The following is a 144179-nucleotide window of genomic DNA, read 5'->3' on the forward strand; positions in this document are numbered from 1 at the left end:
TTATTGCAAGTTTGATTGAGGTCAACCTGGACCACATAGCAAGATGCTGTCAAAAAAGGGAAGCAATTAATGGAGGCAGAGATAGAAAATCTTTGCTGGCTATACATCTGACATAGGATTAATATCTAGAATATACAAAGGACTAAAGAACTGAATAACAAAAAAGTCAAATGACCTAATAAATGTGATAATGAAGTGAACAGACAGTTCTCAAAAGATGGAGTGCAAATGGTCAATAATCACTGGAAAGATTTTGATTAGCCATCAGAGGTGTGCAGATCAAGACTACATTGAGATTCTATCTCCCCGTGGTCAGAATGGCAGTCAGTGAGAAAACAAACTAGTGAGGTCATGGAAGAATGTAAGCTAGCCCAGCCTCTGTGGAAACCAATGTGGAGAGTGCTCAAAAGACTAAAAAGAGATCTCCCCTGTGATGCAGCTACACTGCTCCTGGATCTCACCCAAAGAACTCTAAGGCAGCAGAGACACTTTAAGATTACTGTTTACTGCAGCGCTATTCACAATAGCTAAACTATGGAACCTGTGCGGGGATACCCAGCCACAGAGACGTGGATAAAGATGTGGTGGAAATGGAAATTTCTGCAGCCATAAAAAGATTGAGATTATGCAATTTGCAGAAAACAAATACAACTGGGGATAATCTACAAAGTGAATTAAGTCAGTCTTAGGAAAACAGGTATCCCATGCTTTCTCTCATTTTTGGTTCCTAGATTTTACACAAACACATAAAATCACATATTTATAAATTATATGAGTAGAAACAAAATTGTCTAGGAAAAAAGGAGGCTAATAGAAGAGGCAAAGAAAAAAGAATGTATGGTACAGAGTAAATACACTATAAGTACATTATACACATGTATGAAACTATTATGTAACCCAGTACCATGTACAATATATACACACCCATGAAAATTAATTTTAAAAGAAAAAAGAGATGAAGAATGCTTAAGACAAATACCAACCAAGTGGCAAGTGAAACTCAAACCTAATTGCAGCAGAAACAGCATTAAATGTAAATGTAGCATACAAATCAACTGCTCAAACTGGATTTTTAAAAATTAAAAACAGTTGAAGAATTCTGCAACTGAAATTTAAACACCCATGGGGAATAGAAAATACTACTAGCAATATGGTACCAATCAGTTTGGGACTCTCTCCCTCCTTACCTCATCTTGTTTGTAGTGTGTGCTGGTGGTAACCGAAGTCATAAGCTACAGGGATGAGGAACTGACAAACTAAAGGGTAAAGATGTGTACTGTCTCCCCTTCTTATCACAGGCATCTAATTTGATTTGCAAGGTTACAGAAGGCTTCCTGTGATAGGTAAGATTAAGATCTTTGATGCTACCCAACAGGGATGTCCAGAGTACATGTTGTGAAGAAGGTCACCACCTGTAATGCGCGCACACACACACACACACACACACACACACACACACACACACACACACACACTGGGGGTGGGGGACAGGCTCCATGGCATGGTCAATTCCCTTATTAAAAGAAGAAAAGAGATCATGGGACTTGCACAAGCCAACTTGAGGTCCAGCCCAACTTCAAGAATTAAGGATATTATTGCTTTCTTCAGTCCCCTAATTGTCTAGCTTTACCTGGTCATGTTCCAGCGCCCAGAGTACTGTGATAACTTCTTCCTTGTCTCATCTCTAAGATCCATCCAGTCACTCCATCAAGAGCATGTACTAGGTGAAATATTGATTAAAAGTACTTTTTTCATCATGACCTGTGCATGTTAGTACACACATGATACAGTATCGAAGCTGGAAAGAAGAGGGAGTGACAGAGAAAGGAGAGGAGGCAACAGTATGAACAGGCTGGAAATTCAACCATACTATCCTGGCTCTGATGAAGAAAATCACTAGGTGGCGGTTACCTGCATGGAGACATCAAAAGAGATCCTCAAATAACTCTCAACCAATTCCTCAGACTCTCCTTCTAAGCTATATCCCGTCAACATGCTATCCTGTCAGCCTTTGCCACCTCTGACACCTCCTCTTCCACGTCTTGGTTGACAACAAAAACCGGTGTCTTGAGGGAAATGTTGCACACCTTAAACCTGGTGGAGTGTGGATAGAGATTGAGGAACAGAGAGAGGGAGAGAGAAGAGAAAGACATACCTAGGGATGGAGAGACAGATGGATGGATGGAGAGGGAGGGGAAAGAAAGAGAGAACAAGATGGTAGGAAGGCGGGGAAACAAGTGGACAGAGAAATACCAAGATGATGTGGATGTCAGAGTCTGAAGACAGTAGAGAGGCCAGGGCCAGCAGAAGGGACACTCTGGTGTCTCCTGTCCCCTTGTCACTCTTTACCTGCTCTTAGGCTCTGTGTGAGGAGTGAGTGAAGACTCCTAAGAGTTCTCCTTTGAAACTCATCTCCAGGGAGCCCTGGTCCCCAGGAGGGCAATGCTGGTGCTTTTCTAATGAGCTTCTTTGTTACACCTTGGAATTACTCAAAATCTGAATAACAAGTCTGAACTCCAACAGCCACTTCTGGAGGCTGAGAACAGCTCTACCCTCTGGCCCTCCAACCTTGAGTCCCAGCCACTCACAATGGAACCAACTTTTATCCAGTCAGACCGCTCTTCTGCTTCACACACCCTCCCAGGCTCCGCATTCTCCCCCAAATTACCACCCCACCACGTGGGTTGGATTCCTGGTTTACACGGGCAGTGAATAAGTTTGGGATGCTGCCTCCATCGTATTGGCCTGTGGGCATGTGTCTTAGTTGCCTCTCTGTTGATGTGATAAAACACTAACCAAAATCAACTTGAGGAGAGAGTAGGGTAGGGAAATAACAGGACTGTGTTTTGTATCTCAACACCAAGCTGATAAGACTAAATACTTGGAAAATTGCAATGCCTCCTGCCCATGGGTTATATCCTAATGGCAGAGACTCTGGGCTGGCCTCACTGCCAGTTAGAGACCTTTTGCCCTTGTCACTCAGACAGCATTACTTGGGGCAGGTTCCAGTGGTCTTAGGTCATAAGTCTACCACAGCAGTATACAGCCCAAATTACCATGGGACATAATCCTAGGCTCTAGTCTCTGTAGAGGTTCTGAATGTGATTTTGTGGCATTGATGACCATAAGGTTACCCTCACCATTGCTTTCCCAACCCCAGGCATCTTGACACAGAGGGCATAATTATCTTCTTTGTAAAAATAAAAGGGGCTGGTCACCAAGTCACAGACATGGGAGCCTGTGGTTGACCCTTCCATAATGAAGCCCAGAGCTAAGCAGAATCCTGTGGTGCCTAAGCACTAGCCAGTGACAGTGATGCATGGGCCTATCCTGACCCCAAAAGGTGGCTTGCAGGGTCAGAATACCTTCTTCAGACACTGCCTCACGTCATCCTGGATAACATATGATCTGAAGATTTGAAACAAGCCAGTCCACTGGGCGCCCTCTAGTGCTGTAGTAGCAGCCACACAGCCACAGCCTATTCAAGCACTAGCTAGCATCTAATGCTAAAGTAGTGGACGTGTCCTCAGATTTAGAGGCAGGACAGACACGAATGACAGAATACAAAGACCCAGAGTGATCACCTAAGCCTTTGGTGTGCACATGGAACATTAGGAAAGAACTTTCTAGGAACCATGACTTCACCTAACAAAGCCATCAGAAATAAACCATATAACAACTGATATGTGCAAATTCTAGAATAGAGAGTTTACCTTTAAGGAAATTCAATGAGCTTCAAGAAAACATAGAGAAATAATAATTGCTCTTGGCAGAGAAATTTAACAGAGAGATTGTGTTTTGTTTTGATTTTTATGTTTTTAAATTTATTGTTATTTGTTTACATCTTGACCACTGTTTCCCCTCCCTCTTTTCCTTGGGGTCCCCTCCTGTCTCACCTCCCCTCTTCATCGCCATCCACTCCTCTTCTTCTCTCCAGAAAAGGGCAGGCCTCCCATGGATATCAACCAAACATGGCATATCAAGTTGCAGTAAGACTAGGTACCTCCTATTAAGGTTGGATGAGGCAACCCAGAATGAGGGAAAGGATTCCAAAAACAGGCAAGAGTCAGAGACAGCCCACTGTTAAGAATCCCACAAGAAGATGAAGCTACACAACTAAGTAGGCTTCATCCCAGAGATGCAGAAATGGTTCAACATATGGAAAACTGTCAATGTAATCCTCCACATAAATAAACTGAAAGAAAAAATCCATATAATCATCTCATTAGATGATGAAAAAGACTTCAACAAAATCCAACACCACCTTCGTGATAAAGGTCTTGGAGAGATCAGGGATACAAGGAATGTATCTAAACATAATAAAAGCAATATACAGCAAGCCAACAGCCAATATCAAATTAAATGGAGAGAAACTCATAGTGATTCCAATAAAAACAGGAACAAGACAAAGATGTCCACTCTCTCCATGTCTTTTCAATATAGTACTTAAATTTCTAGCTACAGCAATAAGACAACAAAAGGAGATCAAGAGGATACAAATTGGAAAGGAAGAAGTCAAACTTTTGATATTTACAGATGATATGATAGTATACATAAGTGACCCAAAAAAATAGACAGATGGGATTACTCCAAACTAAAGAGCTTCTATTCAGCAAAGGACACATTAGTAATTAGTGAAGAGACAACTACAAGGTGAATGAAAACACTCATGAGAAGAAGTTAACTCAAACAGCTCAATGGCAAAATAGTCATATTTAATTTAAAATAAGTGAAAAAATGAGTCTAAATGGGCATTTTTTAAAAGGATGCTGTGTAAATGGCCCACAGTCATATGAAAAATGCTTGAAATTTCTCACTACTCATCAGGGAGATGCAAATCAAAAGCACAGTATGATGCCACCTAATCTCAGTAAGAATGGGTATTATAAACAAGACAGAAGACATGAATTCTGATGTGAATGCAGAGGCCAGGGAACCCCTGCACACTACTGATAGTGTGACTTGTGGACAAGAGTATTGAGATCCCTCAACAACTTCAAAACACAAGTATCACATGATCAAGCGACCTCACTACTGTGTATATAATGAATGGAAATACAATCAGTTTGTCAGAGACAGCTCTCTTCCCTGATGATTGCAGACCTGTTCACAGTTGTCAAGAAACCACAGGCAGCATACGTGTCTGTAAACAAATGAATTAATGAAGAATGTGTGTTGCCTAAACACACAATACTATCATATCATGGGAAGGATGAAATCTATCCTTTACATCTAAATAAATGGAACTGGCAAGCATCCTGTTAAGGGAGATACGCCAGGCAGAGAAAGACAAGTGTGTTCGTGAACTCACTCACATGTGCAATCTGGGGGCGGGGGGGGCAATCATGGAGGCTGAAAGGGGAATGCTGAGAGTAGGAAAAAGTGGCTATGGTAAGGTTGGCCAGGGAAACAAAGTTACAGTCAAATAGAATTAAGATGCTCTGCGTGGTGTCCACTATAGGGTGACTATAGAAAACAGTTATGTCTTGTGTGCCTCAAACTTCTATTGAAGATATTGAAGTTCACCCTGAAGAAATAGCAGATAATGAAGACATGAAGACATGTTGAACATTTCAAAATAGATACACATATATTGAAACAATGCATGACACTCACAGTTATGTACAATTCTCATGCACATGTGCATGAGTTAAAATTATACGGCACTTCAAAATAACCCTGTACAATAAAGGGCATTATAGGTTTAAAGAGAAATCTGGCACTAGGGAAATGTCCAGAGATCCACAAGGATGACACCAATTGGCAATATAAGCAATAATGGAGAGGCTGCCTTAAATGCCCTTCCCCTATAATGAGAATGATTACTACCTTAAATGCCATCCTAGAGCCTTCATCCAGTAGCTGATGGAAACAGAAGCAGAGATCCACAGCTAAGCACTGAGCAAAACTCCTGGAATCCAGTTTCAGAGAGGGAGAAGTGATGAACAAAGGGGTCAAGAGTATGCTGGGAAAACGCACAGAAACAGCTGACCAGAGCAAGTGGGAACTCATGGACCCCAGTCTGACAGCTGGGGAACCAACATAGGACCAAACCAGGCCCCCTAAATATGGGAGTCAGCTAGGAGCACTGGGCAATGTATAGGGCCTCTGACAGTGGAACCAAGATGAAACCCTAGTGCACAAACGGACTTCAGGAGCCCATTTCCCATGGAAGGATATTCTCTTAGCCTAGATACACAGGGGAGGGCCTAGGCCCTGCCCCAAATGGCTTGACAGATTTTGATGATCCTTAATGGAAGGATTTGCCCTCCCTGGGGAGTGTATGGGGGATGGAATGGGGGGATTGAATGGGGGGCATGGGAGGATGGGAGGGAGAGGGAACTGGGATTGATCTGTAAAATAAGATTGTTTATAATTTAAATAAAATCTATTAAAAATGATACGGCACTTCAAGATGACAGTTTAATAAAATTTCTGAATTCAGATGACAGGACAAGGAATGATGAAATTATGCTATTGAGGTTTCTTCCTCGAAATGAGACCAACTTCTCAGCTTTCATTGCCACCACTCAGCAACTGGGTTCGTGTTTCTTTGTATATTAGGGAGACAATCAAAATACCCACAACATCCAGGAGACATTAGAACTAAGGGAAGGCAGTACACAGACAGCCCAATAGGAGGCACAGAAAAGTAGTGATTTGTTGTTAAAATCTCAGTATTGAAAGGTAGGCTACAAGCCTGGCGTTGGTGGCGCACGCCTTTAATCCCAGCACTCGGGAGGCAGAGGCAGGCGGATCTCTGTGAGTTCGAGGCCAGCCTGGTCTCTAGAGTGAGTGCCAGGATAGGCTCCAAAGCTACACAGAGAAACCCTGTCTCGAAAAATAAAAAATAAAAAATAAAAAATAAAAATAAAAATAAAAGGTAGGCTACAGAAGCGCAACTCGAAGGCTGAAGGCTGGAGAAGTAGCCTTCTGTGCTGAGCTCTGTGGATTTCATCATGGGTTCAGTCTCCAACACACATGGGCGCACACACACACACACACACATCACACACACACATCAGACATACACACACACACACACACACACACACACACACACACACACACACACACACACACATCAACACACACACACACATCACACACACACACACACACACACACACACACACACACACACACAAAGTAGTATATAATAAAAATAAAATATATGCTTAGAAAACTTAAAACTACTTATATTACTCTTGGGATTAAAAGGAAATCAAAAATGGAAATTATAAAATATATATTAACAAAAAACAAAAACAAAAATAATCTATATCCAAAAAAGGTAGAATATAACCAAAGAAATACTTAGGGGAAATGAATAGATGCCCATTTATTTACTTGAAAAACATTAAAGCAAAAATTAATGCTGCAAGCTTCAACTTTGAGACTATATAAAAGCAGGGGTCTGGAGAGACGGTTGGTTCCGAGGTTAAGAGCACTGGCTGCTCTCCCAGAGGATCGCAGTCTGATTCCTAGCACCCACATGGCTGCTCACAAATGTCTGTAACTCCAGCCTCATGGGATCTTATGCCCTCTTCTGACCTCCTCAAGCACCATGCACTGGCATGATACACAGACAGACAAAACATTAATACACATAAATTACTTAAATATTTTAAAACTATACAAAAGCAATTAAGTAAATACCATATAAAATATGGTATATATAAATACCATATAAAATAAAGAGAATAAAAGTAAATGGATAAACTAATGAAATACAAAAAAGGGGGTTTGTTCCTTTTTAAAATCCAGCATAATCAAAGGTAGAGCAGCAATAGGCAAGTAATCCAGGGAGGGGAGATGACAGAGACTAGGGGCGTTTTTAATTTTGAGAAGTTACTACATAAAATTTGAAAATAGAGATAAAATGCCTAGTTTTTTTAAACAAAATTTAACTGGACAAATTGTCCCAAGAAGTAGAAGCCCCAAGTTGGTCTAGAAGAGACTAATAAGTCAGTCAATTGCCCACACTTCAAAAAGCCTTAGGTAGGAGCCTGAGATTGGAGGAGTCCAAGTTTGAGGCCAGCCTGCACCACACAGTGAGTGAAACGCTTCTTAAAACGTCATTTATGCTGTGTGTAATGGTTCACACCTTAATTCCCAGACTCACAGAGGCAGAGGTAGAAGGATCTCTGTGAGTTCAAGGCCAGCCTGGTCTACAAGTGAGTTCCAAGCCAGCCAAGGCTACACAGTGAGACCTTGTCTCAAAAAAAAAAAAAAAAAAGCAAAAACAAATGTAATCAATTACTTAGTTATAATAAAATGAGTCTTGAGCTCAGATAAGGAACAAGTTTTCCCATACTACCCAAACTAATCCAGAGCACAGAAAGCATGGATGCTGATTCTTGTTCATCATAAAGTTGGTATAGTTGGGCAAAGATAGCACAAAATATGAAAATTCAAGGTCAACTTTATCTCACAAATACTAGATACAGGGTCTAGAGAGGTGGTGGAGAGATGAAGAGCATGTACTGCTCTTTTAGTGGGTTCAAGTTTGGTCCCCAGTACCCACATCGGGTGGCCAGGGATCAGACGCCTCTGACCTCCACTGGTACCTGTGCCCATGTGCATTTCACATACACAAGGACACACACCCATATATGCAATTAAATATAAAATCTTAAAAACAAATACTAGATATAGGTATCCTTAATAAAACATTAACTGAAATTTATCCTTATGTTAAAATAATAAATAATAAAATAATAATATATCCAAGTATAACTTACCCATTAAATGAGAAAAGAATTCCAAATTAGACGTACCATACTACTTTAATAGATTTTATAAAATTGGGTGTGGTGGCACACACTATGATCTCAGCACTCAGAAAGCAGAGACAAGTGGGTCCCTGTAAGTTTGAGACCACATGGTCTACAAAATGAGTTCCAGGCTAGCCAGGGCTACACATGAAACTGTTACAAAAACCAAAACAGAAAAAAAAAATATTTATGAGATAAAACTGTATACAAGACAAAGAGAAAAATATCCAAAATATCTTTGAATGAAAAGGCTGCCATCAGTAATAGCTACAAAATGTAAATTTTATAGAAGTAGCTGATTGATAAACATTTAAGGTTTAAATGAATTGTCATGAAGCCCTGCTAAGCAATAAAAGCAGGGGCTGGAGAGATGGCTCAGAGGTTAAGAGCACTGGCTGCTCTTCCGGAGGTCCTGAGTTCAATTCCCAGCAACCACATGGTGGCTCACAACCATCCGTAATGAGATCTGGTGCCCTCTTCTGGTGTCCAGATATACAGGGAAGCAGAATGTTGTATACATAATAAATAAATAAAATATTAAAAAAGAAACTGTTTAAAAAAAAAAAAAGAATACCCAAAGTGGAGCTGGAGAGATGGTTCTGTGGTTAAGAGCACTTGCTGTTCTTACAGAAGACCTGGGTTTAGTTCCCAGCACCTGCCTGGTGGCTCACACCCTCAGTTAACTCCAACTCCAGATGATCTGAGGTCCTCTTCTGGCTATTACAGGTACTGCATGCACATGGGCGCAGACATGCATGCAGGCAGAACATCCATACACATAAAATTATAACACTTTTTAAAAACTATTTTAAGTAGCCAAAGGGGAAAACAAGATTTAAAAAGAAAGTTCCCTAATAGTAGCATGAACTGATGGATGGACCAATAAAATAATAAAATAAAAGAGTCATAATTATCAGAAGCTTTAGCTAAAGGTAATGATGTCATTTTAAGTCAATTGAGGAAAGAATATACTATTCAACCAATACTACTGGAACTCTAAGGCAAAAATATCACATCATGATGAAAGTAAATTCCCAATGAAAGTGAAAAATATCAGTATTGGAGATATAGATATGTACTTTTTTTTTTTCAAGACAGGGATTCTCCACATAACCCTAGCTGTCCTGGAACTCTTTTTGTAGACCAGGATGGCCTCAAACTCAGAGATGGGCCTGCCTTGGCCTCCCTAGTGCTGGGATTAAAGGTGTGTGCCACCACCATCTGGTTATATTTAATTACATGTAGGTGTGTGTAGTTGTCTCTGTGGGGGGAACAGGTGCCTATGGAGGCCAGAAGAGGACATCAGATCACAAAGAGCTGGAGTTACAGGTGGTTGTGAGCGGCCTGACATGAATGATGGGAACTGAATTGTCCTCTAGAAGAGTGTTACATGCTCTTAACCACTGAACCAGCCCCTACAATGTTATGAATTGAGGGTGTAGACTGGAGACCGGGGAAAGAGCAGGTGCATGGCCATAAGGGAAAGACTGACCTATTTAATAAACAAAAAATGCAAAATGTTTCAAAAGAAAAATAGGTAGGAGAAAATATTTGCAACATATACCACAAAGAGACATGGGATGCCTACACTTGATGTCTAAAAAGTACACACAGTATATGGAGCATACGAAGGACAAATATTAGTAACAGGAAAGTAACAATTCAAAGGGATAAAGCTGGTAGGAAAAGTAGACCAGTGACATGAACAGAAAGCCCCAAAAAACAATAAGAATATAGCTGATAGTACCTACAAAAATGACCCACCTCATTAGTGAGCAGTGAAATGCAAGTTAAAATATATGTTAATCCCCCCTAAGATTGTTCAAAAGTGAAAGAAGTGACTGCTTTCCCACTGTGAGAACAATGGGAAATAATAACATATTGAATAGATTGGTAGATTTTCTTCTTAGAATACTAACCCTTTATTAATTATAGTTTCCACTTCAGTTTTAAAAATATTTTTTCTTCTTTCCCCTCCCAAAGTTAATGTTAGGGGTGAAAAAAGGCAATGGGACCTGATGGTCATTTAGCATGGCCATTTATTTAAGATGGATGGAGCCTCTTATAGCCCAGGCTGGGCTCGAATAGAAGCTCTTTAGTTTGGAGTAATCCCATCTGTCTATTTTTTGGGTCACTTATGTATACTATCATATCATCTGTAAATATCAAGGATGACCCTCAACTTCTAATCCTCTCACCAAGTCACAGGCATGTGTCACCATACTTGACTGAATCACTTTTGATTCTGTGACCATGAAATTGTCTCCATCAAGGGGCTCTGACTGAATTCTGGCTTCATCCTAACAGCTACAGTGACTAATTGGTTCAACTCACAGGTTGGGTTTAAATAATTTAGATTCTTTGTGATGAGACTTTAAGAATGACAAGCACTCTCTCAGAAGAATCTATTAAAAGTACATGTCTTAGATGGGAAGCAAAGATAGTATGTTCCTGTCACTTATGTTTATGTCACACTGTTATAAACCATTGTATGCCTCTGTCCTGGGGGAAAAATGGAAAAAAAAAACTATTTCTGTATGGTCTTATCAATGCAATATTGAAGTATATTTTTAAGACCAGGCACAGTGTCGCACGCCTTTAATCCCAGCTCTCAGGAGTCAGAGGCAGAGGCAGGTGGACCTCTGTGAGTTCAAGGTCATCCTGACCTATATAATGAGTTTCAGGAGAGCCAGAGCTACATAATAGGGTCTGTCTCAAAAAAAATGAATATTTCTAAAAAATCTGAAGGCAGCAGCCTTGAAGTCTGGTGTGAGAATTAGTGTTGATGAAGGGACTGAACTGGTTAACTGTAATGATTCTATTACTATATACTTGTGTGAAGGAAAAAGTAAAAGAAATTACAAAAAGTGGCAATAAAAACTTCAGGGGTTTCAGAAGCAGCCCTATTGCCAGTCCCTAATGTTAAGCAACTGACTTGTGATGTCAAGAGGCCAACTCAAGGGGACTGGAGCTCCTGAAACGGCAGCATTTGCCTCCTGAACTGAGAGACCTGCCTGCAGATATTGGGTGTGTCACTTTGCAGGAGCAGTTACAAGGGTCAGGCTGGGAATCTCCTGGAAGCTCTGCATTAGCCTGACACTTCCCTGGAGGATATAAAAACTGCCAATTATACCAAAAGCCACTCGCGTCTAATCCCAATTAAACTAAAGTAATGTTAGTTGGAAGTCTCAGCTCCTCTCCCCTCTTGCTATGGGTCTCCCAGTTCACCCACTGTTCCTGGAGTCACTCCAGTTCTCCTGCCCCAGGAGTCCTCCGTCCTGGACCAATTATACTGCAGTTGAGCTGCTCTGAACTAAGAATTCCTGCGAGACTTGTTAACTTCTGTGCTTCAGAAAATGAGAGGAACATTGTTAAGAACTCTGGCTTATTAGGCAGTGGGGACCACACCGGCAACCAAGCAGAGGTGACACAGTGTCCCTTGGAGGGCACCTAACAAACTTATCCTAACTTTTTCCTAATTCTATCCCAAGTGTGTATACTAGGTAGCAAATGCATACCCAAGGTGCCTTCTCTTCCACCACCACCACCCCGGTATTTTCTATGTAAGTTACTTCCTCGTAGCCTTGTCTTCCCATCTGGGTTCTCATCAGTACTTTCACCCACCATTGTCTGTCTCTTCCATTGCGTCATCATCCTCAGCATTACCACTCAACCCATCGTCCTCACTATGGTCAGCATTCCCATGATCTCTATAGACATTCAAGTCAGGTTCACTATGATATCACACACACACACACACACACACACAGAGAGAGAGAGAGAGAGAGAGAGAGAGAGAGACAGAGAGACAGAGAGACAGAGAGAGACAGAGAGACAGAGAGACAGAGAGAGACAGAGAGAGAGACAGAGAGAGAGACAGAGAGAGAGACAGAGAGAGACAGAGAGAGAGACCACTAATGTATAGCTGAAACCTGTGAAGTAATGTCCCAAAGACTCAGAGGGAAAACCTTAGTTTTGAAGGACAAAGAAAGTATTTTTGAAGCCGAACATTGGTGGCACACGCCTTTAATCCCAGCACTCGGAAGGCGGAGGCAGGCAGATCTCTGTGAGTTCGAGGCCAGCCTGGTCTCCAGAGCAAGTGCCAGGATAGGCTCCAAAGCTACACAGAGAAACCCTGTCTCAAACAACAACAACAAAAAAAAGTATTTTTGAATAGCTGTTCTATAATTCCAACCAGGGGCAAGAGGCGAAACACGCCATTATAATAAAATGACAGACTGAGACAAGCAGATGTGAAGCACAATAAAATAAGGCAAAAGGCAGACATGGTGACATGGCTGTAATCTCAGCACTCACAGGGTAGGGTGAGAGGATAGGGGGATCAAGGTTGGCTACATAATGAATCTGAAGCCAGCCTGAGTTATATTGAACCCTGTATTTAGATATTAAATCAAGCTAAACTTAATTGTGTACTGGAAACACTGAGTGGGAAAATTGGCCTTTTGCAAAACATTGAAATAATCTCCAAGATAAAGGAAAAAAGAAAGTTCTAATAACTTCAGAATGGAGGGTCAATTGTGTAGATCCACCCTGTAAGTATTCAAGAACTTCCAAAGAAGGAAACAGTAAATGGAGGCAGGTGCTGATCTCTGGAGAGGTAAGAGAAGAAAGGACCTCACAAAAGAAGGGTTTCTGTTCAGCAAAGGAAACTGAAGCCCTAGAATGGGAGTCCTCCTTGCCAGCCATTCACCAACAGAGGATTAGTGTTCCGAAAATACAAAGAACCCATAACACTAAGCACTAGGAAAACAAACAACCCAATTAAAACTGGGTTATAGAACTGAATGGAAAATTCTCAAAAGAAGAAATGCAAATGCCTAGGAAATGCTTTAAAAAACTGTTCGACATCTTTAGCTATCAGGTCATTCAGATTAAAACCATTTTCAGATTCCGTCTCATCCTAGTCAGAATGGCCATCTTTAGGAAAGCAAATGGCAACAGACTGGTGTGGAAGGGAGAAAAGGGAATTTTTACACACTGTTGGTGGGAGTGTAAACTAGTGCAGCCTCTTTGGAAATCAGTGTGGAGGTTTTAAAAAATAGAAATAGAATTGCCATATGGCCCTGCTACACCACTCCTGGACATATACCCAACAGACTTTACATCCTACTACATGTTCTTTATGCTCTATTCACAATTAACTAGAAAATGGAATCAAATTAAATACCCTTAACAGATGAATGGCTAAGAAAAATATGGTATATACACACAGTGAAATATTACTCTGCTGTAAAGAAAAAGGAAATCATAAAATATACAGGGAAATGTGTGGAACTGGAAAAACTTAGAATAAGGGAGGTAATTCAGGCCCAGAAAGACACACACCATTTGTTTTCTCTCACATGTGACTTCTACCTTCAAGGCTTTGTTTTGTTTCACGAGGCATAGAAGTGGAAGCCAGAAACCTAGAACAGAGCCTTTGGGGAGAGCCTTGTTAAGGGAGGAGGCACAGCAGACTTCGAGTAAAACCTTCCAAAAAATGCTGAAGGTCATAATGACCACTATATTCCAGGGGACACATATGAAAGAGATTACACTGTGCACGTGCACAAGCGGACACACACACACACACACACATACAGACTCCTGCTAAACTGTCCTCCACATTGTGTCCAGTATGAGCTAAACAAACCACAAGTCTCAGAGCATAACTGTGTTTCAATACTTTAACCACTTTCCAGGACTCTTCAAAAAAAAAAAAAAAAAAAAAAGCAATGCTATCCTGACCCTCAAGGCCATGGTTTCACTAAGCAGTGCCCCTCCCCGCCCACTTTCTGCCTAGGTGGCCTTCTTTCTGGCCCTTGGACATTGCATGTTCTTTCTAGAGATAGAAATTTTCTCTCAGCCCTCCTCCATTGTCTTCCTACAGATGTGTAAAGAATTCCACGTTATCTCTTTACAACCACAGGACACCATTCTCAAGTCCCTCCAGGCTGCCTTAATTACTCTAGTTTTGTAGGTTTGACAGCCACTAAAAGAAACCCTATTATATACTTCAAATTTGTCTTAACTTATTTGCATTTTCACATAACTACAAAGTCAAGGTGTCCTTTCCTGTCACTTTCCAACTCAAATGCCATAAATAAATGGATAAATCTACTAATCATTTGCTGTTTCATTAAAGCTATAAAATCTGAGCAATTTCTGTTTTCTTAGTCTCAGCCATGTTCTGCAGTGATGAGTTGGATTCGAGATATTTTCTCATTGCTATGATGGAAGCAGCTTAATAGAGAAAGGATCTGTTTTGGCTCATGGAAAACATGACAGAGTTCGTGGAGGTGGGAGAACGAGGCAGAGGCACCTCACATCTGAGAGGATCAGGAACCAGATGGTATGGGCCACACTCCCACCTCCCCCAGGCAGGAACCACCACCTCCCACAACAGTACTGGCAGCTGGAGAACACTAGCCGAAACATATAAACCTGAGGAGGGCAGTTCATGTCCAAACCATAACAGGGTCTGGCACGTTTCTCATTTTATTAATTTCTAGGTATTAAATTAACAGAGTGGCATGAGTTCTTCAAATTATTTTCAAATTGAGTATTAATTAATAATTTTACTACCAATTCAATTTGATTAGCAATCTAACTAATAAACTATTACTAACCTATTATAAGTAGGAACAACTACAACCAAGTTTTTATTTTGAATTTAATCTAGTGACAGTAATTCATTTATGCCTCAAAACGTCTACATTCTCTAGGTTCTCAGTGTATGTGGTCATATCAATTTTATTTCTCCTTGTGCAATCTTTATTCCTTTTTCCTGCCTTGTTGCACCCCTGGGGATCACCAGTATAATGATGTGTAGAAGCGCTGACTAACTCTATTGACTTTACCATAGCCTCAAAAGGAAATGCTTCCAGACTGTACCGTGTCGTGCCTGATAAATAGAAAAATTATTTATCAGACGAAGGAAATTTCTATTTCCAACATTGTACAACATTGTACAATTTTGTCATGAATGGATAAACAGCCGGACTTTATCAAATGTATTTTTGCATCTATGGAGATAATAACACTATCTGAGCTCTGTTATTGAGTAATGTATTAAAGACATGGACCCTGAGACAGGGCAGTCAGTCACATGGTGTGAGTTCATGCTCCCTTTTCACCTTAGACCCTTTTTCAATTTTTAACTTGATTTTATGTGTATAGATATTCTGCCTGCATATATGTCTTTGCACTATGAATCCACAGAAGCTGGAAGAAGGTGGTGGATCCCCCAGAACTGGAGTTACAGACAGTTGTAATCTGCCATGTGGATGCTGGGAATTGAGCCCAGGTTCTCTGGAAGAGCAGCCAGTGCTGTGGACCACTTAGCCATCTCTCCAGCCCCAGCTTAGACTCTTTCAACTGAAAAGTAATGTGTCAAGTGTGGTGGTTTGAATGAGAACGGCTCCCATAGGCTCATGCTTGAGTGTTTGGTCTCCACTTAGTAGAACTGTTTGAGGATTAGGAAGTGTGGTCTTGTTGGAAGACGTGTTCACTGGGATGGGCTTTGAGGTTTCAAAAGCCTACATCAGACCCAACCCCACCACCACCTTCTGTAGCCTTCTGCCTGCAGATCAGGACGTAGCTCTCAGCTACTTCTCTAGCACCAGACTTGCCACCATGTTTAGTACCATGATAATGGACTAACTGTTAAGTTGTTACTTAAATTAGAAGTCGAGAGATGGACATGGAACATGAACTAGAAAGAGCATAATTAATCAGTTTATTATAGGGCGGGAGAGTGAGAGGGGGAGAGAGAAATGAAAGAACAGAGCAGAGCAGAGAGTAAGAGAGAAGACAGAGAAGAGAGAGGAGAGAGCATTAGTGGTTGGCTGCCGGGAAGAGAGAGAGAGAAAGTGGGCGCAGGTCTGTCTTTTAAAGGAGTCTGTCTTTGCACTTACATGCAGACTTAGTTCCCATGGAACCCTGGGCTGACCAGTGTCCCGTGCGATCGTCTCGCCAGCAAGAACGACACAGGACACTCGGATCCTTCTGCAGTAAAGCTTTAATGCGTCTTGAGAGAGAGAGCATAAGCTTACAGGGCGGAGACCCCGAACTCCCAAGAACCCATCCCTTATATAGGCTGGCAACCACCGCCTCGGACGCGTCACCCCATGATTGGCTGTAGCTCATCGGACCATATGACACCACGGGAGAGGCAGAGACCAAGGGATGGAAAGTTACCCAGCACCTGTGCACTAACTTGTTTACATTCAGTGCCTGCCGGATGCAGGCGCCATCTTGTAATGGAGAATGCAGGGACGGCTCCCTACAGACCAGGGTACTGTCTGAGTGGATTCTGCCAGCTAACAGGGCCAGGCCAGCGTAATGTCTGAACCTTTCACTAACCCTCTGAAGCTGTAGCATACCCCCAATTAAATTATTTCTTCTATAAGTTGCGTTGGTCATGCTGTCTCCTCATAGCAACAGAACACCAAGATAGGCATGGTTGTGCATTCCTATAATCCCAGAACTTAAGGGACAGAGGTAGGAAGACCAGAAATTCAAGGTTGTTCTGGACTGTAAAGCAATTTCAAGGTAGCCTGGGATACATAAGACTGTGCCTCGAAAATAAAAAATAAAAATAAAACATTAAGCAAAAGAAAGAAAAGCATGCCAACCTATACAATTGAGCCAAAGAGAATATGAATCTTTTCATCAGTATGAGGTACCAAGGTTCATCTTGGCAGATATATAGAACCTGTTCAATAGCCTCATTGTCGGGGACCAAAAAATTATCAATTAGAAAGTTTCTCGGGGTCCAAACCGCTGCTTCATTTTTTCAGGAACCTGAACCTCCACTGTCTTGCAGATGCATGGCATGGCCTCAGTGAAGAATGTCTCCTAGTTTGCATTGCAACAGGTCTAGGCCCTGAATGTGCTGCACCTGTACTGAGAGTTCTGTCTATGTGCCTAGAGACTGTTTAGATGACTCTTGAATTAAAAGAATTACTTGATATCAGCTCTATACATGATAATAGATGCCTTCTGGTATTGCCCCTGCCCTTGGAGAACTATTTAAGTGGATTCTTCAGTAAACCGTGGCTTTTTGGTATCTTCTGGAAGCCCTCCTGAGATGATCTTATGTTTCCTGTCTCATCCGTAGCACCGTTGGGTAGTTAGTTTCCACAGGTCCACACACCTCCACTCAGAATCCGACCCGGGAATGTATGGCTGGCTCTGTTCGCAGTCCTGAAGACAGCAATCCGGAATACCTCATCACTCCTGAGGAGCAGCTAATGTCTTTGGAGAAACTAGGGAGAAATAAAACGTTACATTCAGAAATCCTCTAACAAAACAGAGTTGAAAATGGAGCCCAGCTGCGGTGTGAACACAGGGGAGAGATCCAGACCTGAGCAATATGAAGACTACATTTTGGTTGGGCTTGAAAGGGGTCCCAAAACAGGTTGGAAAGATGGCTCAGCATTAAAAGCACTTATTGCTCTTGCAGAGGAGCTGGGTTAGTTTCTCAGCACCCACATGGCAGCTCAAAAACATCTGTAACTCCATTTCAGGGGATCTGACACCATCTTTCTAACCTCCAGGGGCACCAGACATGCACACAGTGCACATACATACATGCCAAAACGCTCATACATAAAATAAAATAAATTGTTTTAGAAGAAATCATGGAAAGGAGAGGCCAGAGCCTCAGATCATTACAGAAGCAGCAAGAACAAAACTGAGAAAGTGTTACAATTTTCATAGAAAACAGGATCCAGCAGACCTGAACAGGATAGGGCAGGACAAGTGGGTACCAAAAAACCAAGAGGTTTTCCACTAGGAAGAGAGCAATAAGTTGGAAGATCCACGTCAAAACTGCAAACTACACCCTCCCGCCTGGTGAAGTAGCTCTCTGAAGGCCTGCTGGAGGTAGTAAATGTGAAGGGAGCAGTGTCCCCTTCAGGGACATCCAGGCTGCAGTTTAATCCAGGAGAGGCAAGGACAGCCAGTGAGGACACAGAGCGAAGATTTTTATCATACGGCTGGACAGCTTAAGCACACAACTGAAATTTTATGAAAGTGGGAAGGGGAAAGAATGGGGCGAGGTCAAGGAGGGAAAATAAGAATACTGTAGAGGTGAGCTCAGGAGACCAAAGGAGCTTGGGATTGGATGGTGATGGAAGAAATCAGGCATGGAATGTAAAGAGGGTTGCCATGGGAACAAACCAGTGTGGGAACGCCCTTGAGCATCTACATGAAGTAGATGTCTAGATCGGTGAGAAAGTACAGAGTTGCTCACTACATCCTACCAGCTTGCTCCTTGGGTTTGTGAATCCAGTTAAGAGTGAGACAATGGAGCTGGCGATGCGGCTCGGCATTGCCTACTTGCGCACTCAGCTCTATTTCTTCACTCTCACACAGTCCAGGACACCCTGCTTAGAGAATGGTGCCACCCATAGTGGGATGGGTCTTCCCACATCAATGAAGACACAGCCCCAGAAGAATACCCACAGGCCACTCAGTGTAGACAGCCCCTCGTTGGGACTCTTCCCAGGTGACTCTAGGTTGTAGGAAGTTGTCAATGTAAGTTTTTCCCATTTTCCCAATTCTACCATCAGGATTGCTGCCGCCTGCCTCAAGCCCTTGGCTCTGACCTATCCCTTTGACTAGGCTTCACCTACTGAGAGAACAGGAAGGGACTAAGGTTACAGCCCCATTTCTTCTCTTTGCTATGTCACATGGTCACTGAGACCTAGGCAATGGGGCCACCCTCCCGGCTGGTAGAATCTACTCACTGCCCCAAAAGGGTGGGTTGTGAACTCATAATGTATGATGCAACAAGTGATATATGAGACAAACGCTGCCGGGGCAGATCTGATGCGTATTCAGACCCTGGCTGTGGCGCAGGGAGAAGCTGAAGGGTCTTATGAAAAGATGACCAGAAAGCTTCCTCGTTCCTTTTCATCTCAGCTTCAGCCTCGTTCTTCACCCAGTTCACCCTCTCGCCATCGGCAAGGCCACCTTCCTCTCCTGGCCACTCCTCCTTCCAGCCTTCAGCCTGCTCACCAACAAGACCCACCCCTCTCTGTTTTCCGCCCTACCTCTTTCCCTCCTCTGGCAGCCCCTTCCTACTACCCCACCTTAAGTATCTCTATGCCCAGTACCTCCAGACTTTCAGCTAAGCGCACTGTTCGTCTTCCTCCCCTCTCCTGTTACTCCTCCATTCTCGTCCCAACTCCTCCCAACAGCCCTGTTGAATAGTTCCCTTCTCTCTAGTCCCCACCTTCTTACCCACCCACTCACCACCCCAATCACATCAAGTGAGCCACTGATCCCATCTTAGGGAGAGGCTTCCTACTGTCACCATTCAGAAGTACCAGGACTGTGAGCACTGGGAAGCTTGACCTTGTAAAGGAGCGCAGGACCATGGAGCCTATCTGGAGCACCTCACAGGTTAGTCAGATATCTCTGTGGCCAGACATCTGCTGGTTCTTAACTACTGTGTCTCTAACACAGTGTTTCTCAACCTGTGGGCCATGTCCCTTTTGGAGGCTGCAATTCAGAGATCCTGCAATGTCAGATACATTATGATTCATAACAGTAACAAAATTACAGTTATGAAGTAGCAGTGAAATTTTATGGTTGGGGGTCACCACAACATGAGGGACTGTATTAAAGGGCCACAGCATTAGGGAAGTTGAGACCCGGTGCTCTAAGGGTTTCCTTTTCCCAGAAGTCTGTTCTTCATTCCTTCCGTGTGCAGAGTTCAGATAGCAGGAGCAGAGTGGGGAGTAGAGCAGAGAGAGGAAGGGAAATACAGAAGGGTAAATCCTGATTTGCCCTGGACTAAAAGGTTCATGCTCCTGACATAGAAAGATGGGGACTCCAGTTTTGTTCTATTTTGGTCTGATTCCTCTCAGAGTCCATTAGTCCATTTTTCCTCATCCTAGACTTCACAGTCAGACCAGAGACCAGCTGCCCTCAGGAAACAGCTCCTGCCACAAATGGAGGGGCCTCCACTGTGCTTTCATCAAGATTCTAAGGGTACAGCCTACCAGCTGCCTCTATCCCCAAGAGGGAAAAGTGGTGAAGTCTAGCCTTACAGGTACTGTATCTTGTCCTATCTACAGGGTCTCACACAGATATCCCAGGCTCCCCCTGAACTCACTATATAAGGATGACCTGGACCACCTGATGCACGCATTTCCACCTCCCACGTGCTAGGACTACAGGCATGTACCACAATTCCCTGGCAGATGATCCTGAATGAGAACCCCAACAATCCCAACAGATTTTAGTAAAATTTGAATAACTCAATTATAATCCATGCAGAAATACAAAGTATTAAAAAATAGTTAAAATTCTCAAAAAAATTCTTCCCTACCAGATACAGAAGATAATCCCCCAAATTGTAATTTAAATACTATAATAATTATGATGTCACATTGGTACAAACAGACAAGCGGCACACAACAGGGTACCAGAAATGGACACATATGTGGGCATATATATTCCTTCTTAAGTTAATACCTAGATAATACAGTTTGTTCCTAATACCAATAACTTGTTACTTTATCTTACATTTTCTAGTTGATTTGCTTCTTGGCTGGGTCTTGGCATCTGATCATAATAACTAAGCAGGAAACCAGAGGTTTCTAGAGAAATGGGTCCACTAAGGACACTGGGTGTGTCACCACTCCAGTATTTCTCAGTTCAGTGTCCAGACAAGAATGAATCCTAAGGAATAAAGGGCTGTGAAATGCACTGGAGGCCTGGAAGGGCTCCAGGTAAGCAGAAGCCAGTCTGTAGTGCTATTAGGCTGCCTTAGCTAGCTGAGTCTCTATCAGGGCACTTGGGAAACAGAAATGCAGAGCTTGGGGGAGACATGTTTCAGAGCATCTGACCACTTTCCTTCTCTCTTAAATTTTGGTGGTTTTTTGTTTTGTTTTGTTTTGAAGATTTATTTTATGCATGTGACTGTTTTGACTGCAATGTGTGTATGTGCACCATGTATGTGGGTGGTGCTCACAGAGGTCAGAAGATGTATCTGTTCCTCTGGAATTGGAGTTACAGACAGTTGTGAGCTGCCATGTGGGCACTGAGAACTGAGCCCAGTTCTCCTACAAGAACACGTGCTCTCAACCACAGAGTGATCACTCCAGTTCTGACCACTCTTTCTCCCCGAGCTTCCTCCCAGCCCAGCACAAGCTGTCTGGAGCAGTTCTGGCCAAGTGGACCCAAGCTGAAGAAACTCAGTTCTTGGGGCACAAACATTCTTGCTAGGTGCCCCCAAACTAATAAAGTGGCTTCTTTAAAAAATGAAAACATTCCAGGCGTTGGTGGCACACGCCTTTAATCCCAGCACTTGGGACGCAGAGGCAGGCAGATCTCTGTGAGTTCAAGGCCAGCCTGGTCTACAGAGCAAGTTCAGGACAGGCTCCAAAGCAATACAGATAAACCCTGTCTCAAAAGCAAGGAAGGGAGGGGGGAGGGAGGAGGAGGGAGGGAGGGAGGGAGGGAGGGAGGGAGGGATCACTGTGGGAAGTCAGGTTTTCTCACAATGACAAGGTGCTTTTATACGCCAGGCAGGTGTGATGTCATTAGCGTGTCTGGATGATGTTTATATAATGACATTAATGAAAGAATCCCACAAATCTGGGCCTATTAGAGATACTGCATATATGTTTTTTGTACTCAAATAACTTAGACAAAAGCTCTGACCTTGATGGTGACAATGTTCTATATCTTTGCTGTAGCCATTAGCCACACCTGACTAGTGAACACTTGGAACGTGGCTGGTGTGACTAAGAACTGGAGAGTGTGTGTGTGTGTGTGTGTGTGTGTGTGTGTGTGTGTGTGTGTGTGTGTGTGTGTGTGTGTCTGTGTGTCTGTGTGTCTGTGTGTCTGTGTAAATTTATATATGGGAGTATATGCATGCCTGCATTCATTTGAAGACCTTAGGATATCCCTGAGTCTCATTCCTCAGACTCTGTTTATCTTTTGAGGAGGAACAGCGTCTCTCACTGGCCTCGAGCTCACCAAGTAGGCTAGATTGATTGGCTAGCAAAGCATCTGTCTGCTACAAGTGTATATCCATGCCTGGCCCTTAAAATGTGGGTTCTGGTGGTCAAACTCAGGTTTTCATGCTTGCAAAGCAAGCACTTTGCCTGCTGAGCTATCTCCCCAGAACCAGACACTGTATTTTTTTATTGTGTCTAATCTTGAAATTCATGTAGTCACGTGCCCAGTAATCACTGTACTGAGCAGTGTTGTTCTAGACTTCTGTGTCCTGGAAGGCCTACTTAACTTTGTCCCCTAACGCCCAACACTATCACCAGTCATGTGCCACTCAATAGGTGCTGAATGGGTATCTTGTCTGTCTTCCAGCAAGCAGGGAGTTAAGTTCTAATCTGAGAGCCATGATGCTAAGCTTCTCTAGTTCTCACATTGCCAGAATGCCCAGGATCTGGCCTTCTCATCCATTGCACAACTCATCTCGGGTACAGGCTCTGAGATACGGCTACTGCATAGAGTTACGATGGTAAAAGGCTAAGAACAGATGTTTCAACAGGAAGGAGCAAGTGACTTAGCAGGATTTTTGCCAGTATTAGACATGGCAGAGGTGAACACCAAAATCCAGAGTATGGCCTAGTTGAAAGAGTTCAGGATAGCCAGAGTGGAATTTGGTCAATGATCAAATCTTTGTAACTAACAAGAAGGGCTGTGGAGGAAAAAAGGTTGTATGTGGGATGAAGGTGGGTAGAAATCTAAGGTAAGCAATCAGGCCACTTAGAAAACAGTAGAGTGTACAAGTAATTTAAAACAGCATCTCTCCTTTCTCTTCAAGAGTAAAGGCCTGGCTCCCTGGGTAGAGAGAATACACACGGACGGGTCACATCCTTCACCTTCCTAGACATCTGTGGCAAGCTCACCTTACATGACAGGAAGGAGCAGTGTGACTGGTTGCTGGAACAACCTTGCTTCAGACCCTTTTGGACTCTGCAGATAGAGACTGTTCAAGTTGGAAGAGGTCTGAAGCATTCCATGCCTGCTCATTATAAACCTGGGAACAATGTCATCAGGTGACACTGGTGACAATCTAAGAAATTATACTCCCCAAACCATTAGACCCACGTACTATGGACCTGCAAGATGTGTCTCAGCTGGTTTCAGGATGATGGTTGGGGACAGAAGAAGCTCAAGGAGCCTTGGCAAGGGTGGGAAACCCTCACCTTACTCAAGAAGAGTAACCCCAACTTCAATATGGGGACACGGAAAGCCACACTGAGTGGGCATCTCAGCATGTTTCCTTATGATATCTGCTTAAAATATATTGGTTATGTTTATTGCAACAGTATCATTTCTGTCAAATTCATGTCAGCTTTCTGTGTGACTCCTTCAACAATTTCACTCAGCAAACATGTCAAATCCTGCATGAGCGTCAGATGTTGTCCTAGGATCGAGACACAGATCCTCTCTCCTGGAGCTTGCTTTTTAGTGGACGCCAGGAGTGAGGGAGGGTATCAACAGGTGTGGCTTTCAAGGTAGACAGTTGGAAGGAGAGTAGGACAGGGTGGTCCTGATGCTCAGAAATACCTTGGCTCCATGAAATGCTGAGCAACAAAGTTCTACTTTGAAGGACCTAGAAATAACAGTGACCTTTTAGGATGGAGATACTAGATTTTCTTTTCTTTTTTTTTAATTTAAATTAGAAACAATCTTCTTTTACATGTCAATCTCAGTTCCATCTCCCTCCCCTCCTTCCCTGCCCCTCACAAACCCCATATCCCAACCCCTTTCTGCTCCCCAGGCATGGTGAAGCCTTCCATGGGGGAAAGATACTAGATTTTCAGAGCACCAAAGACACCTGATCTTTTCAGTATTAGCAAACAAATTTGTATGGAAAATATGCCCCTTTGTCTGTCTGTCTCCTTCTCCAAGAGAAAAAAAAAATGCTCAGATCTATAGGACAGCACAGTAATTCAATTAACTTTGTCCTCACTGTAAAAAAAGAATCTAGAAAGTCCTGATGACATTCCCACCCCCAGGACAAATGCATCAGCAAGTAGAATAAAACAGCAGCGTTTTCAGATTCTTCCTATGTGATATTGTAAATCTGAACTATAAGACAAATAGTTTTACATTTTTAACTACAGAACTACATGGGAAGCTTAGAGAAAGGTGAAAATTACTGAACTGTGAAATATACTTTTCATTACTGCTTTTCATTTGACTTGTCTGGAAAGAACAATCAAGGGTCTTTTCCAAAAACCACACATACACACACACACACACACAAAAAAAAAAAAAAAAAAAAAAAAAATGCTTCTGAAAACTTTCCTCACCTTGACATTAATGTTGTCAGCTCAACAGGATCGAAATCATTTGGTATACCTGTGGGGGTCATCTTGATTAGACTAGCCTCTGCAAATGCCTGTGAGAGACTGTCTAGGTTAGTTTCTGGGCATGTCTGTGAATGGCATCTTAAGTTGATAGTGATGGGAAGATGTACCCTGCTGTAGGCAGTGCCAGTCCCCAAAGGAAAAACCAACTGCACACCAGCATTTATGACTCTGCTTCCTGGTGTTTGCAATGTGAATAGTTGCCCTGGGCTCCTGTTACTATGACTTCCTGGCCATGATACTGTATCCTTGAACAGTCAGTCAAAAAATAAACTCTTAAGTTGCTTCTGTTAAATCACAGCAATGAGACAAGTAACTAACACTAATAGGCAGATCTCATCCTTGGATCTTAATTGTTCTGAGAATACAGGACATGGACTCTTGTACACATATGGTTTAACTAAGGATCAGCTTTATTCTGTACCACAGAGGCCCCTATGTGAACAACTGCAGACTGGTACAGACTATGAAATCCATCATGGTGTCTGAGATCCTAATAGCTGCTACATAGAGCCATGCTTCTGTCACCTGAATCACAAAGGAAATACTGTACACTGTTCCCAGGTTGAGAAGAAGCTCATCTTCCTTTTGTTTGCTATTTCAGCAGATACAAAAATCCAAGTATCCACTCTGCTTGTTTTCTGTGGCCTTGGTTTTGTTGGGCCAAAGGTGCCTTTACCCTCCTGGTATCATCAAAGGCACCACCATCCTGAGCAACAGCATAAGAACATGTCAACAGCAACATGGATGGTGCTCTGCACCGGGAACTACCTCGCTTCCAATGCAGATGACAGTATTTTACACTTCAGGAGATATGGCTGAAAGTCAGTTCACACGTACATTATTTCAGGTCCGATGACTTCCACTTAATGTCTTGTACTAAAAGCACTGGGAGGTCCTGTTGTGCATTCAGTCTTCAGTTTGCAAAGCATTCCAAACACTTCAGTGCCTAAATGGCAGAATTGAGGTGCAGAGGTGAATCTTACTTTATGATATAACCTGAGTCTGGCTTTTAAAAAAAAACGTATATGGATGTTTTGATTACATGTATGTACATGCACCATGTGTGACTGGTACCTGCAGAGGCCAGAAGGTGGTATCAGATTCCTGGAACTAAAATTGTAAGCCTCCATGTGGGTGCTGGGAATCAAACTAGGGTCCTCTGGTAGAGCAGCCAGTGCTCTTAGCTGCTGAGCCATCTGTCCAGCCCACTGAGTAATTTTGTCCTACAGTTAAACTCTGAATGTGACTGTTGTGTTTCTGTGTATCTGTACATGTCCATAGTCACCATATCTCTGCTTCACCTTTCCCCAAATCACCAAAATAGTTTTCATTTTTTTACAGTAGTGGCTGAAATAGTGATTGTAATGCTTCGGAAAGTTATTCTGTGACTATTGCAAAATCTTTTTTTTTACATTTTTAGATGCAGGAAAAAAATTGTAAAATTGTTGGTTTACTAGGCTGTAATGTAAAACAGCAAACTATGATCCAAATGTTCATCTTTGTAAAGAGAAAAAGTATGTCTTATTACATAATTTGTGAATTGAATAAGCCTTTCTTTTTGGTCTGGACTGAACACAGGATCTAGAAGGTGATACGCACACAAGCATCCTGCCACAAAGCATCTTCATTTTGTATTGTGTGTTTTCACACATGTGGAGATCAGAGGACAACTTGAAGGAGTTAATTCTGCCCTTCCACCATGTGGGTCCCTGAGGCTGAAGCCAAGACATCAGGCTTGGCTCAGCAAGCACCTTTAACCACTGAGCCATCTTATGGACCGATGATGCTTTTCTCTGCCTTGACAGACTGCCTTTCTCCTGAAGTCTTAACCATTTGTTTGCAATGTCATAAATTCTTGGAGGGTTATGAAGTCTGTTGCCACTGTCTTGTAACATCAACATGTTCATGTCACTAAGTTCTCTACCGTGTGTCTCTGGGTGGATGTCCTGTGTCTAGACTGTCTAGTAATAACATCCCACATAGCTATTTCTACTGTAACACTGCTGCTTTCTGAGTTGCATACTAGCCTTAGCATTTTCATTTCTATGTGCATACTTGTCTTTGTGGGTCAGCTCTCCTGAACACTTAAATTACATGTGTGTTTATGACTGGGAACCAAAAGGCAACAGAACCACACACTATGCTGTCCATGTGTCTTTTTTAAAATTAGTTTTAACAGACAAAAGGACCAACCACAGGTAGACTCTGAAAAGTTGCTGATTGATCACCAAGCTATGAGACTTTTAGGTATTGATCCTGTGGACTGAAGAACTGACAAGCAATTTCTACTTTACAAAACCACTCTCAGCAACACTTATGTGATGGAAATGTGAAGTTGTTATTTAACAACATGTTGACAACTGAAACTCATGCACACTGCAATTGTGTAGAGCACGGAGTACAAATACTCTACACTGGGAACTACCTTGCTTCCAACGCAGATGACATTTACACCTCAGGTGACATGGATACTACTGTGCACACTGATCATTCCGAGAACTGAACAACAGAGGAAATGAAGTCCTACAGAAGATACTGAACTTGTAGAGTGGATTCTGCTTGTTGACTTCTGCTCAATAAAACATGGGGACACATCTTTTCTTAACCTTTTGAAAGTGTTCATTCAGCATCCATAACTCACCACTGCAAACTATTTTCCTAAATCTCGGTATGCTCCACACAGAACTCAAAGCTTCTGCTTCTGAGGCTCTCACTGGAATAACAAGGTGTTGTACTACTCCTAGACCTCATCAGTATTGTCAACTGTCAATCTCAGGTCACACCTGTGTGACCAGAATTTTTAGCTGAAATGAGTTCACCAAAACTAGTATGTAAAACCTGAATTGTCTCATGTGTGCACCAATATGCCATAAGAAAACAAGAAAAGTTTCTGCTTAGTAATACATGTGATTCTAATTTCCATTTTAAAAAAAAACAAAACATGATTTCAGAACCAGAGAAGACAGACAAGCTTGTCACTGCCGTCTTAACACAGAGTAAAGAACAGCACACGAAGGGGCCCTAGCACCCACATGCTGTATCTGCAGAGCTCTTAGCATCTTCAGACTAAGGCTCACTGGACACCAGGGAAAGCTGCCTGCTGTGTCTGAACACCATCTGCCCCCAAGGGCTCATGTGGTGAAGGCACATGGTCCTCTAGGTGGTGAAATGATGTGGTAGCTAGTCCTTTAAGAGTTCTAGAGTTAGGTCCTAGGGGAACTGACAACACTGTCACGAAGTTAGTTCTTATAAAAGCCAGTTAAAGAACAATCCTGGCCCCACACCTGTCTTCCTGTAAACCCTCCCATCATCACGATGCCATCAGGCCATGTTACCCTCATCAGTTAGAGCACATGGAACTGCTGTGCCATCTTGGACCTACAGCCTCCAAAAGTGAACTAAATAAACTCCTTCTTTATGGACTTCAACTCGGATACTTTGATAGAGCAACAAGGATTCTAACTTAATTGTGAGGTGGGCAATGTTTTGCATGTGAAAGGGAGACAGGGTGGAGAGAGCTATAAAAAGAGTAAATTGGAGTGTCTACAGCACAGTGGGGCTGATTAACCCAGTCATGTTATTTTATGGAGTTAGTAGGAAGCTCCAAGCACAAAGCAGTGAGAATGAGATAGAAACATTAACTACCTTGACTTCACACACTGTACACACATACACTATAGCCATAAATATTAAAGGAACAAATTTGAGCGGGAGAATGATGGTGCATGCCTGCGATCCCAGCCAGTACTTGGGAGGTAAAGGAAGGATCAGTTTGAGGCCAGCTTGGGCTGCATGAGACAGTCTCAAAACAAAAAATAAACTGGAGCCAAATACACAAGGAAGGAGACAGTTCAAACAGGATGAAGGAGACAGAAGAAAACATTCTTCTAACTTACCATTCCCCTCTTGAAAACATCTGGACACTGCAACTGTGGAAAGCAGAAGTTCCAGGGATGAAATGGCAGAGGCAGGAGGTTACCAGGCAGAAATTTCTAAAATCAAAAAGCCTGAATCTGCCAACCATGTTGGTGCACGCCTTTAATCCTAGCACTTAGCAGGCTGAGGCAGGCGGGTCTGAGTTCAAGGCCAGCCTCGAGAGTGCTACAGAGTGCGTTTCAGTAGGGGGCTATGTAGAGACCCTTTCTCAAAAAAATAAATAAATAAATAAATAAATAAATAAATAAATAAATAAATAAAATAATAGCAAAGTCCAAATCTTTCCAAGAAGCCTAATCAAAGAATAAACATGGGCTTCCCATGTCAGAGGAGCTTTAGGAGGGAAGGATGGAAGCCCCATTCCTCAAGGCAACAGGAGGCTCCAGGACAAAGGAGCAGGGCCCTCACAATCTTAAATAACACAAAAAAAGACAGGGAATACCAGGCTCAGGAAACAGTGTGACAAATCTAGATGGGCTAACACACATGACAATTTATGGCAAACATAGGCTGTCACAGAAAAACTCTAAGGTGGATAACATGACATGGCATCTAGAAAAACTAAGGACAAAAAAAAGGTAAGTGGGAAAATGCAAGGTGAATTAACAGAGGAAAATCCAGTGGCTATGCCAGAAACCATCTGATCGCAATATACCTTCCTCTCCAGGGACCGGCTGTGACGGGACCAACTGGACGGGTGAGGAAAGTGAGGAGGTGTAGGTTCAACATGCAGCTACCAAAGAAAGGTGTTACCAATCATCAGCAATATTCTTTAATATGCAAACTTCTTTTAGTCTCTATTTTTGATCCAAGAGTGTCTTTCTTTCATAAATTTTATTAAAAGAATTTTCTACAAAAAGAAAAAGCTCTGAGTGCTCTGTAGTCTGTACATTCGCCCTTTTCCTTGGTTCTTTATAGAAAGACCATGCTGTTTAGCGGGTTTTGCTCTTCATTTTCTGTCTTGTTCTTTTTCCTGGTCGCTTCTGCACAGGTAAAACAAAACAAAAAAAAACAAAACAAAACAAAAAAACATAATGTAGTCACACAGCACTTGGCCTTCTGTGCCAGGCAGGGTGAGAAGGGGCCAAAAGGAGCAGATTTAGGGTTGAAAACAGACTGAATAGCCCCAGCTTAGACCCTTCACTTACATTTGCCCCTTTCTTCCCAGGCTTCCTGGGGCCCTTGCCGTGGGCCACCTTGGCTCGGAAGCTGGAGACGTCATCATAGCTCTCACGAGTGTTCCATTTGGAGCCTTTCTTCTTTCCACCAAAACCAAACTTCTGGTTTTTGTACCGTCGTTTGGCATTGGGCCTAGAAAAGGTGGCCCATGGATTACCACACTGTAAATCTGATGAGCCCTATGGCCTGGTGACAGGCACAGGCTTGTTTCTGCCAAGTTCTTTCTTAGGCACCACTCTTGCAGGTCTCTTCTTGGCCTCAGGCTGTCAGTCTACAAACCACTCATCTATCAATGAAGTAACTCCAGAGAAGGAAAACTAACAGAGAACCCAGAAAAGGATCTATAAACACCATCCAGCTTCCTGCTTCCATTGGCATCCATTTTAACTTAATCCTGTTAGTTTAGTTCAGCCTTCCTTGTTTCTACTTCTCTCAAGGACAAAACAACAGGTAGCAATCAAATGTATCAAACTTTAAAACTTGTCAAATTCAGCCTAGCCAAACCACACCTCCCCTCCTGGGCTTGTTCTGGCAACTTGGGATTGGTGCCTCCAACTATCTTCCCAGCCCCGATTGTCTGGTGTCTTAATCAGCCCTCACCCCACTTTTCCTCCCTGCACTTTGGCACATCTGAGGCATTACCCTTACTTCCAGGGCTTCGGTACTATCACTTCCCTGACTGCCATCTGTTTTACACACACCTGTTACCTTCTCAAAATGGGAATATGACCTACTCATAACTGAGTCAAGCCAGTGTCTGTCCCCTAATGCCAGCAGGATGAAGGCTCCCTAACTCCTGGCCTCACAGTGTTTCTAGTGAGGGCAAGCACAGGCTGCTCTTCACACGCAACCCACTGGCTCAGTCTCTGGGCCTCTGCTCACCCAGGTTCTTCCTTCCTTAAACACTTCTCTCCCACTTTCCTGCCCAGATGTTCATGTCCTTCACATTAGGCTCAATGGGATGGTCCCCCATCAGGAAGCTATCCCCAGACTATGCCCAGACTTTAAAGTGTGCTTCTACATGAATTCCCTGACATACATGAAAATCATCACCGCTAGGCCTGTATCCACCTGTGCAGAAAGTGAGACTGAAAAGAGGAATAGTGAACCCCAGCTCCCTTTCAATGTTCATAGCACTAAGGCACAAACAAACCACTGCCTCATAGGAAATAAAGCAACTCCAAGGGAGGTGCTCGAAGCCTCCCTCCTAATGAGTGGCTGGACCTTGATCTGAGTCCTTGGGCCCTACTCCCCAACATCATTGAGGGTCTTAGAGTAAAACAATTATTTGATGCTCATTTCAATGATCCAGGTACCAACTTCCCCCTGCAAACACTGCCACTGGCCCAACCCATGTTATCAAAGTCTCTGGCCCTTGAGCAAGGGTACTCTACAATGGTGGCCTTCCCTGGGGAGCTCCCTTGATAGATTGACTGTTGGCCATCACAAGACAAACCAAACTGAAACCCTTACCCTTTACTCATCTGCTGGCCCTTAGCTTTTGCCTTTGCACCTCGTTCGTTAGGCCTCTGGTCCCCCTCAAGGAAATCCAGTTTATCAGAGAAGCCTGTGAAGGAAGAAGCATTTCCATCAGCACCACTGTATTTCTAGGAACGTTCAAGACATGGCTGCTATTCCCTAAAATGCATCTTAATAAGCACACCTTCCCCACACCATTTCCCAAATGTAAGCCCAGTAGATTAAAAGCAAGACGACTGCAAGACACTGTATTACACTACATTCCCTTAGTTCTATGGTGCCCAATACCCAGCTCCCCCACACCCTTAGCACTGACCTTTCTGGTATTTCTTGATGGCATTCATCATATGTGCTTTCTCCCGTTGCCTCTTCTGAAGGACCTCAGTCTGCACCTGTGAGACAGACACAAGGTCAGTCATGCATCTCAAAACACGACTCCTGCTGCTACCTGCTGATATACTGGGTGCACCATGGTGCCCCATGGTGTCAAGTGAACCTGCACTCAGGGATTATGGTGGACACACTTCACCAGTAAGACTCACAGGACCAAACACACACACACCGGGCAAGAACCAAATCACACCACAGCAATCAGACCTGACATTCCTGGCCTTGTCCTATTCCATGCAGGTGTTCTTTCTTACCTTCTTTCCATACTTCCTAAGCGCTCGAAGTTGCTTGGCCTTTTCAGATTTCTCCATGGCAGCCTGTTTAGTCTGCAGCTTCTGTCGAATCTAAAACACAGGATGTTGTCAGGTATTATACAGAGTACACTAGACCAGGGCACCAGGATTCCATTAGCTCTGAAAGCCATGGATCTTGTGTACTTTCCTAGTTTTCCACATACAGACAATGCGGCCCCAAAGCTGAGCCCTTTATCCAGGAACCAACTGTCAGTGTGCAGATCTTAAAAGCAGCCCTGCCTCCTCAAGCACGCTTGTTCTCTTATATAAAGCTGCCTGTTTGTCACACAAGACCTGTTTTCTCCCAAGCCCATTTACAGATCAAGGCTAAACTTCAGTGCCCTCTTTAAGGGGTCACTGCACACTGATCCCTTGCCTCTCCCATCAAACACAAACATTTTACTGAAAGCATAAGTAGTCATCAGTGTTACTGTCAGGTTAATCTGGGCTTATCTCCAGGTTAGTTTCTTGGGGTACCACCTAGAATTCTCTAAGATGAAGACTGAAGCCAAGGGAACAATTTAAATACATCCTGGATTCCGAGTCAAGAAGTTTTTTTCCTCCCAAAGTTAAATGAGGATCAAGTCCCCCAACCCTAAATTACACTGTATCTGAGCCATCTATCAACCCCTCACTTTCTAGAAAACAGAGGCCCAGAGAAGAAAAACCTTTCTATAAGCAATAGTATTCTCGTTGGGCCCAGAACTACAAAACTGTTGTGTCTATACACCATGCCACTAACCCTGCCAAGAAGGGAATACAAGCCTTCTTTATCACAGGGACCACACCTCTTCCAGCTCTTCTCTCCGTTTTACCAAGTGACTGGCGTGCCTCTGAAGCAGAGACTCTCCATTAGAAATACTGATTACAGGGGCTAGAGAGATGGGTCAGTGGTTAAGAGCACTGGCTATTCTTCCAGAGGCCCTACATTCAATTCCCAGCCTCTACATGGCAGCTCACAACTGTTTGTAAACCCAATTACAGGATATCTTGACACCCTCACACCACTACACATAAAAAAATAAAGTAAAATAAATTACCAAAAAAAAAAAAAAATACTGATTACAGCCAACATAAATCCTTTTTAAAAACCACCAGCTGAATACTTCAGGGTGAAGCCCTGGCTTTCCAGAGAAAAAACTTGCCTGTCTCTTACCTTTTGCATCTGCTGGTCAGACTTGGCCATTTCTGCAAAATAATCTGTGGGTCGCTTGGTGGGGACTTGGAGCTGATGGAGCCGGGGTAATACTGCAAGCACTGCAGCCTGGGCCTGGCGGTAGCTGAAATTTCAGGACGGAGTTAAATGAGGGGTGAAGAAAGGCCTTCATTTCTTACTGCCTCTCAGGACTTAACTAGACTCAGGACTATCAATATCCCTCTGGCACTAGCAAGACAAAACAAAAACTGCAATAAAACTCCACTAATTTCATATAACAGAAATCTCATTTTACACTTATTTTTAAGGGGAAAATACTTCTAAGAATAAATCAACAGCTTAAAACAATAAGCTTATTAAAGGTACCATTAACATACAAAGTATGACCTCTTTCCCAATCATTACAAAGTCCCCTCGAAGCCTTCCCTAGGCAGTCTGCTCTGACTGGATGCACCCACACAAACTTTAAATAGCCCTTAGGCAGGGCACAGGTTAAATGATGACCAAGGAGCTATTCTTTCAAGCAGGAGGCACCCAAGGTTCGCGCTAACTCCTCGGTGTCTCTGAGGGGGGCAGGCATACTATACTCCCCTTCCCATGATTCTCTATCACAGGACTCATAACAAAACATACAAACTCATTTCCCTCTGGAAGTCGTCTTCTGGATTAACACCTTTCTTCTGGTCCTTGTTCTGGGGGGTTGGCTGAGTTTCACTGACTTCTGGCACTGGACCCAGGGTCACATCGAGCCTTTCAACCCACTCCAGATCCCGTCTGAATTCAGCCAAACACTGTTTCAGGCCATTCTAGGTAAGTCAGACACGGTGCTCATGAGAACCCAGAGTTTATCTCTCTCAAGCCCAAAGTGCTAAGCTCAAATACCAGTACAGCTCAAGGCACAGGGGGCATTTTTCTCGCAACAGTAGGTCTCCCAAGTAGCAGGGCGCCTATGCACACCCCATTCCAAGGACCCCAACCCGCGAGCGAGCTCACCACGTCATTCACCGCCTTCTTCGGCCTCTCTAGCACAACGTTGAGGCCTGGCTTCAGGAGTCCTCGGGAAAATGCATCCTGCAACTACAGACCCGGGGGCGTCAGTACCAGAGAGCTGGAGTTCCCGTTCCACGCCCTGTCCCGCGAGCCCCGCAGCCGCCTACCTCCCGGTCTGAGACCAGGGACTCTTCCGACTCCGCGTCCGAGTCTGAGAGCGGAGGGGTGTCCATCTCGCGATCTCCCGCCCCGCGGGGCGCGACAGCCACTCCACGTGCCCTGAAGACGAACCCGCGCCGGCAGCTTCTCCACAAGCCTCTGGCTTTTCGATCCGGACTTCCGCTTCCGGGTGCAGAGCCGCACTTCCGGTTTCTCGTTGCTATAGGAACCGCTCCGGTGTTTGGGCGTGCTTAGGTTGCTCGGGATATTTAGGAGGAGTACCTGCGGATCCCCGCTTGGTTTCGTAACCCAGGGTCGTGAAGCAAGAGGTGAGAGGTTTCTCTGAGGTCCTCTGAAGAGCCTGGGGTCGTTGAGGGAACAAGAGAGAAAGGCAAAGCGCGGAAGGAGCTGTGGGCGGGGGGAGGGGGGACAAGAGGAGGAGCCTGGGGGAGGGGCGACGAGGAGAGGAGTCTGGGGGGGGGGCAATGAAGGGGTGAGTTGTGGTTAGGGAGGGGCGGGCCAAAAGCGGATCCAGGACTGGGCGGGGCGGGGCCATGGGCGGGGCGGGGCCATGGGCGGGGGCGGGAGATGCAGTTCTTTCTCACCAGCCGCTGCTTTATCTTCAGCAGCACTTTCTGACAGGTACCATGTCCACCGTCGTAGCTCAGGCGCTGCATGTTTTTGGTCTTCGGTCGTACGTGGCCAACAATGTCTTCTTCTTCGATGAACAGATCATTATATTTCCTTCAGGAAATCACTGTGTGAAGTACAATGTGGATCAGAAATGGCAAAAATTCATTCCAGGTAAAAAGAAAGGGGGAAAAAAAAAACCTTCCCATCCTGTCACATATGTGAAAGGCTGTGCTACACAGAACCATGCAGTCTCAACGATTAGGAAGGTCTTTCTTGACAACTGGATATACATGTAGTTTTATAAATGTCAATTTGCACTGCTTAATTCTTAATTATAGACTAACCTGACACATGTAGTCAAAATGACTTGCATATTAACACTAATTTTAAATAATTTTAAAAAGTATTTTTTCACTGTGACTTCATAAAAGAGTTACTTTAAACAGTGTTTTTCTTGTATTGTCCTGCAGTGAGTTTGTCCTCACCAGAACCTTTTTTTTTTTTTTTTTTTTTTTTTTTGAGTAACAGTTTCAAGAATCCTTGTATGGTGGAGACACTGACAATTTTAACCCAAGTCACAAATAATCTTCCTTAAAACCTGACCCCTGTTTTTGTTTACATTAGTCCAGCCAATGATATTCATGACGCTTCCCCTACTTTTTTATCCCTTCACATGCAAATATAAAAGACCACAATACATATATGTAATCATTAATGAATTATTACTGTTAGTATTCAAGCATCTATCTGTACTGGCCTGTTCTTGGGGGCTCTGACAGGGTATGCCCTCAGTTGCAACCACTAAGAGCACCAACTGTACACATTCACTGTGTTCCCTTTTAAAAGGGCCCTGCCCACCTCCCATTCTCCTCTCTTTCTTTTCTCTCCCTCTCTCTGTCTGCCCTCCCACCCCCCATCTCTTTCCTCTCCCTCCCACTGCTCCTGTCCCTGGAGGCAGGTCTCCCCCCTCTACTTACCCTTTTTTATGATCCCTTTCCCTAATAAAAAAAAATCCCTCCACTTGGACTCTGTCGCATGGCATCTTTCTCTTGAGCGCCGCTTTTTAAAATTACAACTATTACACGAAGACCTGTGCACCCAGACACCCAGGATCAACCAGTTCCCGGGTTTCTCCTTTTCCTCCCAACCCATCCCACACCCTGGCCAGCCTGTCCCGAGTCATGCATATACCACATAGGGTCTTGCATTTACCATACATCTATGTAACCTTATACAAGGTATACTTTTGTTTTCAGTACTTTCCCACCGTAGTCTGTGTGTTCTGTTGCTAGTGTCTTTTTTTCAGCTTCATGTTTCTGTGAGTCATATATCTTGAAACATAGAACCCAGTCCATCTTGTTGCAGTGTAACCTTCCAATCTGGGAACACACACACACACACACACACACACACACTTGTATAGCCATTCTAGATTTGAGGGGCATGTGAGAAATAGCAATTATTTGCTATTAGAAACACACCATCATTAACCATCCTTGCATTCACACATGTCTGCAAAGATTTTCCAGGACACATGGCCAGATAAAATTACTGAGAAATGGGATCGTATTGGTCTATATTCCTACTAGAAATGCATAAGGGTCCCTATTACCCCATCCTCTCCAACTCTTGATATTGTTCAACTTTCTAATTTGTGTGTGTGTGAGTGAGTGAGAGAGAGATTCTAGTGATCAAAAAAGGGATCTTGTGTTTTTGTTTTTGTTTTTGTTTTTGTTTTTCGAGACAGGGTTTCTCTGTGGCTTTGGAGGCTGTCCTAGAACCAGCTCTTGTCTCAAACTCACAGAGATCCACCTACCTCTGCCTCCCGAGTGCTGGGATTAAAGGCGTGTGCCACCAACGCCCGGCGGGATCTTGTTGTTTTAGCCTGCATGTCTGTATTGCTAATTAAGGTGGGTATCTTTTCATGTGTTTATGGAATATCCCTGCTTAGATTTATGTTAAATGGCTCTTATCAATTTTTCTCTTATTTTTGTGAGTTTTCTTTTGAGGGGTAGCTTTCTTGAGTTATGGACACACTTCATATCTTCTTAGGCTAATCATTTGTCAGATACATGTGTTAGAAATAATTCTTTTCTGCAGCCTGTGAGCCTTGTGGTACCCTGGGATGGAGAATAAGCCTTAGTTTTTGTTAGTTTGGTTAGTTGGTTGGTTGGTTTGGTTCAGTTTTTTCTAGACAAGATCTCTCTGTGTAGCCCTGGCTGTGCTGGAACTCACTATGTAGATCAGGAGGCCTCAAACTCACAGATATCTGCCTGCCTCTGCCTCCTGAGTGCTGGGATTAAAGACGTGCACTACCACCATCTGGCAATAATTCTTAGTTTTAATGGAAGTAAGTTACTGAACACCTGGTGGTGGTGGTGCACTCAGGAGGTTACATGAGAAATGAAAATGCTCCTAGTCATGTTTCTGGTCATAAGATAATCTATTAATATTTACTTATAAAAGAGGTTGTTGGCTATAAATAAATATCAGTGTCCTGTATCAGTTAAATGAGTTCTTTTTCCCCAATTTTCTATGCTTTTGCCCTCAGTGAACTGATAATGGATTTCCTAGCATATATTTTCTGTATTTATTATTTATGTATTTGTATATGTATGTATTTGTATATGACTTACTAACATTAAACTAGCCATCATTTTTTAAGATTTTTTTTCTGTTTTTTTATTTAATTTTTACAAAAATATAATTTCACATGTCAGTCCCTTTGCCCTCTCCCCCCTCACCCAGATCCCCACCTACCCCCCCACCCCCTCTACTCCCCATAGAGGGTAAGGCCCTCCATGGGGGCTCTGCAAAGTTCACCACATCATCCTGGGCCAGGCCTAGGCCCTCCCCCATGTGTCCAGGCCAAGAGAGCATCCCTTCACATGGGATGGGCTCTCGAAGTCCCTTCTTACACCAGGGAAAAATACTGATCCAGTACCAGAGGCCCCATAGGGTGCCGAGGCCTCCTCGTTGACATCCGCTTTCAGGGGTCTGGATCAGTCCCATGATGACCTCCCAGACAGCAGACTGGGATCCATGTGCTCCCCTTGTTCAGGTCAGCTGTTTCTGTGGGATTCACCAGCCTGGTCTCCACCGCCTTGGTCTTCATTTCTCCCTCTCTGCAACTGGGTTCCAGAGTTCAGTTCAGTGTATAGCTGTGGGTGTCTGCCCCTGCTGCCATCAGCCACTGGATGAGGGCTCTAGGATGGCATATAAAGTAGTCATCAGTCTCATTACAGACTAACCATCATTTTATACAGACAGTATTAGTGTGTGTTTTTCTCTCATTTTTTACCAGACTCTGCCACTGTTGCTTGTTATAATTCATATAGTCCAGCTGTGATCTTTTTCCATCTACATTTAGTGGTGAGACATAGTGTTCAATTCTCCAAGTTTTTGTTTGTTTGAGAATTTTTTTCATCTTCATTTAAGAAGATAGTTTGACAGGGTATAGAATTTTGAGGGTACAGGTTTTATTCTATTGTCTGTTAGCCTCTGTTTTATTATAGTACTTAAGGAATTAGCAACTGGGATCTTATTTCTGTGGGTACACAGACTTTCCCCTCGGTGTTTGTAATGTCTTCTTTGTCTGTGTGTGAATTCATGCACATGTGTGTGTGTCCCTCTTCCTTATTGTGTTTTCATTTCTCATTCACCAAGGGTTCTCTGGGATCTCAAGCATCTTGCAATGATTCTAGAGAACTTTAACAATGTCTCTTCAGATGTCCTATCTTTTTCCATTCTTTTAGTTCCTTTGGGAACTTTAGACCATTTCAACTAAATCCTCATGTTTTGTTTTTAAACTTTTACCTGGACTTTCTATTTCCTAGTCTCTCTCTATCACCAGCGAACTTCCTTACAGTTTTTTCACTAATTTTGTTTTCAGCTGTATCCAACCTACTGGTTTAGTGTGTCCAGAGATGGATGGGTGGATAGATGGATGGATAGATGAATTTGTTTCATATTTTGCCTTTATTTGTGTCTCTGTACTACTTGTGTGCAGTGCCTGTAGAGGCCAGAAGAGGGTGTCAGGTCCTGTGGAACTGGAGTTACAGACGGTTGTGAGCCACCATGTGGGTGCTGGGAATCAAAGGTCCCCTGGAATAGCAGCAAGTACTCTTAACCACTGAGCCATCTTCTGCCCTGTATCCAGAGATTTGAATTTCAGTTATTCTGTTCATAGTCATACATCCCGCCCTGACCATTTCTCTTCTTCTCGGAGCTTCATCTTGTATCATCAAGAGCCTCACCTCCATATGTAAGAATCCTCCCAGCTACAAGGTTCAAGGTCTTTCCCACACATCCTGTAATCAGCCACCCTTTGAGCATCATCTAGCCCAGGTGAAGGGCAGAGACAGAGGAGAACAAGAGTGGCAATGGTACTACCAGTAAGCTCAAAACCAGCCGAGCATGGCTTTCCGTGGACCTGGGCATCTGGGATATAATCTGGAAAAGGCAATTCAGAGTTTCAGATGTCCTGAATTCCTCCTCCCAGTAAGGACACAGCCAGGGGAGGACCACTCTAAAATACCCGGGCCAGAACAGGTTCCAGTGTGGCCAGATCTCATACTGTTACAGGTGAAGTGAAAAGTAAAAGGGTCATGCACTTGAAAAATCTGAGTTTGATCTGGCTTTCCATTTCATAAGCTCAGCATCCTCATCTGTGAAATGGAGCTGATGTCCAGCTTGCTGTGGTCACTAAGCAATAATAAGACTCATAATCATTTGCTCATTCAACAGAAATTCACTAGGCACTTCCTAACACACACACACACGCCTGTCTTCATGATGCCTCTATTACAGACAGGGAATAACAACAAGTGGGATCGAGATGTTAATGAGAAGGAAGGGGGCCTGGAAAGTGAAGAACTTGGAGGGGGTGTGAGATGTCAGATGGTGGGCAGGATGCTGGAGACGGTTTACTGAGTAAGTGACCTTTGGTCAAGGAGCAGGCCACCCTGACATAGGAGGGGGAGGGTAAAACGGATGGTACCCTAGAAGGATGATGAGTGCGTTAGAGGAGTGTCAAAGAGGCCAGCGCTGCTGGGGTGGAGGGAACGGGCGAAGCAGGGAGCAAGAGGCAAGGCAGCAATGGCAGATGCAGCAATGCAGCTGATGTTTCCACAAGTTCACGCTAGCTACTCTATGGGGGCAGGGGGCAGCACTTAAGAAAGAGCAGGGATAGTAGGGTTCCCTGCTATCCTTGCTCTTCCTCAAGTGCCCACCTAAGACAGGGTGGGGACAGTCCTTGTGGATGGTGAGACCAACCCAGGGTCTGTTTTGGAGTAGGCATGACTGATTTCCTGCCAAAGAGGCACAGAAGCACAGTTGCTATAGTTGAACAGCCAGAGTGAGGAAGCACAGTTGTTATACTTGAGCAGCCAGAGGCAGAAAGGGCTGACAGAGGAGACACATAAAAGCAACTAATTGGAATGTAAAGTGGCAGTTTGGACTCCCAGGCTTCCATTAGCTCAGGGATGCTCCTCCATTTAGGGCTAAAGAGCTGAGAAAGAACTAGCAGAATAGTGATCAAGAAGATTGGGGCCAGGGGTGTGCTCTTGTGGGAGAGATGGAGCTATTTCAAGGATAACTGAATTAGCTGGACTGAGAGCAATGTGAATGTGTCTGACAGTCAAGAAGTCTGGTCATAGGCCATAGGTCACATGCCATCAGTGACTGTTTACAGCAATGGTCCCTGAGGATTGTGTTGCCTAGTGATGCTGTGGACATCTTGCTTTAGTCCACACTACCATCTTCACGAAACTCAGTTAAGGACACGGTTCTCAACATGCCTGTTCTTGCCCAAGGCATGGCTAAACTAAGTACCTGCCAGTATTCAGTCCCCACTAAATGAACAAATGAATGAGCAAGAAAGCCATGGTCCCTGCCCTCTGCAAGTTCTGTGCTGTATCATGCTTGTCCAGTACACAGGCTTGTTTCAGTGTGGGGGCAAATGCTTCTCACAGCGCCGCCTGGTGGAAAGCACATGAGTGAACACGTTCCCCTTGCATCCTCCAGACACGAGCATGACCCCAGCTTTAACTTCTCACTATGCCATTTCCCTCCCATCCTTGCTTCAGCCCCAACCTCTGCCCTCAGCTTCAGAATCTTATCCAACTTCTACACCCTTTTACCCCTAAATTTTCACTCTATGGAAGTTCACAGTATACATCCAAAATCCATTTTTATCATTTCTGCTTTCCTTGTGTTCTTTCCCTGCTGGAAATTCAAACTCATGTTAAAGACATTACTATCAAAACAATGAAACCCAGGTATAAATATCCCAGAAGCCCAATAAATATGTACATAAATATGTAACTTTAATATACAAGTGGTGTTATGAATCAGTGCTAGGCTAGCCAGTTATGCCTTTGAGAAATGGAAAGCCATTTACATTTTTTAGAATGTGTGTGCGTGTGTGTGTGTGTGTCTATGCCTGCAGAGGCTGGAAGAGTACATCAGATCCCCTGGAGCTGAAGTTACAGGCAGGCTGATCCTCCTAACCACGGTATGGGGAATTGAACCTAGGTCCTCTGGAAGAACAGGACATGCTCTCAACCTCAGAGCCATCTCGCCAGACCCCAGAGTCTCACTAATTAGCCTTTCTCATCATGGACCCAAGATAGGTTAAAAACTTAAATGTAAGTCAATCAGATTGTTAAAAATCTACAAACAAATACACATAATTGAAGTTCAGTGGCTCAGAGGGGCCATTTTAAGCAAAAGTCAACAGAGTCTAACTTGCTCAGCCTGTTCTCCACCCCTGGTGTCCCAATTCTCCACAGAGCCCAGAAACCTCAATGTCATTGATGCCTTCCCCCCACTCAACCACTGAACTCTGCTGGCTCAGTCTGTTAACCTTTCCCTAGCCACCCCTTTCTATGTGTCTACTGCCCCTGCTGCATAGTACCCCTATCACCCCCAGCGTCACACATCCCCTGCTGAGCAATTCCCCTGCCTCAAGACTGCCCTGCCTTCCACACAGCTGCCAGGGAGATCTTCCCACAGTGCACGTCTGACTCTTCATAAAGATTCCCAGGGGCTCCTGTTGTCTCCCATCTGCAGTCTAAACCTTGTGTGAGGCTCTCGGTAACCCAGAGAAGCCTTGATCTTCTCTGACAGTGCTGTCCCTCCAGCCTTCCTGCAGAAGTCCTATGTGCTGGGCAGATAGATATGCTGCAGGACAACACCGCTTGCTGGAAAGTAGCAACATGGAGCCCATCACAGAGGGACTCCCATACAGCCTTCGAGTGCGTCTTCCCCTGTATCACTCAACCTCCCTGTCTGGGACCCCCATCCACAGATGACTCATCCCTGTGCGCAGTGGCCAGGCCCAAACCACTTTGGGGCCTATGAAAAGATTCTACTTTGTATTAATATGAGAAGAAAATGAATACAGCAATAATGATTATATGATGGTGAATCCAGCCTGGATTATATTCCTGTCTGTTAGTGTAACCATCAAATACATGAATATATATGTATATATGTATTCATTATGGTACGTACGGATGCTTGTACGCCTGTATAGCATACGTGTGAAAGTCAGAAGGCAACTTGCAGGAGTTTGTTCCTTCCTTCCACCATGTGGGTTCTGGGGATCCAATGTTGATCATCTGCCTTGGCAGCAAGCACTCTTACTCACTGAGCCATATTGCTAGCCCTGTTTTTATTGTTTTTTTATTTTTACTTATAATTCTGTATATGTGTATACACAGGAGGCATGTTCATGTGTGGGCGAGCGTCTGTGGAGGCCAGAGACTTTGGAGCTCCCTGGAGCTGGAGTTACAGGTCATTTGGGAGCCACCCAATGTGGGTGCTGGGAACCTAACTCGGGTCCTGTGAAAAAGTCACCAGCCCTATTTTCATCATTTCTAATGAAGGAAGAGACCCATAAAGGCAAAGTGCCCAAGGCCCACATAACAGAATCTGCTATGGCCCTGTCGTGCCTTCTGGATGAGGTGTTCACACTTTAATTCTCACGCAGCTTTCATTTCATGCTTGTTTCTGCACGGCTGCAAGATGCTGGCTGTGTTTCCAGCTGTCATCTCTACATTCTCAGAAAAGGGAAGGTCACATGCATGTGTCTCAACCTGTCAAGAAAGCACACAGCTTCATAGACTTCCACATCTATCTGCCTAGCTGCCAGACTGAGGAATTGAGTAGATAGCATTCTGCCTCTACAGTAGAGTGCCAAATGCTGGATTCTCAAGGCATGAAGGCCCATACGATTGAAGCCTATCCCACCCTTGTTGGCCCATCCCCTGGTCACCTCTGACTCCCACACAGTGCTCCAGCAATCCATATCCTTGGGATTCCCCCACCATTTGGCACTCTCTCTTACAGCCATACACTGCTCAGGCTCTTCCTGCCACATGCAGCTTCCTCCATCCTGTGTGGTCCTGACTCAGGAAAGATTTCTTAGCATCCTATCTCACCTGGTGAGGTGCACATCCCGGTCATTTTCACAATTGCCTACATATGGTTGAATCAAGGGGTGGCCAAGGACTGGTCTTTGCACATCCGTACAGCTTTCTCCTCTGTCGGTGGTGCACCTTACTAAACCCTACTGGACCTTGATGGAGCATTGTCTCCCTTCAGTCCCCCCTTCTACCTCCTTTCACAGGCTCAGACAAGAGTCAGGGCATGCTGGCCTTGGCCATCAGTCCCAATCGGCGGTACCTCGCCATCTCCGAGACTGTGCTGGAAAGACCTACCATCACTATTTATGAGCTGTCATCCATCCCTTGCCGGAAGCGCAAAGTCCTGAATAATTTTGACTTCCAAGTTCAAAAGTTTATCAGCATGGCTTTTTCTCCAGACTCCAAATACCTGCTGACACAGACGTCGCCTCCAGAGTCAAACCTCGTCTACTGGCTATGGGAAAAGCAGAAAGTCATGGCCATGATTAGATCTGATGTTCAGAACAACCCCATCTATCAGGTACCCCTAGCATGACACATGTCTTGCCCATTGTAAAGCAGTAAGCGCCGACTTTGTGCCACGGTGCTCATTTCTCCCGTGCATTTTAATGCTGCTTCACAAGAAGCACATAGGTATATGTGGTCATTATCCCATCTTAGAGAGGAGAGGCTCAAGGCTCTACAAGGCCAAGTAGCTCATCCAAGACTGCAGAAGTAGTGAGAGGCAGAACCAGCTATTTCCCAACTCTGTCTTCTGCCTTTTGTGCTTGTCAAAATCTTACTCTCCTTGGTTTCAACCCCTTTGCAGTAGACTTCCAAGCAGACAGAGAATTTCAGGAATGGCATATAAAGTGGTAGAATGGGTTTTGATTTTGTTTAGGAGGGGTGTTATTTTTGGTTTTAGAACAGGTTATGACTACAGAACTCAGTCTAGCCCTGAATTTACGATCTTCCTGACCTCTGCCTCCCAAGTGCTAGGATTAGAGGTGGATGCCACCATGCCCAGAAAAAAAGGAAGATGTGTAAGAAACTGCCAATGAAATTACAGTTGTGTGGAGAACAGAATTTTCTATTGTGATTTCACAACAGAATGAAGACCCACTAGGAAACTGGTTGGTTGCTTAGTCAGGGAGTCCCCGGTTTTTTATCTCTGTCCAGCATCTTGTACTCATTTTCACAAGTTCAAGAAGTCTGCACTGTCCATGTTCCCAGATACAAGCTCATCAGAGCCTTAAGTGTGCGTCATTCGTTCATCTCCCAAAAGGTTGATGTGTGAGCCAGGGCACTACCATATGAAAAACATTCATGTCCCTTCTTCAAACAGAGAATATAAGAGTGTTGACAGTCAAATCACAAAGGCAGGGAGAGCTGAAAAGCTGTTTCATCCAGGCCACAGTGTCCCAGTGATAACCCCTTCTCAGAGCAGAGAGCACCTCCTCTGCAGTAGATCCAGTGAGCATCAATTCGGTGTCCCTATGTACCTAGCCCTAAGGACACAGAGACTCAGCAACAAGGTACCCCAAGTTGCTCTGTCTAGTGAGCACAGCAAGGTTAGCTGCTGTCCGTGTGTATTGGGAGAGTCATCTGGTGGGAGACCACATCATTCCCCCAGTGTGTGCGCTCTCCCCGCTGGATGGGCCTCCATGCACCGGCTCAACCCCATGACTGTTTCCAACTGAACTTCATTCCCTCATGCCGGCTCAGAGTATAGCTCTGAACGCATGAGAGAGCATGTTGATGCATGCCTGGAAACACACCGCTCACGAAGTTGAGACAGGAGGAGTATCTGTTTAAGGCCAACCTGGGCTACAAAAATAAAACAGATTGTTTATTCTACTTTAAAAAAAATGTTGACTGATAGTCCATCCAGTCAATGGAGATGTGTATCTTTATCAAATATAATATAAAATCCCAGGATTTTGTGATATGTACGAGATATGAGCTTCCTAAAGTGAGTATTAACTGGTAAAGTGGGGAATAATTGCATCAAGGGTCATCCTGTCTTTTCTTTTTCTTTTATTTCCTGACATTTTGCAGGTCAGCATCAACCCCCAGGATAATACTCAAGTTTGTGTCACTGGAAGTGGAGTATTTAAGCTTCTCCGCTTTACGGAAGGAACCCTAAAGCAAACCAATTTCCAGAGGGGAGAATCCCCAAACTACCTAGCCCACTCCTGGGTGTCTGATGACAGGCTCATCGTTGGCACTGACACTGGCAAGCTCTTTCTCTTTGAATCTGGAGATCAGCGCTGGGAGACAAGCATCATGGTCAAGGAGCCCACCAGCTCCAGGAGCCTGGAGATCATCCACGAGTCAGAGAGGTAACAGCGCCCTCTGCTGGGCTAGTGCCCACCCTCATGAACTTCTTCCAAGCCTCTCGCTGAGGCTAGAGAGATGACTCCGCAGTTAGGAGAGCACACAGGATTGGTTCCCAGCACCCACATGGCAGCTCACAACCAATCTAAAACATCTGGTGCCCTCTTCTGGTCGCTGAGGGCACCACGCACCGATGCAGTACACTTCTGTACATACAAGCCAGACACCCATTGACATAAAATAAGAACCAACTATGCCTATTGTTTTTGTCTGTTTTGTTTTTCGAGACAGGGTTTCTCTGTATTGCTTTGGAGGTTGTCCTGGAACTCGCGCTGTAGACCAGGCTGGCCTCGAACTCACAGAGATCCACCTGCCTCTGCCTCCCGAGTGCTGGGATTAAAGGAGTGAGGCACCAATGCTTGGCCCAACTATGCCTATTTTGTCCGTTTTAGCATCTGTGTGTATTCAAATACAAACCTGACCGTATGACCATGGCCTACAAACAGGTCTTTTTATTTCTATGCTTAATCTCATTTTATACACAGTTCAGTATGACAAGTCTTCAAAATTTTATTTCAAAAGCATGTTTTCAGTGTCCGGCTGCCTAATTTACTGAATTCATGAAATAAATGCTCTCAGAGCCCTTGTGGTATGCAAGGTGCCTTGCCCTCAGACAGTGACTGTGGAATGGGAAGTTACCATGAGCAAAGAGGGGCAAGGATGAGACTCAGTAGATCTGACAGAAGGTCGTGTGGTAAAGGGAGTATTGGGGAGGGGTGTTCAGTTGCATCTGCACTGTAACAGCAATAGTCGCATCTCACGAACAGCCGAATGTGCTGTGGGATGCGTTAGACACTGCTGTTACAATAAATCTTTCTGCCAAAAGCTGCCTGAGCCCCACCGCCACATGTGAGCTTTACGCCAGCCGCCCGCCCAAGTTAGGCCCAAATGAATACACAGAAACTTGTATTAGGTTCAAAGCTGCTTGGCTAATGACTAGGACTTCTCATCTGCTAGCTCAGTCTTAACTATCATAAATCTATATATAAGACTTACCTTATGGGACGCCTTATTGGCGTCCCTCCTTGCCGGTGGATCACATCATGCCGCTGGAGCAGGAGTGGAGGGGAAAAGAGAGACGCTTCCTGTTCCTCCTTCTTTAAATATGAGTCTCCTTGCTATGTCACTTCCTGCCTGGATCATCACTTCTCTACTACATTTCCCAGAATCCTTTTTGACTCCTAGTCCTAACTTGCTGTCTCATTGGCCAAACAGTATTTTTATTCAATAATCAATAAAATAAACATACACAGTACATTACCCATCACACTGCTGACAAGCCCACGTGAGTACTGTTCTTCACAGTGTATATCATCATCATGGCAGCTTTCCACACCAGGTGACAGGGGCCTGAGATCTCAGCACTGCTCTATGACAGGACTAGAATTCCATTTCTCTTCTCTCTGAGCCCAGAGCCCAAGCTCCTCTCCACCTGGCACCCCGTGGGCACTTCCTCCTCAGTAACATCTGGTCCCCCATTCCCACATCCCTCCCCATTCTCAGTTGGTACCTCCTTATTTTCTGGCTTGTGAAGGGCTTCCTAAGGAATTATTGATGGAATTGTTTCCCTCTTTACTTGTTACTACTTACTTCAGGTAGCTCAGATTACCCCTTAAATGCCAGCAAATCTTGGAATTTTATAATGACATCTGATGAAGACACATGTCTACATCTGCTATATGCACAGCATTTTGGTGGGTCCATGTCTCCCAGCACAAAGGCCCCTTAGCTCGGTCCAGGCAGGCTGCCCCTCCCCCCTCCTGAAAAGGAACATCAGCTCTCATCTCCGGGTTCCTTGCTTGACCAATGCATTTTCTTGCTGTGGGCTCAGGCGGTGCAGTTCTCTCTGTCTCCTCCCTACCCCAACACATGGACACATGCTCACCCGTTCCTGTTTGCCCTAGAGGGCCTGACTAGAGCACTCGGCCTCTGCTCACCCAAGGCAGGTACACCCCCTTAGTTCCTGCCCTCAGAAAGCCCGCACTGCATGTAGCAAGCTCTTTGTGGCATGCCTAGCTGTCCCTTAACAGTCCTTAGCACATGAGCCCAAGACATGAAGCTTCTGGGGCCAAGGACTGCACTGATCATATTAACTATGGTTTCAGGGAGAAATTAACATTTGTGGGCAGGCATAAATATTTATTGTATGAGTGGATGAATGAAAAGAGAGACCTGGGTTCAAATCTGGGCTCTGCCAGGCAGTTGTATGACCTTCCTATACTCAGTCCCCTGAACCACTTATTTCTAAACAAATGTTAAGAATCACCATCCCGTCTGTCAGGCACACTCACTGTGCTGTGTAGAGTTCCCAAGCCAGCATTTGGCTATGGGAAAGATCAGTGGGTGCATGGCTCACAGCCAAAGATATCCCCCACCTCCTCTCTCAGAGGACAGGGTCTCCTTATGGGCCTACATATTGAAACTGGCTATGTAGAACAGGCTGGCCTCGGACTCACAGAGATCCACCTGCCTCTGCTTCCCTTGTCCTGGAATTAAATTTGCGTGCCAATGTCTGTCTCCTCTGCCCACCCCCCACCAAGAACTTAATGCTTCTCCTTAGGATTGTCTCCAAAAACATTACGTGTTCTTTTCCTTTTCCAGCCTGATCGAATTTCCACAACCCAGCTCCCCGGTCCCCTCTTTTGAACAGATTGTGGCAACCACTTACCCCTCCCACATGACCATGCCCCAAGTATTTGCCATCGCAGCCTATTCAAAGGGATTTGCCTGCTCCGCTGGGCCAGGGAGAGTGCTGCTGTTTGAGAAGGCAACGGAAGAGAAGGACTTTTACCGAGAGAGCAGGGAAATCCGGGTAAGGAGAAAGCAAATGGGATGCGGTGGGGAGGGGCCTTGAAGGTATTGTGCAGCAGCTCTGACAGAGCATTCCCCTAGGGAGAAACAGAGAATGAGAGCACCATCCTGAGGAATTTAGGAGCTGATAAACTGGGTTGGGATTTAAAGGAACAAGATCTGGATTTGATCTTGTTCTGAGGGAATGTGTCAAATTAACCCAGACAGACTTCCTCCCTTAACCCTGGTATTCCACAACCCTTCCATTATTATATCCAGGATATTAAGCACACTGCCCAGCCCACACATTTATGGAATAAATGATACAGAAATGACCTGGACCAGCAGGTTGTTCTTCAATGACAGAGTCCTGAGGGGAAGGACCAGGAGATGAGAAAATAAAGAGGATAGGAAAGTTGGGAGCAGGGGAGTCTTCTGCTGGTGGCTCACGCAGCAAGTTTGTTCAGAGGCACAGCATCTTATATAAAGCTTGCAGGGGGGAAGTGAGAGTCAACAGAAAACCATCATCCAATGGGATGAAGTCAACAGGAAGCAGGTCAAGCAGTATTGCACAAAAGGAATACAGGAGACCTCAAGTGCAGCACAGACCAAGCACTTAACAGCCTTGGGACTGATAACCACAACCCTTGGGGAGGAGGCGGGGTCAAGTTCCCAGGGCCCAGAAAACTGGTCTGGCCCTAGGCCATTACTGACCCTTGGTCAGCATGTACCTGGCTTTAAACAAAGAACTGAGATTTTTCTCCAGACACCAGGGTCCCAGGGAAAGTCTCAGACTGCCCTGGCCCTCAACACAGAAAGCTGTAGAAAATGGATGATACTTAGAGATTTTTTGAAGGTTTTTGTTTTCTGGTGTTTTTGTTTTGTTTTGTTTTGTTCGAGACAGGGTTTCTCTGTGTAGCCCTAGCTGTCCTGGAACTTGCTCTGTAGACCAGGCTGGCCTGGAACTCACAGAGATCTGCCTGTCTCTGCCTCCCGGGTGCTGAGATTAAAGTGCTGGGATAAAAGCACCACCACTGCCTGGCTGAAAATGGATGACATTTGACAAGAGGATATAAACCAGGTGGAGACAACCGCTTAAGCAGAGGCCCCATGGCAGCATAGGGGGAGGCAATAGTGTGTTTAGGACATGTCCTGCTGCTCGTGACACTTGAAAGGAAAAGAGGGGCTCTGTGACCAGTGAATGGTAGCAAATGCTGGTCTGAAACATATTTCAGCAACCCACAAGGATTTGGGGTGGAAAGAAAAATTGATCTGCCCGTGATACATAGGGTCAGACATGAATCTGTCACTTTCTGGCTGAGATGAGCTGCTGAACCTGCCAAAGCTGTGCTTCTCTGTTTGGAGCACCACATGATAACCCCATGAGTGGTGGAGGTGAAGGATGAGACTGGAGGCTGTGGACATCCCCACATACACTGCTGGGTATTCAGTGTTCCAGGAATGGCAGTGGCCACATGGCTATAACCAGGAATCAGTGGAGAGCTTTTTGGTTAGTGTAGCCCAAAACTAGTGAGGCCTAAGATCAGAACCGTGGGTAGCAGGGGCAATGGGAAGAGAGGATGACTTTGTGAAGACTAATTCTAGGTAGAGGTGGGAGGAGTGTTCTCAACAAGGACCCAGAAATGATATCCAGGCTTTGAAGTGGAAAGCTTGGGAAAGAAGGCCAGAAATAGAGAGCCCGGAAAGAACAAGGAGTGTGGGGAGTGAGAAGGCACAGGCTGACGCAGTGAGAGTTTACTTAGCCCATAAAGAAATGTAACAGATATTTACAAAATGTTTACTGGGCCTGGCAGGCTCAGTGTTGGAGGCTGGACACACAGTGGGGAAGTCAACACATGAAGAGCCTAAGCTCAGGACTCAACAAGCAGACAAGCAAAAATGGACAGAGTGTCAGATAAGAACAACACAAGGAAGAAAATACAGCCAGGGAGAAGCCCAGAAGCTAGAGGGGCTCTGTTCCAGAACTGTCTCTCCAAGGAAGGTGGTATTTTATCAGAACTAGAGCAAAGTAAAGTAGCTGGGAATGTGAACTTGGACACGGGCAGGGCAAGCAGTGTGCACACAGAGAAAGAATGCAGTGTGCACACAGAGAAAGAGTGCAGTATGCACACAGAAAAAGAATGCAGCGTGCACACAGAGAAAGAGTGCAGTGTGCACACAGAGAAAGAGTGCCTAGCATGTCCTGACATACACGGCCTACTACCTAGTCCCTAGCACCTTGCTCCTACTGTCTTAAATATCTAGCATTACACTTAGAGATACTACCACTGTTTTCACTGAAACTCCGGTGTTAGGATAGAATCACTAAAAATATAGAAAAAAAAATGGGAGGTTTGAGAGATGTCTCAGTAGACAAAGCTCTTGGTATTTGAGAATAAGGGCCTGAGTTTACATCCCCAGTACCCATACAAAAGGCATGTGCGGTAGTGTGCACCCATAACTAGGTGGAGGCTTCAGTGTTGAGAAGAAACCCCCCCCCATTTCCCTGAGCATTTGTCAGGGAATAAACACAGACTCTCAGACCGTGGTTCTCTGCCTTCCTAATGCTGCAATCCTTTAATACTGTTCCTCGTGTTGTGGTGACCCCCAACCATAAAATTATTTCATTGCTACTTCATAGCTGTAATTTTGCTACTGTTGTGAATCATAATGTAAATATATGATATGTGATCCCAAGAGGGTCACAACCCACAGGTTGAGAACCACTGCTAAGAAACTAAGACCTGAGCAGACTGGCCAATCAGCACATTTGGTCACTAACAGAAGCTAAATAGAGGGGGGAAGGAAACCTAATTTTATTGTGTTTCATTGGGAACAACAGCTCCTCTCCAAGCCTACTGGAGGCAGCAGTGACCCCTTCTTCCTCTACACCTTTTACCCACCCCATATTGTAGAAGGGCCACCACCTGCCTTCGATGTCCTGAAGTACATACAGGTGTGCTGGGTACCAAGTGAGACTGGGCTTCTAACAGGTGGGCGGCTGGAGTGGGTTTAAACAAACGTCCACACTAAGGGATGCCTGGCCGGCTCATTCCCACATGTGCGGCTATCTTACTATTCAGATGCTAGTCGCTGCCAAATGAACAGCTGGTGCTATTTAAAACTGACAGAAGCAGAGACACGCCAGCCATCCCTTCTCCAAGACCTGAGCAAGATCAGGGAAGCAGCATGGTCAGGAGTCTGTGAGCTCAAAGTCCCCCTGGAACCCTTTTAGCCAGGGACTCGCTGACAGTGTGGGATCATTACTGAGAATGACTGATGGCTGTTTTGTGTTTGGAGCAGATCCCTACAGACCCACAAAGCAATGACCCAAGTCAGTCAGACAAACAGGACGTTCTTTGCCTGTGCTTCAGCCCATCAGAAGAAACCCTGATCGCCAGCACCAGCAAGAACCAACTCTACACCATCACCATGTCCCTGACAGAGATCAGCAAGGTGAGCCTCCTGCAAGGGCATCTGTCCCCTTACAGGCCACACTGGGATGCCACCAGTGGCTGCTCACCACATGGATAGAGTTTCATGCACCCTGTTCACACCAGCAAACAGAAAAGCTGAGAGTGCAGAAGTGCTCTGGTTGGGGGCGGGGGCAGCCTTGATGTTGTCTATCAAATTCAGATCCCACATGTGCTGCCAGCAGTTGCATTTTCAAGGAATTTAATCTACTACAATACTTGTTCATGGCTCAAAGATGGAGATATAAAAATCTCTGTGGTTGCTTCTTTTTTTGGATTGCTTTGGAATTACAAAGGAAACTATCATAAAACACTCCAGACATCATAACAAAAAGCACCGTGGAAGATGAAGCTCACATTATTGGCTGCACACTTCATCGGTGAAATATCGGTTCAGACCTGTGTCCCCCCAGCAGCATGGACTCAAATGTATAAATGGAAGAAAATAGGCCACCTATATTTTCTAGTGCTGCTTTGCCTTTTTCTGAGACAGGGACTTATATAGCCCTAGTAGCAAAGCATGGCCTTGAGTTTTTTTACTTTCCTGCCTCTACCTCTATGGTGCAGGCATCACCTCCCCCATTCATACTACGATGGGGCTTGAACCCAGGGTTTCACATATATGCTAGGCAAGCACTCTGCCAACTGAGCTGTATCTCTAGCACAGCGGTGGTTTACAGTAGCCTCACTATTCAGAGTTGAACAACCAGTACTGTAGTTAAGTATAGGATATATTCATCACCTCATAAAGAGAACAGCCTTCCACTTTCCCTCCCACCTCAATCCTAAGCAAGTGCTAATCTACTTTATAGATTATAGATTTGCTTATTCTGGATACTTTATATAAACAAAATCATACAGTATATGTGGACACAGCTGCAAAAGAGTGTCACTAGTTGGGATCAAATATTCAAACACACGAGCCTATGGGGGACATTTCCCATTCAAATCATGAGATTTGAAATGAGAAGATATCTCGGTTCAGTGGTTAACAGCACTGACTGCTCTTCCAGAGGACTGTAACTCCAGTCTCAGGGGATCCAACACCTTCACACAAATATACATGCAGGCAAAACACCAATGTACGTGAAATAAAAATAAATAAATTTAAAAAAAGAAAAGAGAAAGTAGTATGAAATAGAGATCATGGAAATTCAGAAAGTAAACACATTGCAGGGCATAAGCAGACTGTAGTAAATCCCCGCTGGAGGCTCCTGGCCATGGAAGGAGACCAGTGTTAGCTTGCTGGGCTGGTTCCCTGTCTTTCCACAGCTACGGGGCCTAGGGGGTGTGAGTGTATTTAAAAGCTAATAGGAATTAGCTGGTAGAAACAATGTTGCCAGCAATACTGAGGGCAAAAGAAGTAACAGAGGCACAGCACCCCTGTCTCAAGACAAAGAACAGAGTGTGTGTGTGTGTGTGTGTGTGTGTGTGTGTGTGTGTGTGTGTGTGTGTGTGTGTGTGTGTGTAAATTTATGAGTGGGAAAGCACAAGAGTGGGTGGGAATTGCCATCCCAGCCTTTGTCTTAACTTGGGAACATACTTAGTGTGTGTTCATATCATTCAATTTTCCACCCATCACTTTGCTTTGTCATAAGAGATAGAGCCTCTGACAACAGACTTTTGTAACTCCTCCGCCACACACCCAACACTCATGGTACTCATATAATAAGTACAGCCTCTTTGGAGAGAAATTTGGCATTGCTTATGAAGATACTTAGAAACATTCATAGCATTTACCCAGGATTCCACATCCAGAAATGTATCTTAAGGAAGTAATGAGAGCTATACAAAAACTTATATGTAAGGACATTCAGTCAATTGTGTTACTCTCAAATAAAAAAATTAGAGGCCACAAAAAAAGTCCCTGCAGAATCAGAATGGTTAAAGCCTTGGGACATGAGAATTGTGTTGCCATTAAAATAATAAAATTTTAAAGTTTTATTATTTATTTATGTGTATGGGTGTCTTGCTTGCATGTACATCTATATACCACGTGTGTGTCTGGTACTATAGAAGACCAGAAGAGGGTATCAGATCCCATGGAACTGGAGTTACAAACCATTGTAAGCTACCATGTGGGTGCTGGGACTCAAACCTGGGAGAGCAGCCAGTGATCTTAACCACTGAGCCATCTCCCCAGCCTCTAAAATTATATGTGTGTGATGTTTTAGTAATTATTCAAAGATTTCATAAAGATTTCAACAATTTTTGATCATATTCACACTCCATTTCTTTCCTCAACTTCTCCCAGATCCATCCCCTACATCCCCTTACTGTCCTTTTGTTGTTTGGTGGATTGGTTGATTGGCTGGCTGGCTGGCTGGCTGGCTGGCTGGCTGGTTGGTTGCTTTTTTGAGACAGGGTTTCTCTATGTAGCTCTAGCTGTCCTAGAATTCACTTTGTAGACCAGGTTGGCCTCAAATTCACAGAGATCTTCCTGCCTCTGCCTCCCAAGTGCTGGTATTAAAGGCCATCCTGGTCTATAGAGCTAGTTCCAGAACAGCCAGAGCTGTTACACAGAGAAAACCTGGAGAGAGAGAGAGAGAGAGAGAGAGAGAGAGAGAGAGAGAGAGAGAGAGACTATCTTGAAGCATATATCCTGGTCCTCTGGCTCTTACAAGCTTTCTGTCTCCCTTTCTGTAATGTTCTCTGAGCCTTGGGCATGAGGGTTGTGTTGGAGATGTATAGTTGAAAGGGGTCATACCATGCTTGGTTATTCTCCACATTTTGACCATTGTGGGTTTCTGTAATGCTCTCCTTTGTCTGCAAACATAGAAGGTTCTTTGAGGGCAGGTGAGAGCCGCACTTACCTGTGGGTGTAAGGATCAGTACCTAGAATGTAGTTAGAGAGAGTATACTGGTTTAGGAAAAAAATGGGCAGAAATAGGTTCTCCTTGTAGGTCTCCATGGCCTTGCCAACATTTTAAAATAACAGTGTCTTAGGAAAGCCACATGTAACATTGCAACAATTTGCCTTAGCATGATTTCTGTGTGCACAGGCTACCTGAAGTTCCCGGGTACTAATTCACACTGAAGGACACAGGCAGCCTGCTGCTCACCCTGCTGGATCTCATTCTGTGTGGTTTCTCCAGGGAGAGCCTGCCCATTTCGAGTACCTGATGTACCCGTTGCACTCAGCGTCCATCACTGGCCTCTCTACCTGCATCCGCAAACCCCTCATTGCCACCTGTTCTCTGGATCACTCCATCCGAATCTGGAATTACGAATCAAAGTAAGCAGGGAAAGGCTCTGCTGCTGCCGTGTGTACAAAATGTCAATCAGTAGGCCTGTTTATGCAGAGCGTTTTAATTAGAGAGGTTTACAATCAGCAACCTAGAAGCTTTCAACTGAAAAAGCCTTTTTCTAAAAGCCAAATTAGTCAGCTGTCTGCCAATCTTGCATGGGCTAGAAAATTACTCTCTAGCTTATTAAATGTTCACTGTATGGCAGACACTATACTAGACCCCAGGGACATGGAGGTAAGCACTCTACAATAGCACATCTTCGTCCATGAATGCCTCTGTCCCTCCAGCTCTTCTGTCCCTCTCCTTTCCCCAATTCCTCTTGCTGCAGGGATCTCTCTAGACCTTTGGCTCCTCCTCTTTTCCTCCTCACTGCCCCAGCCACCCCTAGCTCCCTACCAATGATAGGATCTCCAAGCCCAGACTGCATCAAATTCTTCTTTACTCGTGTACAAGGGGGCTGCTGGAAGAAATTACCTGTATACTCCTTTTAATTCTTGGACTCTCAGCTGGGCTGTGTGTTCATTACTAGATGGTATTTTGATTGGTTTCCCTGTTGGCTGTACTCCATGTCCAGCATTTTCTTTTAGCAACCAGAATCCAGAAAACAGTAATTGCAAGCAATGAAATAGCTCAGATACACAAAAAACAAATAAAGTGGAGGACTTGAGGGGGTTAGGATTCAGCTCGTAACTCAGTAACTGGCCTTTCTCGCAGCACACTGGAGCTGTTTAAGGAATACCAAGAAGAAGCCTACACCATCACCCTTCACCCCTCTGGACACTTCATTGTGGTGGGGTTTGCTGACAAACTCCGCCTTATGAATCTGCTAATTGATGACATCCGCGCTTTCAAGGAATATTCTGTCAGAGGATGCAAAGAGGTAAAGACCTCAGGACCGAAGTCTGTCTTACAGTGCTTCGGAGACTTCAAACACCATCCAGTGCTCTCTCACCAGACTGGAGAGGTGCATGGTTGGTTCCATTCATGCTTTTCCACACCCGCCAAAATCATTTGGCTGGACCTGAAGCCTTGTGGGATTCCATCTGTGACACGGATGGGCATCTTAATTAAGATTAGCGAATCCCAAGATGAGCTCCCAGCTGGAGGGTAAAAGTGGAGATTGGGAGGAGCCAGGGAAACAGTGTCAACAGTGAGATGCCAGTGAGATGCAGTTATAACCCATCAGCTTTCCCTTGGGTGGCTTGAAGAAGCAAGATGGCCATGGTAAAGCGTCACCTCCTCAGCCTGAAACAGTGTTTCTGCAGACACCATGAGGCTCTGTGATAGGAGCAGTGTAATGACTAGTTAGGCACAGCAGCATCATGATATTGGCATGATGAACTACAGGATTGTTGATGGTGTCTGGAAACAGCCCTTCCCCACCCCCACCCCCACCCCCACCCCCACCCACTCAGATGCTCCCCTCTTTCCTGCTTCCTCCCTCCTTGCAGTGTTCCTTTAGCAATGGAGGTCACCTCTTTGCTGCAGTCAATGGAAATGTGATTCACATTTTCACCACCACGAGCCTGGAGAACGTCGGCAACTTGAAAGGCCACACAGGGAAGGTAAGTCAGTGGCCAGTGGCCAGGGTAACAAGGAGCCTGAGACATGTACTGTGCTAGCCAAAGGAGACTCCTTTCCTGACAGGGCTCACAAAACACCTGCAAAGACAAATTGCAATGGTTCAATGAAAGAAAAGCTTGCAGGTTGCTGAAGGGGGTGGGGCTTAATTTAGGCTGTGATGTTTGCAAACGCTTGGTCCTGGGGGCAGTGAGGAAGGGTCACCCGGACAGAGCTGGTGGTGGTAACCATTGCATATGAGAATACACACCACCCCACCAACAGATGGCAGGGAGTGTCGGAGACATTGAAGAGTTTGGGGAGATGGGACATGGGTATCAGGCTGACGCACAGGTGAACTAAGATTGGAGAGGTTCGCAGAGCCCCCCAATGCATAGACCCTTGTAGATCTTCCAATTTCACACTGCGTCTTCCTTGGTAACCTTTTATGGAGTCCATTAACAACTAATGTGTATCTTTTAGAGGTGAAGACAGGGTTAAGATGGAAGAGGGCACTGACTTATGTGGGACTGGCCATTTTCACCAACAGGAGCCATTGGGTCAGGAGATTGGCTATTTACAGAAAAAAGCAGGAAAAGCAAATGTTAAAGATTATAGGAGCCAGGTCGACAAATGTGGAGAGAGGAAAGCCTGGGATGAATCTGTGGTTCAACTGAAATTAGAGGCACTGCTGTAAATTTTTAATGCAGGAAGAGATAGGCAGATCCAAGAGAGGTAGAAGTAGGCATTCTATGCACTGAAAGGAGACTTAAGGCCAATTCTGTATAATTTATCCCCACAACAGAAATGTAACACCTGTTAAGTCATTTTCAAGGCCAATATTATCTAACCCAAAGATCAGACAATGTAATCCAAAAGAAGAAAAGACACTGCAGATCTACACTCTTTGTGAGCACAGACTGAACAATCTCAAGACAGCGGAACACCGAAACCTAGAAGCATGCAGTTGCTACACATTGTGACCCAGCAGGGTTTTTCCTTAGAATGCGATGCTGGTTTGACATAGGAAACCCACCTGTGTAATCTGCTGTATTAACTGGCTAGATGAGGAAAACAGCTTCAAAAATAAATGCTTCCACCTCAAATATTATTAGACTTAGCTCCAGTGAAATGTCACACAAGGGCCCATTCAGTTCTACTCTTTGCTGTATTATATGTATTTTATTTATTTTTGTTTATAGGGAGGGAGAGAGAGATAGAGAGAGACAGAGAGAGAGAGAGAAAGAGAGAGAGAGAGAGAGAAGAGAGAGAGAGAGAGAGAGAGAGAGAGAGAGAGAGAGAGAGAGGGAGTGTGGAAATCTGATCTGAAGGGTCAGTTCTCTCCTTCTGTCATGTCCCTGGGATCAAACTCAAGCTGTCTGAGCTGACATCAAGCAGGATTACCCCCTAAGCCATCTACCAGCCCTGTATTTTATTTTTTTAAAGTCAATCTTGTCAGCCTTGTATCTGTTTTGTTTTGTTTTGTTTTGTTTTGTTTTGTGACAAGGTTTCTCTGTGTAGCTTTGGAGCTTGTCCTGGCACTCACTCTGTAGATCAGGCTGGCCTCAAACTCACAGAGATCCGCCTGCCTCTGCCTCGAGAGTGCTGGGATTAAAGGAGCGTGCCACCAACGCCCACCATCAGTCCTGTATCTTATTTCCAGTACATATCCTGTAGTACATTGTGGTGGTTGGCTGGTTGGCTGATTTTGAGACAGGGTCTTATATAGCCCTGGCTAGCCTGGAGCTTACTATGTAGACCAAGCTGGCCCCAAACTCACAGAGATCCACCCCCCTCTGTCTCTGGAGTGCCGGAATTAAAGATGTGTGCTACCACACCTGACTTACAATACACTGTTTTGATTACTAATTTATCTAACTTTATTGTGTCTTTTAAAGAAGCTGAAAGAAAAACAGATGAGTATAATTGTAAAAATTGTAATATGAACTTTCCATAGGTTAGAGAGTAAAGAAAATGTGACGTGGGATCACTGTCTCTTGGTGGCTTATGAAATTACCAACTGTGTTTTCCTTGGTGTGATGTCATCTTGTTGTCAGAGATCAACTGCCTTTTGTCTAAAGAACTTCCTTTTGGCATTTCTTGAAAGGCAGGTGTTCGTTCAGTCAGTTCTCCAGTTTGTGTTTTTCTGGGGATTCGTTAATGTACCCTTCATATCTAAAATGGAAATTTAGTTTTGCTAGACATGAAGGCAGTGGTTCTTGTTGTTAATCTCAGTGCTTTGGACAGCCTCCCACTGTGTCTGTGTCTCCTTCCTGGTGGTCTGACAGAAGCCACATGGCAAGCTTGGGCTGCTCCTAGTGTGGACCAGTTGGCTTTCTCTTAGGTTGTCATGTCTTTGGCTGGCAGTGTTTTGACTGTGGTATGTCTGGATGTCAGTCTCTTTGTGGTTCTCCAGTTTGAAATGTACTATCGTCCTTGGATGAGTGCATTCTTGTTTTTCAACAGGTTTTGACTGCTTTCAGCATTACATACTTATATGTAAATTTTTCCTGATGCTCTTCTCTCTCCTCCCAGTACTCCCAACCCACATTTGCTGGTGTGCATAAGGGTCGTCGCTCTTGGACTCTGTTAGCTTTTCTTAAACATCTCTATTTTTCAGATTGCATGATTGCTTTTGATCTGTCCTCAGGGTCCGCCCCCTACCCTTTGATCTGTCGTCATGGTCCCTTGCTCAGATCTACCCTTGAGCCCCTCTAGTGACGTTTTCATTTTGGCAATTACACTTTAACCCCAGGGTATCCATTAGTTTCTAAAAATGTTCTCTCCCTTTAGTGTTGCTAACTTGATGAGCCGAGTCATCGCTTGTTTTAACTCCTCAAGCGTGGCTTCTGTACTCCTTTGGACGTGTTTACATCAGCTGCTTCCAAGTCTTTGCTGAATCAGCTGAGCACCTTCCAAGACACTTTCTTTTGCCTCCTGCTCACTTCTGTCATCTCCTTTTGGGGCACAGTATTTTTGAGGGATTTGTTGGTTTGTTTCTTATGTTTCCTAATTTTTTGTTGGCTGGCTATTTTAGGCACTGCCCTACAGCAACTCTAGATCTATATTTCTGAGAGCTAGTAGTGGGCAGGTTAGCTGGTAGGATGACTAACAGCTTATTTGCTCAATGGAGGAACTAATTCTGTAAAGCCTTTTTCCTATGCAGTGTGCAGCTTTTAATGTCCCTTTTCCTTTTTGGGTTTTAGCCTTTGGTTTGCCCGTGGATGGCCTAAGGTACTTACTAATCACAGATTTCCCATAAACCTACCTAGATTTCCCATCATCCCACTTAGCTTCTTAAATTTTTAGTCTTTACTACTAGGTTTGTGGGGGGCTTGGAAACTGCCTTAGGCCATGAGATTTTTGCTCCACAGTCTGCAGAGATGGGTAGTTTGGATGTGTCCTCTCAGGTTCTACCTGAGAAGGCACAGCCTTAGTCAGGAAGACAGTCTTCCATGCTGCCAAGAGTGAGCGTGTTTTTACATGTCAAGCCTGGATTCCTGCAGTCAACAGAACTCACTGTCCAGTGTGTGGTTGGCTGTTGTGTGAAAGCCTCTTGTACCAGAGAGACTTCCACCTGAGTCAGTGGGTCTTCACATAGCTTAGAAAATGGCTTCCATGTTTCCCACATCCTGCTTCCATTGCTGCCCAATGGATGCACCCTACCGCAGGCACACAGCCTTGTAGCCCCTAGTGAATTTCCACCATCTCTTTGGCAAGATCTCTCTACTGAAATTGTGCTACTCTGCTGTTTTTTCCTTACATCACAGCTACCAGCCTCCTCTTTGATCTCTCACCAAGCTCTCCATTGTTTCAGATGTGCCCAGAAGCACAGAGGTCTCCAGATTCTGTTGCAAATAAAGTCAGTCCCTGGCTGCCACACAGTGCTCTGTCTCAGTGACTGTCTTCCCCTGATGCAAAGCCCTTACTTACACCACCACACCCTGAACCTGCTTTCCCAGCAGTGGCAACCCCACTTTGAGTGGAAATTGCAGGGCAGGGATAGGGTGACAGGAACCCCTCACCTTCCCCTGGCCCTCATAGTGGGGAATCTCCACCCATGAGCACACTGGGGCATCAGCAGTGAGGTACTATTGCTCTTGACCTATCTGCACGCGGACTGAAGCTGCTCCCAGTGAGACTGGCTGGGGGAAGGGAACCAGGCATGTCTGTCGGGCCTCTGCGTCGAGGGAATAGCAGATGTCAGCAGCCTTTCCTTCCCAGGATGACACTGTACTGAAGACTGGAGGTGGCGTGTCACCTTGGCAGCTGCTGCCAGAGTACACAGCCGTGGCTTTCCAGGGGCACAGACACCACAGGCTCCTCTTGCAGAGATTGGGGAGATTTTCTTGGATGAATGTTTCTCCATCGTCCCATGCCCTTCAAACAAGTTCCCGAGGACTCTGACTGGTGCTCATGTGCACGTATGGTTTATTTGCTTGCTTTGCTTGCTTGCTTGCTTGCTTGCTTGTTTTAAAATGGGTTCTCTGACTAGCCTGGAACCCACTTAGTAGGTTAGGCTAGCCAGCAAGCACCAAGGATCCACCTGTCTCTGCAGTCACAAGTGTGTACCATCAAGCCTGGCATCTTTTGGGGGGGGGGGTTGTTTGTTTTATGGTTTGGTTTTTTTTTTTTTTAATGTAAGCAGGTCCTCATGGTTGCATGGTGAGCCATTTACCAACTGAGTTGTGCCTCCAGCCCTAAGTGGTGGTTCTAATTATTTTTACCAGTTAACTTGGGCCGCTGGGGAAACTAGCTGATATCCTAATCTGCCATTCTACAGGTTCACTGTCAGAGCTATTGTTTGCAGTTTCCTGGGAATATTTCAAAACTAAAAAGGGCTCTCAAAGGGGACTGGAGAGATAACTTAGCAGTTAAGAGCACTTGTTGCTCTTGCTGAAGACCTAGGTTCATTTCCCAGCACCCGAGTGGTGGCTCACAGCCATCCATAAGTCCAGCTAGTTCCAGGGGACCTGACATCCTCTTCTGACCTCTGCAGATACTTGTAACAACAGCCAAGCCATGCACTCACATAAGATAAAGTTACCTTACAGTAAGTCAGTCTGCACTCATAAAGCAAAAGGGAGTGGGAGTGCATTGTTTTCAGCATCGTACAACGTTTGCATCTTAGAAAACAGAATATTAATGTGGCCAAGAAACCATGTTTTGTGCTTGGAGACAGACCTCTACCAAGCACATACTGCCTTAGTGTAATAGAGCCCCCAGGTTTATCTCCTCTGTGTGTGTGTGCGTGTGTGTGTGTGCATGTGTGCACACTCTTCTCACCCAGTTGTGTCTGCATCCTTTGCAGATTCGTTCAATTGCATGGAACTTCGATGACAGCAGGCTGATTTCTGCTGGGACAGATGGTGCTGTGTACGAATGGAATCTGTCCACGGGGAAGAGGGAGACCGAATGTGTCCTCAAGTCCTGTAGCTACAATTCTGTTGCTGTCTCTCCTGATGCCAAAATTATCTTCGCTGTCGGATCAGACCAGACTCTCAAGGAGATTTCAGATTCTTTGGTGAGTCCACCCTCCCCCTCTCTGGCTGCTCCACAGTGTTGCAGAAGACAGGCTCCATGGCTTCTGATAGGACGCACGAGAGAGAGGACCCTCCTTCACGGGACAGTGCCTGCTATGTTCTCTTTTGGGTCTGCTCAGCTCATCACTCCCTGATCCTCCTGAATGGATCAAGCTGTGGGTCCCCTTGCCCTTTCCATTTTTGCCTGCCATCTGTAACTTCCCATTTACTCCACACACAGAAATCAACAACACCTCTAAAACACTCTTGGGCCACCAAGATGGCTCGCCTAGTAAAGGCGCATGCACACAAGCCTGACAAGCTGAGGTGGACCCCTGAGACCACATAGTGGAAGTGAGAGCCAGTTCCCACAGGCTGTCCTCTGATCTCCATACACCGCCACCACCGCTACAGATACCATTTTGCACATGCACAGATTTAATTAAAATTTGATTTTCAATTAAACTGAGCTTTTGCCCTTGCTCTGCACTTATCTGAGATAAGCCACTGCTATAGTTAGATCTCATCACCCAGGCTTGTCACTGTGTTCTTTCAAAGTCTCTAACCTCTTGATTTTTATATTACCACGTTTGGCCCCTGGACATAAGGGCGGGGAGAAGAACTCAATGTGAACCCTGTATAAAGATGTGGCTTATGCCCTCCTCCAGCCTGGCAGCAGCTCATCTCTGGCTCCTTAGGTTTTCTGCAGCTTCTGTCATGGGCTGGTGCCTTGGATGTGGGAGGGGGCTCATGGCTCTACCACAGCAAGAAATGAACCTGAGACCGGTTTGGACAGCTTAGTGAACACAGGGCAACTCTCCTTTGTACTCCCAGAGACCTGATCCTGGTTCTTAGGCAGCTTGTACAAAGCTATACCAGAATAATGCTCCCCCATGGCAGGGCTATGTCCCCTCCCCCTTGACATCCCTACTAACTGGTGCACTGCCTGACCCCACCCCGCCCCACACACATAATCATCAAAATGTGTGGATAGGTGAGTGGGGTGGGTGAAAAAAGCAGTCATGCATGAAGGAATGAATGAGTTCCCTGAGAGCACAGTTTGGACATTAGTAAATGCTTCCTGCATAAATTTATGATTCTCATCTTGCTCCAACTCCGAGGTGTGTTGACAGCATTGCAGTCAAGAGCTAAAAGTGGAATCTGGCTGCCACTGACCACACTTATGGGTTGAGGGGAGTTACTTCCTGCCTCAGTGACTCATCTTCTGATTGTCTTAAATGTAACTGTAACTTCCTCAGGGTTTATGGGAAGACCAGATGGGTTGGAACAGGTAAAGGATGTAAGACAGTGTTTGTACATGGTACCCTAGGATTTATGACCATTCCATTTGTATTGTTCCTAACACCCACACCTGGGTATAAGTCAAGAAACCAGAGTTAGAGAGACAGCTCAGTGGGTAAGAGCACTTTTTGTGTAAGAGTGAAGACTTGAGTTGAGGTCCCAGCACCTAGATGTGGCCAATGTGTATCTGTACCCCCAGTGCTAGACAGGTGGGGACAAGACAGAGAGAAAAGTATCATCAGGGCTTGCTGGTCATCTGTCCAGCTCCAGGGTCAGTGAAGAGACTCTGTCTCAAAGGCATACAACAGAGTGAAAGAATAGGATGGCTGATGTCATGCTGGCCTCCATGTACTCACATTGGTGTGAACACACACACATACACACACACACACACACACACACACACACACACACACACACACACACCACAAGACTGGAGAACTCCAAATGGGCACAGTTGCACAGCATATGGGAAGAAGCAAATGGGTCTCTGTGAGGCCAGCCTGCTCTATCTACTAAGTTCCATGATACATGGTGAGATCTTGTCTCAAAATAATAATAATAATAATAATAATAATAATAATAATAATAATAATAACAATTAGAACCTCTGAACTGGGAAGGCAGCTGAGTGGTGGAGAGCTTGCCTAGCACATGTGAGGCCTGAGTTGCAATCCCAGCACCACAGTGATGATGATGAGAAGGAAGAGGAGGAGGAGGAGGAGAAGGAGGAGGAGGAACTAAGAAGTATTTGGTTTGGGTCTTTTATGTGCTGGACACTATACCAAATACTGTAAGGAACAGGGGGGAAAAGTGAATAGAATTCCCACCCCAAAGACGATACTGGGACACTGGAGACACAGCTCATGCCCTCCCACTTAAGAGACCTGCCTGTGTTCCAGATCCTTCGAGAGATATCAGCATTTGACGTCGTCTACACGGCCATCACCATCTCACATTCGGGGCGCATGATGTTTGTGGGCACTTCAGTGGGAACTATCCGTGCCATGAAGTACCCACTGCCTTTGCAGAAGGAATTCAATGAGTACCAGGCTCATGCTGGTCCCATCAACAAGGTGAGAGGTGGCTCCCCACCAAGTCCCAGCCCAGGCTCTGCCTCATAGACCTTCAGACCCTGGCAACTCCTCAGTGTTGCTTGTTTCTCCTCACTCCTACTCTCTCTATTTATTCATCTGTCACCAATGCACCGGACTCCTGTTGGCTGGATAGTCATACCCATGTTGCAACAACTAGGAATTTATCCTAGGAAGTAATCAGAGCCACACCTAAAGATCATTTGACACAAAATTACACCCAATAATAAACCCTTGTATGGGTACTGCAGGTGTCCCAACTAGGTTGCCATCATATTTCCAAGCTGCAGTGAGTTTTAGCTACTAATAACTCTCAGATGCCTGCTGATCCCAGACAAAAGGAAGTCATACCCCCAAGAGAATAGACCCTACCCTGACAGTATGATACAAAGGCTACACCTGGGAACAATAACATAGGCATGTTTTTGTAAATAGTCCCATTCCCTCTTCTTGCAAAGTAATGCCTATGTTTAATAGATAAATGGCTCAAGTCATAATGCAGGAAAGGGAAAAGGTGCTAAATAAGAAAACAGCCTGTGTCCAGTGGCAGATGGGTGGGTAAGCAAATGTGTTTCACACACACAATGGAGTCACAGTCTTGAAAGGGAACTCTGCACTATGCTACACCATGGACGGGTTTTAAGAAAACTGCACTACATAAAACAAGCTAATCCCAAATAGGCAGACACAGTGTCATTCTACCCACTGTGGGAACAGGACTCTGGGCCCTGCAGGGCTTTTTCAATTTTTCTGGACAATGGTGTTTATGACATATGATTTTTGGTTCCCCTACCTAGAGCTAGAGCAGACAGTGATCTGGCATCTGAAGGGTCTCCGCTGCTGAGTGAGATGTTTCCACTCTGGATTTTTCCCTAGGGATTGGTTCTGGTCCTCATAGCTCTGTCAACTCTGAGGCCTTTGGGTTCTTTCCACAGTGCACCACTGCTCACTGTCAAGGGGTTTGAGTGTGTGGAATGGTGAATTGGGGTTATCCCCATCTGTGATTCACCCAAACTATGATTCATACTTTTAGATACTTAAGATTAATCAGAAGTGATAGAGAGTAGAAAGTGGCTGTCGTTCTACACCCCTCTGGGGGTGGAGGGCAAAAGGGGAATTATTGTTTCATTTGTGCAGTTCTAGATTTGTTTGGGTTTTTTTTTTTGTTTTGTTTTCCAAAACAGGGTTTCTCTGTGTAGCCCTGGCTGTCCTGAAAGTAACTCTGTAGACCAGGCTGGCCTCAAATTCACAGAGATCCACCTGTCTCTGCCTCCTGAATAGGGATTAAAGGTATGTACCACCAACACCCAGCTGCCGACCACAGGTTTAGTTTTAAAGGACAAAACAATGATGGATAAATGGTGGTGATGACTACACAGATTCACAGGTGTGTCAGGCATAAACTGTACACCAAAAAATGGTTAGGGTGGTAAATTTTACAGTGTATATATTTTGCCATAACAAAAAGTGAATGAAAAAGAGTTCTCAGGCATGAAAAATGGATGCCAATAAATCAGAACCAATAGGAAAATAAAAGTCATTCATGGGGGATGTCTGTGATTGCCCAGACCCCTAAAAACCAGACCCTGAGAAAACGCATGACTCGTTTATTTGAAATTGGATGACATGAAAGATTTTTAATTATGTCCTGAATTCGATACTGACTTGGCATCTTAGTTACCTTTCTGTTGCTGTGATAAAATGCCTTGACCAAGGCAACTTACAAACAGAAGTGTTTAGTTTGACTTATGGTTTTAAAGGGTTGGAATCCACGGGGGCAGAGTGAAGGAACAACAGAGACTCATGTCTTGACCCACAACCAGGAGGCAAAGAGCAGTGATGGGAAATGCATGAGCCTTTTGAAACCTCAAAGCCTGCTCCCAGTAACACACCTCCTCCAATAAAATCATGCCTCCTAATCCCTCCCAAATAGGTCCACAATTGGGGACCAAGTATTCAAATATATGAGCCTATGGGGGACCATTCTCATTCAATCTACCACACTTACCTGTAGGCACTGTACACATTAGAGAAGGATTTTTCATTCTAAAATGGCGCATTTCTGTACAGAGCCTGGGCAGTGGGTCCAAAGTAAAGTTCGATGATATAGTCCCATCTTCCCAGCAGATCTACTAAGTTTTGTGGTAAGATCATTTTTGGTGTAGAAGCAATGTATGTTCATGTTAGAAGTGAGACCTTTATAGTAGCATCATCATTCATATTCTGACACCATCTTCCCTCGTATATATTATACATGTGTCTGGAATAAAGATCACACTGTTTGCTCATGCTTTCGAGGACCACTTCTTCAAACTTTAGCATTAGTGTAAGAATTTTTCTATGTGATTGAATGTCCCTCAAAAGCAATGCTTTTTTAGAGACTGGAGAGGTGGCTCAGTGGTGGAGAGCATGTGTTGCTCTTGTAGAGTCCAGATGAACCTTTACTGACATAGCTCCCTTCTTGTTCACCTTTGACCTTCCTTTCTGGGTGGCTGTGCCTGAGACAAGCTAGCCCTCAGTCTTACAGGGTCAACAAACACAGCAGAAAACTGGAAGTTAAAAAAAGTAAATCAGTCTGGGGTGGGGGGTGGGGGGGAGTCAAGAAGCCACCTCAGCTTTCAAAGGCTCTTGTAGGCAGCAACAATGCTAGGGACCCAAAGCCCAGGAAAATAAGATCATTAAAATCAAGACTGAGAAGCCGGGTGTTGGTGGCACACGCCTTTAATCCCAGCACTCGGGAGGCAGAGGCAGGAGGATCTCTGTGAGTTTGAGACCAGCCTGGTTTACAAGAGCTAGTTCCAGGACAGCCTCCAAAGCCACAGAGAAACCCTGTCTTGAAACCTCCTCCACCCCCCCCAAAAAAATCAAGACTTAACTAGGCTGCCTGATCATGGGTGTCAGTTGGGGGGCTTGGGCAGTCTGACTTCTGGCAGTGGAACCAGTATTTATCCCTAGTGCATGACCTGGCTTTTTGGAGTCCATTCCCTATGGAGGGATACTCTCTCAACCTAGATACACAGAGGAGGGCCTAGGTCCTGCCTCAAATGATGTGACAAATTTTTATGATTCCCCATGGGAGGTCTCATCCTCTCTGAGGAGTGGATGGGGGCGGTGGGGAGATGGTGGGGTGAGTTGGAGGACAAGAGGGAGAGGAAACTGGGATTGGTATGTAAAATAAGATTGTTTTAAAAATAAATTTTAAAAAAATCAAATTCACTGAGGCAGGGGTGTCCCGCGCGTGCTCTGTATTTCTCGCCAGCAAGAAATCATACACGGGACACTCGGATCCTTCTGCAGACAAGCTTTAATGCATCTTGTGAGGGGAGAGCATAAGCTTTCCAGAGCGGAGACTGAGTGGAGACACTAAACCAAGAAAACCATCCCTTATAAAGGCTGACCAGCCGCCTGGGACGTGTTACCCTATGAATGGCTTCAGCTCCTCAGGCCAAAATGAGCCACGGGATAGGCAGAGATCAAAGGAATGGAGATTACCCAGCGCCTGTGAAGTAATTTACATCTTGGTGTCTTCAGGCACCTATTATTGTAATGGAGGATGCAGGAACCAGCTTCCTACACAGGGGAATGATCACTCTGTTCCCGAACTCAATTGGGGCCTATCTCAGATGACAAGAAACAAATTCTAGGTGAAGGACCTATCTCGGATGATAAGGGACAAATTCCAGGTGAGAGGAGACAAAACCATCCTACAGTCACAACCATAGATCCGCGGTTACCCATGGGTACCTCTTCATCATTGGCATAGTGAGAACCACACTAAAGCAGAGACATGTCTGACATGTGGAGGCATGATGAAGAAGAGCGCAGGCTCAGCGACACCTCCCCCTCTACATGTGGGAGCACCAAGAAGTCATCCCTGACTACATGGTAGATGGCATAAGAGCTTCATGTTTCGATTCTTTGTTTTTGAGTGAGCTGGTTCTTTTCTCTCTCCAAACACTGACCCCCTCACACTCCATCAATGAAGAAGTCTGCTGATGCACCAAGGTGCTTCTGTCTGATTCTCCTGATAAAGAGCATGCAAGGCCAGTGAAGTGTGCAGGGTTGCATGGCCCAAAGCCTGTGCAGTAGCCAGCTCCTCCCTGGGCATCCACGGCCCCAGAAAACTTCTCCTTTTCCTGTCTCTTTTCCTCCACAGATGATGCTCACCTTTGATGACCAGTACCTGCTGACTGTTGCAGATGATGGCTGTCTCTTCACCTGGAGGGTGTTTGATAAGGATGGCCGGGGAATCAAACGAGAGAGGGAAGTGGGCTTTGCTGAAGAGGTGCTCGTGACTAAAACAGACATGGAAGAGAAGGTAAGAACCAGGTCCAATGGGGAGGAACACAGAATTCCTTTGCATACCATGCTCACGGGAATCAGGCTAGCATCTGAGGTCCTCTGAAGGACTGGCTATACCCATGCCTGGTGCAGACTGCCACAGCTCCCTTCACAACTCCATCCATGCCAGCAAGCCAACCTGCTTGCAACCATGTGACTGCTTTCACCCTCACATTGCCTGTCTTTCTACGCTGTGATCACCCTGACTTATACTGGGTTCAAGTCCCATGACCCTGCTTTCTTCTGGCTTCAGTGTAAGAGTGGGAACCATAGTGAGGGACTTTAAAGAAAACCAGGGCACATTCACAAGATTAAACTACCACATAACCAAGTTGTATCTGTGAAGCATAATGATTTCTAGTGCATGGAACCCTCATTCTAAAATATGTGACCTGGGAGGAGATGACTCAGTTCGTCAAGTGTAAAGACCTGAGGTTGGATCCCCAGAACCCAGCTGAGCACATAGGCCAGCGTACAGAACCCCAGAGCTAGGGGTGGAAGAGACCAGAAGACCTAGAGCTCACTAGCAAGACAACCTGACTGAACTAATGAACCCCAGGTCCAACAAGAGACCTTGTCTTAGAACACAAACTTGAGAGTAACTGATGAAGACACCCAGCATCAACCTCTGGGCTCCACACTTACACACACACACACACACACACACACACACACACACACACACACACACACACACACACGTGCACGCACGCACGCACGCACGCACGCACGCACGCACACACACACACACACCATGAGCATGCATGGACACTCACATGCATACGTCTGAATGCCCCTGTGAAAAAGACCCTGTTGTTTCCCCCGCCTCCATGACTCGAGGGTTTTGAATCAACCTCATTCAAAGAGATTTAGTGCCGGATCCCAACTCACTGTACTGGTAAACAGTAGGAGCAGACTTGGATTCCAAATTGAATCTGAAGATGGCTTTCAGTCCTATACCAAGGGAACCTGCCTCCTGTTTGTAGAGTTTGTAAGTTCAACACAGTAAATGTTTTACTGAAATCTGAGTGCAGAGCCCTGGGCACAGCTCATGAATGAAGCTGAATGTCTGGCTCTCAGAGAATCCCAGGGCTACACTGTCATTGTCTCTCAGAAAAAATCTGAGTATCTGAGTGTGCTCCCTATGGTTGGCCGGGCTCTGGGCATGAGTGTTTGGTTGTGAGCCTAGCCTTTAACAGCTGAGCCATCTCTCCAGCCTACCATGAGTGTTTGGAAGAGTCAGACAGGGGTGCTGTGATCAGGGAGGAGAGAGACAACATAACTGCCAGAACAGGAATGCAAAGGCACAGCAGGATAGATGCCCTGGTGTTTCCTGGACAGCCCTTCCAGAGTGCCCTGGAACTTTCTCTATGAAAAGCAAAGGAGGAGGAGGAGGGAGGGAGGGAGAGTCTAGCCTCCCTGTGATAGACAGATATGTCTGCTCTCTCTTGTTTTCTTCTCATTCTTCCCAGAAGGCAGAGAAACCAAATAGGAGATGCAGGGACAAGCTCAAGATCTGACAGCCTGGGCTAACTCTGACCCTGAGTCCTGAACCCTGACCTCTGACATCGTGTGTGTGTGTGTGTGTGTGTGTGTGTGTGTCTGTGTCTGTGTCTGTGTCTGTGTCTGTGTCTGTGTCTGTGTCTGTGTCTCTGTGTGTGTCTGTGTCTCTGTGTGTGTGTGGTGTGTGTGTGTGTCTCTGTGTATGTATCTGTGTGTGTGTGTGTGTGTGTGTGTGTGTGTGTGTGTGTGTGTGTCTGTGTCTGTGTCTGTGTCTGTGTCTGTGTCTGTGTCTGTGTCTGTGTCTCTGTGTGTGTCTGTGTCTCTGTGTGTGTGTGGTGTGTGTGTGTGTCTCTGTGTATGTATCTGTGTGTGTGTGTGTGTGTGTGTGTGTGTCCTGAGCCTGCCTCCCTCTCTTACGTCCATTGGGATGAATCTCTGCAAACCTTTTCCTGGCTCCTCCTACCTTCTCTATGTCCCTGCAGTGACATTCCACATTCTCCCCAATTCCAGCTCCATCTTTCTATTCTGTGACTTTCCAAATAACTATCTCTCAACCAGGGATTTACTCACTCGCTCAGTCATTTGGATGCTCATGGATATCCCTGTGCTGGCAACAGGAACAACTGCTGTGTACCTGTCACAGGCACACTGACACTATGGAGATAAAAGAGGCAGAGGGGTCCCTCAGCCTGCAGCCTGGGAGGAAAGCCAGGGAAAACAAACCAGGGAAGCAAGCTGCAGCAGTATTATGAAAGAACACTGTCACAGGGATGCAGCGAACCCCACCCCAGGCCAGGTCGTATCAGAGGAAGCAAGCCCCACACAGACAGAGCCTTTCAGAACAAAAGGCCTTCCGTATAGAGCAAGCAGTGTGCGCAAAGGGGTAAAGAGGAGCCCTCTGGGAAGATGTGCCTAGCAGCTATGAGTAGAATGTGTTGCTGAGAAGAGAGCTGGAGAGACTCAGAGAGACCAGAGGCCTTTTGCATGTCTTAGGCTGGAAACTGCTGGGAAGGACCACAGGTCTCAGCATCATGACATGATTCCCACCCTGGAAAGATAGTCTGCAGCAGCATCATAGAGGCAGGATTTGAAAAGCCAGAGAGCAAGCACCTCGAACATCCCACATCAAAAACTGGACCATTCTCAGCAATATGTCACTAGTTCAACACAGGCCGTGGGGCCACTGATTCACCTGCTGGACCTTACCAATGTTGACAGTATCGTTGCATCTGTGTGAGGCTGGGGAATCAGGACCGTGAAGCCAGACAGGCCAAACCCATTGCTTTGGTATAGCCGATCAGTCACCTGGGGAGCCTTCCAACACGGCCCCCTCTCGTCACCACAGAGCCAGGCAGGCACCACATTTTCTAGAATCTTTTTCTACAGCCTTTCCAGTCCTTCATGCTTCCCCCACCCCCACCTCAGCTCAAGGCCCTGCTACCTCTCACCTGAGCCCTGCAGTCACACCCCAGCTAGTCACTCAGCTCTCATGTATCCTGTGCTTTACACCATCATCAGAGCCCTGCTAACACCAAAGCCAGCTTAAGGGGGTTAGCCAAGGCTCTTTGGAGGTCCTCTATGCCCCATCCACACTTTGTGCATGACCTGTAACACCCCAACGGTCTCCAAGCTCAGACTACTCTCCCTCTGTCTCCCATTGGCACCAAGGCACTTGAGGACCCATAGCGGGCCCCCTTCCTCTCAGTACCTCCCATGCTAAGTCCATACCTGGTGCCAGTTAGGAGTACAGAAACAAATGCAATGTGTTCCTTATTGTCATGGAAATGGGGGAAACAGACCAGCAAAGATGAGGTGGGGGTGTGGGGGAGGAAATCAAGAGGAAATTACCTGTGTCCTCCCACTCCTAAGAGCATTGGCTCTTAGGGAATGAGGGACTTGCATATGACAGAACTTGGAGGAAACCAGTTGCAATGGATAAAACCCAACACTAGCGACTAGACTCTGAAGCCAAGCAGAACCGGGCCCTATGTTAAAGCAATAGCGATTATGCCAGCTACAGGCATGAAAGACATGAGTGGGGACAGTGGCCATGTCATTGGGCACTTAATCCCAACTTATAATTATGTGTGTTTGTTTGGCTGCCTCAGTAGGCTGTGAGTTTCATGGGGACGTTCAGCAAGTATCTTTTGGGTTTGCAGTGTAGCCCGGTGTAGAACTCTTGACCTAAGGCCCTGGGTTTGATTGGAAGTACCAAAGAGGGAAGCAGAGTATCTCGAGTACCTACTAAGTTTTAGCTGTGTTCTTGGAATACATATCGGAGAACAAAACCAACAAAGACATCGGACTGCGGGGAATTTAAATTCTAATGAAAGAAAAAGACAGTGGAATAAAGAAATAAGCAAAGCATTCAGTAATTACTAGGTGCCAATATCTGAAGGAATAAAAAACAGAGCATAAGATGAAGTTAAGAAGGAGAGTCAAGCTGGGTGGTGGTGGCACATGCCTTTAATCCCAGCACTCAGGAGGCAGAGGCAGGTGGATCCGATCTCTGTGAGTTAGAGAACAGCTTGGTCTACAAGAGCTAGTTCCAGGACAGCCTGTTGCACAGAGAAACCCTGTCTTGAAATGCCCCCCCCAAAAAAAGGAGACTCAAGAGTTCTGTGCTGAGATGGGGGCAGGAGGGTAGCAGGGTTAAATAGAGGGTCCAAGTAGGCCTCACTGAACCGGTAACGTTTATGTCACTTTGAAAGACACATGAGCACTATTGGCACACGGTGGGGCCACTGAGCACATTTTATAATCTGTCTCGTAAGGGAAATGGTGACAAGTTCTAACATTTGAAGCAAGGTAGAGTAGCAGGTCCCAGGCTAAGGGTTAGGTATTCTGAGCCTCTCCCCACTGTGAGCACTCTTAATTCTGCTTCCTTCTCCCAAAGGCTCAGGTCATGTTGGAGCTGAAGACGCGTGTGGAGGAACTGAAAATGGAGAATGAGTACCAGCTTCGGCTGAAGGATATGAACTACTCAGAGAAGATCAAGGAGCTGACGGACAAGTTCATCCAGGAGATGGAGTCCTTAAAGACGAAGAACCAGGTGTGTCTAAGAGCCTAAACCCGAAGCCTCAGCAATAAGCAGTACCCATGTTGCTGAGCTCCGCCAGCTGCGTGGCCTAAGTGTTACGATAAAGCCCATGGGGAACCTTGGTGGATTCCATGACAAGAGAGGTTGACCGAGGCGGGGGACAAACATGCCAGGCAGACAAGAGCAGAAGTTTTATTAGCTGGAAGTGGAGGCCGAAAGGAAAGAGAAAAGAGGTAAAGAGACAACAGAGACAGAGAGAGGACAGAAGAGAAGAGGGAGACAGGAAAAGTCCCGTCTGCCCCAGGGGAACAGCGTGAATGAGAGAGAGAAAGAGAGCATGAAAGAGAGCATAAATGGGCGGGGGTCTTTCTTTTAAAGGGATCCTTTGCATGTGCGCTGACCAGGGTACTGCCTGAGCGCATTCTGCCAGGTGACAGGGGCAGGCCAGCATAATGCCTGAATCCTTACACTAAGGGTGTCCACACTGTTCAGTTTTGACACCCAGCTGTTGGGGGAGATGTATAGGACACAGGAGTCAACAGGACAGACAGAATATAAAACTTCCCATGTGAATGGTACTGCCAGGTAAAACTGTGCATGGAGAAGAGGTAAGGGTATGATTATCCCCCAAACCTGCTCTTCTGAGTAGCTTACCTTTTGTTTCTAATACACTTTTGGAATTTCCAGATTCTCTATGGTGAGAACTTGTTATTTTCATGTCCAGGGAAACCCCATTTTAAAAAAATGAAGTATCAAGAGTGCTAGGAAAGGGACTAACGGGTGTATTGATCTCTAGATTGCCAAAAGTAAAATCTGTCTTAACAGTTTGTAATTAGGCTTGGCCCTGGAATTTGGTAACCTGTCTTTATGCTATGCCAAATCTGCCTGGCCCCCTCACTACCTTTTGGCTCAAGGAGTAGTTGTACTGGTAACTTATCTTCATGGGTCTGTTTGGTTAAAAAGCCCTTGGCTGTTAAATTTATTCACTCATTTATTTATAATTCACTCAGCCAGGCATCAAGTGTTAGTTCAGTTCGTAAGCCAAACACAAAGCCAAGCCCGGAGGTGGCACCCTCAGCCTGCCAGGAGCTGTCTGGCTCAGGTCCATGCTTACATGTGAGCCTCCTGAACTGACAGCAGTGTGCCTGAAGGACACAACTGAGGCTGGTGTTGGGGTTTTTCTGGTTGGTTGGGTTGGTTGGTTGGTTGGCTGGCTGGTTGGTTGGTTGGTTGGTTGGTTGGTTGGTTGGCTTGGTTTCTGAAACAGGGTCTCACTTTGTAGCTCTGGCTGTCCTGGAACTGTATAGACCAGAAGGCTGGCCTCAAACTCACAGAGATCTGCCTGCTTCTGCCCCCTAAGCGCTGGAATTAAAGGCCACCACACCCAGCTATCAGCAGTAGATGATTGGAATGAATCCCTGAATTGGAATGAATCCTTAAAATATACTTGATCCATGTCCAAACCAAAACTCTTCTCTGACAAATCATTTTACAATTTGTGCAAAAAGAGCAAATAGGATGTGGATAAGGTGGCCCTGTGCTGTGGCTCGGCAGAACAAGGTCTGTGCCAAGTAAGGGCTTGAGAAAAATTTATGAATGAAGGTGTCACCAGTAATAGTAGCTCTTGTCCTATTGGTGTCTTTGACAAATGAGAAAAGTCGACTCTTTGTTTCAGGTTTTAAAAACAGAGAAAGAAAAACAGGACATCTTTCACCGAGAACGCATAGAAGATCTCATGGAAAAACAGGGACGGGAGCTGCAAGACCTAGGTGAGCCACAAGGGGGAGCCACATGGCTGAGGCACAGGCAGCTTAGGGACAACTATCCGAATGATGGCCCCCAGACACAGTAGAAGTCAGGGAACGTGACTGGTCTATGAATACACTACTTTATTGGAACTCACCATGGTTTTTCCCTCCTGTGTATTTACCCATTCCTCAAAATACAAACCTGCCAGTGGGAAGTTCAGGTTCGGAGCTTGACAGTCTGTCCGAGTCCCAGTCTCAGCATTTCCTTGCTGTGTGTTCTGGGGGCTCAGCTTGGTCATCTATAAAATGGAATTATAAAATCCATATTGCGTACTTGGGACATTTTCCTGATCCTGAACTCAAATGCCTCCTACCAGTATCTTCATAGAAATGATTTTTCTAAAGTTGGGTGCAGGGAGCTTGGCCACCTGGTGAGATATAAACAGGGCAATCACATGAGTTAGGCAGGCCTTGAATCTTGAATCTGGAGGTGGCTGCTCCAGCTGGTGTGGGAGGAGCAGGAAAGAACATGGTTGTCATATGTGGTATGTGTGCCCAAGGCTGGCGCTGCCGGCCCACACAGCACACAGCCCCACCTGTCTCTCTCCAGAATGCTGCAACAACCAGAAGCTGCTCCTGGAATATGAGAAATACCAGGAGCTGCAGCTCAAGTCGCAGAGGATGCAGGAGGAGTATGAAAAACAGCTCCGAGATAATGATGAGACAAAGAGCCAGGCCCTGGAGGAGTTGACTGAGTTCTACGAGGCCAAACTCCAGGAGAAAACTAGCCTTCTAGAAGAGGTGATCCCAGGGAGCCTAGCTCTGCATCCCTTTCTGAGAGAAAGGGCTTGGGGGTGGGGAGGTAATTTAGAGCCACTCAGCTGTTCAGCCATCTGTCTGGTAGCTCCTGTGTGCAGCAGGGCACTGTGCCCTGGGAGTCCGGTATGGGCACAGAAGACAAGGTTCCCCCCCTCAAGGCAGCCTCATCTTGCGGGGTGGGGTGTAACCAAATTTACAAAACCAAAGGCATGTGATGGCACATGCCTTTAATCCCAGCACTCAGGAGGCAGAGGCAGGCAGATCTCTTAAGTTCAAGGCCAGCCTGGTCTATAGAGTGAGTTCCAGGACAGCCAGGGCTGCTATACAGAGAAACCCTGTCTTGGAGAAGAAAAAAAAAAAAAAAAAAGGAGGGCAGCAGTCTGAAGCCTGAGTGCCTTGTGAAAAGTAGAGGCACAGCAGGACATGCAGGGTGTAGGGTATCGGTAAGAGGTAGAGAAGGTGGTGGACCCTGAGGCCTGACCTGGTCAGGAGAGAAGGGAGACAGGAAGGAAGTGGACAGGCAGGAGACAGGACAGGGCCTCGGTTTCCATTTCTGTAATTCGATTCCTCTTCCCTTCCACAAGAAAGGCTCCTGTGCTCCCGTCATCCCAGGCACAGCCCCACCAGCCCCTTCTCCCCACACTCTCTCTCCCTCCTTCCCTCCCTCCCTGTGAGCCAGGCACAGGAAGATGTTCGACAGCAGCTTCGGGAATTTGAAGAAACCAAGAAGCAGATTGAAGAAGATGAAGACAGAGAGATCCAAGACATCAAAACTAAGTACGAGAAGAAGCTTCGGGATGAAAAGGAATCCAACCTTCGGCTCAAGGGAGAAACGGGGATCATGAGGAAGAAGGTGTGGGCTGCCCCTCGGTGACCCAGGATGGGTGGGCCCTGGAAGCATCACAGAGGAGGCTGGGGGCAAAGGGCCACATGCAGGTCACACCTCTGGGACAAAGGGGCTGTACCCTCAGAAGAGACCACATCGGGCTTCCCCTCCCCCTTGGGGGAACAATCTGGCATTAGACGGGATCTAACCAGATTGGCTTAGATCTCACTGTGGAACACGTGATCCCCCTGCCTCTTCCTCCCAGGTGCTAGGATTTCAGCCTCCATACCTGACTCCTTCCTTCCTTCCTTCCCTTTCACGGGTTCCCTGTGCTCAGGAAACTCCAAGCTTTCCTTTCTGGACAAGTAGAAGCTGCTGGAAATGGAAATGAGGTCTGAGGATGAGACAGGCAGCCTGGAGACGACTTGGCTCGGGCAGCTCCTGCTCAGACTCCTCCTTAGAAGGGGGAGTGTAAGGTGATGGAAGCAGGGAGGCAGTCAGATGCTTTGTTGGCAAGGTGAGGCAGCTACTTAGTTGTCTGACAGCTCAGAGATCCCTGCAGAGTTGCAGCATTTCTTCTAAGAAGCCGATTTCAGAGCAAGCCCACTCGGAATCAAAGCTTCCTGTTAGAAATCGAACAGTTGTTAGTGACTCCCAGGATAATAAGGTTCTCCTTTCCTGGACATGGCTACGGTGACTCGCATCTGTGACCTTGACCATCACTCAAGGTCAGTGTGGTCTTGGAAACTTCTCTATGAAGCATTTGTAGACAGACTGCTCTCTCCCACAGGCAGTAGACCTATGCCATACTCCCATCATTCATCAGACCTGGGAAATACTGGACTGTCCCGGTCTCCAAAAACTCACTCTCTGAAACAAACAAAATAAGTTTCGCATGCCTGTAATAAGTCCATGCCTGTAATTCCAGTACTTAGGAGCTGAGGCAGGAGGATTACAAGTTCTCAGCTAGTCTGGCTACATAAAGAGTTTGTCACCTTAAAGTAAGAGGGAAACAGCCACCTCACTAGGGAGGTGGAGGCAGGCAGATCTCTGAGTTTGAGGCCAGCCTGGTCTACAAAGAGAGTTCCAGAACAGCCAAGGCTACACAGAGAAACCCTGCCTCAGTTTTGTTGTTGTTGTTGTTTTTAAGTAAAGGGGAAATTAAATGTGAATCTGTGAAGAATCTGTGAAGGTCTCACAGTTTGCAGGGGACATGTGTGTCAGAACTGGGAGGGAAGCAAGAAGCAAGAGAGGGTAATGGAGAGGTGAATATGACCACAGGACATTGTGTGCAAGCATGAAAATCTCAAGTATGGGGGGCTGGGGAAATGGCTCAGCGGTTAAGAGCACTGGCTGCTCTTCCAGAGGTCCTGAGTTCAATTCCCAGCAACCACATGGTGGCTCACGACCATCATCTATAATGTCTCTAATGAGATCTGGTGCCCTCTTCCGGCCTGCAGGCATATATGCAGGCAGAACCCTGTATATATAATAAATAAATAAATCTTTTTTAAAAAGAAATTTTCATGTATGGACAAAAACTATTTCTCAATTTATAAAAAGGCTGCCCCCACTACCACCCCCCCCCGCGCCCCAAAAAATACAATAACAGCAATAACAAAATCCACTCCCCAAAGCCCATGGATGTGGAGTGATGAGGGGTTTAGTTCTCTGGAGGAGGGCCAGCCCCATTCACTGTTGAGGTGGTGGGATGAGGGTCAACTCCAAGGCCCCAAGGACCTTCACTGCTGCTGTCCACATCTTCAGTTCAGCAGCCTGCAAAAGGAAATCGAAGAGCGCACCAACGACATCGAGAACCTGAAGGCAGAGCAGATGAAGCTGCAGGGAGTCATCAAGTCCCTGGAGAAGGACATCCAAGGCCTCAAGAGGGAGATCCAGGAGAGGGACGAGACCATTCAAGACAAGGTGAGGGCTGCGCTCTGCCCTCCCCAGCCACTGCCCGGAGGGACCCGGGCGGAGCTGGAGGGCCCTGGCTTCTTAGGGATCACTCACTTGACTTGGTGAGGGAAGAACCATCTATGAAGTGCCCGCCGCGTGTTTGGCATGGAGCTAATTCATGCCAACACATCACACTCAGTTCTACCAACAACCTCGTGGCGTGAGCAACCCAGGGTTGTGTCTCATGAAGCCAAGTTCCAAGAGGCTGAATTTACTGCCCAAGGTCCCACAGTTTGTAGGGGGCAGACCTTGGAGAAGAACCTGAGCCACCTGGCCTCCAGATTTCTGCTTTCTACTAAACCAGGCATCCTAGGATGGCCCACTTTGTAGTCTAAGGGTAATCCACCTGCCACACTGTCCATACTGTATTGCTGTTGCTGGTCAGAAGGGGACATCCACAAGGTTGGTCCTGTAACTACTGGGCAACCCAGGAAGATGGGAATCTTTTGTTCTGAATACTCAGCTAACAATCACATATATTTTCTATGGACACACCACTACAACATCCAGGATTTGCTATCCTCCTGAGCAAACCCAGACTCCATGCCCACCTCTCCATCCACTCTGCATCTTTTGCCTCACCAGACAGAATTCTCCTGTGACCACACATGGGCTTCAGTGTTAGATAAGTAGGTTCCAGCACAGGCCCCTCTGCTGACCAGGCCCTGTGCCATCCTGTTTTCTCCCGGGACATAGGAGCTTGTAAGGATTCGGTGAGCTAGTGTCTGCATGCTGTTTCTGTACAGGAAGTCTTGTATATGGCGTGGGCTTTGGAGAAGGGTCAGGACCCTCTTCAGATTCTCCAAGAGGGAACTTACAAGAAAGAAACCAAGCGCTCCTACTGCAGAAAATCATAACCCCTCTTAGCCCAGCAGCCTTCCCAGTTCCCACGACTGGTCCCAGCAGCACAGCTGACAGAGTCCAAGTGTAGTTAGGTTATTCTCCCACTGAAAAGCCTTCAGTAGCTTCCCATGGCCCGCAGCAGCGGTCAGAAAACTAGACCATTAGATGATAGCTACTTCAGGCTTTCCAGGCCATATGGTCTCTGTCTCAACTAATCAAACCCGGGTACCACATGTGAGACCACCCAGATACAAAATTGTAGTTGATTGGGTTGTTTTTTGTTGTTGTTGTAGTTGTTGTTACTGTTTTCTCTTTTACTTATTGCTCTTTGGGTCTTTTGAGGTCCACCACCCAGCTCCCAAATAAATACACACACAGGGTCTTATTCTTACTTATGAACGCCCGCCCTTAGTTTGCCTTGTTTCTAGCCAGCCTTTTCCTTTCTTTCTTTCTTCCTTTCTTTCTTTCTTTCTTTCTTTCTTTCTTTCTTTCTTCCTTCCTTCCTTCTTTCTTGCCATCTTAACTTAAATTATCCCATCCACCTTTTGCCTCTAGGCTTTTATCTTTCTCTATTTCTTTCTTTACTTCTTTCTCCATGGCTTGCTGTTTTGCTAGGGGGCTGGCCCCTAGAGTCCTTCTCTCGCTCATCTGTCTTTCTTTTTCTCCTTCCATTTATTCTCCCTGCCTGCAGTCCCTGCCTATCCTTTCTCCTGCCTTGCTATTGGCCATTCAGCTCTTTATGAGACCAATTAAGTGCTTTAGACAGGCAAAATAACACAGTGCCACATAGTTAAATGCAACATAAAGGAATGCAACACATTTTTGCATCGCTAAACAAATATTCCACCGTGTAAACAAATGTAACACATCTTAAAATAATATTCTACAACACAAATAGACACAAGTGTACTTGGCCGTGTTCCAACCGAAATGGACAGAAGCAGGCAGCAGGTCAAGTTGGGTTCAGAGGCTGTGCTTGCCAATCCCTGGCTTCTGGGATGACTTCTGAATAGGGCAGAAGCCTTGCCTTCCTCCATTCCTCCCCCAGCCTCCTATGTAACCACCCTCTGAACCAGTGTATCACACTGAAGTGGGTGTCTGTGGCCTCCTGCAGTGTCACAGCTCTGTGTCTTCTACCCTAGAGGGTTCCATGTGCCAGAGCCCTGTGACATTAGTCATCCGTGTGCCAGAGCCCTGTGACATTAGTCATCCGTGTGCCAGAGCCCTGTGACATTAGTCATCCGTGTGCCAGAGCCCTGTGACATTAGTCATCCGTGTGCCAGAGTCCTATGACATTAGCCATCCGTGTGCCAGAGCCCTGTGACATTAGTCATCCGTGTGCCAGAGCCCTGTGACATTAGTCACCTGTCTCTCTCATCTCACTTCCAGGAGAAGCGAATTTATGATCTGAAGAAGAAGAACCAAGAACTAGAGAAATTCAAGTTTGTCCTCGACTACAAAATAAAGGAGCTGAAGAAGCAAATAGAGCCTCGGGAGAACGAGATCAAAGTGATGAAGGAGCAGATCCAGGAGGTGAGGGCCAGCACTCACACACACACCCTGCCCTCAGACCTCTGTCCCCACTAACTCTGTTGCTTACTGGCTCCGGGGAAAAGAGAGAAAACACTGCTCACAGCCAAGGCATGTGCAGCTTCCAGCTTCCAAAAGCAAGTTAGATGGGGATTTAACTTGCATTCTTTGAACTGTGTAGGTCCAGGTTAGTCTTACTGTAGCGACAAATGGGAGCTGCAGCTATTGAGTATGTATGGTCACTAGGGGGCAGTGTGTACTCAGTCAAAAGGTAATATTAACCACCCAACACCAAGCACTGCTTCTCAAACCTGGGATATTGCTGGGGCTCTAGGCCTGGGTCTGGTGTTTGGACTTCTGACAGGGCACCAGAAGTCTCCTAAGGGCTCTTAAAACCAAGAGTGGAGCAATTAAGAATCTGTTCCGGGGAGCAAACAGGAGAAAGGTGGAGAGAAGAGACATTAGAACCAAGCTGGCTGGACATGCATTTCTAGATACCAGTGGCCCAGATGTGCGCCTTTCTTACAACATTCTGTTTACCCACCAGACGCCACTGGGTACAGAACAGCTATGATTCGGAGGCCATGATGACCTAAAATTGAGTTGTTGATATTTTCTGCCAAAATTACTCTTGATTTTCCCCCCTCCCCTCTATCCAGTTTGTTTCACAGTCAAATGGAAATGTAAAAAGGTCTTTCCTGATTCTTTCTCTCAAGTCCCATGTCCAAAAGCATCACCAATACCCATCAAGTAATATTTCAAACCCAGTACTCCTTCCCTGGTGGGATTGCTCTGGTCCAAGCCTCCACCATTGCTTTAAAAAGAAAAGAAGGAGGAGGAGAAGGAGAAGGAAGACTAATTTGTTTTCATTTTACTTAAGTGGTGGGGTGATCTTGCCACAGCACCTCATGTAGAGGTCAGAAGACAACTTGCAAGAGACAGTTTTCTCCATCCACCACGTGGGTTCCAGAGATGGGTCTCAGGTCCTCGGGCTTAGCAAGCACCTTTGCCTGCTGAGACATCTCACCAGCCCCCTCCACCATTTCTTATCTAGACTTGACTGGGGATACAGCCTGGCCTCCACCAGGCAAAGGCCTCAATGGTGTCCCCTTCCACTAGAATATAATCCAAAGACTCTACGCCTCTCACCATCTCATGCTTTCCTCCCCTGCTCCAGTACCAGCTTCCTGTCAGCTCCTAAAAGCCATGCTGCCCGGTTTTAGGAACTCTGTGGTAGGTTCCCCTCTGCTTGGAAAACTGTCCCCTGGATCGTCATGTGACTGGTTATTCATCTTTCCTGTCTCAGCTTAGCTGTCTCCTCTTCAAAGATGCCTTCCCTGGCAAAGAAGGGTCCCACTCTTCCCTCCATTTTCTCTAGGTGCTTGTGCCGAAGGAGCAGGGCAGCTGGCAGCATCTTTACCTTTCTTGATGTCCATGGCCAAGGTGGTGCTGGTGTGCTCAGCAGAGAAACCAGGCAGAGGTCCCTGGTGGGCTCTGTGGTGGGTGGGTATGGTTTTCCCCATGGCGTCTGCAGGGTGCTCTCTCTGCCCACAGCTGGCCACAGAGCTGCCTCCTTGGGGCTCCCTACCACACGCTGGTGACTTCAGGGCCAAGGAATGGCAATTGACTTTGTCCTTTCAGTAGCAAAATATCTCAGCCTGAGGAACTTGCGAACAACAGAAATTTTTCTCACTGTCTTGGAGGCTGAAAGTCCAGGATCAGGGCATCAAAAGAATGGGGGGCAGGAGGGTCTGTATGTCATAGACAGTGACTTCTGTGTGTCCTCACACTGTGGAAGGACGAAGGGAGAATGGCCGGCTCCTTCAGGCCTCTTTTTAAGAACATCTGTGAGGGCCCTGTCCTGTGATCAGCACGCCCGTGGGATCATTCACACACACACACACACACACACACACACACACACACACACACACCATGCCCACTCCTTATGCCAAGAGCTCAGGGCTGCTATCTGGCCCTGGTTCTTTATAGGAACCTCTAACCATGGGCCTTTTCTTTGGGAAGTAGTGACATGTTCACAAATGCCCACTGCAGATCTCTGGCTAAGTTCTCCTACAGGACAGAAGGTTCAAGCCCTTGGCTTGTGTCCAGAGATCTCTGTGAATGAGCAGGAACCCAGCCTTGATGGAGCTCCCCCTCTTCATACACACTTCCCCAGCGCCTCTCTGTGGAGAAAAAGAATCTCTTGCAGTATTCTTGTGGTTTCAGTTTCAACACATTTATCTGTTCTTCTAGTGTGGGGTTTCTCGAAGCTATCTGTGTTCTGGAGCAGCTGAGTCTTCACTGCCCAGGGCTGTCCTGTGTGCTATGGAGGGCTTTAGCACTGTCTTTTGTCTCTGCTCTCTCCATGCCAGAAGCACCCGCCCCTGCCTGGGTTGTTATTATCCAAAACATCTCCAGACACTGCCAGATGTCCACTGGGGGACAAAGCGCTTCTTCCACTCTCCCGTCCCTCTCCACTGAGACTTGTCACCATGAATAGAATGGAATGTCCATGCTGGGAAAGAGAAGTTCCCACATTCTGGGCTCGTCTCCTGGTTTTCCAGCCAGAGCCCCTCACACTTTACATATTTTGCAGTTTATATTTATGTCCTTGAAGTCATGTGAGGCTCTGCCTGTGGAGGAAAGAGGAAGGGAAAAAAATATGGTCCCAGGTCACTTCCATCCTAACCCAGTCTGTCATTGTGGCATAGGACTGATAAGAGGTATGATCAGCTATGCCACACAGACATGACCTTCAGGGGCCCTGATTAGTGGGGGCACCTTTTCTCTCTTCCAACTGCCATTTCCCTGTCTTAAGACATTGTCTTCTAGGGCTGGAGAGATGGCTGAGAGGTTAAGAGCACTGGCTGCTCTTCCAGAGGTCCTGAGTTCAATTCCCAGCAACCACTTGGTGGCTCACAACCATCTGTTATGAGATCTGGTGCCCTCTTCTGAATACACTATACATAATTAATGAATTAATAATAAAAAGACATTGTCTTCCTTCACGGGTGCCCAGTGCAGCCAGTTAGCTAGTCTCCTGCCTGGGCTCTAGTTTTCTTTCTTCTGATAGAACCAATCTCTATGTTAGACTCCTCCCCACTACCCATGCCAGCTCCCGGTGAGGCTCTTCAGTGACATTAGTGTGGTGGACCCCTCAGCCTGCCTCCAGTGCTGTGTTATCTTTCAGTCATCTAGACCAGTGCCAGCCTGCAGAAATGTACCAGGCCACCACCCAGTGGTCCTCTGTAGGCAAGCTGCTCTCTGCCTGCCATTCTCTCCCCCCCTTTGTCCTCCAATACCCTCTAACAGTGGCTCTCAACCTTCCTAATGCTGTGACCTTTTAATACAGTTCCTTATGTTGTGGTGAGCCCAACCATAAAATTATTCCGTTGCTACTTTATAGCCATAATTTTGCTAATGCTATGAATTGTAACATAAATATCTAGATATTGCATATCTGAAATGTATGGATATCTGATATGTAACCCCAAAGGGGTCAAAACTCACAGGTTGAGAAACACAGCTCTATAACATTCAGCTGAAGTGGCCCTTCCCAGGGTAGGCACATGCTCAAGTCCCTGGTGTACACAGGGCACTTTCTGCCTAGGGTACCTTCTGCCTCAGCCACAAATAACATTTCATCCATCACACAGCCACCTCGTCCATTCAGACCAGAGGCTTCTAGGACGCAGAAACTACCCCCTCATCAGTTCTGTATTCTTAGCCTCCCACAGCTCATTGCTTTTCAAAACAGATTTATCAAGTTGTGTATGTTATGTGTAAGAGCATTTTGCCCTGAATGCATACGTGTGCCCTACATGTGTGCCTGGCTCACACAGAGGCCAGAAAGGAGCATCAGATCCCCTAGAACTGGAGTTACAGACAGCTGTGGGCCACCACGTGGGTGCTGGGAAACAAAACCTGGTCCTCTGTCAGAGCAGCCGATGTTCTTAACCACTGAGCCACCTTCCTAGCCCTGAAGGTGCTCATTCTTCCTTTGGCTGTGGAAAGCCCCATTCTTGTGTGTTCTCTATAGGCTCTCTGCAGTCTGCCACGCCTCTTCCGGAGGCGGGTACTTCCTGTTTCTCCTCCTACCTCCTCACCCTTCCTCCCTTTGCCCAATACAGGTGCCTGCTCTCCCTCCCTCCCTTTCATCCTCTATCAGATGGTCACAGGGTCCATCCGGACCTCGGAGGGCTATTAATGCTAAAGAGGCATTCCTCTGTGTTCAAGAACATGGAGGTAGCTTCTTAGAAGTTTCCCAGGCTTTCAGAAGGTTGACAGGAACCTTAAAATGTGATGATAAAACCTAGGGTAGGTTGGGGGGGGCGGGATTCCACCCACCTCCATCCTACACACAAAACAAGGAGCATCCCATGCCCTAAAAACAGTCAGTGAGCCTCCATTGTACTACCATGAGTAGCAGTGCCATCAGATTTGGGGTGGCTATCAAACACCACCCTTTGAGTGGGAACTGGGTTTCTCCACAGCCGGTCTCATCCGAACCAGATGTGCCTTGGACAGATCCGACAAGGGAGAGCAAACCTTTCTTGCTGGTGTCTCCTGCCATCTTTTTGAAGAGGGGGCAGCTCTCGGTTGTGTCCTTCTCAGCTCTTCCCCGTGTTGTGCCCTAGACTGAGAGCTACCCACGTGGCACTCTGGTCCCTCAGAGCTCTCTGCTTTAGGAACAAGCCTCAACTGTCCATTTAGAATGATCGTGCATCCCGAGGATCAAGCTCCACTTGTGCAGCCTTCCAAATCGGGTGAGGGAGGTGTTTCTCTGGAGGGACCCGCCTTGAGCAGCAGTTGAGAAACCAGGATTTAGAGTGACTGAGTTAGAAAGGACTAAATAAATAAATAAATAAATAAATAAGAGGAATCTGCCAGGTTAGGGAAAGGGGCAGTGACCAAGATGAAAACTTCACAGTCTGGCCACAGACACCCAGGACCCCAGTGGACCTGGTATCGACTCAGGTGGGGTGCTTTTAGGATGCAAGCAGTAAGGCCAGAGATCTCGTTCAAGAGGACATGGCTGGGAACCAGAGCAGAAATACAGTGTCGGGAATTCCCCGTGAAAGATGTCTGCTCTCAAATGTGGTTTTCATTCCTGACCTCCTTGTTCATGCCTCCCCGGTTCATCCCCTGGTTCTCTGTAGATGGAAGCCGAACTGGAGCGTTTCCATAAGCAGAACACGCAACTGGAGCTGAACATCTCGGAACTGTTACAGAAACTGAGAGCCACGGATCAGGAGATGCGCAAAGAGCAGCAGAAGGTGCGAGGATTTCAGCGTCTGGCAGCGCGTGCGTGGCCTCGGGATCTGGCACCTGCCTGCAGCGGGCAGCTGGCTCCTCGAGACAGCCAGCCATTGCTAAGAAACACTTCCCATTTTAACTCATGCTCTTGCCCACAGGCCTGTCTGGTTCCAGGCCTGCACGAATTTACATGTCCAAATTCATTTACGACTTTAAAACAGCTTGGGTGTGTGGATGAGAGGGGGAGAATGCTGGTTTTGTAGCAGGGGGTTGTGACCCATTTGGGGTCAAATGACCTTCTCACAGGAGTCACACATCAGATAGCCTACATCTCAGATATTTATGTTACAATTCATAATAGTAGCAAAATTACAGTTATGGAGTAGCAACAAAAATATTTTTTTATGACTGGGGGTCAGAGGAACTGTGTTAAAGAGTGTCAGTATTAGGAAGGTTGAGAACCACTGTCTTATAGAAACACCCTTAGCCTTGGGTTTGTTTGACCTGGGGAAGAACATGATTTTAAAAGGTCATTTGCCCTTAATGAAGTGGTTAAATGCTCTGAGCACCCCAAAATTGCTGATGTTGGGAGAACCTTAGAGACCATCCATTCCAGTCTGCCCATGTGCAGAGGTCAGAGGAGGAAGTCAGGTGCCCGACTGTCACTCTCTGCCTCATGTCCTTGAGACAGAATCTATCACTCAATGTGGAGCTTGCCATTTTCTTCAGGTACACTAGCTGGCCAGGGACCTTAGCAACCCTCCTGTCTCCACTTCGCAGTGCTGGGGTTTTAGGCTCCTGGGATGCTGGGATCTAAAGCTGGGTCCTCATGCCTACACAACAAGCACTCTTACCCATTGAGCCATCTCTCCAGCCCCTCCCCCCCCCCCTCCCCCCCCCCCCCGTGTGTCTTGAGATAGTATCTTATTCTGTAACCCAGGCTGGCCTGGAACTGATGGGATAGCCCAAGCTTGCCTCGGAACTCTTAATGCTGGCCCATTGTACATCTGGCCCATTGCAGTCTTTTTATCTTGTAAATAAGCACAGTAAGTAAGGGCCAAGAAATGAGGAGAAAAACAAAACTTCACCCGGTGCTCAGAGCCAGCCTGGGAAAGCGTAGTCCTCTGGCCCCAGGCAAGGATGCAGTTGTGTACTCGGCCTGCGGGCCACCTGAAATCTTTTCCAAATCAGACTGAGCTTCTCTGTCCTCCTCAGTAAACACTGACCGTGCACACTGCCAAAGCTGCAGAGCTGCACATGGGAAGAGGGCAGGGCCCAGCTCTTCACAAGCCGAAAGGGCTGATGAGTGATTTGTAGCCTGTGCATACATAAACTATGTAGAGATAGAAAATTATGTACAGAGAAATTGTATATACCTGTGGATATATATGTAAAGTGGATAAAGGGGTATGGGAGTAGAGAGAAAGGAGACATCCCCTTAGGTCAGGGTGGGGGAAGGTGGCTGTCAAGGAAAGCATGGCTGGGGATTGGAGAGCTACTCCAGTGTACAGCAATCTGTAGGGGTTCTCAGCCATTCACAGCAGTGCTCCCGACTGTCAAGGGAACAGATGCTGGGTGAGGTCCTAATGGGGTTGAGGGTGGCCCTGGGTATGGATCTGCGGGAGAGAATGATACATCTTTCTTGGCTCTAAAAAGAGTGTGGCCACATGAGCTTCCTTTCATCTTAGGAGCCTGAAACCACTAACGGGATCTAGAGCAATAGGAATGCCATGTGCTTGCAGTCTTGAGCCTGTCTTCTTGGCAGCTCTTCAGGCAGGGTATCCAGCCAGGCAGGTGTACAAGAGTCTCAGAACTGCCACCTTTGGGCTGACCGCCCGTCTGGCATTCTGTGCCCAGGGTGATCCCCAACAGTCAGGTGTCAATCCCAGACAAGGATACGCTGGTCCCTCTCTGTGTCATTTAGCCTCTTCCTGAAGCCCCTGGCCCCTCCTCATGGAGTGCGCCCTGCAGTCCCAGGAGTCAATGTCTGATTACAGGAGAGGGACCTGGAAGCGCTGGTCCGACGGTTCAAGACAGACCTTCACAACTGCGTGGCATACATCCAGGAGCCCCGGCTGCTGAAGGAGAAGATCCGTGATCTCTTTGAGAAGTATGTGCAGCGGGCAGACATGGTGAGCTCTGAGTGCCCTGCCCTGCCCCAGCCACACTGCCCTGCACTATACTTTACATCTTCCCCCTTTTGCTGAGTCTCCCAAATCCACCAGGTGGAAATTGCAGGGTTGAACTCAGACTTGCAACAGGAGTATGCCCGCCAGCGGGAACACCTGGAGAGGAACCTTGCCACTCTCAAGAAGAAAGTGGTCAAGGAGGGCGAACTGCATCGCGCCGGCTATGTCCGCATCATGCAGGTAATGGACGTGTACGTCCCTTTGCTTCCTGAGACCACCCACTGTCCAGGCTCCCCAGATGTCGTCCAGGGACCCCACGCATTTTTTTTATGGCTCCTCTTCTCTGACTTCTCAGAGCTCATCCTGGCTGTCATTATGGCCCAGGGTCCACCAAGGAGCCCATCTTGGCATCGTCATGCCCACTAGTGGCCTTGTTGCTTCCTCCCTGTTCCACTTGCCATCTCATCCCTAGCCCTAACAAGCCGGCATCCTGCCTCTCTCTTCTAAGTTACCCGCGATATGGCCAGGTCACAGCTCTCCTGACTCCTTCCTCCTGACTCCTTCGCCCCCTTTTCTCTTCTAGCTCCTGGTTCACCTGACTTTGCTGCTTTTTATTTATTCTGTTCTTCCCACCTCCTGGGATGTATCTAGCCAGTCTCCACCTGCCTCTTCTCCCTTTCTGGTGCCTCAGGTCTTACCCTTATCTCTTGGTCCAGATTGAGCCATACCCACGGAGTTGGCAATGATCATACTTAATGAGCTCCCACACCCAACTCCCAGGATCCTTCAGCAGACAACTCAGGGAGCCTAACCCCATTCCTGCCCCCACCCAAGCACTCTGTCGGGACTGCCCATCAAGATGCTTCTGCCAGATCTCTGTTTGGGTGTCAGTATCATCTGAGGCAATTAATATGAATTTATATCAAAAGAGAACATCGGAATCACATAGGGCACATACTTTTCTGGTTACATTTCTTTAATGTCCTGATTGAAACTCTGGGATGGGAACAGGGTGTAGTTTGGATTGAAACCAGATACCAGGTTGGAAAGTTACATGCAGCAATTGAGGCCAGATCAAGGCACAGCTGGTCTCTTGCCATTTTAAAACCAGCACCCCTTCCCACTATATTCTCAAACCATTTCTATTCTGGATCATGCAAGTTCCCAGAGACCCAGAAAGAGGAGTGGGTGTGATTGGCAGGCCCCTTGGTACCACCAACTACACACAGCCTTGCTAAGGGCCTGGGGTACCCAAACCATGGGCTTTGAGCACAGGAAGCTAGGCAGGGAGACCAGGGTGACAGTATTTGTCACCCGATGGCATGGCTGAGCCCTGCCACCACCGCACCAGCCTGAGGTCCTCCAGGGGCTGGTCCCTCTCTCCACACCAAGCAGAAGCCCAAAGCAACAAGTCCGTTCCAGGAGGGGAGGGAGGAAGGGGGAAGCGCAAGCTTGCTGTAGGGCACAAATTCCTTCATGAGGCTGCTAGGGCAGACGCCATGCTTCTTCCCCACCCCATTCCCTAGAGAGTGCTGGACCAGGGTCCTACCCTGGACTAGGGTAGGAGTGTGCAGCAGAAGAGACTCAACCAATGCTCCTATGAGGTGGGTCCCTGGAAGTCTTCTATCTTAAACAGCATTGAAACTTGTGTGTCAGCCAGGTGTGGTAGCTCACACCTTTAATCCAAGCATTCCAGAGGCAGAGGCAGGTAGATCTTTACATTTGAGGCCAGCATGGTCTACGGAGCTAGTTCTAGGGCAGCCAGGGCTACACAGGGAAACTCTATCTTGGGGGTAGGGACAAGAAACCTGTGTGCTGTGACCTCTGTGGATCTAAAGAAGAGACTCAGACCACATCAGGGGACAAGAAGGAGGCCTGGGGGTGGAGCTCTGGGTCCCACCAACACCACCACAGGCACACACAGAGATTTCTTGCTGATTTTATTGAGGCTCTGGATAAGACTTGGCTTGCAAAAGTTGGGAAGGTTTTCTTTCCCCAAGGGTTAGGGTTTGAACCCAGGGCTTCGTGCATACCAAGGAGCACTGTCACATGTCCAGCCCAGAAGATATTTTTAAAAAGACTGCTCTTTCTAAAGAACTGCTGTCCTAGGTACTAGAAGCTGTTTTCTTCTTTGATCTTGAGATTGAACGAGAGGACTAGGCCCAAGTCACAGGAGGTTGCAGGGCCTATGCAGGCAAAGCCTAGCTGGGGACTGTATTCTCACGCAGGGCATGGGGGTGAATGGACACAGCATCTGAGTAGACCAAGGCAACCGTGCTTCACTGCTCTTTGGCCAAGAGACTGTGGGGCTCCAGAGACCACTCTGTTTATTTGTAATGTGGGGCAAAAGACACCAACCCCAGTGCCACTGTGATGCTTGGCCAAGATAAACAGCAGCCACCTGCCTGGTACAGAATTAGGGCTCAAAAATGCCATTTCTTCTTTAATTTCTTTTTAAAATTGTTTTATTAATTTTTTTTCATTTGTTTTACATACAGACCACCTCCCTTCTACTCCCCCCATCCACTCCTCCTCCATCTCCATTCAGAAAGGGCCAGTATGCATTCATGTTCATGTGGGCACAGATGTGTGTAAACATTTATGGAAGCCAGAAAAAAAATGCCCATTTCTTTTCCTTTATACCAGCAAAGAAACAATTCAAGAGCTACAGTGAAAATAATTGAATGAGTCTAAAAGTCCATCATACATGGCCTGGGGGTGGGAAAGGAGAGCACAACTGATTCCAGATACACACATACACACATACATACACACACATACACACATACATACACACACATAAACATATACACACACATACACACATACATACAACACATAAACATATACATACATACACACATATATACACATAAACGTATACACACACATACACACATACATACAACACATAAACATACATACATACATACACACACATAAACATATACACACACATACACACATACATACACACACATAAACATATACATACACATACACACATACAACATACACACACATAAACATACACACACACATACATACACACACATAAACATACACACACACATACATACACACACATAAACGTATACACACACATACACACATACATACACACACATAAACATATACACACACATACATACACACACATAAACGTATACACACACATACACACATACATACACACACATAAACATATACACACACATACACACATACATACACACCTATAAACGTACATGCACACACATACACACATACATACAACACATAAACATACATACATATACACACATATAAACATACACATACATACACACACACACACACACACACACACACACACACACACACAGGTGGTGGCTAGGAGCCCTGAATGCCTTAGTAGGTGGTGGTTTGGAACTGCTGGAGTTCCTCTGTGGCTACCAGGGCTCCAGTACTTTATTCCAAAACGGCTAAGGAAAGCCAGGGCAGGCACAGTGACTGAGCAACTCATTGAAAACAACTGAGCGGAGAAATGGGGCCACCATCTCATTTGTATATACAGATAGGAGCTCAGGGCCTCCCCACACTGCTCCCTGGCATGCCCATGCAAATATGGGAATGAGAGTTGCTATGCAATACAAACACCTCGAACACACATTTTATTCATCCCCTTCACACTTTTCAAGGTCGTCTTACACAACAAGCTGTGTGTCAGCCATGGAGAATTCCAAGATAGATTTAAAGTATTCCCGCCCTCAGAGAGCCTGGGGAGCATGGACTGTCAAATCTATCCGGTGGTGTGGGCCCACGGAAGAAACATGCTCCTTGAAGACCCAAAAGAGGGAGGGCTTGTTGGAGTTTGGTCTCAGGGTGGGTGGAAGGCGACTGAGGATCAGCCGGGAGAAGGGCCTTCCTTCCAGGCAGAGAGACAGCAGAGGAAGGGGCGGGGTTGAGAGTGGGGACTCGGGATCCACAGACCTCACTTTTGCAAAGCATCTGAAGCAGCGAGAATCCACCTGAATGGTACTTAGCCCTGGGTCATGTTGGAAAAGGCCCTCTGCTCCTTGCCAAGAACTGTGAGACTCATCCTCAACACAGGTCAGAGTCCTTCTCAGACACAGTTGCCTCAGTTGGCAGAGTATTCAGTCAAGTGAAGAAACCTGTTAGACGGATGTCAGGTTAGGAATAAAAAAGAAAAGCTTGGAAAGGGGGACTTGGTGATGCCAAAGGCATTTCAGAGTAGAAATGAGGAATTGAAATGCCAGGTCAGGCACAGGAGGAAGGGTGGGATGAGCAGGGAGATAACAGCCTGGCTTATCTGTGCAGTTAGATGATCCTGCTAACAGATGTGAGGCTTCTAGGATCACAGACAGCCCTCATCAGTGGCCAGATTCTCCCACACTGAGGCAACAGCCTACCCTTAAAGGTATTGACTCAGAGCAGCCAGTAGGGGGAGCTATGGGCATTCCCTTCCCTTCTCAGCTTGCCATCAGTATCAGGAAGTTCAGCCAGGGCATCATCATTCCGTTCCAAGGGCAGAAGGCAGCCCTTGTTACCTTGTTTCAGTCTCTACACAAAGACCTTAGTGTCTGCAGATTGCTCCTCCTGGAGTCTCCAAACCTGGAACTGCTCAGATCTTTTCTGTGGCCGGGTAGCTGGGTGGGGGAGGCCTGAAAGACTGGAAGGGGTTTTGTAGACATCTTGACCAGGAAGGACACCAGGAGGAAGAGGCGTAGCAAGCTTGTTGATTTCACTTTTCTTTATTTTATTTTTTGATTTACAGAGACACACACAGTTGACCTCACTATGATCTTTGGGTTCCTCAGAACATAGGGCACCTTAGAAAACAGTTTTTAAAGACCTCAGCTTGTCTTTGGCCATCATTCTATCTGGGCTACTGGAGCAAGAGTGGCATAAAGAGGACGAGAGAGGGTGAATGTGGGAGGCAGCAGACATGTGGGAGGTGGGCACAGCAACACTCAACCCCTGTTACCACTGTCTTAATGTTAGTCTTCATACCCTGATGAATCTGAGAATGCATTCCACCTGGGGCTCCTGAAGGGTGAGAGGAGGCGAGGCATGCAGACTGTGCAGGGATGCAGTCAAGGTGATGCATGCAGAGTATGCAGGGATGCAGCCAAGGTGATGCATGCAGAGTATGCAGGGATGCAGCCAAGGTGATGGATGCAGCCAAGATGATGCATGCAGAGTATGCAGGGATGCAGCCAAGGTGATGCATGCAGACTTGCAGGGATGCAGCCAAAGTGATGGATGCAGCTAAGATGATGCGTGCAGACTGTGCAGGGATGCAGCCAAACCACACAGTTACTATATATATATATATATATATATATATATATATATATATATATATATGAGAGCTCTATCTGCATGAGCTCCTTTGCACCAGAAGAGGGCACCAGATCTCATTATGGATGGCTGTGAGCCACCATGTGGTTGCTGGGAATTGAACTCAGGACCTCTTGAAGAGCAGCCAGTGCTCTTAACCGCTGAGCCAACTCTCCAGCCCCATTACTATTATTCTTAGCAGCTTTTTATCATCAGAGTTTAAGAACCTTTCATTCTGCTTGCTCCTGACTAAGAAGAATCTTCTCCACCCTCTGACTCCCCTACCTCTCACAGACTTAGGCTCACACCTCTGACTCTCATGACATTTCTGTATATTATAGCCAAGAGGGACTTCCATGTTTAGCACAATGACCAGTCCACAGACCAGTTCATAGCTATCAGAAACTGTGGCACTTGGGGGGGGGGGTAAAAGGTGAATGAAGGATTGAAGAAGCAAATGCAGGGTGCTAGGCTACATTTTTTATTTAAATAACATTTTCTTTCATTTATTTTACATACCAACCAGTTTCCCCTCCCTCCTCTCCACCCCTCCCCTCCCCTTTCCCATTTACCCACATCCCCATCCACTCCTCCTTCATCTCCATTCAGAAAGTTACCTGGACTACATTTGATTTCTGGCCTCAGTCACATTTCAATAAAGATGGCGTTGTGCAGGACTGCGGAGATGGCTCAGTGGTTAAGAGCATTTGCTGCTCTTCCAAAGGACCTGGACTTTATTCCCAGTACCCACATGGCAGCTCACAGCTCTCTGTAACTCCAGTTCCAGGGGATCCAGCTCCAGAGAATCTAATGCCCTCTTTTGGCTTCCTCGGGCACCAAGCATGTATATGGTGCATAGAATACATACAGGCAAAAAAAAAAAACCCATACACATAAAATAAAATTAAAATGAAGGGGGAAAAGATGGAATCATACTCTGGGGGCCCATCATGGAGGTGTCAAAAACTGGCAATGGGGCCAAAGACAGACACTCATGCCAAAGGGAACCAGGATCCAGATAGCCCAGTCATGGGTGGTGGCTGACTCAGACAGAGGTGGGGGGAATGTAGGGCTCTGCCTGGAGTCATTCCAATAATAGAACAAGCTGCTAACAGCTGAGATAAATCACAGTGGGAGACCCAGCACAAAACTGATGGGATTCAGTGGCAAAATGGTTGGAAGTGCCTAGGAGAGGAACCTGGGAGGACCAGAAGGGGATATCTATAGCCCCTAGTCTTTGTCCCAGTTATGATTCTTCCTTTATAGAAAGGCAGAAGTGAAGCTAAACAAAGCCAGCTAATGAGAGAGGTAGAGAGAGTGCCTCCTGGCCCCCAGGCCTGTGAGTTCGCCCAGGAGTTCTCTGTGGCTCTCAAAAGCCTCTCCCCTCTGCTTCCATGTCCTGCACATTCTTCACCTGCTTTCCCAGCCCACAAATATGTATTGAGCACATCTCACATGCAAAGCAATGCCCTAGGTCTTAGTGTCCAATAAAATTGCATTGAAGCAATCACATTATGATATAAAGCTGGCAAGGGGACCATCCAGGGGAGACTGGCAGGGAATTTTACTAGACAGCATCTGGAAAGGAAATATGGGTGACCCATCTCCAGAGCCAGGGTTGGTTAAAAAAACATAAAGCATTAGACAGAGAGAGCCAGCCAACTCAGAAAAATAGGCATGGAGCCTGGCCTGGAGAACAAAGCCTGGCATCAAGTGCTGGGCATTGCCTCCAACATGCAAGAAAGATGTAAAGTGAGGAGTGCTGAAATGTATGCTATACTGAAGCTCTGTGCTTGGACTGAGAGTCTCTTGGGGGTACCTTTTGATTGGGGGTATCTCTGGAGGTCCCTGCTTCCCCAAAGGCCCCACAGGTGCTTCCTTGACACATAGGAGGACTTGTCACAACTCAGAGAGGAGGCTTGAGATCATCCAGTTCTGGCCCCACCCTTGCCATTCCTGATGTAACCCCACCCAGAGGTGCTTCAGTGCATTTCCAAACAGCACCATCCTACTTAGACTTAGGCAGTAGACAGACACAGCCAGCTAGAAAAGCAGAGACGTGGTCTGGGGAAATGGCTCAGTGGGTGAAGCATTTGTTACACAGTATGCAGAACTCAGTTCAAATCCCCAGCACCCATGTCCAAAGCAGGTGTGACTGCATGTGCCTGTAACCTCAGTGCTGTGGGGAGATGAGGCAGGAGGATAGCTGGGGTTTGCTGCCCACTAGCCTAGCTCCAGGCCCAGTGAGGGACTCCATCTCTGCAAGACACCTGATGTCCTTCTCTGGCTTACACACACAACAACAACAACAGCAACAATAACAACAACAACAACAACACACACACACACACACACACACACACACACACACACACACACACACACACAAGAACACAGACTCTCAGGACCTGCACCAGACCCGCTGAGCCAGAAGCTCCATTTAATAATGCAGGGGTGATTTATCTGCAGGCAGGTGTGAGGCAAGCTGAACACTGAGGCATGGGCTCTGAGAGCACAGTGGCCATTCACTCTGTACCTATGGGCATGGGGACTCCTCCCTGGTGATAGCCGAGGACCCTTGTACTAAGTGTGAAGTGGAAGATGGAGATTTGAGGTACAGCAAAGGAGAAAAAAAGAAACTACTCCCCTGATATCAGTCATGCCATACTCTGAACCCTTGTCCGGTGGATCAGTTCTCTGGAACATCCCTTACCCTCTTACCTGCTAACTCTTTTAAGCCTCAACCCTGCAGTCAACTCCTAAGAGCCCATCTGTCATTCAGACAAGATTGTCTTTCCTGTGTCCCTTACTCCTCCACACCAGCAAGCCACAGCCACACACATAGGCTCCTACCCTAACTAAACTGTGAAGTCAAGTGCAGGGACCAGATCTCACTTTCTATATACCCCCAGGATCAATGCAATGGCTGGCCCATGATGGGTACTGTCCTAGTGAGAGTTACTAATGCAGTGATGAAACACCATGACCAAAAAACAAGCCAAGGAGGGAAGGGTTTATCTGGCTTACACTTCTACATCACTCACTCACTGTTCATCATCAAAGGAAGCCAGGAACTCAAACTGGGCAGGAACCTGGAGGCAGGAACTGATGTACGGGCTGTAGAGTGCTGCTTACTGGCTTGCTCATTGTGGTTTGCTCAGCCTGCTTTCTTGTATCACCCAGGGCCACCGGCTCAAAGATAGTACCACCCACAATGGGCGGGGCCCTCCCACATCCATCACCAGTTAAGAAAATGACCTACAGCCAGATCTTATGGAAGCATCTTCTCAACTGAGGTTCCCTTTCCGATGACTCTAGTCTGTGTCAACTAGCCAGCACAGGTACCCAGTACAGACATATTAAATAGATGACTATTGGTCAAACGTAAATAAGTGAGTCTTCAGTGGATATAGCAGATGTTAATTAGCAGCTTAGTATTCTGTGTTGCTCACTAATAGCATGGTGCTGAGGGCAAGAGTCTTTTGTGGCATATAAGGACTTAATAGATGTCCTAGCCAGGCGTTGATGGCTCACGCCTTTAATCCCAGCACTTGGGACAGACGTACCTTGTTTTCAACAAATTGGGGTATGAGAAGAGGATAGCACAGTTTCCAAGATTGCTGTTGAGGTTAACATCCTGGCTCCACTTCTTGCTGTGTAGTTCAGGCCACTCATATAACCTCTCTGGTGTCTCAGTTTATTTTTCTGTAAAATTGCGATTATAGGGCTTGGGGGTATAGTTCCGTAGCAGAGAACATGCTTAGCATCCATAAGACCCTGGGTTCAATTTCCAGAACCATCACCAAATGATAGGAATAGAGTCTATAAGGGCTACCCTGCTTAAGCACATTAAAGCATATCTGGAGTGGCTAGGAAAGCATTGTGTGGATGCTTGAAAGAGCACAGATGGGTAGAATGGTTCCAGGCATTTTGGTACCTCAAAAGGCTGGGCAATGAGCAGGGCAGAGACGCACTGCCAGTGCAGGGTTCAGAGCTTAACCTAGGTCCAGCTTCCTGGTACACCCTGCACCCATCCAGCCCTTGAGCATCCCACTTACTGTCTTTCCTTGTTTCCTAAAGGAAAATGTCTCTCTGATCAAGGAGATTAATGAGCTCCGCAGGGAGCTGAAGTTAACCCGATCCCAAATCTACGACCTTGAATCAGCCCTGAAACTGTCCAAGAAATTACGAGCACAAGATGTCCCAGAGACAGGTAATGCCGCTGGGAGCTGGGCAATGAGACGAAGGCCCAAAGGCAGCCGTGAGCAGGTCTCCCTTTGGCTTCTTTCAATATCTGTCCACATCCACCGGTGGCATTTCGGAGCCTCTCCATAGTTCACACTGCCTCTACAGAGAGTCTGTGGGGACTTGGCAGCATCCATGCTCTCTCTCACAAGGGCCACAGGCTCCTGTCTGAAATCCTCAGGGTTAGCTACAATTCAAAACTCAGAACCATGCAGGCTTTAGAAAGAACATGCTGTATATTATGTAACATCCCCACGGGGTCTGGGGCAGTGCCCTGAAATCAAACACATTAGCATTCTGCAGCGACATGTGAATATTCAATCCGAGCTTCATGAATTTAAAACAGTGTTCCATTTTTAAATCTTTTTTTTTTTTTCATTTTAGAATTGTGGGTAAGGGACCTGTACAATTAAAACGAAGACAAAAAGATGAAAAACTATTTGAAGGGAGAAGGAAATTACATAAGAAATGTTCAATAAGTTTGTGACTGCAATGACACATTAAAGGGCCGCTGAACGTCAGGTAGCCAAGGGAAATAGTATGATAGTGAATCCCCACACTTGGAAGACTGAGACAGGGGCATTGCCATCATCAGCTCAAGGACAGCCTGGGCTACAGCATGAGATGCTGTGGTGTAGTTTACATAATTCTCACTGTATGGCAAGAAAAAAGGGTTTTCGAATTTTTGCTTTTTTTTCTGGGGAGACAATTTTTTCCTGGCACTAGACTCCATGAGAAAGGTATCACATGGCTCTCTAAGAAAGGAATGTTGATTGAAAGTCTCCAGACTTTCAGGTAACAAATCTATATTCCCTAAGTCATCTGTGTACCTGAGCATCAGTACAAACCAAGAATAGAAGGCATCTCTATGAAGAGTAAGCCAGTGAAGCTGATGCACCTTGTGCTCTGGCAGTTGCCATTCAGGAATAAAGCCCCAATGGGTTGGAGCATCCCAGAGCAAGTGCCTTGGGATTTTGGGTGATGCAGGCACTCTCTCTCTCTGCTGTTTTTGCAATCTGTGTAATAGTCCTGTGCTACATAACTATGTGAGAGCTATGACGAACTACACATGTGATTGTGGTACCATGTCCTCATGGCCAGTGTTCTCACAAAGATGGGATAGCCTAGTGACTAGCAGTTCCTGGAACACATGTATCTCTGTCGTTAATCATTATGTATATGTGTATGGATACAATTGTATTGTATTATGGTCCCTTTAGGTTAGTACAACTATTGGGACCAGAGTAAATATTCTTAGTGGTAGCCTTCTTCAGTCCTCAACACGGACTTGAGAACACAGCATACATCCTAAAGTGTAAGCTACAGATTTCTGAGAGCTGACGCCCCCACCTTTGGGGGGAATAAACCTTAGATATGCCTGTGAACAACTGCAAAACTTCTCTTTAAAATGTTACAAAACTAGCCTGGCGGTGGTGACATACAGCTTTAATCCCAGGACTTGGGAGACAGGCAGGCGGATCTCTTGAGTTTGAGGGCAGCCTGGTCCACAGAGTAAGTTCCAGGTCAGCCAGGGCTGTTACACAGAAGGAGTAAAAAGGAAGAAAGGAAGGGAGGGAGGGAGAGAGGTACGGAGGGAGAGAAGGGGAAAAAGAAAAAAAAAGAAAAAAGAAGACCACAAAGGCTACAAATGTTACTGTGTCTAATGAGGAACAACTGAAATCCCAGCACTTGAAGGAGCAGGAGCAGAAGGTTTAACTCCAGTGAGAGGTGAGTTCAGACAGGAAGACAAAAAGACCCCTGGATCTTGCTGGCTACCAGCGTAGCTAAAGAACAACCATCTCCATGTTTGGTGAGCACTTTCTCAAGGGAATAGGTGGAGATCTATTAGAGGAAGACATTGGGTGATCTTCCTGTGGCCTCTACATGTGCACTCCTGTGTGCACCGCAGAAAGAAAGAGGCTGGCGGGGGGGTGAGAGAGGAGAGCAGGAGGGAAATGGGGGAGAAAATACTACAAATTCATAAAGCATCCTGAAAACTCCTTAGTTGAGACACCCCCCACCCCTCATTCCCCCCACCTTCCCCCTTGTAGGCAGCTCTTTATATCATTAATTAATGTGGAGATTTCCAGACATATAAAAAGTTGAGAGCAAAATCCGGTGAACTTGCAGGAATCCCTTTCCCAACTCCAGGAAGCATCAACCCCTGCCACTCTTGTGTCTTCAGTATCTGCTCCTGTGCACCCCAGCCCAACACTCACACCATGAACTGTTTGAAAGCAAACCAATCATATCCTTCCTCTGCTACAGCTTTATTCAAAGAACATTCACTTGTGACAATGGGTGACAAGTTGTTGACGTCGATTGTGCAAAACCTGAGTCTGACCTTGGATTTTGAAATGTGCACCCGCCCCCTTCCCAAGACAAGCCAGAGCAAAGTACTCATTCTTCAAGTTGTGTAGGATCTGGCCTGCTTGCTTGGTGGGTGTTTGAGAATCCTTTGAACAAGGGAGCTCTGGTTCCCTAACCACTACTGCAGTTTTAACAACATTTATATTGTTTCCAAAATTGCAAGACAATTAATTAACAGATCCAGGAGATATACCTGCTTGTTTTCCACTTTCTAAAACCACATCACTAAAACTTACAGCTAAAGGTGGCTATTCAAAACCAGCTAAAATGCATAAATAAGCTGAGAGGACAGAGAGGGCACCAAAGGAAGAAGTGGGTGGAGGAGTATCCTTGTCTTCAGAGGCCCAGGGCACTAAATCCTAAGCTGAAAATGAAAAACATAGAAAAAAAACACTAAGGTATGCTAAACCACCAAAACAGCAAACTATAGGATAAAACAAACCAAAGACTATGAAAAGTCAGACTGTTAAAAATGGACCCACCAAATGGTAAAAGGACTGACCTAAGTTGGATCTTCAGGACCCAACTGGTGGAATGAGAGAATTGACCTCTGACCTCTATTGTGTGCAGCAGCATACATGGAAACACACACACACACACACACACACACACACACACACACACACATACTGGAGGAAGCACTGCGTGAGTGAAGTCCTCAGTGAATATGTACTGTTGACATGGACACAGACATGTCATGGACCATGCCAAGGGCTGTATCAATGTGGACAGCAACCCAAAGCCTCAGCCCTGCCCCCATCCCGGGAGATGGTAAAACCTTCCTTCCTGGTCCAAGTGCAAATGTTAACAGTATATGCAAAAAGAAGTCCCCTGTAGTTTTCTTCTTCCCATAGACACCCAAATGTTTACAGCCTGAAGACCACTCCCTGCAGAGGCTACTCCTTGTTGAGCTGTAGCTAATAATTCTCTGTTCAATTGTAGAATAAACACACTGAGCTTCTGGGGTGGCTGTGGCTTGCTTCTCTATCACAGAGTCCAGTCCCCCTGCCCTCCATCATTGCTTGTCTTTCCCTGTCCTTTCTTCAGTCCTTGCCACCCCAACCAGATCAAGTCACTGGAGCTGTGCAACGATTCAACATATACACACATGTGCACACACATGAAGGAAAAGATGGGTGAAATATAACACAAATGGCTTAATGCCTTCTATATTTAAGGAAATAAAAAAGGAATTAGTGGTGGCTGTGGGTTTTTTGGCTTTTGGGGGTTTTTGTTTTGTTTTGTTAGGGTTTTTTGTTTGTTTGTTTGGTTTTGTTTTTTGAGACAGGATTTCTCTGTGTAGCCTTGGCTGTCCTAGAACTCATTCTATAGACCAGATGGGCCTCAAACTCAGAGATCCACCTGCTTCTGCCTCCCAAGTGCTGGGATTAAAGGTATGTGCCACTACTGCCTGGCTTTGAATTTTTTTTTTTAAGTAAGCAAGAGTATTCTTATATCTTTGGTTGTGAGCCTAGCCTTTAACGGCTGAGCCATCTCTCCAGCCCAATGCAAGAGTATTCTAAAATTTTACAAATTATATTTTAAAACCACAAATAACTAGTAGAAATGAGAACTATCATTATTGTAATTAGAAACTCAGTGAACAAACTGAGCCATATGGTAGATACATCCATCTGAAAGGAGAATATGTAAACTAAAAGGATGAAGATGGTGACTGGGATTCAGCCCAGAGGGACAAGATACACTGAGAGCCAGGGATGGAATGGAATAAGTCGGCAGCTGTCTACATGGAGTCCTCAGAAGATGGGTGTCACCTCAAGGAGTAACAGAGTTTTTCAGAATCAATGAAAGATGACGACCATCAGCTTCAGTAATCCTAATGGTTCCCAAAAGGAAAAATAACAGTAAACCTACATCAAAACCACAGAACACCAAAGACAAAGAGTGCAGTCGGGGAGAAGAGCAAGAGCTGGGACACAGTGCCAGGTGCCAGGTGGCTTCTCAGTGGCAACAGTGAGAGCCAGAAATGATGATGCAGTCCTTTCAGAGTGCTGAAGCTTGGTGGCTATCCCCTCGCTATGTGTCACCAAGGAACGAAGGCAGAATGTAGACTCTGAGGCACCAGTGATGACCTAACATGGGGAACACAATAGCTGAATTGTGGATTCAATTCAGAAGCCAATCAGAAGAACTGAAACACTGGGCAGAAGCCTTCAAGCCAGAGGGGGTCTGGAACTGAACCATCCCAGGTCTCATTTCATGCGTCTGTGACTACAGAGTGCATGTACATGGCAGGGTGAGAGGACAAGTCAATTATCAGTACTCACCTTCTTTGTGTGAGACAGGGTGACGTGTTCCCCCACCACACACTGTGTGTGCCAGGCTAGCTAACCCCAAGCTCTCAGGGCCTCTCCTGTCTCTAGTCCTATCTCCCTGTAGTTCTGAAACTGTGAGAGCACACACAGAGATACACACACACACACACACACACACACACACACACACACACATCATATTATGCTTCGTGGGCAGGGGAGAAAGAAAGAGAAAACCTTCCAAACCAATAAAGGAGAAATAGACCAAATTTGAAAAGAAACAATTAAAGAAAAGAAACATGATACAGAGTCTGGAAAGGAGGTGGGAGTACGTTCACTTGTATCCCTGACCACTTTCTTGTTTTCCATCCTCTGAAGCTGTATTTGAGGCTGAGAATGTAGCTCCGTGGTGTATCTCTACCTGTATGTGGCCCCTGGGCTCAATCCACAACACTGCAGATAACAATAGTGGTGACAATAAGAAGTTAGTTGTTTAGATAAATTTGTCTGTCTGTGGAAGGAAGCCAGGTCTGGAAGGTGACAGATTCTGAGACTGGGCATGTGAGGGAGGGGCGAGGTTGGGTGGAGCCTCATGGTGAGAGCTATCTTCCCAATATCCGTGGAAGAGGCAGGAGTTTATGCACCAAAGAAGGGGGCCTTGTAAGACTGAACCACAGTATGGCAAACAGGCAACTGGCTGTCAGAAAGGATGGAAAGAGACCAGTGGGGGTGCTGAGAAGATGCAGGAAAATAACAACGCAGATACTCACAAGCCAGAGTGGGAGACAGGGCAGGAGCCGTAACAGAAGCCATCTTTCACAAGTTAAACCTAGGAACACTCATGGGACAATATGTCAAGAGTCAGGTACATTTCAGAAGGTGACTGCTCTAGGTCAGCCTCCAACCCGTAGCTGTGGTTCTGGTGGCCCTTCCTTGCCTCTGTGGAGAGCCCACCACCGCCCACCCCTGAGGTCCAGTGACCTCACTCAGTGCTTGAGCACCCTGGACAGCCTTAAAGTCACAGTTTGGAACAAGATCCTTAGAACACATAGAGAGGCACTGTGGGAAGGATGTGCTCCTTTGGTCAGAAGAGAATCTCTGCGCTGAATCTCTCAGACAGACACCAGGACTATGGCTTCACAGACACCTCCATCCCCCAGGAAGCCAGATGGTGACTGGTTAGGTAGCTGTGTGTGAAGGCTACTGAGAGGAACCTGGAGACAGGAGCTGATGCAGAGGTCATGTCACCAAAAGCAGTAGTTACCAAAAACAACCGGTATCAGGAGGATGAAGGGTTGATACCTAGGGAGAAAAAGCACTAAGGGATGAGGAGCCTTGAGTCTGCAGAAAAGGAAGTCTAGAAGTGAAGAAAGAAGGAAGGTAAATAAATGAATGGGGAAAAAAAAGAAAAAAAAAAGGAGGAAGGACCAGACCTAGGAAGGGCAAGATAAGCCAATTGCTCTTTGAATGCTGGCCCCATCACACCAGTCAGAGGCCAAGACAAGGCTGACCACTGGCCACCGCTGGCCGTTTCCTTGAGGAAATTGTCTCTCCCTTAGCCTCCAATATCTGTTCTTTTCTAGTATTTCCCTTAGAGCTACAGGAAAGGGCTGGCAGTAGGGAGGAGAGAGAGGCAGTGCCATTTGTTAAGGATGATGGATAGGGAATGGAGGTCAGAGTTCAAATGTGCTGCTGTGGGGAAGGGCAAAGTTTGCAGGCTATAAACAATCAGCTGGAGCCAAAGCATTGACCCATACGTGTTACTTTTCTCAGTAGCACACAGCAGGCCAGACATGGATGGGGAGACCCTGAAGGGTCCTGGAGGCACTTGGTGTCTGTCTCAGGTGTGGGCTGGGCAGGATAGATGAAATGGAAGAACAAATCAATTAGAAAACTAGGAGTGGGGTTGTCAAGAAATGGGTCTAAGTGGCCAGAAAAAGAATGTGAATTTAGGAGCCCATCTCATCTCATGGGCAGAAGGGAATTATGGGAAAACACAGTCCCAGGTAGGATGTGAATACTGTACAAACAGTGAAAGAGTCTGTGGTCAGAGAACTGGGGCACTGGCTTGAGAGATGGACAGCAGAGGGGACCATCTTTAATGAAGAAAGGGGAAGGTGACATGGCATGGAGGCCAAGATTACTGCTGGGCGTCCAGCCCTGTGAGGCCCAGGCCTGAGATATGCCCAGGATGGTGGCAAACCCCAGAAGCGCCATGTTTACCAGAGGACTGGTGGCTTGGATTCCAGCATCATCCCCAGGGAGCTGCACTTGAACTCAGTGAGACACATTGGCATGGGCAGGCCAGACTTACCACGTGGGCGCAGTCTGTTTATTTCTGCCAGTGCGGAGGCTCTGTGTGCATTTGGAGGGGATGGCAACTGCAGGCCACAGTGACCCTGCTTTGTCCCTTACAGTGGTCAGCAAGGACATCCCCAGCGTTAGTACTACCATGAGACTGAACGAAAAGGAGGAAACCGGGAGAATCATCGAAATGCAGCGTCTGGAAATCCGCCGCCTCAGAGATCAGATCCAAGAGCAGGAGCAGGTCCCAGGCTTCCACACCATTGCCGGGGTTCGGCTCCCTTCCATCGTCGAATCGGAAGTGGATCTCGAAGTGCACAGCAAGTGATCTCTGGTGAGCCATTTGCAGCTACAGTCTGAAGCATCATGTGTCTGTCACCAAGACAGACTTCTACCTGAGTCCCATCAACCTCTTTCATCCTGGAGGGTTGGGGGCAGAGTCAGAATAAACGTGTTTGCTCACAACCTTGTCCAACTTCTGCTTAGGGCGGGGGCTCATGGGAAAGGGGGAGAAGAGCCTGAGGACTGGGGACTGTGAACTCTCCAAAGCCACTGTTGTTTGTTCCTGTGTAGGCACTGGACAGCCTGTACTGCTGAGATGGGCCAGACCTGGGCTGAGACAGGGCCACCTGCTCACACCTTAAGTAGCTCACTTGTTGCTTCCTCCTGGTTTTCACCTCTTCCGGCCAAGACAGGACCAAACAGGGTCTCCTCCAATTTCTTCTTCCTTATGAAATATATAATGAGGGACTTCTTGTTCTTCTTTCTCTTGTCTTCACGTCTATGTTCGGTGTGACCTTAACAGGTTCCTCCATTTCTGGGGACACTCTACACTTTTCTGTCTAGTAATGCCTCCAGGTCCTAGCCACATGTAGGTACCAAGAAAGAGACTCCTTTATGCAATAATGAATAAAGGCACGTAACTCAAATGTCCCTGGCTTCTGCATACAGAGAACAGATATCTATATTGCTATTTAAGCCCACAGTCCCTCCTGGCCTCTAGTAGTTCCCTCTGGCTGCATGAAGCCTGCCATCTCCCACACTCCTCAGTTTTCCAAGGCTGCTTTGCCAACACGGTAGGCACTGCTCCTGGGTGTTTTCACAGCGAGAGCAGAAACTGATGGTGCCATGGGGCTCTGTCTCTACTGGTCACTTCCTCACCAGCCCACATTCTATCACTACAACCAGTTCCTCTCCTCCACACCCATGTGACAGTCATTCTGTCCCTTGCCCACTGGGATCCTCTGCAAATCCCTTGTTAGTCTCGTTAGGACAGGGTGGTTTGATACAAGATGGGGATAGATCTGAGCCAGGGGTCAGCAGGGCTGACCAGAGTCCAGAGGTCAGTGCCAGGCTGCTGGAATCACCGCTCTTGGCTTCCCAAGCCCTTTCCATGCTGCCAGATTTCCAGTTTCCTCAACAGACAGTCTTCCTGGAACTCCGTATTTCTGCACTCCACTTCCTCTGCCTGAGATGCTGTTGCCCCCACAACAGTTCAAATGTGACTTAAGTGCCACTTCCGAGGAGTGTCAGCCCTTGACCCCCCACTCCCCCCCCCCCCGCCACCACTGTCTAAGTCATGGCTGCCATACTGTTTCCTTACATACATAACCCTCACTACGCCTACTCTCTGTCTAGTTGTTTCATGTCTGCCTCTCTGGCGGGGTGAGTTCCATGAGAGCTGCTATCCCTGGGTCTAAAGCTCTCTTGGGTATGATGTGCACAGCATCAGTGGCGGAGATCCAACAGAAGCAGGTGGCATGGTTAGGGAGAAGTTGTGGGTGTACACGTATGAGAGGCTGGTCGCTTGGCCCAGGAAGATGGCTGGGGGGGGGGGAGGAACGAGTTCTTTAGTCAAAGGAGAGGAAGCATGGCCTGAGCAGGAGAAAATTGCAGAGGAAACGGAGCCCTGATGACCAGAAGCAAATTCACTGAGGTTGCCATTCAAATGACAAGCATATCGCCAGGAAATGTCCTTAATCAAGACAACACCTTTCTTCCTACAAATGGTTTGAGAGTGACGGGTACACGGTCACACACAGTCGGGGCTGTGGTCGTGACCCTGCTGCCCAGTGGCCTCCAAAGCCTGTGTTTTTTCATATACTGTGCTGAAGAGGTGCCTGTACAAACACCACAGGCCAGGTAGTTGGGGTTATCGGAATGTGACTCCCAGAGAATCTTAGCAAAAAGGAAAGGGAATGGAAAATGCCCCAAATGAGCTAACTTATGCCAAAGCTTTATGTGGCTGCTGCCCGGTGGACGAAGAGAAGACAGAAGCCACAGCTGAGGAGGGTCCCAGCTAGTGCCCGAGCCAGCAGCTCGTTTTCTCAGCTGCAGAGGATGAACACAGCTTGAGTCTGAGGCCAGCAACTCAGTCTTTTTAGCTGTCCTATACCTAGCTGCTGGGTGGCCCTGGTTCACTGGCTGCTATCTCTCAGACACACACCCCCCCCCACACACACACACACTCCACTTTGCCTATCATGACTTCATGGGGAGGCAGAAGGCCGCTCTCCTTCGTGACAGTCATCTCCTCAAGGTCTCTCTGCTGGGTCACCCCTCACTGGCAGACTGAACCTGATAGTCGTCCCCACCCCCCACAGCAGCTGTAGAGGCTGAGCCAGTCACCCACTGGCACATGAACTCAGCTCTTGCTCTTGTGTTTTCAGTCCATCACTGAGCTCTGGGGACTCATTCAATGAGTGTGACAGCTAGTGGCTTTGGGAGAAGCTTGTCATTCCAGTGTAAGAGCCTTCAGAATTACTCCTTTTCTCTAAGGCCTGGATATCCAATGTGCACCCCCACCCCCAAAATCTTCTAGAATCTCAGTATCAGTTATGGCCAGACAGTGTAAATTGCTCAGATATTAGATGTGTCTTCTCTGCCACCCTGTTCTCCTCGCACCAAAGACTCCAACCCCACAGTCAGAGTCTTGGCATCACCATCCACCTTTCTCCACTGCTTCCACAGTGCATCAGCCATTACTCACCAGCTGTTCCCAAGAGGTACTGAGGGGGCACAGGCAGTCCCGGGAATAGCTGTATGATCAGGCAGCACCTCATTACAAATATTGCTCTGGATTCAGAGGGGAAAGAGAACTGATATCTCAGTATCAGGAGCGGGGCTCATCCTCCCTGAGTGCCCCAAGACCATCAAAGACTCAAGAAAGTGGTCATGTTTTGTTTATGTCTGAAACACAGCCATAAGTGGAGCCACACTGGGAGGCACATTTATAAGGATATAACCTTGCGGTGTACCAGGCAGCAGGAGGGGCCAGCATTACTGATTACCTGCTGTGGCTGGTAGGTTTACAAGAACTGGTATTTATTGCTCATCTATTAAGTATCACATGGTAGAACAGGGCAGGGGCATCTAGTGTGAATGAGGTTGTCCTAGGCACATCCTGAGTGGATTAATGTGCTAAGTGTTAAAACTGGGACTATGAGTTCTAGCAGAAGGATACAGGTGCCCTGCTTTGGCTACAACTCCAGACAGCTAAAGAAAACAGAAGGGGAATTTGTTTTCTGGCTCCTTTGGGGTCTCACAGGCTTTCTTAGGCAGAGAAGCACCCAAGCCTCAAGAAGGACCTGAGCCAGGGCCTGGAACACAGCTGGAGCCCATCTCCCTCTCTTGTCCTAGACCCTCTGTGCAAACAGGAATCCCATCACAAGTTCAGCTGGCAGAAGGGCACTCTAATACTGCTCCTCAGAAGCCCAAGCATAAACAAAATCTCCAGTCCATTTTTTAAAGATTTATCAGCTGTGTGTGTGTGTGTGTGTGTGTGTGTGTGTGTGTGTGTGTGTGTGTGCGCGCGCGCACGCGCACCTGGGTGAGTTAGGTGCCCATGGAGTCCAGAAGACCACATCAGATCCTCTGGAACTGGAGTTGCAGGCATTTGTGAGCCTTTCTCCAGGACTATCCTCTGAGATAAACTATGACCATCTTCATGAGTTCAGCTGTGCCCGCTTGCTCGGCCAACAGCTGTGGCGCCAGAGGGTTGTAGGACCCTCCCTGAGGATCCAGCTGCAACTCCCAACAAGGTGTATACAATTTTGGCCTAATTAGATGGACTTGGGGTGGATGGGTAGGATTTACTGTATATAGGTAGAAGGACCAGGAGAACAGTTCCATCTATGCATCAATGGGGGAGCTGTCATCCATTCATGGGTGCACCCTCCCACGCATGACCTCCACGGCTCTATACGGAAGTCTAATAAACTCATTGGTTCCCCCAAGTGAATTTGATAGGATTGTACCTCAGCTTGTCACTGAGACCTTCAGAGAGAGGTAGACATAGTTTACTTCTCCCCCAGGGAAGGAATTTTAGCAACTGAGCTGTTTGACATGTGTCCTGGGAACTGAACACAGGTCCTCTGCAAGAATAGTGTGTGCTCTTGACTACTGTGCCATCTCAGCCCCCCTGACTCAATCTTAAATTGCTCAAAGGGAGACTTTGGGGCCTAGCCTGAACCTGGGGCTCACCTCTACTCAGTCAACTGTAGACACAGGGGTGAGTCACAAAATACAATCCTAGACCCTGGAGCTCTTAGCTGGAAAGAGGACGGGCATCATAAGTGGGACCTATGCCACCCTCCCAAATATGTCTGCCTAAAGGAATGGTTAGTCACCAGGCAGAGGTATGGATCTCCCAATACTCTGCAGCTACCCTGTGCTGTGTCCTTTTTTCTCCTGGCCTTTCCTCACAGATAACAGGAACATTAGCTCCCAGCTGACTCCTGTGTCCCCTGCACAATACCTGGTTCACAAAAGGGGTACAATAATTTTTTGCTGAATGAATGGATTCTATCATTTAATTCCCCCTCATAATTATTCACTAAGCCTTGTTATGTGACAAAGGAAGAGACCTAGACCACCAAGTGTGTCCTGGTTAGGTTTTGGAGATTTTGTTTTTGGTTTTGTCAACATGACACAACCAAGAGTCACTTGAGAAAATGTCCTCACCGATTGGCCTGTAGGCAAGTCAATAGGCCATTTCTTGATTGAGGATGTGGGAGGACCCAGCACTCTATGGGTGGTTCCATCCCTGGACTAGTGGTCTCAAATGTTCACTGCAGGCAGGCTAAGCAAACCACAGGAAGCAAACCAGTAAGCAGTACGTCTGTAACCATGCAACCATATAACCAGTAACCATGACGTCTGCATCATCTCCTGCCTCCAGGTTCCTACCTGCAGGTTCCTGCCTCCAGGTTCCTGCTCTGACTACCTTCAGTGATGGACTGTGATGTAGAAGAGTAAGCAAAATAAATCCTTTCCTTCCCAAGCTGTCTTTGGTCATGGCGTTTTAACATAGCAATAGAAACCTAGCAGGTTTTCTAAAATTACCTAACTAGAGCTAGGATTTGACACTTCAAGATCAGTGTAGCTCCAAAACCAGGATTCAACTCAGTCCTTCAACAGCCATGAGTTTCACACCTATCATTCTAGGAGCTGGAAACACAACATCAAAAAAAAAAAAAATCCTTGTAAAGGTCATACTTGAAGAAAAAGACCAACAATAATGTGTATGGGGTGGTGATAATGGGAAGGACAAGGAAATAAGGGGATGAGAAATGCAGGGGGAGACAGTGGTATAGACAGGGTGGCCAGGGAACCCTTCTGAGAAGGGGTTGTACATGACTGTCCTCAGAGCCCAACAGGCACCATTTTTGGGAGCTCAGCTGAGGCACTTGCAAAAGATCAACCCAGCCGAGCTTGTTGACTGTTTACATCTCCTCACAGGTGAACAGAGAGGGTCATAGAGCCCTCACCTGAGTGTCAGTCACTCTGTACCACCTCTGTGGCATGTGTGTATCTCTGCCCTAATTACATGAGGCCTTCAGGAGGGGTTATAGTATATAAACCAAAGAAGAGTAGTGAAGGGGATATTGTGGGGTATCCATCAGAGAAGACTGCTCAGACAGGGGTTTAAAACAATAAAAAGTCTTTATTAGCTAGCCACTGACTACACTGGGTATTTGGGATCCCAGGATAGCCTTGAGCATTTGTCAGGGTGAGCTTTTAAGCACAAAAAGCATGTTCTGGTTTGGCATACTTCAGTTAACAAGAACAGTTAGCCAGAAGCAGAACTACAGAAGCCAAAAAGTACAGTTAGTACATTTAGAGACTTTCCTAAAACTATGGACTTTGGTGGATTAGGCCTTTGTTTTCATTTTGGCAGGTGGTGCTATCTATGTGCTGAGTTTTACAGCCTGGATGGCACTTCCATGGAGTCAGTTGTGCTAAGGTCTGGGGACCTATTACAGGAAAGGCATCATCCCTGCTGGGTAGACTTTCCAGTGTGGCTTTTTGGTGGGAAGTGCCCACAATCTAGTGACTAACCCATCACATATGCTCTGGAAGTAATTCCAATAAACTCATTGGTTCTGGGAGTGAACTTTGGTGGAATCAAATCATTGAGACCTCAGAAGAAGGGGCAGACATAGCTTATATCTTCCCCTGGTAATGAATTTTAACAGCTGAAGGTGACATTTGAGCTAATTCCTGAAGGTATGGAGGGAATCATCTAAAAGGAAAGCTGAAGGAGCCACCAGTGCACACGGATTCTGAGGCAGGGGGATGATATCAAAGAGGGCCTCAAAGACCAAGCAAGGAGGACGCAGTCTGCTCATGGGAGGGACTCAAGCAGGCAGCGGCATTACCGTAACAGGCTCATTTCAGCCTCTGGCTGAGCATAGGGGAAGGTGGGACCGTGCGCAGAAGCAGGGAGATGACCCTTCAACTCATCTGCCCTCCCCCTGTACCTCCCCTCAAACTTACACCTTCCTGCCATCTCTGCCCCTGTGAACTGCCCCCACAACCTCTGCTTTAGGAATAGGGTTCAACACTAACTTTGAACCACTGAACACTCCCCTCCCCACTGGGGACGCTTTAGGCTGTTTCCTCCTCTACAGACTCCAAAAGGGAAAGCGAAAAGGAGGAAGATGCTCAGAGATTGAGTCTCTGGCCCAGTTCTGTCAGCATGAGACTGACTTTCCTAGGGACCAGGATATCCCCAGTGTTCAGATCAAATCCAGGCTGGCAAGCTCTCCTCTCCCCAGCCTGTTTCTTATAAAGAGGGAACATTTATAATACTTTGCAAAGTGGCAGGATGGACACCCACAATGTCACACAATGCCCCCCATTTTCAGCGTGCCCTGCAGCAGTCGGCCACCCCTAAACCTTTCTTCAGGGGAAAGTCAACCAGAGTTGTGCCCCACAGTAAAGACACAGTCACAGGTAGAGGTGGTTCCTGGATACTTGGTGTGCAACTAATTTGAACTGAGATACACTTTGTATGTATAATAAAAGACTATTAAGGAGCACATTAATACCTCCTATAATAAAATATATTTTAGAATTCAAATACATGTATTTTTGCAGCACTAGGGATGGAACCTAGTGCTGAGCAACCATTGGGCTGATAGCCCAGCAAATACATTCATTTTAATGTGTTAATTTTACCTGTGTCTTTTGAAACAGGCCATCAGGAAGGTTTAAATTAGATAAATAAGCTCATACATATACACGCAAAGCAGGCTGTTCTGGAGTTAGGAGGCTCTGTGTCATCTGCACAGGACAAAGCAAAGAGGAAGCCAGGCCAGGCAATTATCCTGTGAACAGTTCATGGGAAGAAATAACTAGGATTTCATTTTGCTGTTGTTTTAGTTTCGGTTTCTTGTTTGTCTTGGGTTTTTTTCCTTTTTATTTCATACATATCAAAAGAAGAAAGGAAAAGATATACTAACATTTTTTGTAGAGTAGAGTAGAGGATACGTGACAGTACACACACCCTCCAGCCAGCCACCCTATGGCCACTTGGGGCAAGGTGTTTGAGAACCAGATTGGCCGACTGGAAGCAAAGCCCTGAACCACACTCCTATTCCCCTTCTGAACACTTTGTAGATATCCTGCATTGTCCAGATGCATCCCTGAGGCACCCAAGGCCCAGCCTGGGCCCAACTTGTCTTTCTGATTTCATCCCAAATACTCAAGGCTCAAAATAGTCACCTGTTGGTTCTCACCCCCTCCCCCTGTTTTTCGAGACAGCTCTGGCTGTCATGGAACTCAATATAGAACAGGCTATTTGGCCCAGCAGGGTTTTGTTTTGTGTTGTGTTGTCTTTTTAAAATAATATTTTTTATTTTATATGCATTGGTGTTTTGCCTGCGTGCATCTCTGTGTGAAGGTGCCAGGTCCCCTGGAATTGGAGATACAGAGTTGTGGGCTACCAAGTGGGTGCTAGGACTTGAACCTGGGTTCACACTCTTATTTGGCCGACCACTCAACAAACGTTTATCAATTGTACTGCACATACAGGCTACGACAGAGTGCTGGCTGCTAAAATGACGGTCCGTCCATCCCTCGTTAGTAAACTGGTGGCTAGCCCTAAACTGGCTGGGGATATAATCTGGGGGATGGGGAAAGTGAAAGCTAACTAAAGCACAATTAAGAAGATGAAAAGCAGTTGTGGATGAACTTATGGGACGCACAGGCCGAATCAGCGAGGTCAAATGGGGCATCTCAGCTGCATCACTGGCAAGACTCAGGCAGAGGAAGCCCTAAGTTCAAAGGGCAGACAGTTTGTAGAACTGAAGGACACTCTGGCTGGAGGGCAAGGACTTCTGGTGCCTTGGAAGGGAAGTGGAACTTATCCAAGAAGTGCTTACTTTTGGACAGCTCCAGCTGTCCTCCTGAAAGGCCTCTCCCTAGCCATGGGGCAGGCTGATCCTGCCACCCCATGCCCACTTGAGGCCTCAAGGAAAAGAAACCAAGGGCTTATTGGAGGAAAGCTCAAGATGGAGCTACCGGAACAAGGTTTGGGGTATCACTGATGTTGGGCTATGGTGCTGAGGCTGGCTTTGAGGCAGAGCTGGATGTTGAGAGGCTAGACTCAAAGATAGAAGTCAAGACTGGGGCTGAGGATACAGTTGGGATTTAGAACTAAAGTCCAGAATCAGCTGGAGTAAGAAACTGGAGCTGTTTCAGACCAGGTGCGAGGCTTCCCGCGGGCTATCGTCCTGCCTCAGCCTCTCAGAGTGCAAAGATTACAGGCCTAGACTGTAATTACCAGCGGGCTTGGCGGTAGGTATTCAGGGAGGGACTAAGGGGAAGGTGGAGTTGGATTTGGGGGAGGTGGGTTGGGGCTCAGACCGGAGCAGAGGGACAGCATTCTTTGTTCCTGCTGACCGAGTCTACATATTGTGTTCCAGAACGAACAGCAGCAGGCAGGAGCCCCTCCCTTCCCGGGAATGTCTCAGCCCCACAGAAGGCGCCAGGCCACGTCAGCCAATTGGCTCTGGCCCTGCCCTGGAAACAGCACCTGTTAATCCCCCCTCCTTCCAGCTCACCTGGATGCAGGTTAGGCAGGTGAAGCGTCTCCCCGGAAACGGAGCTAGAGCACCCCACCTGCTGGGTCCTGCCTGCTCAAATCGGATCCAGCACAGCCAGACTTCTCGTGAGTGCCCCACACCTCCTCACCCACCTTTCCACTGTTTCTACCACTGGGAACCTCCACCCACCTTGGGGTCGACCCCCCAGTAGGCCTGTGCCAGCACCTTCAGACCAGCAAGCCACTGTGCTGGGGGGTGGGGGGTTTGCTGGAACAGACTCCGCCCATTGCCCCTCCCCCACCACTGGTGGGGGCGTGAGCATGTACCACGCCCACTTTGCGTGCTGGGGCAACACCTCCAGTGAACTGAGGGATAGTGGAGTCGGACAGCTCTGTCTATTTGGAGTAAAATCCGGTTCTTAGCTGTGTGGTCCATGTGGTCTCCGGACCTAGGCTTTCTGATTCACCCTGAGTCTCTCTTACTCAAAAAGTATGTTTTGAGTCCCTTTGCCCCATGGGAAATCTGAAAGGAAGGTGTCAGATGACTCCTCCCCTCCTCAAAATAAACTCCTCTGTCCTCCCTTCTCAGATTAGGGCTCTTAAAACGTGAACTGGGGCTTTCCTGTCCCCTCAAGCTCCTCCTGGACTAGTAGCTGGCACCTACAGGATCTGTCTCTCCTGCTGCAGGAAACCCGGCTCCTGGCCGGCAGCGCTAGCTTTATTTTTACCTGGTGTGAGTCATGCTCTCTGTCCTCTAGGGAACAGGTTAAATGAGTAACACTGTTAGATCCCTCCCCGCATTCCCACGGTGGGAAGGACTAGGCTGAGGTTCAAATCCAGAGCCCTCCTTTGCTGCCTTAGAGAACATGTGGAGGGGTATAGCAAGAGGTAAACCACTACGCAGCAATCAGGTCAGTGAGGGAGGGGCAGGCAGGGTTCTGGTCGAGCACTGGATAAAGATCTGTTTAGAGGCAAGAGGCAGCCCCTGAAGGCACGGATTGGCAACAGCAGAGGGAGTTGAGGAGCCCCGGGGTGAGCTGAGGGGTGGTAGTATCGTCTTGAGGAAGCAACACAGGAGGAACAGGTTAGGGTAAGATGGGGAACTTGGGTTGGGCCCTGTTGCATCAGAGATGACTTTGGCCCAGCAGGAAAATCAGCGCTGGAAAGAGAGATTTGGAGCCTGCATCTTTTATTCCAAAACGAAGGTAAAGTGGGATTAGAGGAAGAAGCCTGTGTTAGGGGTCAGAGGCTAACCCACAGAGAAAGGATACAGCCCTCTGAGAGAAAGGTCAGGGTCAGCCTGCTGGTTCCAGAAGGGTTAAGTCACCAGCCTTCCCTCCCCACAACTCCTCCCATCCAGGACCCAGCATTGACAGCTGAGGCCATGTGAGTCTGATCCTGAATGAGGCTTTATCCGACTGTCCTCTGTCCCATCATCCACTGTGGCACCAGCTCCCTCGGACTGGACTGGACAGGACCGTCTGGATGACAGAGACAGCCAGCACTAGAGAGGTCAGGGGCTGGGCAAGGGTATTCCTTGAAGGGGAGGGGGAGCTCTGTGGTGGAGGGAACTCTGCTGGGGCCAGGGGAGGTGCTTTCCCAAGGTGCAATGCTGGGGCTGCAGTTTGTAGGAGCAGGTCCTATGGAGCCTGGGGAAGATTCTCGGGTGTGTGTATGGGGACTTCCCTAAGAGGCCCAGGTGAGGCTGTGAGGGCTGGATGGGTGGGAGGTAACATGTGGTCCTGTTCTGCAGGTGATGGTAGCCATAGCCTGGACAGAGAGGAGGAGACTGGGCCTCTAGCTGCTAACCAGGTGATGGGGACACCCAGGCATGATAGACACCCTCTGAGCCCTGACATTCATCTTCTAACCTGACCCTGCCTGACCAAGCCATGTCCCAACAAGCCTCAGTGGCCAGGGGGCTACCCCCAGATGTGCTGGCAGAGCAGGTGGAGCTATGGTGGTCCCAGCAGCCCCGGCGCTCCTTGCTCTGTTTCTCTGTGGCGGTGGGCCTTGTGGCTGGCTGTGGGGCAGGTGGCGTGGCACTGCTGTCCTCCACCAGCAGCCGCTCTGGTGAATGGCGACTCGCCGTGGGCACTGTGCTCTGCCTGCTGGCCCTAATGGTTCTGGTGAAGCAGTTGCTGAGCTCTGCTGTGCAGGATATGAACTGCATACGCCAGGCCCAGCACGTGGCCTTGCTGCGCAGCGGTGGGGGAGCCGATGCTGTTGTAGTACTGCTCAGTGGCTTTGTGCTGCTAGTCACTGGCCTGACCCTGGCCGGGCTGGCTGCTGCCCCGGCCCCAGCTCGGCCACTGGCTGCCATGCTGTCTGTGGGCATTACCCTGGCTTCCTTGGGCTCAGTCTTGCTGCTGGGTTTGCTGCTGTATCAGGTGGGTGTGGGTGGACACTGCCCCCCGATCTGTGCAGCTGCACCCTCCACCCAAAACAGCCACAGTGCTAACAGCAGCATCTTTAGCATCTCGGGACAGTTGTCCTCTGGCCAGCGTCATGAGACCACCTCCAGCATTGCCAGCCTCATCTGACAGAGATGGAGCCCTTCTTCCCATGACCTGACTCGGTGTCCCCGGAACTTGTGGCCGGCACAGGTTCATGCATGTATGTGTATCCCCCTACCATGGGATTGCACATGGTATGTGTTTAGGAGCACACGTGTACACACACATCCACACCATGAGAAGGTGAGTGATGGATGCCTCCATGTGGCTGAAAATGCTTGTGTCCATGGACTGTCACGCTCTCTGCCTGGTTCTCGGGTCTCTAGGCACATCTGGAATTCCTGAAGACTTGACCTGTGTTTATAAGACCTTACAACTCCAGCCTTGCCCTACGACATCATCAAGGGTCTCCACAAAAGTGATCGTTGCCTACCCAGGAATACCCCCAGTGAATGCTCTTCAGAGAGAGTGACTCTTGGCAAAGCAGAGGGAAATGGCTCTCTGATGAGATGGACCTGGACCGGAAACGCCTTTGAGCTTGTAACCTAGCAGCTGGGGCCTGGGCGAGGTGACTATTATCCTCTCTTGCCTCAGTTCTTAGACCAGTGTTGCCGCTGATTGTTAGGATTAAATGCCGTCCTGAATGAGATGACTGGACTCCTGGCAAACGTGCAATAAAAGGGTGACTACTGTTGTTGTTGTCTTCACCTCACTGTACCACCTCAGAGACCCTCATCCCCCAACACTAATGCCTACTCACTTCAGGCTCTGGTGCCATAGGGTTGTCTTGGCCAGACCTGAGGTTTCTCTTCTCATGAGAGAAGTAGGAAGGTCAAGAGGATTACACAGTAGGTTTCTGGACCCGGAGAAAGTGGGGGAACCTGGTCCTTCACATTTGTTCACTTGCTAATTCAAAGAGAGTTAACTACAGGTATTGGTGACTGTTTCTCTAGAAATGTACCCCCTGCCCTATATAGTCTGCCTTCCATGGATTCCCTGAGGGATGGCTTGGAGAATATGTCTCCCTCCCCTACCTGTGAAATAAGGTCAGCCTGCAATCCATGTGGCCCCTGTACCAGTTAGCCCACATCTGGGCTTCAGGCACACAAGAGGTGTCCGAGCCCTTCTAAGGCAGTAAGTCACTTCCTGCTTGGAGTCACTGTGAAAGGGATCTCCCTTTCTGTGGTATGAGTTTCCAGATAACAAGAACATAGGTTGATACTTTTGCCACTTCCTGATACACAAAGTGCATGTTATGTGAAGACACTGGAGACTTTTCTCCTAAAAGACGAGGATTCAGGAGAAATGTAAAGTGATGCTATAATGCAGCATTTCTCAACCTGTAAGTCAAGACCCATTTGGGGTCAAATGACCTTTTCACAGGGGTCACATATCAGATATCCTGCATATCAGATATTTACATTATGATTTATAACAGTAGCAAAGTTAGTTATAAAGTAGCAAAGAAATAACTTTGTGGTTGAGGGTCACCACAACACGAGGAACTGTATTAAAGGGTCACAGCATTAGGAAAGTTGAGGACCATTGCTATAAAAGATTTACTAATAAACTTACTTGGGAAATAGTAAGTTACACAAAGTAGAATTTAGCTAAAGGAGCACTGCCTCCAATATGAAGGTAAGTAGTACAATTTGAAGATAAGTAGTACTCTTAACCAGGCTTGCTAGAAACTGTGAGAAAGAAAATTCTGCACCACAATTGAAGGTCAGGTTTCCTGAGTAAGTTTCTGCCAATGTTTATTCACCAAGATTGACCTCCAATTAGACTCTATTCCCCAATAATAGGAAACAACTCTGATTTACAACTAGCCATTAGACCCATCCCCATATCAAAGACATGCCTCTTAGGGGCAGCTCAAGTAGGCAGGGCAGGGCACACCACCATTAAGTCCTGGTCTGCCTTTGAGCACCTCATAAAGACTGTTAAAAGCTGAGCTGCAGGCTCTGATAAGGAAAGGTGGCTTTCAGCAGACAGGGCAAACATGTCTCCTGGAGAGATGCATGGCTGGTGGATAAGGGGAAGGGATTGCAGACTGAGACAAGGGTGAGGTGGGCAGAGGCAGAGGAGGAAAACAGCACATGTCCCAGAATTCCTGGAACAGCAGAAACCAGTCTTCTGAATGTTCAATCTTCAGAGCTTCATCCCTCTGCACATTCAAAATGGGATCACTGCCTTCTATCTCAGGAGTTCCTAAAGATGCCACCAGTCACTCTGCATCCAAGTCAGAGACCTCAGCGTGGTTGATCCCAGACATTGGAGGACACTCACTGCCTCCTCTCCCAAGACCAATAGCAAATGCATCTCCTCTGAGGCCCTCCTAGACATTTGCCTGGCAAACCAAACCTCTACACTCTTCAGAAGGGACCCTCTTGGTATTTGTCCTGATTGTACAGCTGCCTCCACACTCTGATTTTGTTCTTTGTCCTCAAGCCCACCTTCTATCACAGACATACATGTGAGCCAGAGTGATCATCATAAAACTAAAATGAAAATCTACCTTAAAAATTTCCCTAATGCCTTGTGGTCTTGTTCTCTCAGCCTCATGAACCAGTCACACCCAACTGAACTCCTTAATCCCCAGCCATCAAGGCCAGATGCCACTGCCCCCGTCTATTTCCATGGGCTTTCAACATTCTCTCATTCATCCCAGCCTTTGTCCTGCTTTCCATGCTTTTCTTTTAAGGCCCCATTCTCTGAGGGAGCCCTCCCTGACCCTCTCCCTTAAATTGGTGATTTGCTCTTTTTTTTTTTTTTTTCTTGGTGTCCACTGCACCCTCAACTGCGGACACTAACCATAACTCATGTTGTGCCTGAAGACTCAGTCAGGTGCAAGCTCATCCCGACAGAGTGTGTTTCACTTTTGGTTGTCTACATTTTCCTTGTTCCCAACATGGACCTAATGTGCGGCAGGTGCTTTTGTTCAGACAGAAGAGCTGAAGCCTGGGCAGACGGCAACGAATGTACAAGAGACAGTGAGACCCACTTTTAGCCAGGAAGGGAAGTTAGGCCAGTGCACACCTGGCTCCCAATCCATCCTTCCTTCTTTCCTTCCTTCCTTCCTTCTTTCCTTCCTTCCTTCTTTCCTTACTTCCTTTCTGAGGCCCTCAACTCTCTCCCTGAGAAATCCTCATTCTTCCTGGTTTCCCAAGAGAATCAGTCCCAGACCAACTCCCCGGAGGCAAGGGACCACAGAACACCCTTCCTCCTGGAATAAGCCACTGGTCCCTTTTCCTTCTGGCTGAGACAGGCCTCTTATCATATTTCTTTTAAGAAACTGAAGGAATTCAGAAACACAGAGGCTTGGAAAACAGGAAGGGGGCACACAGCTTAGACATCTCACTGAGCATGTGGCAATGGTGTCAGGCTCCCAGGGAAGGCTGTGAGGGAGAGAGTAGAGCATGCGCCTCAGATGGCCCACTCTATAAGAAGGTCAGCCATCGACGCACCAGACCAGCAGTAAGTACATCTACCACTGCCATCACTAAAGCAGGCCTGCAGCCAGTTCTTGCCTTGTTCCAAACATCTCACTCAGCCTCTGTTAGTCCACATCACCATCAGCAGCCCACTAGCCTCTCTGCTCTCCAGAGCTTTCTCTTCCTGAAGACACTTGCCCCCACTGTCTTCACCTCCTTTGTCTTTTGGTTAAGACTCTGTGGCCCACTCTCACCCTTTGTCAGGGTCCTCTACCCCTGAATCCTGTCTTTGCTCCTCCTCCACAGATAAACCCACCCCCTGCCTTCACAGCCTCTACCCCTTACCCCACCCAGCACCCTGCAGTGAACAGTCCTCAGAGAAATTTACCCTGGATTCACCTCCCACCCCAGTCTCCATAGCTGACTCAGCCCCCAACCACTACACAAACACGCTACAGGAGATTATGGGAGGCAGCCTCTCTTCCTCCCCTTTGAAAGTCCAGGGAGGAATTTAGACTTTGTCCTTAAGACAATGAAAAACATCAAAAGATTTTAATCCAGGGAAAACTGTGGTTAAAGTTAGTTAGACTGTTGGCTCCTCCGTGGAGGTTGAGATTAGCTTTAGGAGGGAAAGACGACATGGTTAAACATCCCAGAAATGCTGAGCTGAGGTCTCAGCTGACCCTGAGGGGTGAGAGGTTGGGAAGAGGAGCTCAGACAGAGGAAAGCGAAGGACTTTAGCAATTTAGAGGCAGCAGAGAGAGTGTCTGAAGCTGAATAAAGGTAGGAATGGAGGCTAGAAAAGGAGTACCTAGGAAGGACTTCAGGAGTCTCTTAACAGGTAGGCCACTTTCTTGTGGCCAAGAGGACTCTAGGGAAGGTTGTTTCAAGTTTGGTAGTATGTGTCTATGTGTGCTCTGCGCTCATGCATGAATGGACACATGTGGGCATGTGCGCTCGTGAATGTGGGGCTGTTAGGTTGACATTGGGTGCCTTCCTCCATCTCTCTCCACCTTATAAATTGAGGAAGGGTCTATCCCTGAACCTGGAGCATGCTGTTTGGGCTAGTCTGGCCAGTGGCTTGATTTGGAGACTCCCTGCCTCCACTGAGCTCCGGGGATCCAAACTAGTACTTAGCCTTTCCTGGCAAACACTTTACACTGAAGCCATCTCCCAGGCCATAGTGAGGATTTTAAATGGAGAAAGTCCTGGTCAGAACTGTGTGTTCAGATGAGCATATGTCTGCAGATGCTGGATTATGTGGGGCAAATGTGGAGCTTGGGATCTCATTGAGAAATCAATGCACAGTCCAGATGTAAGGTACCAGGATTTAGGTCAGGGGCTGCTCAGATAAAGCTCCAGGATGCAAGGGATGCTGGGAAAGGAGGACCCACAGAGGAACATGGATGGGAGAGATGTGGCTGATTAAGCAGTACTCACCTAAAGATGCAAGCTAGAAGTCAGCCTTGGAGCAGGAAGGCAGGCAGCTCTAGGGTGCAAGGTGGGTGGACCCGGCTTGCTACTCTTTTCGGTGAAGATAAGGAAGATGGTGATGAAGGTGAGTTTGTGTGTTTGAAAACGGAGGGAGTCCCTGACTAATGGCCGTTCTCCTTCCAGGTGGAGGCAGTATTAAAAGGCTGCTGTGGAGGAGGAAGGAGACTATAACTATGAGGCAGAAGGTTAGCTCTAGGAGGGACTGACCATTGGTCCAAAATAAGACATAAAGAACAATAGGCTCTCCAGCTGGGCCAGCTCAGAGACCCTAAAGCAGGATGTAAAGACTATGTAGTGCTGGTGTCTACTTCCTTGCCAGTGGAGCATGCCCAGTTTACCTTTCCACAGATTAAACTTTTCAGCTTTTGGGGGCATTTAAATCCCTGTATTTTTTTTATTTAGAGGCACTCATATTTACATACCTATCCCCCCCATTTCCTCTCCCTCCCATCTTCCCATGTTCCCCACCTATGCTTAGTTCTTACATCTTACGCATCTTTTTAGAATGGACTGAATTCTGCATAAAATCGGCTTCTGAGAAAAATACACCCATTTCCTACAAGTTCCAGGCCTGGGGGAAGCACAGGGAGGGAACAACAGGAAGTGGAGAAATATGAGCCCCATTGCTTGCTGGGGTCTGGGATGGGGCCTCTCATCTGTGGGCCCTTTCTGAAGACTGAGTTCTTGTTTCCTTGCTTGCTAGGAGTAAATTCTTCATGACTCCCTGTAGTGCCTGGTCCTGTTGGAATTCTCTTTCTGGAGCACAAGAATAGAGATTGCTCCTGGGGTTGAAACCAGCAGAAACCAGAGGCCTCCCTGTAATGTGACCAAGAAAATGCCAAGATTCCTAGAAGCTTTGAAAGTTCACCTGAGGCATCATCTGAGGCCAGGCTGTTGGCATAGGGAGGGGCTGGCTGTGGGCTGGAGTTTCACTGGGACATTCGATGGTGAGATGATGGGACAGGAAAACTGAATTACTGGGGAAAGGTTGACATGATGGACTTTGAAGTCCAAAACTTGGGGACAAAGAGAACCAATGGGAGTTGGGGGTGAGGCAGAGGCAGGCAGATCTGCAGAGCAAGTTCCAGGCCAGTCAAGGCTACATAGTAAGACCCTGTCTCTAAATACATAAATAGTATCCAAACTGGCATTGAGCAAAACAGCAGCAGCAGGTGAGGTAGAGATAGAAACGTGATACTCTCCCTTCCGAGATGACAATCAACTTCTACATCCTCAGGCATGTTTTCTAGACATCTGAACCCTTCAAGAATGTTCTCTTGAAACTTCCCCCGATCTACTCCCATCCTACACAAGACCCCAGACTGCCTGGTCTTCCTAGAAGAGCTTCCTTCAGGCACCAGGCAGCCTGAACACACACCCTCAGACTCAGTGCCCTGGATGTGATCCTGGAAGTCGCCACCACGAGGCTTGCCCATTCTCCCATGCCGGCCTGTTCTCCCAACCTGGAGCTTGTACCCCGAATCTCCTGGGCCTTTGTGTGCTGCCTTAGTGTGGAAGGCAGTCAGCCCAGGCCAGGTAGGAATGAAACCCATGCCCAGGAGTATTCTTGTCTGAATCTGCATTACACCTACTTCCAGGTGAGATTGTGGGTTATGGCATCGGTTGCTGAGTGCAGCCAGCAAGTAGCGCTCAGATGTTTGAGCCTCAGCCTGTCCTCTGTACAGTGGTGTTGTCTGCCCAGCAGAGCTGTCAGGAGAAGTACAGTACTGATGTTGGTCTTGCTGTTCATTTTACTGTTTTTACAGCATCTGAGGTTGTCTTTCAAATCCTTTGCTGTCCCCGCCAGACCTTCTGAGTCCTAGGAAGCCACCTTTCAAATCTCCAGCAAGAAGTAAATGACAAGGGAGGAGACTTAGCAAGCTCCTCCCCCAGAATGAAGGCTGGCTGCCTATAATAGGGAACTACTGTGGAGTGTCAATCATTAGGGACTAGTTAGCACTTACACTCTACTTTATGTATAGAACTCGGTCTCATCAACAACAGTATGAAGTGAATAGCATTACAATATCCATTTTACTGAGAAATTGGAACAGAGAGGATCAACAGTTTGCCCAAGGTCGCACAGCATGCCAGTATCAGAACTGGGATTTGAATTAACCTGTACTCTCAAATCACTGCTAGGATGCTGTTAAGAGGTATGGGGGGGGGCGGGGTTCTCTTCCAAAATTAGGTCTGAATTGGAGGCTCTGGGGCACAGCAAGTAGGAACCACCGGTGAGGAGTGGGCAGCGGCAAGCTAGGGGCAGGACCTGAAGCCAAAAGAGGCCAGGTGAGAAAGAGACTGAGTTAATAGCATTATTCGCCTCCTCCATGCTTCAGCACCTTTGTCCCTCGAAGCCTATGACCCAGGTCAAGTTTCCTCCCTGTGCCTGGAACTAAGCATGTGGAACACAAGAACAGATTGCCCCAAAGAATCAAGTGAGGCCCTAGGACAGGGTCCAAGGCTCTGTGACTTCAGGGTTTTGCTCAGCCAGGCCTGGCATCCAACAGCAGGTTCTGAATGGAAGCCAGGCTTGTGGAATTCAAATGCTGCAGGTGGGAAAAACAACTGCTAATTTTGAATCAGACACTTACCGTCTCCTTGGTCCTTAGAGATTCCAACCCATGTCCTGAAGCCCATGTAAAAATGTGGGCAGTTGAGCCACTTAGGTTCAGAACTACACTCAGGGTGGATCCTCCTCAGCAGAGGCTGGGGACAGGGAGCAGGACAGACCATGTTTGCAGCAGCTCCTCCCTCAGAGTCCGGGATGTGGCAGTAGGCCCTTAGGCCCATTCTTCAGGAGCCCTCCTTCAGGTCTCAGGCTGTGGAAACTTTTGTTCTTGCCAGGTTTTCAAGAGCTAAACCATCTCTGAACACAAGAACAGCTGGTAACTCAGACTCCACAAGCCAGACTTCTCCCCTCTAGCTCCTCCCCATCTCCAGGCCAGGCCCTTCTTTTCAGACAACCCTTGCAATGTGCCTGCCAGACACTTCTCCCTCAGTGTCTCCTCTCCATTGCCCTCTCTGGCAGTTTCATAGATTTCTATTTCATACATACAATGTGGCCTCTAGTACCACATTGCTGACACCTCCAAACCCAAGTCCCCAGGCTGGACAGCGCTCAGATACGCCCTCTATCCCGGGTATTCCCTGTGGCAATCCTTCCTCTGACTTGGAATGGCCATTCCCCAACCTGCTTTCCTGTTACTGTACCCAGATGCCAAGCCAGAAACCAGGGTAGCTTCCCAGGTTCAGAGTCAGCACCTTCCGTCAACTCTGCCCTTCCTGTTTCTGGAGCCTGTGCCATGCCTTAGGTCTTATCGCCCATCTATCTCTCACTCGGCTCCCTCTCCGCTCTGCAACCACAAAAGCTTAAACTATTATTTATTTATTATTACTTTGTCCATGTATGTGCATGTACACAGCACTCATGTGGAAGTCAGAGGACAATTTTGTGAAGTTGATTCTCTCTTTCCAACTTCATGCGGGCTGCGGCGTTTGAACTCATGTCATCACTGGGCTTGCATCCTTCTTGCATGAGCCAAGCGCCTTTACCAGCTATACCATCTCACAAAGGATATCATTTTTAATAAAGGGGAAAAAAAGACACAGTTCTCACCTGGAGTGTGAGCTCTCTTTCTCTTTCTCTCTCTCTCTCTCTCTCTCTCTCTCTCTCTCTCTCTCTCTCTCTCTCTCTCTCCCCCTCTGGGCTTCTGAGGCCCTAACCAGGATTGTCCACTCCAATTCACAACTGATCAGGGATTCTCAGATGCCTCACTGTGGCTCACCTGAAATCAGCCCCTCCCTGCATCAGCGACTTCCCCCACCCCCATTTCCTTCTTTGTGGACTTTTCCTTCAAGGGCTGACACTGTGAGGACACAAGCATGGTGGTTGCCTGGCTTGTGAGGATGACCTCTTGTCTGGAAATGATCTGAAACAATCAACACCTCCCCATCCCCAATCTCATGTGTGCTACAGGACCCTGGCCCTTACATCCCCCAAGTCCTGGCTGATTGGATCAGTGGTGAATTCGTGAATCGAGCTGAACCAGTGTCTTGCCTGATCGCTTGGAAGTTAGACTCAAGGTTTTGAAAGTTCTAGGAATAGAGAGCCACATCAATGTCCCTCTAAATGACAGAGCATTACAGGTACAGTGCCAGACACCAGCCACACGGTTAGCACAAACTGCTTCCTACCTCCTAAACCAGCAATTACTTTGCAGAGCCAGGATCCTTCCCCCAAACTCCTTTCTATTACTTATAATGAAAGAAGCTTAACTCAAGCTCCTCCCGTCTCAAGCCCCGCCCATCTGAAGCCCCGCCCACATCAAGGTGGCCTGTGAAAGCAAGCCATCCTTCCCTCCATATCCCTTTGGTTGTTTGTTTGTTTGGTTGTCACTGATGTGCCACTGCACGTGTGCACAGATCAGAGGGTAGCTCTTTCGAGTCAGTTTTTTCCCTTAGACCAGTTGTTCTCAATTTGTGGGACCCTTTGGGGTCACATATCAAGTATTTACATTATGATTCATAACAATAGCAAAAATACAGTTATGAGGTAGCAACAAAATAATTTTATGGTTGGGGATCACCGCAGCATGAAGGTCAAAGCCTTGGAAAGGTTGAAAACCACTGCAATAGACCTTCACAGGGATCAAATTCAGGTTGTCAGCTTTGGCAGCAAACCCCCTTATTTTTTTTTTGTTGTTTGTTTGTTTTCTGGTTTTTGGTTTTTTGGTTTTTGGTTTTTCGAGACAGGGTTTCTCTGTGGCTTTGGAGGCTGTCCTGGAACTAGCTCTTGTAGACCAGGCTGGTCTTGAACTCACAGAGATCCGCCTGCCTCTGCCTCCTGAGTGCTGGGATTAAAGTGCGCCACCACTGCCCAGCCTGCAAACCCCCTTATCTTCTGAGCCATTTCACTGTCCCAGTAAAAAATTATTTTAAGCCCGGTGGTGGTTGGTGGTGGCAGCGGCGCACGCCTTAATCCCAGCACTCGGGAGGCAGGGACAGATGGATCTCTGAGTTTGAGGCCAGCCTGGTCTATAGAATGACCAGGACAACTAGGGCTACAAAGAGAAACACTGAGGGGGGGGGGGGGGTGCTCAGTATTTTAATAAAATAAACTGTGACTGGAGAGATATTCACGGGAGGTACCCTGGAGGAGAGGAGATCTGGGCAGCATATTCTAGCTATGAGCAATGCGTTTAGGATGAGAGACAATCTAAACGGAAGAACATCTTCTCTTAATCCAAAATGAAAACAGATTTATTAATTCCTGTGAAAAACATGATATGTTATAACCAAGTCACATACTTTATTTTGATAAGAAAAAAAAATCAGTAAAGAAATTTGGCACGGTCCTTCTACTGCCATGGCATGTGTGAAATCCTGGGACTTGTGTGTCGGGACTGCCATCCTGAGGAGGGACAAAAGCAGCCCTGGCAACTTAGTGAAGTAGGGAGGAGGGAGGCAAGGCAAGGAAGTCAAGAGCCCTGCTCACAGGGGCCTTTCCCCACATTCATGCACTGTCAGGGTTTATCCTGGCACAGCGGGAGCCATGGAGAGTAACTGAGAAACAGAATTGTCCCTTTGGCGACTAGTGTCAAAATAAAACAGACCTCTGGTCCAGCTTTCAGTGTTAGCACATCTGACCCTGAGACTTGAGGCATCGCTGTCTTTAAAGGCATGGAGGGAAGTGGGGAGTGTCCAAAGATGAGGCTCATAGAGAGAAGTGGTCCCGGCTTCCTGATGTCTCCATCTCACCAGCCCCAGGCTGAATGTAATTGTCCTCGATGAAGCCATCATCATCTTCATCTTCGCCCACCTGTGGGCGGTTCCCACCCCCTGTGCCAGACAGTGGGCGATGCCGGTAGCTGGCACGGTACCGGTGGCAAAGGTGGCACTTGGCAGCCAGGGCAATGAGTATGGAGAGGACCACCGCCCCCAGCACAACCCCTACCAGCACAGGCCATGCCTGGCCCCCGGTGCCCAGTCCAGGGGCCATTGTTGGTATGGTGGTGTCCACTGAGGACACAGCTGCATGGAAAGAGACAGCGTTACTGGAGGTCCCCAGATGGGGCTCCCAGGGGAAACTGAGGAGACCCAATCCATCCTCAACCATCAAATCTGTCTACCACTCACTTTGGTTTGCTTCAGTCATGGAGAGGCCTGATGACATTGGTGAGCCTTGGCCTCGGTCAGAAAAAAAACCCTGGCTCCAGGAAAACCCCAGGCTCCAGGCAGCCCTGGGGCACAAGTCCTAAAAAATACAGAGGTGTAGGAGTCAGGACTAGATAGGGTACTGCAGACAGGACCATAACCCACACCACTGGTCCATGGAAGAGAACAGAATCTGCCATGAATGGGGCTAATACAGGAAGTGCTAATGTCCTTAGTAAGCACTAGCCCTGTGCTCACAAAATCCCATGACAGAAGTATAAACACTATCCCTGCCTTACTAATGAGAGTACAGAGGCTCCAAATGGAAATGATTCGACTGAGGCCCCAGAATTTGAACTCTGTCTCGGACACCTGAGCACAGTCTGTCACAGAAGCAGTTCAATAGCAATTGTGTAGCACTGTCCAGCTCTGGAGCAGACCCCGGGGAACAGACGGTTGTCCTCCCACAGCCAAGGCACCCCGCCTCTCGGCTCCTTGTCAGGGGCCTCCCCTACCACACACCTTTTTGCAGCCTCCATCCACTCACCTCTACTCACAGGGGGCCCACAGTCTGCCACCACAGTGGGGCTTATATTAGGGAACTATTGCAGATGACCACCTGAGTAGGAAAAGATCACAATGAGGGTCATGGCACTCAGGGCTGGAAACCCTGAGGGAGGAGCATCTGAGCCAAGGGAGTAGCTGGAGGAGATCACAAGTACAGGATTAGACTTGGACGCTCTGACGGTGGTCAACAGTGTATGGGGAGACACATGTGACCCTGAGGCACGGCTAGGAAAGGAAGAACAAGAGGGCTGAGGCTGGGCAGTGTCTGCAGGAGGGGCCGAGAGTCAGAGGTGTCCCTGGGCAGAATGGTCAGGCAAGGGACTGAAGCACCAGCTTAGGGTTGTCTTCAGCCACACTCCTCAGTGTGACACCTAAAGGGTGTCCTCACTCATGAAGTGCCCCACCCCCCTCCAGTAACTCAGCCCTCCTTCCTACCCTCTGCCACAGCAGTGTCCAAGCTACCTACACTTTGTCCTTATAGCCAGTCTCCAGCCAAGATCTCTAACGGGTGTCTAACCACCTCCAATCACTTCCCAGAGCCAACTCTGAGCCTATCACCTGAGGAAACTCCTTTCACTGCTCCCCATATGCCAAATACATCCTGTTCTTTGTTTGGGGACTCAAAATCCAGCATGGAGCCCTCAGGCCAAGCTCTCCTTCCTGGCACAGAGCCCCCACTCCACCCCCTGCCACACACACACACACAGGAGTGCACACCCCCCCCCCAATCCATCCCTCAGCTCTCTGAGTTTTCAGCCCTCCCTGCTGGTGAGGTTACTCCAGGGCCCTCAGGAGACCTCTGCCTCATCAGCATCCAGTCAGAACTGGCCATCACCAGCTACACACTTTCCTGAGGCAGAGGGGTGAGTAGGCTAGTGTGTGCCTGGTTGGGGGCAGGGAGAACCGGGCTTCAGGAAAGGCAAGCCTCAGAAAGGAGATATATCTAATTCATTCATTCATTTGCAAACAATCTTTGGTTGCCTTCTGTGGACCTCTCCCTAGGTACTCAGTGCTCAAGAAATAAGAGTTTGTTGCACCTTGCAGGAAGTTCAATTAGACTTTTTAAAGGGTTTACACCTATTCCCTTCCTCCCCTGCTCTGCTCTGCAAATTCTTTCCAAAGATATACAAAGTCACTTTCCAAATGCATCTGAACTCACAGCCCATAACTTGCCTGCCCATCCCCCTTCAACTGTCACTTCTCAACCCACAACACCCTAATACACACCCCTCCTGATCTGCAACAGACATACACACCCCCAACTGGATCTAGTTTCTTTGCTACGTACAGGAGTCCCGGGGGATCAGAAGAGACCAGAGTACCCGCTCCCACACCCCCAGTGTCTTCCCCTTCTCCGCTCCCACCTTCAGACACTGTGCACTGTCCGTGGAGGTGGCTTCCGGCTGGGACTGCTGAACCTGGACAGGTGGGCGGACCGGAGCAGAAGCTTGACTCACCTGGAACTGTAGCGAGGTGGGCGGGGCGGAAGTGCAGGTGAAGGGAAGGCGGGGTAGCAACCAGGATTTGCAGCGCCCTCAGCAGGAGGGACTTATCTTACACCTCACCAAGCATTGAGGGGGAGCAGGCTTGCTCGGTCCCTGAATATTGTGGATTAGTGCAATTGGAATGCAGAAGAAGTCCAGCCTGTCCCTTAAGGGACAGACCTCAGCAGGCACTGTTGCCAGCCCTGATAAACAAATGGATTTCTAGTGCCGGTACAAAGTCCAAAGTTGAAGCAATAAGCCAGATGGGACCATCAGGGGAGGGAGCAATGAGCAGTCTTCCCAGGCAGAGCCTAAGAGAACAAGAATGTTACAAACTTCCCTGCAAAGCGCTAGTACATGTGTGTGTGTGTGTGTGTGTGTGTGTGTGTGTGTGTGTGTGTGTGTGTGTGTGTGTGTACACTTAAGTATCTGCACAGGGAGTCCAAACCCTTATCTGGGTCTCATGGTTCCCTTGACCCCACCTGCCGGGGGCCTTAGTTCTCCTCTTTGGTTTCCTTTGCCTTGATCCTTAGGACTGGCGACCCATTGTCCTTCAAGATACAGCTCAGGGCTGAAGCCTACCTAAGCTGGTATCCATGTTCCTCAGGGTCTTAGGCTTACTCCTGCCTAGGCTGCCTCCTCTCTCTACCTGGATATTCTCCTGGGGTGGAAGACAGCCTCCAGGGTTCTCTGGGCTTTCTGTACCCAGCATAATACCCGAGGCTAGACAGGATCAACAGACAACAGGCAGGAAGAAAGGATTGCCTGTGCTACCGATGCTCAGGAATGGGTGTGCCAGGATCCAGGACCAGCAGGGCACGGTTGGAGAGAGGGCTGCTCAGAGGAGCAGCAAAGTGGATGGTAAAGAAAAAGTTCTGACATGTCCTCAGTTTACTGTCAAAGGGCTGAGGCTGGAAGGAAGGAGGGGTGAGGGCAGGAGTGGGGAGGGTTAATAAGTTACAGGCTACAGGCCTACAAGAGCAACTGTTCTACCTTCTTGAATATGAGTTAAGACACTGAGTGGCAGACATCCTGCTTGCAGCTGTGGCTTACCCAGATGCGAAGGTTACTTCTCCAAGCAGACAACCCGCCTGTCGTAAAGCCTTTCGCAGTTGGGAGCAACGCTCCTTCCCTCTCACCTATAGCCAGTGTGGGTTCAATGCCTAAAATTGAATGCCTGTCTTAATCTTCATTAAGAAGTACTGTGGCTTTTTAGCTCACACATGCTTTTCCTATCCCTCCCCATCCCACCCCCAACTACTACCTAGTGTGGCTGGGACCAAAGGTAGGGAGAGGGTGTGACAACCCATCATAAGCCCTCTGGGCAGCATCTGCAATGGCTTACTCAGCCATTTCCTTTCCAAGATTTCTTGGTCTCATGAGGGGTTTTGTTGTTGTTTTGTTTGGGGGCATGTTTAATTTTATTGTGAGGCAGGGTCTCTTATGTGAAGCAGGCTGCCCTAGAACTCATTATTAATGAAGGCTGGCTTCGAACTCACAGAGATCCACCTGTTTCTGCTTCCTAAGCTTTGGGGTTAAAGGCCTGCGCTATCACACTCAGCCTGTCTAGAGAGTTTTTGTTTTGCTTTGCTTTGTTTTAGCAGGGGCCTGGTGAAACTGTCTGAAGTCTGTATGCAGGCCCTGGAGTGTCTTCGAGTGGAGACCCAGTAGCAGCCCTTTGCCCTGTTACTCATCCCTTATCATCCTGTCCCTCCCAATCTACCCCGTGCTCCAGCTGTGCTCCAGCTGTGCTCATCTCCTTCGTGCCCAGACCCTGCAGTGATCCCTCTGACCAAGGTCTGCATACTGTGACCCCAGATTCCCAATCAGCACTTTCAACTCCTGCCCCATATCTATCTCCAGCTTTCCCCCCAAAAAATTACTCCACCTAGGTTCCTCGCTTGGGAGCTCTTTGGACCAAACTCCCCCGCCACTCCTCTCCCCTCTTATTGCCTTGGCCCTTTGCTCCCATGGCCCAGTGCTATGGTTTTCTTTTGGGAACCTTCAGCAAGATGTGAGCTGTGATATGATATCTTATTATCTTGTCATTATCTTATTATATCTTGTTATCATATCCCTGATATCTATAATGATAACAATGAATATTTCTGAAACCAATTAATGCATTGGGATCTGACAGGTGAGGAGCCTGAGAGGAATGATTCTTGAGGTGGAAGATGGGTGTGGGCGGGGATTAAGGTGCAGTTTGAGGAAAAGCAGGAATCCCATGAAGAGGAGGAGACAACATAGAAAGTCTGAGGAGAGGAATGATTGTTATCATAGGTGGGACAAAGAGGCACAGGGAAAAGTGGGTTTTATTTTTATTTTATTTTATTTTTTTGAAAAATACACCTGATACCTAATCAACACGGACCATGTTCCAGGCACTGTGTTTGTCTGTTGTTGTAGTTGTTGTTTGCTGCTCTGCCCCATGCATTTGCTTTTAAATGGAGATATTTCTGTAGCATAAGCAGTTCTCAGGACCTAAAACACATCCCGTTAGCCACTTTCAAGCATGGCATTCTGTAGCATTTGGAGTCATAATGCTGCACAGCTGTTACTGTCATCGTAGTAGTTTCCTCACACCTAAGGGCAGCCATTCTTGGTGTTCCCTGCTCCAGGTTCCAGTAGACTGACCTTTCAGTCTCCGTGGGTTTGCCTTTTCTGGATATTTTGTACAGATGTAATAATACCTGTGCCACATACTTTTATTTACTTTATTTAGACAGGGTTTCACTATGTAGCCCTAGCTGACTTAGAGCTCACTCTGTAGACCAGGCTGGCCTTGAACTCTCAGAGATCCACCTGCCTCTGCCTCCCGAGTGCTGGGATTCAAGGTGTGTGCCACCACCACACCCAGCTCTGTGCCAGCTTTTGAAAGGACTAGTTCAATTGGTTCTCTTAACCATCCTGTGAGGTAGATGTTAATTATCCCCTTGTCAAATGAAGAAAATGAGATTCTAAGAGAAGAATTGACATGAGGTCCTGGCAAAGGAAATAAACAAATGGTCCACATCCCCATCCGTCCTTTATTCCAAGAATATTTATTGACTGCACACCACAGAGACACAGCCTCCTAATCAGCACAATACACAGCAACCCTGCTGGCACTTCAGCCAGGAGCTCTGGTGCAGTGCAACCTTCCACAGATGGCCTGGCAAACATGTGGTAAGTGCCATGAAAGTTGCCACCATCGTATTTTCATAGCAGCAATGGACAACAGACCAGCAAAGAAATAAGATGGTTTCAGATAATGGTGAGTGCTATGGGGAAAGCAAACCATGGGCTGGAGAGGTGGCTCACTGGCTAGGAACACTTGTTGTTCTTTGCAGAGAGCTTGGGTTCATTCCCCATCATTCACGAGATAACTCACAACCATCCATAACTCCAGTTCCAAGGGATCTGGCACCTCTTCTGTCCTCCACAGGACCAGGCATGCACCCAGTATGCAGGCACACATTCAGGCAAAGCACCGTACATGTGCAATAAAATAAATGCTTAAAAATAAATAAAAGATGGGGAGGGGCCTAGGCCCAGCACAGGAAGATTTGGTGGACTTGGTGGAGCCCCGGTTGGGGGCCCTACCCTGCCTGGGGAGTGGTGGGTGGATGGGGTGGGGGGTAGGTTGGAGGTGGGGGAGAAGGAATGGGGGTGAGGGGAGGGAGAGGGAGAGGGGAATTACATGTGAAACAAGCCTGTTCCCTAACTTGAATTAATAATAATAATAATAATAATAATAATAAGAAGAAGAAGAAGAAGAAGAAGAAGAAGAAGAAGAAGAAGAGAAAAAATTAAAAATAAATAATAAATAAAAGAGCTTCATGCAACAGCTTCATGTGAATATGTCAAGAGGCTGTGACTTCAGAAGATCAGGCGAATAGGGGACTCACTGTATCAGTTACTTTACTGCTGCTGTCACCAGGACACCTGACAGAAACCACTCAGAAGAGGAAGGATTTCTTTTGGCTCACTGTTTCAGATGGTTTCAATGGATGGTGATGGGGAACGTATGCCAGTGGTTCAAGCCATGGCAGGGATGGGTGAGTGTGATGGAGGTTGTTCATATCGAGGTGGACTGAGGAGCAGACATCAAGGGAGGAAGTGGGCAGGGATAACACACCCTCAATGACCTGCCCTAGAAACCCTCCTCTAGGTAAACTCCACTTCCCGAACTTTGGAGAACCTCTCTAACACCAGCAGTTGGGGACCAAATATTCAAAACATGAGACACCTCACATCCAAACCATAATGCTCCACCCCAGCCCCCAAATGCTTATGGTGCTAAATTTTGTCATGTAAAGTGTAGTCCAACTTCAAGTGTCCACACAATCTTAACATTTCCAACATTATTCTAAAGTCTGTCTGGAATCTCTATGGAGACTCAAAGTAATCCCTTAGCTGTGAGTCCTTGTAAAGTAAAAGAGAAGGTTATGAATTTCCAATGTACAATAGTATGGAGTAAACATTCCATTTCAAAAATGGAGGAATACTTGTATAAGAAGAAAGGGAAGGCCGGGTGTTGGTGGCACATGCCTTTAATTCCAGCATTCAGGAGGCAGAGGCAGGCGGATCTCTGTGAGTTCGAGGACAGCCTGGTCTCCAGAGCAAGTGCCAGGATAGGCTCCAAAGCTACACGGAGAAACCCTGTCTCGAAGAAGAAGAAGAAGAAGAAGAAGAAGAAGAAGAAGAAGAAGAAGAAGAAGAAGAAGAAGAAGAAGAAGAAGAAGGGGAAGGATCAAAGCAAGGCCACTAAGGAAAATATTAAACCCTATATCACCATTAGCTCCATGTCCAACATCCAGTGGCATGGTATCATGACGTGAGCTCCAACAGACCTAGATGGCACTATCTCCAGAGCTTCTGCCGTTTACAGCACATACAGCCTCTGTCTTGGTCTGGTTCCATTTGGTACCTACAGTTGTCCTCAGCAGACACCCACATTCCTGGCATCTCAGACATCCTAGTGTCTCCACCACAACTTGGAACTCACCTTCACAGGTCCATAGGGAAGTTGCCGGGACTCCAACCGTACAACTCGTTGCCTGGCATCACAGGCTCTTCGTTGGAATCTTTAAGGATGATTATACAACGCCACAACTCAGCACTACCGAATTCTGCTGCCCATTTGAGCAGTTGCCATGCTCCATTGGATCATGGTTGCAACAGAGTATCTGGGTGGCCAAACCTGGAAAAACACTTCTTTAGATGGACCCCTTATAGTAGAGCACATGGTGGCACTATATTTTCACAGAAAGGTAGGGTTTTACTAGTTCCTGAAAGGTCTCCAAGGCCTCTTTGTTCCTACACATTCATAGCTTCTCTGTGTGTGTCTCTCTATGTCTCTGTCTCCCTCTCTCTCACTTTCACTGTCTTTTGAGTCAGGGTCTCTCTAACCCTGGTTGTCCTGGAACTTGCAATGTGGACCAGGTAGTCCTCAGACTTAAAGAGGTCCTCTTGCCTCTGCCTCCCATCTGAGATTAAAGGCATGCAACACCATGCCTAGTCACGGCTTCTCTTTAATGGTGCCGATCTCTCTAATAATAATTGTTTTTAGGGCTGGAGAGATGGCTCAGAGGTTAAGAGCACCGGCTGCTCTTCCAGAGGTCCTGAGTTCAACTCCCAGCAACCACATGGTGGCTCACAACCATCTCTTATGAGATCTGGTGCCCTCTTCTGGTGTGCAGATTGTTGTATACATAATACATAAATAAAAATCTTTTTTTAAAAAAAGGTTTAAAAAAATTGTTTCCACAACTCTAAATAAGCTCCTTTTTTTGAATAAAGTACAAGTTTTCTGCTCTGCTAGTTGTTCCCAATTCTCACTGTAAACCTAACTAAAACCTGTCAGCAATAACAATGCCACAACTTGAATGCTACACCACCTTGAAATTTTCTCTGCCAAAATTACTAGTCCATTATTTGTGAACTCAGTTTCACTCAATTTTCCAGAATACAGGAAAAAACATAGACAAATCCTTTACCAGGAAAGGTCTCTAAGTTTAATTCACAGTAGAGTTTTTGTTCCCACCTGAAACCTCATGAGCCCAGCCTTTATTGTTCACACTCCTTCCATGATTCTGGCTTCTGAAATCCCACCAAGATCACACATTAAACTCTGCTTATAGCATTTCAGGGCATCTGTAGCCTGCTTCCCCAAACTCTTCCAAATTCCTTCCAAAAAGCAGTTCCAAAGGCCCTAAAGCCGCATGATTAGATTTAACCAGAATGGTACCCAGACTTCTGATACAAACTATTTTAAACATTTAACAGCAATTATTAAATTGTATTTGTATTTTTCTATTTGTGCACACCGAAACACACACTTGTGCTACAGCAAGACTGTGAAAATCAGAAGACAACCTGATGGAGTCAGCTCCCTCCTTCCACCGTGTGGGTTCTGGGTATCAAACTCAGATCATCAGGCTTGGTATTGGGTCCCTTTACTCAACAAGTCATCTTGCCGGCCCACAATTTTTAACTTTTTTTAATTAATTACTTTTCTACCACTGTGACCACATTACCTGAGAAACAGCTTCAAGAGGGGAAGGTTTTTCAGTTCATGATGGCAGGGAAGGCATGGCCAAATAGACAATTAATGGCAGCTGAAGCCTGTAGCAGAGACTATTTATAACATAGCTGGTAGACCAACCAAGCAGAGAGCAAGACAGGAAGTGGGCAGGGGCAACATCCTCTCCACAACTGGTAACCCAGGTTACCCCGCCTCCTCAAGGGTTTGAGAACTCCCCCAAATATCACCACCAGCTAGGGAGCAAGCATTCAAAACATGAGACTGTGGGAGACATTTCAGATTCAAACCATAACACTCACTGCAGAGGGAAGGTTAGATAAATGAGACCATGGACATTCAGTATCAGGTGAAGAAGAAAAAACAGCCAGGGTGGGTACCAAGCAGCAAGAGCATGGCTGGCTTGCTCAAGCAACAGGCAGGATGTCACTGGATGCAGTATGGAAGGTGAGTAAAATGATTATCACCGCCTCAGAGGCACCTGAGTCTACTCCTCATGAGGGTGACCCATTCACTGCAGTTTGGGCCTGAGGAGGCCAGGGTAGAAACAGGGAGGCCAGATAGAAAGCTGATGCAAGCATTTAAGTAAGAGCAGATGTGCCAAAATAAAAAAATAAAGAATAGATGTGCCTCATGGAAGCCAGGAGGAAGAAGAGAAAGCGCTCAGATTACAGATACAATTCAAAGGCGAAGTCAATAAGATTTGTAAGGAATTTCAATTTGAAGACTAGAGCTGCCATTTACCCAAAGCAGAAAGACTGGAGTAGACAGGATAAGGAGAACCTATACTCCCAGGACCCTTGGTTTGGGGTGCAGTGGATGCCTGAGAGACATCCTATTAACACAGACAGTAGGCACAGCACAAAGTAGCCTGACGTAGCAGTTCTGAGCATGTGTGATTGAAAACCAACAGAATGTGGAACTAGCAAAATAGTGTTGTGTCTGGGCAAGATAGCCAAGAAGCAGGTGTGAGAGAACACACAAGAGTGTGCCAGGAGTAGAGGGCTAGGAGCGGAGGAGAAGCAGGCCAGGCGACTAGGAAGCTAGGGTGTGGCTGGTGTGGTAAGAGGCAGACCTGTGACGGGGGTGTCCTGGCCAGAGAACAAACCATTTAAAGGGCGAGGGCTTGGTTAGCTCTGCAAAATGCTGCAAACAAGTCACCTCGGTTATGGGCTGCACTTTGACCTCTGAGACTGGCAAGTGGGAGTCTCTGAACGCCTTGACCAGAGCTGCTTTTCTGGTGTGTTGGGAATAAAAGCCGGACTGGAGGGTGCATGCACATGCAAGCGGCAAATCAGAGACTATGACGGGGAATTCGAGTAGGAGCAGAGAAAACAGCAGACGCTGGAGAAGGGGCTGACGCTGGAGGAAAAGCCCTTCCTTGCTTTCTAAGACTAAGAGCTGTGGGACCGTGTGTGCATGCTGATCAGAACAATGCAGGGGAAACAGGAAGGAACTTGATGATACGGGGTGTGGGGAGATATCCCTGAGGAATCACCTGAGAAGGTGGGGTCAGGTGCACAGAACTAGCTTTGGAAAGAGTCCCTCTGAGTCACAAGGTGACCTGTACAGGTAAATACACTAGGGCTAAGGTGCAGGCTTCAGGAAGTTCTCTTTGTTGGTGTCTGTTTTTCCAGTGCAATAGGAAGCCATGTGAAGGAAGGGTGGGGAGGGGAGACTGAATTGGAGGAGAGAAGAAAGGTTGAGAATGTATCATCCGGGGAAGGGAGAGAGAACAGGCTCACTGTGTGATGGGTTTAGTGTTGCTATTTTAGCTCTTTCTCTCATTGCTATGGCTAAAGGAACTATGGGAAGAAGAATTAATTTGAGGTCACTGTTTAAAGAAAGGAACACAGTCCATCATGGTAGGACAGCATGGTGGTGGGAGCATAAAAGCACTGGTTGTATTATGTTCTGGTTGCATATTCATAGTTAGGCAGCGAAAAGCTGAAATCTAGCATTGCCATCTCCTTTTTTCCTGTAATTCTTAGTCAGCCCAGACCTCCAGTCTATGGAATGATGCCACCCACTTTCCGGATGAGTCTTCCCAACTCAGTTAAACCTCTCTAGCCTCACAAAACGTGCCTAGCCTAGCGTTCTCACCCAGGTGACTTTAATCCAGTCAAGTTGACAGTGACAATTACGACAGGGTCATTGTGTCTGTTCTTCCGACATTCCAAGAGCAGGCGGGGAGAAGATGAAGAAAGGGCCTGAGCCAGCACTGGGGATTTGCCAGACAAAGATGACAAAGTGAGAAGGGGCAAAGGAACTGGCTGTGGTGAAGGGGGCTATGGCAGGCAGGCGATCTGCTCAGGATACAGAGAGAGGAGGGTGGGGAAGGCAGAAAAAGGTGGTGGGATCCTTCGATCCTTCGGCTTCAGGGCCAGTGGCTGGTATACTAGAGAGGTTATGAGGAAGACAGGAAGAGGTGGGTGGATGGTAGCACCCAGAAATTAGGGCTACTCTGGGGATGCAATTCCTGATTGCATTGACAGTCCCCAGGCTATAAACCATGATGTGGTCCTGAGGCGGAGCCTGCAGAACAATGGTGGTTTCACTCTTATCTGAAGCATGTGGTTAACCTTCTGAGTCACAGGTGTAAGGAGAGCCTTCTAAAAGCGCCTCTAATCAATAACAGCTGGAGTCCATATCCAGACTTCCAACTCTCTATGCAGTACTTTTCCAGTTAGACATCCCATCATCCCACCATGGTGTTCAATTCCACACAGTCATTTGGAGTGACAGATAGCAATCACTTCTTTTCAAAGGTGTGATCATATTCCCCAAAGGGAGTTCAGAGTGCTATCCGAACTCAGCATGAATGCTGAGCACGCAAAAAATGAGAAGCCCTGTACCCCACTCAACACTGGTTCCCTTCTCCTTAGACCTGACACCTCCTTGCAGCAGTAATGATTTCTAATCTGGAAGTCTTAGGCCTGGAGTATTTGTACAGTCCCTTGTTTGTTTCTAAGTTTTGTTTGTTTGTTTTGGGGTGGGAGGAAATGGGTTCCCATGCAGACTGGCCTCAAATTCACCATGTAGCCAAAATCCTCTTGCCGCCACCAACCAAGCACTGGGAATACAGGTTTGACCTACCTTGCCCTACTGGCAGAGAGAGCCCTTTAAGGAGGTGGTAAAAGCAGAATAGTGAATGTGTGTGTTCTGCCAGAGGGATACACATCAGCCTGGCACTGGTAGATGCTCAGTCAGGGTCAACCTGTTGGATGAATGCATAGCTAGAATTCCACAGGGCTCACTTGCCAGCTCCAAGGTTAAAAAACAAAACAAAACAAAACTGGTGTTTGCGGTTTCCACTCTACTTGTAGGGACCTCTGTTCTACTTTTAAGTATTGCTGCTTTGGAATGGTGAATGAAGCCACTGGAAGGCAGCTGCCCACTTCCATGTGTCCAGTCACTTCCAGACTTCCCGGGATTTGGGGACAACTTTAAGACAACATGAAGATTTTTCTGAGGATCTAGCATCTCGTATCTGTCCCAGCATTCACAGTATTACTGAAGTCCCACTGAGGCCTGAGCTCGAAGCTCGACAACAATGAGGCCACTGCCAGGAATGACAGCATACCCTATAATATCAGCACTTGACAGAATGAGGCAGGAGGATCTCTGAGAGGTCCAGGTTCAGGTCAACCAGCCAGGGTACTAGAGCCTGTCTTAAAAGAAGAAAGCCAAGCCAGAAATCAATGCCTTCGGTAACTGAAGGGATCGTTCACCAGTGAAGCCCCCAAGAGACCCAGTTCAGAGCACCATTTCAACTTTTGGGGCTGTCTTCCTTACTCAAAGCCTGGGGCCATCTTGTTCCAGGAAGCACTGAGGAAGTGTTTGCTAAAATCTCAGAAGTCCCCGGTCACACCACCCTGAAACTCCAGTTAAATTATCTCATAGAGTTGCCACATCAGCTTCATCACCCTGGTTCATGAGACAGCTCCATCCAGAGTTACTGGCTCCACCTCAGCACGTCTGACATGGAAAAGGAACTAAACAGCACGCATGGTGTTAGTGACCTGTTCTGATGCTACAAAATACCCGACAAAGACCACTTCAGGAAGGAGGGGGTTCTTTTGGCTTCTAGTTCTTAGGAGTTTGGGTAGCAGGAAAAGGAGGTGGCTGGTCACATTGGATCCAGTCAGAAAGACGAGCATATTGTATGCTTGCACAGTCTTTTTTCCGTCCAGGACCCCCAGCCTAGGGAATGGTGCCACTCAGAGTTAATGTGGGTCTTCACAGATAAACTCAGAGATTTGTTTCCATGGTAATTCTAAATGCCACCATGTCACCTCTCCCCTCAAGCCCTACTTCCCTGGCTCCTGTGCAGTATGAACAGTCATATCTGCTGCATTCTTGCAACGATAGAGGGCCTGCTAGGAAAGGAGGGAAGTGGCTATCTACCTAAGGTCCCACTGGTATTGGCACAACTCACAAGTAGGAATCCTCTGGTGGCAAGCGCCACTGGAAGAAGGTGGTCTTGCCAGGAGTTCGGAAAGCCCATACTGTATGAAGCTGCAACTGTGCACATAGTAGGTTGCCCACTTTGAGTAAGTGTCCCTTCTGCAGGATAGGGTCAAAGGCCAGATGGCAAACAAAGCATCACCATGCCTACAGGGAAAAGGGAGTGAGGAAAGGGCAGAGCTGAGGAGCTGCCTTCAAACCATTCTGAATCTCCCTGCACCACTGCCATGAAGCCCAGTGGTCTTACCACCACCTCATGCCGTAAACCAAGATCAAGTAAGAGCGAATGACCAGAATGTACTCCAGCATACAGATCCTGCGAGGGACTCCGGCTGTGGGCCTGGTGGCAGTATTCCCTCACCAAATGTGCTTTGCATGCTTAAGTAGGCTTGCTGTTGTTTGAGATAAAAGGACAATAGGTCACTTGTGCCATGTGCCTTTGGGTGCTACTGGTTCTAGGTTTTCAGAGTGACCTGGTATGACTTAGAGAGATGTTGCCCTTAAAGTTCTTGCCAGTTCATCTCTCCTGGTCTGTCTTTTGCCTCCTCCGGGTCTTCACTCCACCCTATCAGAGCTGAATTCATTGTTGTTGTTGTTTTAAGAATAAAATTTCCCACGGTTTCTAAGTTTATAAGGATTGGTTATTCTGAGATCACTGGGGCTGGGCAGGGTGGAGGTGGGGTAGTAACCTGTACAGAAGGTTGTAACCTTCCTATGAGTGCTGGCAGACTTCTAAACTGCTTCCTCTCCAGGGAGCACAGTCTAGCAGGCCCACTGAATAGTTACTTCCACTCTCTAGCAGTTGATAGTTTCATTCTATAACTAACCTGAGGACCAACTCTTTCCTCACCTGAGAAATAAAGAATGAAACCCACCTCAGATGACTCCTTGAGATGTAGACACCACCTTTTCCCAGTGTTACTGGAGTTTTAAGGTGCAAGTCTAAGCTTTGGCAGTTCCAACAGCCACACCCACCAGTCCCTAACACTGCAATTAGAGGACAATAGTAAAAGCAGAGAAAGTTTTATCCCAGGAGGCCACATTTCGAAGAGCAATAAAGGAGCCCTATGTGTGGGGATTGATACAAGGTTTAGATTTAAACAGAAGAAAGAGGTATGTAAAATTAAGCAGTCTGGTCAAGGTATGGTCTTGACATTGTCATTATCTCAGCTCCAGTCTGTCCTACAAGGTGGTCCAGTAAGTTGTCAGAATTGTGTGAATTCTTGGACCCTATGAAATGGCTCAGGGAGTAAAAACATTTGCCTTGCAAGCCTGACAACCTGAGTTCCGGAATCAACTCCCAGAATTTATCCTCTGACCTACACACCTGTGCCATGCCCACACTTACACATATATCATACACACACACAATAATAATAATAATGATGAATTAAATACAAGTTTTAAATTTTAATTTTATATGTATTGGTGTTTTGCCTGCATGTGTATGTCTGTGTACCACATTTGTGCCTGGTGCCTTTGGAAGCCAGAAGACGGTGTTGGATCCTCTGGATCTGGAGTTATAGACAGTTGTGAGCAACCATGTGGGTGCTGGGAATTGAACCCAAGTCCTCTGAAAGAGCAGCCAGTGCTCTTAACCACTAAGCCAACTCTCCAGCCCCAATTAAAAAGAAAAAAAATAAGACTAGTGAAGTCTCTGGAGGGCAGAGTCCTCCTCTGGCTTGTACCATGACTTTAGCCTTCCTCTCCCCACTAACATGGGATTCCTGAAGGAAATTGTTAGTAGACAGGTAGCCAAAGGGAGGAATGAAACTCCTTGGAATGCCCCCTCTCCTGCCAGGAGGTCATGCTGACCACAGTAAACATTCAGGACTTGTTAGCTGTGGCACCTGAGGTCTGTTAGCATTCTAGCATTAGACTGTTTGTATTACTGGGTAAATTTCATTCCAACCAAGGTCAATAAAAGTATATTATGCTTTATATTGGGCTAGTATAACTCCAGCTCTCAGGCAGACAAGTCAGGAAGAGTCACAGTTTGAAGCCAGCCTGCTGTTGGACTCCTTCTCAAAGAACTCAAAGGCTAAGAATGAAGCTTGCAGGTAGCACAAGCACTTCACAGACATATGCTTTGTAGACGAAAGCACCAGGGTTAACCCCCAGCACTGTGAATTGGTTCTGAGATTCAAACTATCAGAACCCTATTGTGGGTGTTGATTTCTGCCTCTGGCCTCACAAGACTCTGGAGCCAAATAGCCTTTGTCAAGCACTTGTATAATAGGGACTTCATTCAATGCCTTGTTGAATTAACTGGGGCTTCCTTTAAATAAAGGCTTGTTTTTAGCTTTCTTGCTTTCTTTTTTTTTTCCCTAACAAGGAAAAACACACAATGGATTCAAGTAATCTAAGGTCCTCATCACAGCTTGTCACAAACACCTGCCTCATCTTTTCAGACCAGAATGATCTCTCTCTCTCTCTCTCTCTCTCTCTCTCTCTCTCTCTCTCTCTCTCTCTCTCGGACACAGATTCAGCCTGGTGTCCCAAGAATGTTTGCTGACAAACTTCCTCTCTCTATAGTTATTTCCTGGAATGAAGCCAAAACTTATTTTCCAAGTGGTGATACA

At 46.8% G+C, this 144179-nt stretch overlaps 3 protein-coding genes and 1 long non-coding RNA gene across 12 annotated transcripts; 2 read left to right on the forward strand and 2 right to left on the reverse strand.

Annotated features, from left to right (window-relative positions):
- Positions 1-29836: 29836 nt before the first annotated feature.
- Positions 29837-34868, reverse strand: Ebna1bp2 (EBNA1 binding protein 2). Its single transcript, XM_027399078.2, has 9 exons — positions 34732-34868; positions 34568-34651; positions 34208-34380; positions 33575-33698; positions 32380-32469; positions 32052-32127; positions 31730-31823; positions 30226-30388; positions 29837-30060 (listed from the first exon to the last, which is right to left on the reverse strand). Exons 1-9 carry the CDS (start codon positions 34795-34797, stop codon positions 30010-30012), a joined length of 921 nt encoding a protein of 306 aa, XP_027254879.1. The 5' UTR covers positions 34798-34868; the 3' UTR covers positions 29837-30009.
- Positions 34869-34938: 70 nt separating this feature from the next.
- Positions 34939-106150, forward strand: Cfap57 (cilia and flagella associated protein 57). The gene is made up of 23 exons (XM_027399075.2): positions 34939-35052; positions 35350-35527; positions 43989-44305; positions 45823-46106; positions 48763-48973; positions 52255-52407; positions 55520-55659; positions 56387-56552; positions 57124-57237; positions 62544-62756; positions 64959-65132; positions 69307-69468; positions 73891-74046; positions 75710-75803; positions 76393-76583; positions 77281-77454; positions 79195-79353; positions 81619-81762; positions 86922-87038; positions 89016-89150; positions 89244-89387; positions 98571-98703; positions 105799-106150. The coding sequence occupies exons 2-23, from the start codon at positions 35371-35373 to the stop codon at positions 106011-106013; spliced, it is 3753 nt and encodes a 1250-aa protein (XP_027254876.1). The 5' UTR covers positions 34939-35052; positions 35350-35370; the 3' UTR covers positions 106014-106150.
- On the reverse strand, positions 43094-47223 carry LOC103160685. Its single transcript, XR_003481984.2, has 3 exons — positions 47158-47223; positions 44080-44239; positions 43094-43455 (listed from the first exon to the last, which is right to left on the reverse strand). It is a non-coding gene; the product is annotated as an uncharacterized LOC103160685 (long non-coding RNA).
- A 9219-nt stretch (positions 106151-115369) lies between the features above and the next one.
- Positions 115370-118163, forward strand: Tmem125 (transmembrane protein 125). Of its 9 annotated transcripts, none has more exons than XM_027399067.2 (5): positions 115370-115503; positions 115603-115746; positions 116162-116218; positions 116374-116525; positions 116767-118163. In XM_027399067.2, the coding sequence occupies exon 5, from the start codon at positions 116906-116908 to the stop codon at positions 117554-117556; it is 651 nt and encodes a 216-aa protein (XP_027254868.1). In that variant the 5' UTR covers positions 115370-115503; positions 115603-115746; positions 116162-116218; positions 116374-116525; positions 116767-116905; the 3' UTR covers positions 117557-118163. The 9 variants fall into 9 exon arrangements, 8 of the variants coding, with proteins under 8 accessions (XP_027254868.1, XP_035295560.1, XP_035295561.1 ...); XR_004768173.1 differs by lacking the exon at positions 115370-115503 and having other exon boundaries at positions 115547-115746; positions 116767-117712; positions 117796-118163; XM_035439669.1 differs by lacking the exon at positions 115370-115503 and having other exon boundaries at positions 115547-115746; positions 116159-116218.
- The last annotated feature ends 26016 nt before the right edge of the window (positions 118164-144179 follow it).

The sequence above is a fragment of the Cricetulus griseus genome, chromosome 2 (assembly GCF_003668045.3).
Source record: "Cricetulus griseus strain 17A/GY chromosome 2, alternate assembly CriGri-PICRH-1.0, whole genome shotgun sequence".
In the NCBI taxonomy this organism is placed as follows: Eukaryota; Metazoa; Chordata; class Mammalia; order Rodentia; family Cricetidae; genus Cricetulus; species Cricetulus griseus.

Coding starts and splice junctions, on each gene's coding strand:
- Ebna1bp2 (XM_027399078.2), bottom strand. CDS start 34,797: ATGGACACCCCTCCGCTCTCAGACTCGGACGCGGAGTCGGAAGAGTCC. Junction 34,652..34,731: donor CCCTGGTCTCAGACCGGGAG/GTAGGCGGCTGC, acceptor CCGGGTCTGTAG/TTGCAGGATGCATTTTCCCG. Junction 30,061..30,225: donor CTGGGAAGAAAGGGGCAAAT/GTAAGTGAAGGG, acceptor TTACCTGTGCAG/AAGCGACCAGGAAAAAGAAC.
- Cfap57 (XM_027399075.2), top strand. CDS start 35,371: ATGTCCACCGTCGTAGCTCAGGCGCTGCATGTTTTTGGTCTTCGGTCG. Junction 44,306..45,822: donor AGAACAACCCCATCTATCAG/GTACCCCTAGCA, acceptor GACATTTTGCAG/GTCAGCATCAACCCCCAGGA. Junction 48,974..52,254: donor GAGAGAGCAGGGAAATCCGG/GTAAGGAGAAAG, acceptor TGTTTGGAGCAG/ATCCCTACAGACCCACAAAG.
- Tmem125 (XM_027399067.2), top strand. CDS start 116,906: ATGTCCCAACAAGCCTCAGTGGCCAGGGGGCTACCCCCAGATGTGCTG.